General features: G+C 45.0%; 3 protein-coding genes and 5 non-coding genes across 11 annotated transcripts; 6 read left to right on the top strand and 2 right to left on the bottom strand.

Moving 5' to 3' along the window:
- The first annotated feature begins 36195 nt into the window (after window positions 1-36195).
- TRNAS-UGA (transfer RNA serine (anticodon UGA)) lies at window positions 36196-36277 on the top strand. The gene has a single exon. It is a non-coding gene; the product is annotated as a tRNA-Ser (tRNA).
- Window positions 36278-59713: 23436 nt separating this feature from the next.
- Window positions 59714-59785, top strand: TRNAQ-UUG (transfer RNA glutamine (anticodon UUG)). The gene has a single exon. It is a non-coding gene; the product is annotated as a tRNA-Gln (tRNA).
- Window positions 59786-60258: 473 nt separating this feature from the next.
- Window positions 60259-60341, top strand: TRNAL-CAG (transfer RNA leucine (anticodon CAG)). The gene has a single exon. It is a non-coding gene; the product is annotated as a tRNA-Leu (tRNA).
- A 237-nt stretch (window positions 60342-60578) lies between these two features.
- TRNAL-CAA (transfer RNA leucine (anticodon CAA)) lies at window positions 60579-60687 on the bottom strand. Its single transcript has 2 exons — window positions 60650-60687; window positions 60579-60624 (listed from the first exon to the last, which is right to left on the bottom strand). It is a non-coding gene; the product is annotated as a tRNA-Leu (tRNA).
- A 472-nt stretch (window positions 60688-61159) lies between these two features.
- Window positions 61160-61242, top strand: TRNAL-CAG (transfer RNA leucine (anticodon CAG)). Its single transcript has one exon. It is a non-coding gene; the product is annotated as a tRNA-Leu (tRNA).
- Window positions 61243-61401: 159 nt separating this feature from the next.
- RNASEH2C (ribonuclease H2 subunit C) lies at window positions 61402-74159 on the top strand. Its single transcript, XM_069738513.1, has 4 exons — window positions 61402-61647; window positions 72259-72371; window positions 73274-73393; window positions 73979-74159. The coding sequence occupies exons 1-4, from the start codon at window positions 61488-61490 to the stop codon at window positions 73997-73999; spliced, it is 414 nt and encodes a 137-aa protein (XP_069594614.1). The 5' UTR covers window positions 61402-61487; the 3' UTR covers window positions 74000-74159.
- An 8248-nt stretch (window positions 74160-82407) lies between these two features.
- Window positions 82408-129487, bottom strand: KAT5 (lysine acetyltransferase 5). 4 transcript variants are annotated; one of them, XM_069739675.1, is made up of 16 exons: window positions 129449-129487; window positions 107511-107643; window positions 106856-106922; window positions 105819-105887; window positions 105322-105458; window positions 104192-104263; window positions 102891-102962; window positions 102674-102757; window positions 102201-102281; window positions 101849-102097; window positions 101658-101747; window positions 94867-95007; window positions 86378-86471; window positions 84787-84946; window positions 84214-84295; window positions 82408-83546 (listed from the first exon to the last, which is right to left on the bottom strand). In XM_069739675.1, exons 2-16 carry the CDS (start codon window positions 107517-107519, stop codon window positions 83412-83414), a joined length of 1542 nt encoding a protein of 513 aa, XP_069595776.1. In that variant the 5' UTR covers window positions 107520-107643; window positions 129449-129487; the 3' UTR covers window positions 82408-83411. The 4 variants fall into 4 exon arrangements, with proteins under 4 accessions (XP_069595776.1, XP_069595777.1, XP_069595778.1 ...); XM_069739676.1 differs by lacking the exon at window positions 129449-129487 and having other exon boundaries at window positions 102674-102754; window positions 107511-107644; XM_069739677.1 differs by lacking the exons at window positions 102891-102962; window positions 129449-129487 and having other exon boundaries at window positions 107511-107644.
- A 116-nt stretch (window positions 129488-129603) lies between these two features.
- OVOL1 (ovo like transcriptional repressor 1) lies at window positions 129604-142955 on the top strand. Its single transcript, XM_069739679.1, has 4 exons — window positions 129604-130193; window positions 134709-134884; window positions 135326-135500; window positions 141597-142955. The coding sequence occupies exons 1-4, from the start codon at window positions 130094-130096 to the stop codon at window positions 141914-141916; spliced, it is 771 nt and encodes a 256-aa protein (XP_069595780.1). The 5' UTR covers window positions 129604-130093; the 3' UTR covers window positions 141917-142955.
- The last annotated feature ends 1224 nt before the right edge of the window (window positions 142956-144179 follow it).

The raw sequence follows: 144179 nt of genomic DNA, 5'->3' as shown, positions 1-144179 counted from the left end.
CTGGTCAGGTGTCGAGCGTGCGCGATGATGTCATCACGCACGCGCCGACATGTACCGGACGCTGGAAGCAGAGAGGCACTGCTGGGGAGCGACTGTGAGGTAAGTATGGAAAACTTTTTTGTTTTCTTTATAAAATGAATTCAATGTGTGAGAGTAACTGCAAGTAATGAAGTGGGGGGTGTATGGGGGACTGCATATGATGGAGTTTGGTTTGGGGGATAAATGAGACTGCACATGATGGGGTGGTGGGGAAAGTGGGGCTGCACATGAAGTGGGGCTGCACATGATGAAGTGCGGGGAGTGGGGCTGCACATGATGAAATGGGGGAGTGTGCAGCTGTACGTGATGGAGTGGGGCTGCAAATGATGAAGTGGCGGTAGTGGGGCTACATGTGATTGAGTAGGGCTGCGCATGATGGAATGGGGGAGTGGGGCTGCACATGATGGAGTGGGGGAGTGGGGCTGCACATGATGGAGTGGGACTGCACTGTTATGTTTGCTAATGACAGGTGTTATGAAGGCAATCCAGAAACACAGTGTGATTAGCGATCAGAGCGCACACAGTGATCTGACAAATACCCAAAAATACAAGAACGAGCTCTGAGACGTGGAAACTCTGTAGACTGCACACCTGATCCTATCCTAAACACAACTAAAAGCGGCTGTGGATTGCGCCTAACAACTACCTAGGCAACTCGGCACAGCCTAAGAAACTAGCTAGCCTGAAGATAGAAAAATAGGCCTGACTTGCCCCAGAGAAATTCCCCAAAGGAAAAGGCAGCCCCCCACATATAATGACTGTGAGTAAGATGAAAAGACAAAACGTAGGGATGAAATAGATTCAGCAAAGTGGGGCCCGATATTCTAGGACAGAGCGAGGACAGTAAAGCGAACTTTGCAGTCTACAAAAAACCCTAAAGCAAAACCACGCAAAGGGGGCAAAAAAAACCCACCGTGCCAAACTAACGGCACGGCGGTACACCCTTTGCGTCTCAGAGCTTCCAGCAAAACAAAAGACAAGCTGGACAGAAAAAAGGCAACAAAAAAAAACAAAAAGCACTTAGCTATACAGAGCAGCAGGTCACAGGAACAATCAGGAGAAGCTCAGATCCAACACTGAAACATTGACAAGGAGCAAGGATAGCAGCATCAGGCGGAGTTAAGTAATGAAGCAGTTAACGAGCTCACCAGAACACCTGAGGGAGGAAGCTCAGAAGCTGCAGTACCACTTGTGACCACAGGAGTGAATTCAGCCACAGAATTCACAACAGTACCCCCCCCTTGAGGAGGGGTCACCGAACCCTCACCAGAGCCCCCAGGCCGACCAGGATGAGCCGCATGAAAGGCACGAACAAGATCGGAAGCATGAACATCAGAGGCAAAAACCCAGGAATTATCTTCCTGAGCATAACCCTTCCATTTAACCAGATACTGGAGTTTCCGTCTAGAAACACGAGAATCCAAAATCTTCTCCACAATATACTCCAATTCCCCCTCCACCAAAACCGGGGCAGGAGGCTCAACAGATGGAACCATAGGTGCCACGTATCTCCGCAACAACGACCTATGGAATACATTATGTATGGAAAAGGAGTCTGGGAGGGTCAAACGAAAAGACACAGGATTGAGAACCTCAGAAATCCTATACGGACCAATAAAACGAGGTTTAAATTTAGGAGAGGAAACCTTCATAGGAATATGACGAGAAGATAACCAAACCAGATCCCCAACACGAAGTCGGGGACCCACACGGCGTCTGCGATTAGCGAAAAGTTGAGCTTTCTCCTGGGACAAGATCAAATTGTCCACTACCTGAGTCCAGATCTGCTGCAACCTATCCACCACAGAATCCACACCAGGACAGTCCGAAGACTCAACCTGTCCTGAAGAGAAACGAGGATGGAACCCAGAATTGAAAAAAAATGGAGAAACCAATGTAGCCGAGCTGGCCCGATTATTAAGGGCGAACTCAGCCAACGGCAAAAAGGACACCCAATCATCCTGGTCTGCAGAAACAAAACATCTCAGATATGTTTCCAAGGTCTGATTGGTTCGTTCGGTCTGGCCATTAGTCTGAGGATGGAAAGCCGAGGAAAAGGATAGGTCAATGCCCATCCTACCACAAAAGGCTCGCCAAAACCTTGAAACAAACTGGGAACCTCTGTCAGAAACAATATTCTCAGGAATGCCATGCAACCGAACCACATGCTGAAAGAACAAAGGTACCAAATCAGAGGAGGAAGGCAATTTAGCCAAGGGCACCAGATGGACCATTTTAGAAAAGCGATCACAGACCACCCAAATGACTGACATCTTTTGAGAAACGGGAAGGTCAGAAATGAAATCCATCGAAATATGTGTCCAAGGCCTCTTTGGGACCGGCAAGGGCAAAAGCAACCCACTGGCACGAGAACAGCAGGGCTTAGCCCTAGCACAAATCCCACAGGACTGCACAAAAGTACGTACATCCCGTGACAGAGATGGCCACCAGAAGGATCTAGCCACTAACTCTCTGGTACCAAAGATTCCAGGATGACCAGCCAACACCGAACAATGAAGTTCAGAGATAAGTTTATTAGTCCACCTATCAGGGACGAACAGTTTCTCTGCTGGACAACGATCAGGTTTATTTGCCTGAAATTTTTGCAGCACCCGCCGCAAATCAGGGGAGATGGCAGACACAATGACTCCTTCCTTGAGGATACCCACTGGCTCAGATAAACCCGGAGAGTCGGGCACAAAACTCCTAGACAGAGCATCCGCCTTCACATTTTTAGAGCCCGGAAGGTACGAAATCACAAAGTCGAAGCGGGCAAAAAATAACGACCAACGGGCCTGTCTAGGATTCAAGCGCTTGGCAGACTCGAGATAAGTCAAGTTCTTATGATCAGTCAATACCACCACGCGATGCTTAGCTCCTTCAAGCCAATGACGCCACTCCTCGAATGCCCACTTCATGGCCAGCAACTCTCGATTGCCCACATCATAATTATGCTCAGCGGGCGAAAACTTCCTGGAAAAGAAAGCACATGGTTTCATCACTGAGCAATCAGAACCTCTCTGTGACAAAACCGCCCCTGCTCCAATCTCAGAAGCATCAACCTCGACCTGGAACGGAAGAGAAACATCTGGTTGACACAACACAGGGGCAGAACAAAAACGACGCTTCAACTCCTGAAAAGCTTCCACAGCAGCAGAAGACCAATTAACCAAATCAGCACCCTTCTTGGTCAAATCGGTCAATGGTTTGGCAATGCTAGAAAAATTACAGATGAAGCGACGATAAAAATTAGCAAAGCCCAGGAACTTTTGCAGACTTTTCAGAGCTGTCGGCTGAATCCAATCCTGGATGGCTTGGACCTTAACTGGATCCATCTCGATAGTAGAAGGGGTAAAGATGAACCCCAAAAATGAAACTTTCTGCACACCGAAGAGACACTTTGATCCCTTCACAAACAAAGAGTTAGCACGCAGGACCTGAAAAACCATTCTGACCTGCTTCACATGAGACTCCCAATCATCTGAGAAGATCAAAATGTCATCCAAGTAAACAATCAGGAATTTATCCAGATACTCATGGAAGATGTCATGCATAAAAGACTGAAACACAGATGGAGCATTGGCAAGTCCGAACGGCATCACTAGATACTCAAAATGACCCTCGGGCGTATTGAATGCAGTTTTCCATTCATCTCCTTGCCTGATTCTCACCAGTTTATACGCACCACGAAGATCTATCTTAGTGAACCAACTAGCCCCCTTAATCCGAGCAAACAAGTCAGATAACAATGGCAAGGGATACTGAAATTTAACAGTGATCTTATTAAGAAGGCGGTAATCAATACACGGTCTCAGCGAACCATCCTTCTTGGCTACAAAGAAGAACCCTGCTCCCAGTGGTGATGACGATGGGCGAATATGTCCCTTCTCCAGGGATTCCTTCACATAACTGCGCATAGCGGCGTGTTCGGGCACGGATAAATTAAATAATCGACCTTTAGGGAATTTACTACCAGGAATCAAATTGATAGCACAATCACAATCCCTATGCGGAGGTAGAGCATCGGACTTGGGCTCTTCAAATACATCCTGATAATCAGACAAGAACTCTGGGACCTCAGAAGGTGTGGATGACGAAATCGACAAAAATGGAACATCACCATGTACCCCCTGACAACCCCAGCTGGATACCGACATGGAATTCCAATCCAATACTGGATTATGGGTTTGTAGCCATGGCAACCCCAACACGACCACATCATGCAGATTATGCAACACCAGAAAGCGAATAACTTCCTGATGTGCAGGAGCCATGCACATGGTCAGCTGGGCCCAGTATTGAGGTTTATTCTTGGCCAAAGGTGTAGCATCAATTCCTCTCAATGGAATAGGACACCGCAAAGGCTCCAAGAAAAACCCACAACGTTTAGCATAATCCAAATCCATCAGATTCAGGGCAGCGCCCGAATCCACAAACGCCATGACAGAAAATGACGACAAAGAACATATCAAGGTAATGGACAGAAGGAATTTGGACTGTACAGTACCAATGACGGCAGACCTAGCGGACCGCTTAGTGCGCTTAGGACAATCAGAAATAGCATGAGTGGAATCACCACAGTAGAAACACAGACCATTCAGACGTCTGTATTCCTGCCGTTCAACTCTAGTCATAGTCCTATAGCACTGCATAGGCTCAGGTCTAACCTCAGGCAGTACCGCCAAATGGTGCACAGATCTACGCTCGCGCAAGCGTCGACCGATCTGAATGGCCAAAGACAAAGACTCATTCAAACCAGCAGGCATAGGAAATCCCACCATGACATCCTTAAGAGCCTCAGAGAGACCCTTTCTGAACAAAGCTGCCAGCGCAGATTCATTCCACTGAGTGAGTACTGACCATTTCCTAAATTTCTGACAATATACTTCTATATCATCCTGACCCTGGCACAAAGCCAGCAAATTTTTCTCAGCCTGATCCACTGAATTAGGCTCATCGTACAGCAATCCGAGCGCCAGGAAAAACGCATCGACACTACTCAATGCAGGGTCTCCTGGCGCAAGAGAAAATGCCCAGTCCTGAGGATCGCCGCGCAAAAAAGAAATAATAATCAAAACCTGTTGAATAGGATTACCAGAAGAATGAGGTTTCAAGGCCAGAAATAGCTTACAATTATTTTTGAAACTTAGAAACTTAGTTCTATCTCCAAAAAACAAATCAGGAATAGGAATTCTTGGTTCTAACATAGATTTCTGATCAATAGTATCTTGAATTTTTTGTACATTTATAACGAGATTATCCATTGAAGAGCACAGACCCTGAATATCCACGTCCACACCTGTGTCCAGAATCACCCAAATGTCTAGGGGAAAAAAAAAAAAAGTGAACACAGAGCAGAAAAAAAAAAAAAAAAAAAATGATGTCAGAACTTTTTCTTTCCCTCTATTGAGAATCATTAGTTTGGCTCCTTGTACTGATATGTTTGCTAATGACAGGTGTTATGAAGGCAATCCAGAAACACAGTCTGCTTAGCGATCAGAGCGCACACAGTGATCTGACAAATACCCAAAAATACAAGAACGAGCTCTGAGACGTGGAAACTCTGTAGACTGCACACCTGATCCTATCCTAAACACAACTAAAAGCGGCTGTGGATTGCGCCTAACAACTACCTAGGCAACTCGGCACAGCCTAAGAAACTAGCTAGCCTGAAGATAGAAAAATAGGCCTGACTTGCCCCAGAGAAATTCCCCAAAGGAAAAGGCAGCCCCCCACATATAATGACTGTGAGTAAGATGAAAAGACAAAACGTAGGGATGAAATAGATTCAGCAAAGTGGGGCCCGATATTCTAGGACAGAGCGAGGACAGTAAAGCGAACTTTGCAGTCTACAAAAAACCCTAAAGCAAAACCACGCAAAGGGGGCAAAAAAAAACCACCGTGCCAAACTAACGGCACGGCGGTACACCCTTTGCGTCTCAGAGCTTCCAGCAAAACAAAAGACAAGCAGGACAGAAAAAAGGCAACAAAAAAAAACAAAAAGCACTTAGCTATACAGAGCAGCAGGTCACAGGAACAATCAGGAGAAGCTCAGATCCAACACTGAAACATTGACAAGGAGCAAGGATAGCAGCATCAGGCGGAGTTAAGTAATGAAGCAGTTAACGAGCTCACCAGAACACCTGAGGGAGGAAGCTCAGAAGCTGCAGTACCACTTGTGACCACAGGAGTGAATTCAGCCACAGAATTCACAACAGTACCCCCCCCTTGAGGAGGGGTCACCGAACCCTCACCAGAGCCCCCAGGCCGACCAGGATGAGCCGCATGAAAGGCACGAACAAGATCGGAAGCATGAACATCAGAGGCAAAAACCCAGGAATTATCTTCCTGAGCATAACCCTTCCATTTAACCAGATACTGGAGTTTCCGTCTAGAAACACGAGAATCCAAAATCTTCTCCACAATATACTCCAATTCCCCCTCCACCAAAACCGGGGCAGGAGGCTCAACAGATGGAACCATAGGTGCCACGTATCTCCGCAACAACGACCTATGGAATACATTATGTATGGAAAAGGAGTCTGGGAGGGTCAAACGAAAAGACACAGGATTGAGAACCTCAGAAATCCTATACGGACCAATAAAACGAGGTTTAAATTTAGGAGAGGAAACCTTCATAGGAATATGACGAGAAGATAACCAAACCAGATCCCCAACACGAAGTCGGGGACCCACACGGCGTCTGCGATTAGCGAAAAGTTGAGCTTTCTCCTGGGACAAGATCAAATTGTCCACTACCTGAGTCCAGATCTGCTGCAACCTATCCACCACAGAATCCACACCAGGACAGTCCGAAGACTCAACCTGTCCTGAAGAGAAACGAGGATGGAACCCAGAATTGAAAAAAAATGGAGAAACCAAGGTAGCCGAGCTGGCCCGATTATTAAGGGCGAACTCAGCCAACGGCAAAAAGGACACCCAATCATCCTGGTCTGCAGAAACAAAACATCTCAGATATGTTTCCAAGGTCTGATTGGTTCGTTCGGTCTGGCCATTAGTCTGAGGATGGAAAGCCGAGGAAAAGGATAGGTCAATGCCCATCCTACCACAAAAGGCTCGCCAAAACCTTGAAACAAACTGGGAACCTCTGTCAGAAACAATATTCTCAGGAATGCCATGCAACCGAACCACATGCTGAAAGAACAAAGGTACCAAATCAGAGGAGGAAGGCAATTTAGCCAAGGGCACCAGATGGACCATTTTAGAAAAGCGATCACAGACCACCCAAATGACTGACATCTTTTGAGAAACGGGAAGGTCAGAAATGAAATCCATCGAAATATGTGTCCAAGGCCTCTTTGGGACCGGCAAGGGCAAAAGCAACCCACTGGCACGAGAACAGCAGGGCTTAGCCCTAGCACAAATCCCACAGGACTGCACAAAAGTACGTACATCCCGTGACAGAGATGGCCACCAGAAGGATCTAGCCACTAACTCTCTGGTACCAAAGATTCCAGGATGACCAGCCAACACCGAACAATGAAGTTCAGAGATAAGTTTATTAGTCCACCTATCAGGGACGAACAGTTTCTCTGCTGGACAACGATCAGGTTTATTTGCCTGAAATTTTTGCAGCACCCGCCGCAAATCAGGGGAGATGGCAGACACAATGACTCCTTCCTTGAGGATACCCACTGGCTCAGATAAACCCGGAGAGTCGGGCACAAAACTCCTAGACAGAGCATCCGCCTTCACATTTTTAGAGCCCGGAAGGTACGAAATCACAAAGTCGAAGCGGGCAAAAAATAACGACCAACGGGCCTGTCTAGGATTCAAGCGCTTGGCAGACTCGAGATAAGTCAAGTTCTTATGATCAGTCAATACCACCACGCGATGCTTAGCTCCTTCAAGCCAATGACGCCACTCCTCGAATGCCCACTTCATGGCCAGCAACTCTCGATTGCCCACATCATAATTATGCTCAGCGGGCGAAAACTTCCTGGAAAAGAAAGCACATGGTTTCATCACTGAGCAATCAGAACCTCTCTGTGACAAAACCGCCCCTGCTCCAATCTCAGAAGCATCAACCTCGACCTGGAACGGAAGAGAAACATCTGGTTGACACAACACAGGGGCAGAACAAAAACGACGCTTCAACTCCTGAAAAGCTTCCACAGCAGCAGAAGACCAATTAACCAAATCAGCACCCTTCTTGGTCAAATCGGTCAATGGTTTGGCAATGCTAGAAAAATTACAGATGAAGCGACGATAAAAATTAGCAAAGCCCAGGAACTTTTGCAGACTTTTCAGAGATGTCGGCTGAATCCAATCCTGGATGGCTTGGACCTTAACTGGATCCATCTCGATAGTAGAAGGGGTAAAGATGAACCCCAAAAATGAAACTTTCTGCACACCGAAGAGACACTTTGATCCCTTCACAAACAAAGAGTTAGCACGCAGGACCTGAAAAACCATTCTGACCTGCTTCACATGAGACTCCCAATCATCTGAGAAGATCAAAATGTCATCCAAGTAAACAATCAGGAATTTATCCAGATACTCACGGAAGATGTCATGCATAAAAGACTGAAACACAGATGGAGCATTGGCAAGTCCGAACGGCATCACTAGATACTCAAAATGACCCTCGGGCGTATTGAATGCAGTTTTCCATTCATTTCCTTGCCTGATTCTCACCAGATTATACGCACCACGAAGATCTATCTTAGTGAACCAACTAGCCCCCTTAATCCGAGCAAACAAGTCAGATAACAATGGCAAGGGATACTGAAATTTAACAGTGATCTTATTAAGAAGGCGGTAATCAATACACGGTCTCAGCGAACCATCCTTCTTGGCTACAAAGAAGAACCCTGCTCCCAGTGGTGATGACGATGGGCGAATATGTCCCTTCTCCAGGGATTCCTTCACATAACTGCGCATAGCGGCGTGTTCGGGCACGGATAAATTAAATAATCGACCTTTAGGGAATTTACTACCAGGAATCAAATTGATAGCACAATCACAATCCCTATGCGGAGGTAGAGCATCGGACTTGGGCTCTTCAAATACATCCTGATAATCAGACAAGAACTCTGGGACCTCAGAAGGTGTGGATGACGAAATCGACAAAAATGGAACATCACCATGTACCCCCTGACAACCCCAGCTGGATACCGACATGGAATTCCAATCCAATACTGGATTATGGGTTTGTAGCCATGGCAACCCCAACACGACCACATCATGCAGATTATGCAACACCAGAAAGCGAATAACTTCCTGATGTGCAGGAGCCATGCACATGGTCAGCTGGGCCCAGTATTGAGGTTTATTCTTGGCCAAAGGTGTAGCATCAATTCCTCTCAATGGAATAGGACACCGCAAAGGCTCCAAGAAAAACCCACAACGTTTAGCATAATCCAAATCCATCAGATTCAGGGCAGCGCCCGAATCCACAAACGCCATGACAGAAAATGACGACAAAGAACATATCAAGGTAATGGACAGAAGGAATTTGGACTGTACAGTACCAATGACGGCAGACCTAGCGGACCGCTTAGTGCGCTTAGGACAATCAGAAATAGCATGAGTGGAATCACCACAGTAGAAACACAGACCATTCAGACGTCTGTATTCCTGCCGTTAAACTCTAGTCATAGTCCTATAGCACTGCATAGGCTCAGGTCTAACCTCAGGCAGTACCGCCAAATGGTGCACAGATCTACGCTCGCGCAAGCGTCGACCGATCTGAATGGCCAAAGACAAAGACTCATTCAAACCAGCAGGCATAGGAAATCCCACCATGACATCCTTAAGAGCCTCAGAGAGACCCTTTCTGAACAAAGCTGCCAGCGCAGATTCATTCCACTGAGTGAGTACTGACCATTTCCTAAATTTCTGACAATATACTTCTATATCATCCTGACCCTGGCACAAAGCCAGCAAATTTTTCTCAGCCTGATCCACTGAATTAGGCTCATCGTACAGCAATCCGAGCGCCAGGAAAAACGCATCGACACTACTCAATGCAGGGTCTCCTGGCGCAAGAGAAAATGCCCAGTCCTGAGGATCACCGCGCAAAAAAGAAATAATAATCAAAACCTGTTGAATAGGATTACCAGAAGAATGAGGTTTCAAGGCCAGAAATAGCTTACAATTATTTTTGAAACTTAGAAACTTAGTTCTATCTCCAAAAAACAAATCAGGAATAGGAATTCTTGGTTCTAACATAGATTTCTGATCAATAGTATCTTGAATTTTTTGTACATTTATAACGAGATTATCCATTGAAGAGCACAGACCCTGAATATCCATGTCCACACCTGTGTCCAGAATCACCCAAATGTCTAGGGGAAAAAAAAAAAGTGAACACAGAGCAGAAAAAAAAAAAAAAAAAAAATGATGTCAGAACTTTTTCTTTCCCTCTATTGAGAATCATTAGTTTGGCTCCTTGTACTGATATGTTTGCTAATGACAGGTGTTATGAAGGCAATCCAGAAACACAGTGTGCTTAGCGATCAGAGCGCACACAGTGATCTGACAAATACCCAAAAATACAAGAACGAGCTCTGAGACGTGGAAACTCTGTAGACTGCACACCTGATCCTATCCTAAACACAACTAAAAGCGGCTGTGGATTGCGCCTAACAACTACCTAGGCAACTCGGCACAGCCTAAGAAACTAGCTAGCCTGAAGATAGAAAAATAGGCCTGACTTGCCCCAGAGAAATTCCCCAAAGGAAAAGGCAGCCCCCCACATATAATGACTGTGAGTAAGATGAAAAGACAAAACGTAGGGATGAAATAGATTCAGCAAAGTGGGGTCCGATATTCTAGGACAGAGCGAGGACAGTAAAGCGAACTTTGCAGTCTACAAAAAACCCTAAAGCAAAACCACGCAAAGGGGGCAAAAAAAACCCACCGTGCCAAACTAACGGCACGGCGGTACACCCTTTGCGTCTCAGAGCTTCCAGCAAAACAAAAGACAAGCTGGACAGAAAAAAGGCAACAAAAAAAAAACAAAAAGCACTTAGCTATACAGAGCAGCAGGTCACAGGAACAATCAGGAGAAGCTCAGATCCAACACTGAAACATTGACAAGGAGCAAGGATAGCAGCATCAGGCGGAGTTAAGTAATGAAGCAGTTAACGAGCTCACCAGAACACCTGAGGGAGGAAGCTCAGAAGCTGCAGTACCACTTGTGACCACAGGAGTGAATTCAGCCACAGAATTCACAACACTGCACAAGATGAAGTGGAGGGAGTTGAGTTGTACATGATGAAGGGGGAGTGGGGCTGCATATGAAGTGGGGGTAAGAGGGACTGCACATGATGAAGTGGGGGGAGTGGGGCTGCACATGATGAAGTGGGGGGTAAGGGGAACTGCACATGAAGTGGGGGTAAGGAGGACTGCTCATGAAATGGGGGTAAGGAGGACTGCACATAATGTGGGGGTAAGGGACACTGCACATGATGACTGGGGGTAAGGGGGACAGCACATGATGATGGAGTGGGGCTGCACAAGAAAGTGGGGGTAAGGGGGACTGCACATGTTGAAGTGGGAGTAAGGTGGACTGCACATGATAAAGTGGGTTAGTAAAGGGGACTGCACATGATAAAGGGGGGAGGGGATTGCACATGATAAAGTGTCTGAGGAGGTACTGTACGTGATGAAATGGAAAGGGGATAGGGGGCTGCAAATGATGAAGGGGCACTGCAGATGGAGTGAGGGGGTGATAGGGGACTGCAATGGATGAAATAAAGGGACTTCAAATTAAAGTGTGGGGACTGCAAATGAAGTGGGGGAGAGGACGGGGGACTGCAAATTAATAATTCAGTGTGAGTAATGGGGCACAGCAATTTAATTGAAGGTGGGGGTAGGAAGAGCAAATGATGAATTGAGTTTGGGGCTGGGGAGAGGAAATGATGATCTAGAGGGAGAACAAATAACGAATCTTGAGGGTGGGGGAGTGAATGATGTATTGAATGTGGGGTAGAGCAGTTGATATTGAATAAAGGGTGGGAGAGAAAGACATGACAATGAATTGGGGTGGGAGGGGCATGTAAATATAATGAATCGGAGTTAGGCCGGGGTCACACTAGCGTATTGCATCCGATGCGAAAGCATCGGATGCGATATGCTAATGACACTCTGCTCCTGCTCGCAGTCATGCGTCTGTGCTCCGATTCTCTCACACAGGGAGGATCGGAGCACAGCTGCGGAGGAGGTGGAGAAATTAATTTCTCCATCTCCTCCATTGCTGGGGTCCGCTTATAGCGCACATCACTCGGATGATATCCGAGTGGTGTGCGCTGTCTCACTCGCACCCATAGGCTTATATGGGTGCGAGTGAGCCGAGAGTTTTCCTCGGTCCGAGACAATCGCAGCATGCTGCGATTGTCTCGGACCGAGGAAAACGGCCGACAAAAAGTCGGCTGGTGGGAGCGGCCCCATATGGTAACATTGGTCCGAGTGCAATGCAATTTTTTATCGCATTGCACTCGGCCGTATTACGGTCTAGTGTGACCCTGGCCTTAGGGTTAGAGCGGGAGGTACATAGTGGCGGGTGGTGAGGATGAAGTGACTGGTAATGAATTGAGGGAAAGAGTACAGGTGGGAATTAATTTATGTATTAAATGGGGAAAGTGGCTATTCATAGTTAGTGGGTGCACAGTGGTGAATTATAATTTATATTTGGAATGGTGGGTTACATAATAACCAATTATATATTGATTATGGGTGCACCTCTGTATTCAGATGTGTAGTGCAGAAGAAAGGGAAAAAGTGGGGAATGTGCTTTGGAAGTGGTGCTCTAGGTAACTGTGTTATTTTATGCAGAGATAAGTCCTGGCTGGAAGAAGTGACAGGGGTCTGTGCTGGATGAAAAAGGAAAGCAAAGATGAAGGACTTCACTTAGAGACATCACTGGTGAGTCAGTGTGTTACCTGTACACTGAAACTATACACTGTATACTATATACAGACCTCCTGTGTATATTGTCACAGGAAGTGGTGATCACTGTATTACCTGTACACGACACTATATACAGAGCTCCTGTGTACATTATCATCGGTGATCACTGTAATACCTGTACACTGACACTTTATACAGATCTCCTGTGTATAATATCACTGGTGATCACTGTATTACCTGTACCCTGACACTATATACAGAGCTCCTGTGTTTAATGTCACCAGTGATCCCTGTATTACCTGTACACTGACAGTAAATACAGAGTTCCTGTACACAATGGCACTTAGTATTGTAGGTTTTTTAAATTAATGATCAGTATTGTAGTATTCAGTCGCTATGTGGTGGTAATATGTTGTCTGGTCATGGTGTGGCACTATTTGTTCCTTGTATGTGGTATTATTCAGTCACTATGTGGTGGTAATATGTGGTCTGGCCATAGAGCGGCAGTAATTGTTCCTTGTATGTGATATTATTCGGTCACTATGTGTTTGCAATATGTGGTCTGGTCATGGTGTGACGATATTTGTCCCTTGTATGTGGTATTAATGGTGTTAAGGCTAGCGGAACGCACCGAGTAAATAGAGATGTTTTTATTGATATTGGTGCGTTCGCAGCCCGGGGTCCACCATGCAGGAGTACCTGCTGCTAGCAAACGGCGGTACTATATGGCGGTATAGACTAACTCAGTTAATTCACCGAGTAGTCGTGAAAGAGAAGCTCTGTGCCCTGTTAGACTCCACAGAGGCACAGGCTAACTGCCCAAACAGAGAGCAGTCAGTGGTCACGCATGTACACAAAACTCCTCGCCGGAGGAGCCAGCATTCTAGGGGCTTATTTCAGCCAGGTCCCTGAATACATTCAAACACAAACTCCTCACCGGAGGTGCCAGCATTCTAGGGGCTTATTTCAGCCGGGTCCCTGAACACACTCTCACGTGACCACACTGGCGCAAAGCACATAACAAAAGACAGGACCAATGGAGTTGCTGCAGTACCTGAGCATGTAACCCCAGATCTCCACTGAGAGATCTTGCCCTGGGCATGCTCAGAGTGCAAAGCAGGTCTTAGTCCTAGCACCTACAAGGACCTTCCAAGAAGGACCAATGACCTTAGCTGCAGTATCTGATCATGTGACCCTCGATCTCCACTGAGAGATCTTACTCTGGGCATGCTCAGAACGTGGAAAGCAGGACTTAGTCCCAGAAGCGTCTGCTCGCCGCTGCCCAGCACTGACTTCAATGGCAGAAGCAGGAAATGCGGCAGAAGCAGGAAATGCAGCAGTAACTCTTAGCACAGAGTCAGACTGAGTGAGACGCTGGGCTCGACGTTTCTGCTGAGCAGGCTCCACTGCGGCAGGAGAAGAATGGGAGACCACAGTGGGGATGGCCCGAGATTCCCCCGGTGCAGAGGCAGGAACTCGACCCCTAACAAATGGTTGTTTAAAGAAGAATGTAAATGTATATGACTCATTTCCTTAAAGAAAAAATACATATATATTTATTTTTAACCCCTTTTCCCCCAAGGGTGGTTTGCACGTTAATGATCGGGCCAATTTTTACAATTCTGACCACTGTCCCTTTATGAGGTTATAACTCTGGAACGCTTCAACGGATCCTGATGATTCTGACGTTGTTTTCTCGTGACATATTGTACTTCATGATAGTGGTTAAATTTCGCAATTTTCCAAATTTGAATTTTTATGCAATTAAATCACAGAGGTATGTCACACAACATACTTAATAAGTAACATTTCCCACATGTCTACTTTACATCAGCACAATTTTGGAACCAAAATTGTTTTTTGTTAGGGAGTTATAAGGGTTAAAAGTTTACCAGCAATTTCTCATTTTTACAACACCATTTTTTTTGGGAGACCACATCTCATTTGAATGACAGAAAAATGACTGGCACATCCAAACTAGTGTGAATAGGTGCATACCAGGAGCAGCTTCCTCCATATATAATATACAAAAATAGGTTGCACTCTATCGTGCCAAAACACGTTAAATATGAAAAATATGAAATACATGAAATATGAATAGCAAAATGGCTTTTGAACATTAGGAAAAAAAATTTGAGACGCTTAGCACAGAATTTGACCAAATAGTGTGAGCCCATCAACCATCGTCAAGGTGGTCTCATTAAACTGATGGGTACCTGACCTCCCAGTCCAAATGCGAACACTTACCAAAGGCTAATGTCTGTATGCTTGAGTGAAGTCATTTTGAAGGGTCTATATGACAGAAAATAAGTGTGACACCATTCTAAAAACTGCACCCCTCAAGGTGCTCAAAACCACATTCAAGAATTTTATTAACCCTTCAGGTGTTTCATAGAAATTTTTGGAATGTTTAAATAAAAATGAACATTTAACTTTTTTTCACAAAAAAATTACTTCAGCTCCAATTTGTTTTATTTTACCAAGGGTAATAGGAGAAAATTGACCCTAAAAGTTGTTGTACAATTTGTCCTGAGTACGCCAATACCCCATATGTGGGGGTAAACCACTGTTTGGGCGCATGGCAGAGCTCAGAACGGAAGGAGCGCCATTTGACTTTTCAATGTAAAATTGACTGGAATTGAGATGGGACACCATCTTGCGTTTGGAGAGCCCCTGATGTGCCTAAACATTGAAACCCCCCACAAGTGACACCACTTTGGAAAGTAGACCCCCTAAGGAACTTATCTAGATGTGTGGTGAGCACTTTGACCCACCAAGTGCTTAACAGAAGTTTATAATGCAGAGCCGTAAAAATAAAAAATCATATTTTTTCACAAAAATGATCTTTTTGCCCCCAATTTTATATTTTCCCAAGGGTAAGAGAAGAAATTGGACCCCAAAAGTTGTTGTACAATTTGTCCTGAGTACGCTGGTACCCCATATGTGGGAGTAAACCACTGTTTGGGCGCTTGGCAGAGCTCGGAAGGGAAGGAGCGCCATTTGACTTTTCAATGCAAAATTGACTGGAATTGAGATGGGACGCCATGTTGCGTTTGGAGAGCCCCTGATGTGCCTAAACATTGAAACCCCCCACAAGTGACACCATTTTGGAAAGTAGACCCCCTAAAGGAACTCATCTAGATGTGTTGTGAGAGCTTTGAACCCCCAAGTGTTTCACTACAGTTTATAATGCAGAGCCGTGAAAAAAAAAAAAATCATTTTCCCACAAAAATTATTTTTTAGCCCCCAGTTTTGTATTTTCCCAAGGGTAACAGGAGAAATTGGACCACAAAAGTTGTTGTCCAATTTGTCCCGAGTACGCTGATACCCCATATGTGGGGGGAAACCACCGTTTAGGCGCATGGGATAGCTTGGAAGGGAAGGAGCGCCATTTGGAATGCAGACTTAGATGCAGGCGTCACGTTGCATTTGCAAGGCCCCTGATGTAACTAAACAGTAGAAACACCCCACAAGTGACCCCATATTGGAAACTAGACCCCCCAAGGAACTTATCTAGATGTGTTGTGAGAACTTTGAACCTCCAAGTGTTTCACTACAGTTTATAATGCAGAGCAGGCGCTGTGAAGCCACCTTCCTGCAGGACCCGGATGCAGCCCCGACACCATTTTGGATCCGGGCCTGCTGCAGGGAGGAGGAGGTAAGGACCCTCGGAGCAACGCCTCCATTCTGCGCCATGTCTCCATTCTGCCCCGTGCCTCCATTCTACTTCTTGTCTCCATTCTGCCCCCGTGTCTCCATTCCGAACCCGTGTCTCTCATCTGCCCCTGTGTCTCCATTCTGCCCCTTGTCTCCATACTGCCCCTTGTCTACATTCTGTCCCTTGTCTATATTCTGCCCCTTGTCTTCATTCTGCCCCCTTGTCTACATTCTTCCCCGTATCTCCATTCTGCCCCATGTCTCCATTCTGCCCCTTGTCTCCATTCTGCCCCTTGTCTCCATTCTGCCCTGTGTCTCCATTCTGCCCCGTGTCTCCAATCCTGCACCCCGTGTCTCCCATCTGCCCCTGTGACTTCATTCTGCCCCTTGTCCCTCACGCACCTCCCCTACTTCAGTGGGCAACTTTTTGGTGAACGGTTGGACACGATGATATCCAACGCCACCGGGGGTAAGAGTACCTCTCTTCCCCAACTGAAACCTAAACGCACTTACAAGAAGCATAACCAAACTCGATTCCGATCCTTTCGGAATTCTTCAGGCTGGTCCGTCTCGCATCCAGCAACAAAATCCTAACCTTTCCCCACGGAGGGACAACTCACGGTCGACGCAAAGGTCCAACAAGACTTTCTCCTCATCATGACTCACCGACTCCGGAAGACACCACACCCATAGGCGGCCGACTTTTGCTCTTTCATCAAGTCTGGCTGCCTATTACAGAAGACAGGTGGGTCAGGGAACTAGTGTCTTCCGGATGCAAGATAGAGTTCACCTCCAACCCACCAGACCAATTCTTCCTCTCTGTCCTCCCAAAACCACCAGCCAAGGCTCATGCCTTCCGACAAGCGGTCTCCTTGCTTTGTCAAGCAGGAGTCATAGTACCGGTCCCCACGACCGAGCACTTCCGAGGGTTCTACTCCAATCTATTCGTAGTCCCCAAGAAAGGAGGCAGCGTACGGCCCATACTGGACCTAAAACAACTCAACAAATTTGTACGGGTCCATCACTTCCGCATGGATTCCCTTTGGTCCATCATTGCGTCCATGGAGAAAGGAGAATATCTCGCCTCCATAGACATACAAGACGCATACCTGCATATACCGATTGCACCTGCCCATCAGAGATTTCTCAGGTTCGCAATCGACCAGGACCACTACCAGTTCGTGGCTCTCCCGTTCGGACTCGCCACGGCTCCCAGAGTGTTTACCAAAGTCATGGCAGCCGCCATGGATGTCCTGCACTCCAGAGGCATAGTAGTCGTTCCATACTTGGACGATCTGCTCATCAAGGCTCCCAACTTCAAGGACTGCAAGCTCAGCGTCTCAATCACAATCGACACTCTGAGTCGCATGGGCTGGTTAGTCAACTTACAAAAGTCATCACCAACCCCGAGTCAGTCTCTGACCTTCCTGGGAATGCTATTCAACACCTCCAGGGGTCTAGTGTACCTTCCCAAGGTCAAGGCACTGGCTCTCCGCCTAGGAGTTCGCACCCTCCTCCGCACACCCCCTCGATCTCTCCGATTTGCCACGAGAGTCCTCGGCAGGATGGGGGCAGCAATAGAAGCTGTCCCATTCGCCCAGTTTCGCCTCAGGCCTCTCCAACTAGCCACCCTCAAGTTCTGGGACAAGAACCCTTTCTCTCTCGACAGGGAGTTCTGGCTAACGTCGTCAACCAAGAGGTCCCTGCACTGGTGGCTCAAGCCAACCTCTCTAGCAAAGGGGAAATCCTTTCTCACAGATCAATGGAAGGTTCTGACCACTGATGCGAGCCTGACGGGTTGGGGTGCAGTGCACCTACACCACAGGGCACAGGGCAAGTGGTCCCCAGTGGAAGCGACCATGCCCATCAACATCCTGGAAATTCGTGCCATCCTCCTGGCATTGAGGGCTTTTCATCACTTACTGGCAGCCTCTCACATCAGAATACAGTCGGACAATGCCACGGCTGTGGCATATGTGAATCATAAAGGGGACCCGCAGTACCCAGGCGATGCGAGAAGTGTCACATATCCTCCACTGGGCAGAGGACACAGGGTCGGTTCTCTCGGCGGTCCCCATTCCAGGTGTGGACAACTGGGAAGTAGACTTCCTCAGCTGACAAGGAATAGACTCAGGAGAGTGGTCTCTCCATCCCGATATTTTTCACCAGATCTGCCATCACTGGGGAACCCTGGATGTGGACCTAATGGCATTCCAATTCAGTGCCAAGGTCTCCAACTTCATGGCCAGAACACACGATCCGCGGTCGCTCGGAGCAGACGCTCTGGTTCAGGACTGGACCCAGTTCCAGCTTCTGTACATTTTTCCATCTCTCCCCTTGATATCCAGGGTGGTGAGGAAGATCAAACAAGAGGGAGTTCCAACCATCCTAATCACACCGGACTGGCCCAGACGTACATGGTACGCCTACATCGTGCAACTTACAGTAGATGCCTCCTGGCGTCTCCCCGACCGCCCCGATCTTCTATCGCAAGGCCCGTTCTACCACCAGAACTCAGGGGCTCTCAATTTGACGGTGTGGCCCTTGAGATCTGGGTTCTAACCCAGGCAGGGCTCTCGCCGGACGTCATTGGAACCATGATCAGGGCACGGAAGCCAGCCTCTGCCAAGATCTATTACCGTACCTGGAAAGCTTTCTTTACCTGGTGCGAATCTCGTGGCCAGACTCCACTCCCTTATTCCTTACCCAAAGTACTTGGTTTTCTCCAATCGGGTCTGGAGGCCAGGCTGTCCCTGGGCTCGCTTAAGAGCCAGGTGTCAGCCCTCTCAGTGCTTTTTCAAAGGCGCATTGCTACCAAGCCACAAGAAAGGACTTTTCTTCAGGGGGTTTCCCGATTGGTTCCCCCCTACAGACGACCACTAGAAACATGGGACCTCAATCTGGTCCTGACAGCATTGCAGGAACCACCCTTCGAACCCCTTAAGGAGGTCCTGCTCCGCCTTCTATCTCAGAAGGTGGTTTTCCTGGTGGCAATCACCTCGCTACGCAGGGTGTCTGAACTGACAGCACTCTCCTGCAGAAGGCCCTTCCTGGTTTTTCACCAGGACAAGGTAGTTCTCCGTATGGTCCCATCCTTCCTTCCGAAGGTTGTGTCCCACTTCCACCTCAATGAGGAAATTTCACTGCCATCCCTTTGTCCGGTCCCGGTTCATAGAGTGGAGAAGGCTTTGCATACGCCCTTGTCAGGGAGTCACAAAAACACTGAACTTTAGGAAGGCAAAGTTTGACCAGCTTAGAGATGCCCTTAATCTGGTAGACTGGGACAATATCCTCAGAAATAAGAATACAGATAATAAATGGAAAATGTTTAAGAACATCCTAAATAGGCACTGTAAGTGGTTTATACCTTGTGGGAATAAAAGGACTAGAAATAGGAAAAACTCAATGTGGCTAAACAAAGAAGTAAGACAGGCAATTAACAGTAAAAAGAAAGCATTTGCACTACTAAAGCAGGATGGCACCATTGAAGCTCTAAAAAACTATAGGGAGAAAAATACTTTATCTAAAAACGAATTAAAGCTGCCAAAAAGGAAACAGAGAAGCACATTGCTAAGGAGAGTAAAACTAATCCCAAACTGTTCTTCAACTATATCAATAGTAAAATAATAAAAACTGAAAATGTAGGCCCCTTAAAAAATAGTGAGGAAAGAATGGTTGTAGATGACGAGGAAAAAGCTAACATATTAAACACCTTCTTCTCCACGGTATTCATGGTGGAAAATGAAATGCTAGGTGAAATCCCAAGAAGCAATGAAAACCCTATATTAAGGGTCACCAATCTAACCCAAGAAGAGGTGTGAAACCGGCTAAATAAGATTAAAATAGATAAATCTCCGGGTCCGGATGGCATACACCCACGAGTACTAAGAGAACTAAGTAATGTAATAGATAAACCATTATTTCTTATTTTTAGGGACTCTATAGCGACGGGGTCTGTTCCGCAGGACTGGCGCATAGCAAATGTGGTGCCAATATTCAAAAAGGGCTCTAAAAGTTAACCTGGAAATTATAGGCCAGGAAGTCTAACCTCTATTGTTGGTAAAATATTTGAAGGGTTTCTGAAGGATGTTATTCTGGATTATCTCAATGAGAATAACTGTTTAACTCCATATCAGCATGGGTTTATGAGAAATCGCTCCTGTCAAACCAATCTAATCAGTTTTTATGAAGAGGTAAGCTATAGGCTGGACCACGGTGAGTCATTGGACGTGGTATATCTTGATTTTTCCAATGCGTTTGATACCGTGCCGCACAAGAGGTTGGTACACAAAATGAGAATGCTTGGTCTGGGGGAAAATGTGTGTAAATGGGTTAGTAACTGGCTTAGTGATAGAAAGCAGAGGGTGGTTATAAATGGTATAGTCTCTAACTGGGTCGCTGTGACCAGTGGGGTACCGCAGGGGTCGGTATTGGGACCTGTTCTCTTCAACATATTCATTAATGATCTGGTAGAAGGTTTACACAATAAAATATCGATATTTGCAGATGATACAAAACTATGTAAAGTAGTTAATACAAGAGAAGATAGTATTCTGCTACAGATGGATCTGGATAAGTTGGAAAAACTTGGGCTGAAAGGTGGCAGATGAGGTTTAACAATGATAAATGTAAGGTTATACACATGGGAAGAAGGAATCAATATCACCATTACACACTGAACGGGAAACCACTGGGTAAATCTGACAGGGAGAAGGACTTGGGGATCCTAGTTAATGATAAACTTACCTGGAGCAGCCAGTGCCAGGCAGCAGCTGCCAAGGTAAACAGGATCATGGGGTGCATTAAAAGAGGTCTGGATACACATGATGAGAGCATTAAACTGCCTCTGTACAAATCCCTAGTTAGACCGCACATGGAGTACTGTGTCCAGTTTTGGGCACCGGTGCTCAGGAAGGATATAATGGAACTAGAGAGAGTACAAAGGAGGGCAACAAAATTAATAAAGAGGATGGGAGAACTACAATACCCAGATAGATTAGCGAAATTAGGATTATTTAGTCTAGAAAAAAGACGACTTAGGGGCGATCTAATAACCATGTATAAGTATATAAGGGGACAATACAAATATCTCGCTGAGGATCTGTTTATACGAAGGAAGGTGACGGGCACAAGGGGGCATTCTTTGCGTCTGGAGGAGAGAAGGTTTTTCCACCAACATAGAAGAGGATTCTTTACTGTTAGGGCAGTGAGAATCTGGAATTGCTTGCCTGAGGAGGTGGTGATCGCGAACTCAGTCGAGGGGTTCAAGAGAGGCCTGGATGTCTTCCTGGAGCAGCACAATATTGTATCATACAATTATTAGGTTCTGTAGAAGGACGTAGATCTGGGGATTTATTATGATGGAATATAGGCTGAACTGGATGGACAAATGTCTTTTTTCGGCCTTACTAACTGTTCTGCCTTCCTCCACGTAGGATGCTGTGTGGATTCCAACATACGGCTAAACCTTCATCCACATCCCAGTAAACAGACTGTGTTGATGCTTAAGTCTTATTTATTAGGGTGATGATAACCAAAACTATAACGTTGAACAACAATGGTGGACAGTATTCATAGTAGATGATCAAATAGTGAATGATGTTGATGTACAAGGTGGATGTTCAGTGAATAATCATAGTGAATGACTGATCATAGTGGATGACTGATCATAGTGGATGACTGGTGAAAAACTGTAAAGAATAACAGCATTTCAGTATATGCACATACAGGGTGCAATCACATAAATAACTGGGACATAACAGCAAGAATTATACAGAGTGCATTACACAGTAATTCTAACAGCACTGCCCTATTCTATACAAGAATGCATCTATCTAAATGCAGAGTACACATTAACCTAACTGCAAGCTGCAAAGCACATCTGCCTAACTATATCTGACTATAGGAGCTGCATAAGGCTTAAATACTAACACAAACATAAGATGCATTAAACCTTTATAAACGTACCGAGATCCGTTAGGACAGGGGTAAGAAAGTAAGCGAGACAGGAGCACGTGTGCCTCTCTGCAGATCTGAGGAAAAATGGCTACTGAAGCTTGTCTTCACAAGAAGAATGTGGGCGGAACTAACCCATAAGACATTGCTCTTAGGAGGGAAAGGTTGGTAAACAACATGAAAAGTAGGCAACTGATGACCTCCAGTGGCCACAACTTGAATAACATGATAATTAACTCTCTGCACATTAAGATGGGCAGAACACTCCCCGCTTGGCGTCAACAGATGCCACAATTAGGTTCTTTTGGGGAAAATAATAATACAAGCTCAGTAACGGGTCTGAGGAACAGTTTGTTTTCTCCAAGCTTGCACACTCTGACCTCTACTTTCCGCACTTTCCCATCTTTACTGGGCAGGGTCTTAATGACTAGGCCGAGTGGCCACTCGTTCCGATGTGACTGACTGTCTTTGACGAGTACAACATCGCCAGATTGAATGTTTGGGCGATCTTTCTGCCACTTTGTCCTGCTTTGCAGAGTGGAAAGATACTGTTTCCTCCATCTATTCCAGAAGACGTTGGACACGCTTTGTACCTGCCTCCATTGTCGTCTGTAGAGGTCTTTGTCATTGAATTCTCCGAGTGGAGCTTTCAGGACACAGGTTTTCTGTGTGAGTAACATTGCAGGAGTAAGGATGGATGGATCTCCGGAATCACTAGAAAGTGCTGTCAGTGGCCTGGCATTCATGATGGCTGAGACCTCTGCCAAGAACGTGGATAAACTCTCTTGTGTAAGTCTGGTGTTAGCTTGCAAGAAGATAGAGTCTAATATTCTGCGTGCTATCCCTATCATCCTTTCCCACACACCTCCCATGTGCGAAGAGTGTGGTGGATTGAAGGTTCAGGTACATCCTTGCTCACCTAGATACCTTTCCACATTATCGATGTCCAGATTGGAAGGGATTTGGAGTTCTCTTGCTGCTCCGACGAAATTCGTACCTCGGTCAGAACGAATATGACCTCTGATTGCGATGAAGCGTCGAAGTGCGTTTATAAAACTTGATGTGTCCATCGATTCGATTACTTCGATATGAACGGCTCTGACGGACAGACACGTGAATAGAACCGCCCAACACTTTGCTTCCGTAAGTATTTTTCTAGTCCATCGTGTAGCCACAGACCAAGGACCGAATACATCTAGTCCAACGTTGGTGAAGGGAGGTTCAGAACTGAGTCTGTCGGGTGGAAGATTGGCCATCTTCGGATTTTGGAATGTGCCCCGGAGTTTGCGACACGTAACACAGTCAAAGATGAGTTTGCTCACTCTTCTCTTAGCTCCAACTATCCATAGTCCAGCTGCCCTTAGGTTTCCTTCAGTGAACAAACGGCCTTGGTGTCTCACCAAGACATGATGGTGTTGAATCAGCAGGGTCGTTACGTGATGACGTCCAGGAATTATCACCGGGTGCTTCTCTGAAACTTCTACCTCAGCTTCTTGAAGACGACCACCGACTCTCAGCAGCCCTTCTTGATCGACTATCGGATCGAGCTTCCTCAGCCCACTGACCTCAGGAATGGGTTGTCCCTTGTTAAGGTTGTCTATTTCTCTGCCATAGGTTTCTCTTTGTATGGCACGAAGTATTATAACCTTGGCTCTTTCCAGGTCGGGAGCAGTAAACGCAAGCCTGCAGTGATGCCAACCTTTACAACGTCTCTGGCTATCAGGTAGTGCTGACTTGTATGACTGGGTTACATGAAATAGACAAGCTAAAGCTCGAACAAGTGACTTCCATGTGGAGAACCTGCTGAACCGGTGAGATTCGAGGTGGCAGCTTGAAATCTCTGTATGTAGAGCAGACACTTGAGGTCGGATCTCTTTGTCTGTGTCTGGACCCACTAGTTCGAAAGTTTCAGGCCTGCTGATCTGGGACATCGAACGGTACAAAGAGGTAGGACCTGTGAACCATGAAGTGTCCTTCAGATGACTGGGTGCAACGGATCTAGTCGCGTGGTCCGCAGGATTGTGATGAGTAGGTACGTAGTGCCACTGATTAGGGTCGGTGGATCTTCTTATCCGAAGTACCCGGTTGCTGACGTAGACGTAGAAGCGTTGTGTCTCGTTACAGATGTACCCCAGTACCACCTTGCTATCGGTGTAGAACTCTGCATCCCCGATCTTCAGGCCCATCGCATCCGAGACCAGCTCGGCCAACTCAACTGCGAGGACAGCAGCACAGAGTTCCAGTCTGGGTATCGTGTGTTCACGAAGTGGCGCCAATTTCGTCCGGCTCATAACGAACCCGATATGGCATTGTCCGCTTACGTCTGTGGATTTGAGGTACGCTACTGCTGCAATCGCTTTGACTGATGCATCACAGAAAATACAAAGTGTTTGCGTTTTGACCTCTGTGGATGGCACAGGAGCATACGGTCTTTTCACACGAAGGTTGGTCAGGGCTTCAAGAGACTTCCTCCACTCTGCCCACAGGTCAGCCTTTCCCGCTGGAAGTGGATCATCCCAATCAGTAGTGTCTTGGGTGAAGTCCCTGAGCATCAGCTTTCCTTGGATGGTTACTGGAGCTACGAACCCCAAGGGGTCGTATAAACTATTCACGAAGGAAAGAACTCCTCTGCGCGTGAAGGGTTTCTCATCCTTGCTGATCTGAAAGGTGAAGGTATCTGTCTTCAGGTCCCACAGCAATCCAAGGCTCCGCTGCATAGGAAGGGGGTCGATGCTGAGGTCTAAATCCTTTAGATCGCTGGAATAGTCTTCAGAGGGAAAGGCTTCCATCAACTCTCGGCTGTTGGAAGAAATCTTGTGTAACCTTAGGTTAGACTGAGCGAGCATGTCACGAGTCCTCTTTAGTAGACTGATTGCGGCCTCACTTGTCGGTGTGGACTTCAAACAGTCATCCACGTAAAAATCCTTTTCCACAAAGGACCTGATGTCCGAGCCATACTCTTCTTCACCCTTTTTGGCAGAATGTCGGAGGCCGTAGATTGCGACCGCTGGGGAAGGACTGTTCCCAAAGATGTGTACCCGCATCCGGTACTCTGCGATGTCTTCGTCTGGGTTGTTGTCACGGTACCAGAAGAACCTCAGGTAGTTTCTGTGTTCCTCTTTGACGAGAAAACAGTGGAACATCTGTTGTATGTCGGCCATAAATGCCACTGAATCTCTACGGAAACAGAGTAATACTTCCAGAAGTCTGTTGTTGAGGTCTGGGCCCGACAGTAAGACATCATTCAATGACACGTCTTCGCATTTGGCACTTGAGTCGAATACCACTCTAATTTGACCTGGCTTCTTAGGATGGTACACTCCGAAGATGGGCAGGTACCAACACTCCTCTCCGTGTCGAAGTGCAGGTGCAATCTCTGCGTGGTTGTTCTGGAATATCTTTCCCATGAAGGTAAAGAAATGTTCCTTCGTCTCAGGTGACTTCTGAAGCTTGTGTCTTAGGGAGATGAATCTGCTGTAGACCAATTCCTTGTTGTTGGGTAGGCGTCTCCTCTGAGGTCGAAATGGTAGAGGTGCGACGCAACTATTCGCCGTATCCTTGACTATTTGTTCGTCCATGATGTCCAGGAATATCTTGTCTTCTATAGACATCGCTACCTTGTTGTCTTCCTTCGTCCTGTGGAAGACTGTACATCCTATGTGGTCTTGTTCACCTTCACAGGCGTGGTCTTCGTTGATAGGAACTGAGAAAGGGCAAGGTAGGGGAGTGCTGCTCGGTAGTTCCTTTACCAACAGACTATTGTGACACGGCTGGAAGAGAGATGGACGTCCATTTTCCAGTGTGCTGGTAAGCATACTGTTGACTGAGACCGGCTTGTGTGCTCCTCCTAGACAGACATCTCCTACAATGACCCATCCAAGGTCTTGCCTCTGCGCGTATGGAGCATTCAGTGAGCCGTTGATATATTCTCTAGTCTTGTGGACTCGTAGTATATCTCTTCCCAGAAGTAAAGCTATTGGCGCTTCTGGTTCCAACTTAGGTATCAGGTGGGCTATACGCTTCAGGTAGGGGTGATACGTTGCCACCTCTGGTGAAGGTATCTCAGACCTGTTGTCAGGAATCTGGTTGCACTCCAGGATGGTCGGTAGTGACAGACAGGTCTGGCCATCCATGGACTCCACTTTGTATCCGGTTGCTTTCCTCCCCGCCGTCTCGACGGTACCTGAACATGTCCTAAGGGAGTAGGGAGAACTGGGGCCTACAATGCTGAAGTTGTCAAAGAAGATGGACCTGGCTAAAGACCTATTACTTTGGTCATCTAGGATTGCATATATCTTGAGCGCTTTGTCTCTGTGGCCTGTTGGATAGACTCGGACAAGGCAGATTTTTGAGCAGGATCTTCCTCCCTTGAGTCCCTTACAGATCTCCGTACATTGAGAGGTGACCACAGGGGTGTCTTCATCGGTGTTCTTCTGTTTCTCATCGTGCTCCTCTGCTTGTGACAACACTCCTGGAGGTGGTCCAGGATGCAAGGCTGTATTGTGATCCGTGCTGCTGCATTCTGCACATTTCACGCTAGCTCCACAGTTCCTGGCGAAGTGAGAGGTCGTAGCACAGCATTTGAAGCAGATGTTGTTTTCCTTGAGGAAACCTTTGCGATCCTCTAAAGTCTTCTCCCTGAAGGCTCTGCACTTTAGTAGAGGATGTGGTTTCCTGTGTAGAGGACACTGCTTACTGACATCCTGAGGTTTGCTCTCTTCCGTAGGGGGCTTAGTTGTCTTGTGTGGAGGACCTGTGGAATCAATATCAGTTTTATGGACTGCCACGGGTGTCTTACTGGGTTTGACACCAGGGGTAGTGGAACATGACAGAGTGAAATCAAAACTAGGGTCATTTCTGATCTTGGCTTGCTGGGTGACAAACTCAACAAATACAGTAAAAGGAGGGAATGGTACGTTATGAATTTGTTTATACCGTGAACCATGTATAATCCACCTTTCTTGAAGATTGTAAGGAAGTTTTTGTACTATTGGATTGACACCCCTAGCAGTGTCTAAGAATGCCAATCCAGCCAAGTGACCTTCCTTTTGGGCGACCTGTAACTCTATCAATAAATCATTCAATTCTCTAAGTCTTTGATAACCCTTGGGCCCTATCTTAGGGAAATCATCAATTCTTTTGAATAAAGCATTCTCTATTACTTCTACGGACCCATAGCATTCGTCAAGTCTTTCCCACACTTTACGTAAACCTATGTGTGGGTATTCTATGTTAATGTCTCTTAGTCTTTTAGCATGCTCGACCGATTCAGTTCCAAGCCACTTTACCAGGAGATCTAACTCCTCACTACTAGAAAGGTCCAGTCCCTGAATGGCGTTCTGGAACGAAGCTCGCCACGACCTGTAGTTTTCGGCTTTGTCAGTGAACTTTACAAGTCCTTTTGTTACCAGTTCTCGGCGGGCAAAGAACTTTGCTAAGTCTATGGTGGCTTGATCAGTGTTGGTACGAGCCGGTATGTTATAGCCATGTCTAGTGTGTGGTGCATCACCATACCTGTGAGATGCTCTTGGCTTCGGACAGTCTGCATAGTACCTTTCTGGTGAAGAAGATGTCTCTTTAAGGTGAGGTGGGAGCTGTACCTTCTTCTCAGTGGAACGGTAGCTGTGGTCGACTCCTCTGTCTTGGACGTCTTCTTGTTTGTCGGTTCTTAAAAGGGGTCTGACCTTTTCGCCATCCCAGAAGATGGACAAGTTTACGTTGATCAAGGATTTGTTTCTCTTTTGTAGGAAAATCACGCTACAGGTCCTACACAATCAACCTAACTCTTCGTCAGGTCCTGATCGTATTGAGCAGGAAGTGTTTCGGGACCTTCTGGGCTTATTGGATGAAGGTGATTCTCCCAGAGGTAGGCCACGGTTTCCCCACAGAAATAGGTCCATGGTTTGTCCTTCTCTCTCCACTATTCCTGCGGTCAAGATTTTTTTTGAGCTGGTCAAGCAGGATATAGAGGCGTTATCTGGCAGACCTGTGGTTGGCGCCAATTTGACCAGCCAGGAGCATAAGGTCTTACTGGGTCTCAGCAACAATGATGAGTTCCTCATCAGAGAGGCAGACAAGGGGGGCAACATCGTCCTTTGGCCCCATCAGATGTATCTTGAGGAAGCACACGGGCAGCTAAACAATTCCCATTTCTATCGCAAACTGCCCTCTGACCCTACTGGGGTGTTTTCTGTCAAGTTGAGAGCGTTACTTGACAAGACTTTTGAGCTCAGAATTATTAATTATCACGAGAGGGATTTTATCTGGGTGGATCAACCCATTACACCAACGTTCTATATGGTACCTACGATCCACAAGAGTACCACTAAACCCCCGGGTCGCCCAATAGTTTCCAGTAGGGGCAGTATGTGCGAAAGGGCATGTGGGTATATCGACTTTTTTTTGCAACCCCTAGTGACTGCGCTTCCATCCTACATAAGAGACTCTTCACACTTCATCAATGTCTATAAAGGGGTGGCACTGGATCCAGGTGACCTCATGGTCACCTGTGATGTAGAGTCACTCTATTCCAATATTAACCATGATGATGGGATGCGGGCCGTCCTCTCCTTTATTGACCAGCAGGTAGACTCGGACAGATTACACGACTCCTTTATTATTGATTTGCTAGATTTTGTATTGAGGCACAATTTTTTCTTATTTGACCGGGTGTTTTATTTACAGACCTCGGGTGTGGCCATGGGGGCTCGTTGCGCCCCCTCGTTTGCAAATCTTTTTTTGGGGTGGTGGGAAGCTACGTTTGTGTTCGTCTCTGACTTGTTTAAGAACAGAGTGCGACGGTGGTCACGCTTTATTGATGATGTTTTTTTCATTTGGTCAGGTTCCCCTGAGGAACTTTCCCAGTTTATGGGGTTCCTCAACAACAACTCGTGTAATATTTTTTTGACCTACCAGTTCTCTTCCATTGCAGTGAATTTTCTGGACCTGGAGGTTAGCTGCCGGGGAGGCTTGATCTCCACACGTCTCTATCGGAAGCCCACAGCTGTCACGGGATTTTTGGACTATCGGAGCTTTCACCCCAAACACACAAGAGAGGGGGTTCCGACTGGCCAATTCCTCAGGGCCAGACGTAACTGTACTCAGGACTCGGATTTCAAGAGGGAAGCGAAGGACCTTACGGCTAAATTCAAGTCCAGGTATTACCCCAAAAAATGTATTTCACGGGCCTATCAGAGGGCCAGTGGACAGTCACAAGACTCTCTATTGGTGGCCAATAGGAGAGTACCAGACAAATACGTGCGGTTTATCACGGGGTATCATACCCATTGGCCAGAGATGAGTAAGATCTTAAATAGTCACTGGAGGATCCTGGCCTCTGATCCACTTACCTCTCAGGTTATCAGTGTTCGACCTCTCATCACGGCTAAAAGGGCCCCTAATTTCAAGGACTTATTGACCCGGAGTCACTATAGGAGACCCACTAGGAGGCTCAATCGGGGTATGGTCTTGAGGGGTTCCTTCCCGTGTGGCGACTGCAGTATCTGCCCCTATATGCGCCCTGTCCGGGACTCATTTTGCAATCCTGTGGATCGAAAGGAGTATAAGTTAAGGGCTTACATTAATTGCAAATCTGCTCATGTGGTATATGCTCTGATCTGCCCGTGTCCTTGCATTTATGTAGGTCAAACCTCGCAAGAATTGCGACGAAGGATGCAGAGCCATTTATCCACCATCAACACGGCATCTGTGGACGTCAGAAAAGGCAAGACGCTGAGCACGGTTGCTGCACATTTTTTGCTCCATCATGGTGGCAATTGTGCCAACATCAGGATGGTAGGCTTGGAGCAGATCAGATCTTCGGGCAGAGGTGGCTCCCTACACAAGCGGCTTTTACAAGTCGAGTCACGGTGGATTTATCTACTCAATTCCACAGCACCCCACGGTATCAATGAGGACCTGCATTTCACGGGCTTCCTGGGCTGAGGTGGTCACCAGGAGTACAGTTCTCCAGGACACTAAATTTGGTGATTGATTAGGGCTTTCATTGGATCTCCTGGGCTGTGGTGGTCGTGTGGAGAGTAGGTCTCCAGGACACTAAGTTGGCGGCTGACGCGATATTGTCTCTTTGGGCTATACAAGGTATTATAGACACTGCTCAGGATGGGTCAAATGGACGATTTATATCCCTGATCAGGATTGGATGGATCAAGAGCCGCTGATGGTGTGTCATCTGGAGGATGGGATTCACAGGCATGGCTGCGGCTTGCCTGAGACTATGCCACATATGGACTATGGGTGTGCTCACTGGGGCATTTTTTGAACTGTGTATAGCATAACAATTTTGTTACTGTTTACTTACAAAGTCTAAATCATTGTTTTTCCTCCGTACAGCTTGGTAGGAGCGGGTGGTAAGTATCCACATGCCGATTCCACTCGGCGCATAGAGTATCTCACGCTTTTCACACGCACCGCCTATCTACCAGTGACGCCAGTCCTATGCGTTTGCCCTCTCTCGCGTCCCCGGGGCGGGCCCTGCTGAGGTTGCGATGCGAACCGCTGGTTATTTCCGGCGCGTGCGCATTGGAACTCCGTGGGCAGAGACGTCTGCCATTCCATCATCATTTCTATCGTCTGCGCAGGCGCGGGCTGTCTTTTCTCTCCTGACACGCCACTTCCGGTCCATGGCGGCGCACACGTGCGGGCGCCTTCTGACCACCGGCAGCTGCATATAAGGACACAGGTTTCTACAGGGTAAGCACTTCCCCCTGACGAAGCGGTCCGAGTAACCGCGACACGCGTTGGGTCCTCCCCCGTGTCGGTCCTGCTCCACTTGCGGCTGTGTGTTCTTACCTAAGGTGACTATATGGCTAGTGAGGCACCTAGCATGGTAGCCTAGGGGTCTGCTCAGAGTATGTGCCCAGGCATTACGATCCCTGTTTACATCTCACAGCATTATTAGATGTTTTTAGCGTTTATATACCCTACGTTCCAGTAGTTTGGACTCTCTAGGGGGTTTCATTTACAGGGTTGGGGATCGTCGTCCTCCTTCTCCCTCCCCCCTCTGAGTTTACCGTGCGGGGCATTGGGGCACTGACCCTCTGGATGCCCGGTTCTTTATGATGCTATCCCAGGTGACATTACATGGTGCCTTATTGTGAACACAGCCGGTTCTATAGTCATATGGTTTATGCAGCATATTTATATATACATTTGTGAGCATTTTGGACCTGACGGGGGGAGTTTTGTTGTATTGGTTTTAACTGTTTTTATTGTTGTGTTACCCATTAAAGTTGTTCTCTTTTGATACGTATCAGGTGGTGTGCGAACATTTGTGTAGTGGCTTCTTTTCTTTTTTGTTTCTAGTCTTCTTGTTTGTAGTAGTGAAGTTCGGGGTTGGATCGATGATAATCGGCGTAGGCTGATCGTTGTAGTCTGTCGAGGGTGTTGTCCATGCTGGAGTGTCGATGAACGTACTCTGCGACGCGCTGAGCTGGATCTTGCTGCTCTAGATCTGTTCCAAGAACGTTGCTGCATCTCTCATAATCAGGATCCTTCATGGCTTCCAAGTACTCTGCCTTAGCTATTGCAGCTGCTGCCTCTTTGTCTACCATAAGTCTTTCTAGAGACACTTGCAGGCTCGCACCTTCTGCTTCTTGCTCTGCCCGCAAACGTGCATTTTCTGCTTCATGCTCTGCCCGCAAACGTGCGGTTTCGGCTTGCAGACGTGCAGTTTGTTCTGCCTGCAAACGCACCTTTTCTGCCTCATGCTCTGCTTGTCTCAGCTTTAGATGCATTTCTTTCTCGGCAAAGGAGGACCTCGCTTTGGCTGCTTCAGCTTCAGCATGAGCGACAGCAGCCAGCTCTGCTAATGATGACCTGCTCGAGCTTGCTCGTGACCTCGTCTTGAGTGAGGATGTGCTGTTTCGAGACATTGTGCGCTTAGCTGCGTACTGCTGAGTGTTTTGGCGGGAAACTGAGTCTAGGTGCGGTGAGCTTCCGCGTGGCGGGAATGATGTAGCTCCTCTTGGCGGGCTGCAGTATAGTCCCGCGGCTGTATGGCGGCTGCTGTGATACCCGAATGCGGAGCAGTGTGGGTGTTAGCGGTTCCGTACAGTCTGAACAACTACAGCCTGCGACCGGCTATCAGTTTCACTGAAGGCAGCTAATCTGATCTTACTTTACAATCACCGCCTGCGACTGGCGGTCTCGTTTTTCACTGTTCTGCCTTCCTCCACGTAGGATGCTGTGTGGATTCCAACATACGGCTAAACCTTCATCCACATCCCAGTAAACAGACTGTGTTGATGCTTAAGTCTTATTTATTAGGGTGATGATAACCAAAACTATAACGTTGAACAACAATGGTGGACAGTATTCATAGTAGATGATCAAATAGTGAATGATGTTGATGTACAAGGTGGATGTTCAGTGAATAATCATAGTGAATGATTGATCATAGTGGATGACTGATCATAGTGGATGACTGGTGAAAAACTGTAAAGAATAACAGCATTTCAGTATATGCACATACAGGGTGCAATCACATAAATAACTGGGACATAACAGCAAGAATTATACAGAGTGCATTACACAGTAATTCTAACAGCACTGCCCTATTCTATACAAGAATGAATCTATCTAAATGCAGAGTACACATTAACCTAACTGCAAGCTGCAAAGCACATCTGCCTAACTATATCTGACTATAGGAGCTGCATAAGGCTTAAATACTAACACAAACATAAGATGCATTAAACCTTTATAAACGTACCGAGATCCGTTAGGACAAGGGTAAGAAAGTAAGCGAGACAGGAGCACGTGTGCCTCTCTGCAGATCTGAGGAAAAATGGCTACTGAAGCTTGTCTTCACAAGAAGAATGTGGGCGGAACTAACCCATAAGACATTGCTCTTAGGAGGGAAAGGTTGGTAAACAACATGAAAAGTAGGCAACTGATGACCTCCAGTGGCCACAACTTGAATAACATGATAATTAACTCTCTGCACATTAAGATGGGCAGAACACTAACTATGTTACTATGTTACCATGTATATATATATGTGTCTAGGACTGCGTCCTTCCTGAGGTCTGATTCTCTTTTCCTTCTTCCGGAAGGCGGCCCCAAGGGTCTGCCAGCTTCCAAAGCTACCCTTGCCAGGTGGATCAAATCCACCATACAAGAGGCCTACCGCCTTAAAGGGCCACTGTCACCCCCTCCAGCCGTTATAAACTAAAAGAGCCACCTTGTGCAGCAGTAATGCTGCATTCTAACAAGGTAGCTCTTTTAGTTTTTGGTTCATGTATTCCGAAAATAAAGCGTTTTGAAACTTCTAAATACATGTCTTTGTCCATGGAGGTGGGTCCTCACTCCCCAGCTTGAACCGCTACTCTGCCGTCACTCAAATCTTCAGGGGCTTTCGGCGCCGCCCCCTCCGCGCTGTTTTCGCTTCAAAACCGGCACCTGCACTGTCTACTACTGTGTTGTGCAGGCGCAGTAAGCTCTGGCCGTCTGACGTCCCAGTGCGGGGCAGGGATTCCCAAGGTGGGTGGCCGCAATGCCCGCACAGGCGCAGTCTGCAAGCCTGGCTGGGACGTCAGATGGCCAGAGCTTACTGCGCCTGCACAACACAGTAGTAGACAGCGCAGGCGCCGGTTTTGAAGCGAAAACAGTGCGGAGGGGGCGGCACCGAAAGCCCCTGAAGATTTGAGTGACGGCAGAGTAGCGGTTCAAGCTGGGGAGTGAGGACCCACCTCCATGGACAAAGACAGGCATTTTGGATAAGTTTTAAAACGCTTTATTTTCGGAATACATGAACCAAAAACTAAAAGAGCCACCTTGTTAGAATGCAGCATTACTGCTGCACAAGGTGGCTCTTTTAGTTTATAACGGCTGGAGGGGGGTGACAGTGGCCCTTTAAGTATTCTCCTCTTCCAGCCGGTATTACGGCACACTCTACACGGGCGGTAGGGGCTTCCTGGGCCATTCGGCACCAGGCTTCGGCACAACAAGTGTGTAAGGTGGCCACTTGGACTAGCCTACACACGTTTACTAAACACTACAGAGTTCATACCCAGTCCTCAGTGGACACGAGCCTGGGTAGATGTGTTCTGCAGGCGGCGGTGCCCCAAGTGTAGGGGCCTGTCGGCATAATATTCGTCCATTGCTTCCCACCCAGGGACTGCTTTGGGACGTCCCATGGTCCTGTGTCCCCCAATGAGGCAACAGAGTAAAGGAGATTTTTGTGTACTCACCGTCAAATCTCTTTCTCTTAGCCTCTAATTGGAGGACACAGCTCCCACCCTGTTGCCCTTTCCGGGCCGTTGTTACTGTTGAGTTCTCATATTGTTTTCTTAAGCTCGTACATAGTTGCCTTCTTATAGGCATGGTTATGTTATTCACGTTACGTTCCTCCTAATGCTTATGCACAAAACTGGAGAATGCCGTCCAGGGGTGTATACTGCAGAGGAGGAGCCACTGTTAATCTTTTTCAGATTATGCATAGTGTCGCCTCCTAGTGGACAGCAGCATAACACCCATGGTCATGTGTCCCCCAATTAGAGGCTAAGAGAAAGAGATTTTACGGTGAGTACACAAAAATCTTTTTTTATTTATATACTGAAGAGGTGATTTTTTTTGCACAGTATAAAACAGAATTATCTATTGGAATGTTGTATTTAAAGAGAATCTGTCAGCACATTTTTGTTATGTAATCTGACAGCAGCACAATGTAGGGACAGAGACCCTGATTCCAGAGAGGTATCATTTAGTTTACTGGGTGCAGCAGTTTTGATATAATCCCTGTTTTCTCGGCTGCAGATCTAGCAGAGCTCTGAATGCTGAGCTGTGTATATCCCCTCCCACACCACTGATTGATGCGATTTGTTAGATGGTATTTTGAGAGCTAGAATGCTTTGTGTTTACGTTCAAGTTACTTTAATTTCTTGTGTTACATCGTGAAAAGAAGGTGGAAGAAAACTAGTTCTCATTCTTTCTGAGGGGTATCGTTTCTCCTTATGGAGAGTGACATACCATCTCTGGCTTGTCAAGGTAAGGAGGCTTATTCGCCGTGCAATGCTCCTCTGAGAAATATAATATGCAAATTGCCTCTTCTGAGAAAAAGAGGACTTAACTCTATAGCGCCACCTGTTGGAAGTAGCGATCCTACAAGTCACAATCAACTCTTTAACGAGTCATGCAATATGACTTAGGATAAAAGCCAAATTAGTATCTCAATTCGCAGACACGGTGTTTCGGGCTGTTGGCCCTCGTCAGTGCGAAGCATGAGAACTAATATGGCTAGGTGAGAGGCTCTGGACTGGGTCAAAGGGGTATCGTTTCTCCTTATGGAGAGTGACATACAGAGATGGTATGAAAACCCCTTAGACCCCAGTCCAGAGCCTCTCACCTAGCCAAATTAGTTCTCATGCTTCGCACTGACGAGGGCCAACAGCCCGAAACACCGTGTCGGCGAATTGAGATACTGATTTAGCTTTTATCCTAAGTCATATTGCATGACTCGTTAAAGAGTTGATTGTGACTTGTAGGATCGCTACTTCCAACAGGTGGCGCTATAGAGTTAAGTCCTCTTTTTCTTAGAAGAGGCAATTTGCATATTACATTCTTTCTGAGACATTTGCTGTGCAATGTTAGGCATGTCACCTGGAGAGGTAAAGGAAATTTTGTAGCAGTCAGCAACCACCATGTGAAGTAGTCGTGGCCGAGTGGTTAAGGCGATGGACTTGAAATCCATTGGGGTTTCCCCGCGCAGGTTCGAATCCTGCCGACTACGGTTTGTTTTTACTAAACACTTTTTTAGCTCAAACTTATCCAAAACCTAAGTTTTTTGTTGTTTTTTTTAAGCAAGTTACAACTTGTTGCTACGGTGTATCAAATTAAATGTCAACGTATTTCATAAGACAAAATACTAAATCTAATTTGCTTGTACACACCTCCCCATTAGGATTTTTTTTGTCTATTTATACCAGAAGGTGTCACTCTTTGTTCTGGCAATCTTGTACAACTCTTAAAGGGTTTGTAGGCTGTTAGGACAACCCCTTCTTGAACTAAATGTTTGGCCCCGATAAAATTTTAAAAAAAAGCCCATACTCGCCTCCCATGCTGGTGCTGTTCCAGCGGTGTCAGCACTCACAGTTTCGGAGCTCTTGTGCAATGTTGTGCCTCTTGGTGCCCGGCGCCCAATCAGCGCTGGCGTCACTGTCCCCGCCTTCGTATGGATTGAACATAAGAGGAAGTCAGAGATCAGCCGCAGTCCTGGCTTCCTTTTCATGTTCTATCCATATGAAGGCAGAGACAGTGACGCCAGCGCTGATTTGGCGCCAGACACCATATGTCACAACCCCTCATGACAGCTCCGGGACCAAGAGTGCTGACAGTTCTAGAACAGCGCCAGTACGGGAGGTAAGTATAGGTTTTTTTTAATCATTTTATCGGGACCAAACATTTAGTTCAAGAAGAGGTTGTCCTAATAGTGAATAGTAAATTCTTAGAAAATACACTAATACTCTATAAATTGTGCCTTTAATGCAAAGTCATCTGGAAGCCCAGTGGTGTAACTTGAAGCTTGTGGGCACCAATGCAATATCTCCAATTGGACCCCCAACTAACACAGGTCTTTAATAGTAATAGTCTTTTCTATTGATGAGCTAATATACTCGTTACTCGAGATTTCTCGAGCACGCTCACGGGTCCTCCGAGTATTTTTTAGTGCTCGGAGATTTCGTTTTTCTTGCCGCAGCTGAATGATTTACATCTGTTAACAAGCATAAGTACATTGCCTGGTTGCTAGGGAATCCCCACATGTACTTATGCTGGCTAACAGATGTAAATCATTCAGCTGTGGCAAGAAAAAACGAAATCTCCGAGCACTAAAAAATACTCGGAGGCAGGGGTGGATTAAGGGTAGCCAGGGCCCCGGGCTGTTCAGACACTGTGGGCCCCCCCGGTCATGTGACGGGGGTCATGTGACGGGGGTCATGTGACGGGGGTCATGTGACGGGGGTCATGTGACGGGGGTCATGTGACGGGGGTCATGATATACCCGAACCAGATTATTCCAGAAAAATGGCCGGGCCCTACTCTACTGTAACCTATTAAATATTTGTTAGAATCTGCAATACAATTTAGGTATATTTTGACCAATAATATCACATACAAGGAACAAATACCACCGCACCGTGACCAGACCACAAATTACAACCACAGTGATCGAATAATATCACATACAAGGATCAAATACCACCGCGCCATGACCAGACCACAAATTACAACCACAGTGATCGAATAATATCACATACAAGGGACAAATACCACAACACCATTTCCAGACCACATATTACCACCACATAGTGACTAAATACTACAATACTGATCAGTAAAAAACAACAACACAATACTATCACCATAAGTGCCAGTATTCACAGGAGATCTGTACTTAGTATGCAGTGTCTGTGTAGAGGTAATACAGAGATCACTGGTGGTATTATACACAGGAGCTCAATATAGTATACAGTGTATAGTGTCAGTGTATAGGTAACACTGACTCACCAGTGACGTCTCTAGGTGAAGTCCTTCATCTTTCAGCCAGCACAGACCGCCATCATTTCTTCCAGCCAGGACTCGTTTCTGCAGGAAATAACACAGTTATCTCGAGCTCCGCTTGCAGAACACATTACTTAATTTTCACAACTTCTACATTACACCACATGAAGAAAAAAAGGTGATATAGTGTCACTCTGCACAGTAACAGGACCGACCCCCATTTAAAACAGTATACTAAAAAAATAAAATAAATACATCACTGCAGTAATAATATCCCTAAATTAGCCCCTATGGTAATAATATTCCACATCCTGGCCCCGTGTGTCTCATTCCTGGCTCCAGCCATATGTTCTCGCATCCTGCCCTCATGAGTATCCATTCTACCCCATATGATCTCCACATCCTGCCCCATATGTCTCCATCGTATCCATCCTGCCCCATGATCCAATCCTGCCCCATGTCTTTAATTCTGCCCCGTGTCTCCAATCATGCCCCGTGTCTACATTCTGCCCATGCCTCCAGTCCTGCCCCCATTGTGTCCAGCAATCTGCCCCAGTATGTCCAGCATATTGCCCCAGTGTCCAGCAATCTGCCCCAGTGTCTCCAGCATATTGCCCCCAGTGTGTCCAGCATTGCCCCCAGTGTGTCCAGCAATCTGTCCCAGTGTGTCCAGCAATCTGCCCCAGTGTGTCCAGCATATTACCCCCAGTGTGTCCAGCATATTGCCCCCAGACAGTGTGTCCAGCAATCTGCCCCAGTGCGTCCAGCATTGCCCCCAGACAGTGTGTCCAGCAATCTGCCCCAGTGCGTCCAGCATTGCCCCCAGACAGTGTGTCCAGAATATTACCACCAGTGTGTCCAGAAATCTGCCCCAGTAAGTCCAGCATTTCCCCCAGTATGTCCAGCATTTCCCCCAGTGTCTCCAGCATTGCCCCAGTGTCCTCCAGCTCCAGCAATCTGCCCCAATGTCCTCCAGCATTGCCCCAGTGTCCTCCAGCATTGCCTGTGTCATCCAGCAATCTGCCCCAGTGTCCTCCAGCATTGCCCCAGTGTCCTCCAGCAATCTGCCCCAGTGTCATCCAGCCATCTGCCCCAGTGTCCTCCAGCCATCTGCCCCAGTGTCCTCCAGCCATCTGCCCCAGTGTCCTCCAGCCATCTGCCCCAGTTTCCTCCAGCCATCTGCCCCGTGTCCTCCAGCCATCTGCCCCAGTGTCCTCCAGCCATCTGCCCCAGTGTCCTCCAGCCATCTGCCCCAGTGTCATCCAGCCATCTGCCCCAGTGTCCTCCAGCCATCTGCCCCAGTGTCCTCCAGCCATCTGCCCCAGTGTCCTCCAGCCATCTGCCCCAGTGTCCTCCAGCCATCTGCCCCGTGTCCTCCAGCCATCTGCCCCAGTGTCCTCCAGCCATCTGCCCCAGTGTCCTCCAGCCATCTGCCCCAGTGTCCTCCAGCATTGCCCTCAGTGTGTCCAGTCCACCGTTGTAAAAAAAACAAAGTCTCCTCACCTGTCCTCGCTCCAGCGCCGCGGTGAGCTCCCTCCAACAGAGCACACTCGCCGGCGACTGACAATGACGTCAGACGCCAGCGACGTGTGCGCCTGCGGCCGACATCAGCCGCCAGCCTCCAATTGGCTGGCGGCAACTATTGACGTGCGGGCGCGTGCCCGCACGTCAATAGGAAACCGCCGCAGGCAGCGCCGGAAGGGGCCCGGTGAGCAGATGAGAAGGGGCCCGATGCGGGCCCCCTCTCTCTGCCCACCGGCTACGGCAGGGGGCCGGGGGCGGGCACATTAATGCCGGCGGCGGCCGCCGGCAGCGGTATACGAATCACAGATGATCAGAGGGTCAACAGTGCGGTAGCCCAGGGCCCCCCCAGACCACTGGGCCCTGGGCTACCGCCCATATTGACCCTCTGATAATCCGCCCCTGCTCGGAGGACCCCCGAGCATGCGCGAGAAATCTCGAGTAACGAGTATATTCGCTCATCACTAGTCTTTTCATATGAGGCAAAGAGACCTTTGGGGCCATTCAGCTCAAATTGTTTTTGAGTTGGCTAATGTGGTCACACAACATAAAGTCATTGTGGAGAACATACATGCGCAGACATAAGAAAATTAATAAAAGGATATGGTTTTTACACAATAATGTTTCTTCCAGGTTTTTCTTGGTCCAGTGATGTTTTTTTAACCCGATATAAATTTTTGACACTTGGATGGGTCTTCAAAGTATGATTCATGAGAGTCTGACCTTTGTGAGACACCACCCCACCTTTAATGAGGAGCTTCAAGACGTTTTCCCAGAATACACCGCATTGAAACCATGCAAATGTTGGGGCTCCAGGTGTTCACAAACCACCGAACACCCCTTTCTACCAGACTGGCATGAGTCTTGCAGCATCACCCCGCAGTTTTGCACCTCACGTGTCCACAGAGGGACCCCCATTTGACATATTTTTTACATATTTTTTTCCCCCTATTTTCCTCCTGAAAATTTTGGGTGCGTCTTATGGTCCAGCGGAATGCCAATGCTGCCATCACATGTGACGGATGGCACCAAGGAGATCACGCAGAATCCCACTGCTGCTACCACATGTGAAGAACCCGCATCTCGCCAACCTGCCTGACATCACTATTGCGTCTTCAGGGATCACATAGTACATTCTTCGCACTTGCACCAATGTGATGTTCCGCACCTCCTGGGGACATGTAAAGTCAATATAGCACAGTTTAAAACAGACACCCCCTGTCCTCATGGGCCCAGGGAGACATGGGGATTGGGAGGATGTGGCTCATTAAGTCACTGACGTGGCATCACACTCACAATCCTGAGTAGCCCCATTCACTAGCACCAGTGAAATTATGCCTGGTCAGCCAGGTAGGACTGCCACCATTTCCTCTTTAGACATTAGCCCGATATGATTATATCAAGCCAGAAACCAGCCCCGGTAGCATAGAAAGTTCAGCAGAGAAAACAGAAGTGTGGATTCGTGGATCGAGAAAACAGAGCAGCCCAAGGTTAAATTATATATTTTAATGCCTTAAGGGTACACTAGACAAAACACTATATACACAATGGTTATACATATGCAATGGACAGATATGCAAATACAAATAGTGGTAGTGCAAAGTATGCAAAAGATAAGAGTTAGTTACCAGTAAGATGAAAGGCATGGCTTGTGGGCGAGGGGCTGCCATTTGGGAGGCTGGTGGTCCCCTATGTTCTTGACTTTTGTGACTTTTGTAATTCTCTGCTCGACACCCCTTCATGGTGTTCGTTCTGTCACCATGTGGGGACACCAGCAAACTCACCATCCCGGCCCAAGGCGCAATCTGCAGCGTTCTCCAGTCCCTGCTTTCATCCTCCTCCTATGTGCATACCACACTGTGTGTCGATGGCATGCCTAGGGCGTGGGTGCGCGCATTCCCCTGGGAGACATCTTGTACAAAAGGCAGCCTCGCCTACTGGGAGGTGCCTGAGCAACCCCTATAGTTCTGTTAGGTGGTTAGTGGTAACTGTATGTTGCCAGGTCACCTTCCTTAGTCTGATAGTGTCCCGTATCCTGAATACTCGTGTGTCCACCATAGTTGCCCTTGTATCCCTGTGACTGATTTAGCAGTGTCCATACCCCGTGGTCGCATCAGCAGTATCTTTCTGCCACCCTGGGGGCAGAAAGATACTTATCCCTGTGGCCACCCTGTCTGCTCAAGGTAAACATGTTTCCATTACCGTCCTGTGTGAATTTGGAACTTGGCCCAGGAGGCAGTCCTTTGTGAACTTGTCCCGAGAGGCCATCCTGTGTGAACTTGCCCCGAGAGGCTGTCCTTTCTGAACTTGTCCCAAGTGGCTGTCCTGCTCTGTTCGAAAAGCAGAAGTAGTGTTTCTGCCCTTTGATGTCAGCAGCTATGGCCGGACGTTGCCCTGTAGTGCTACCTGGCTGCTAACTGTTGCATAAGTCTAACCTCACCACTAGAGGCTCCAGCGAACACCAAGGAAGCTGCTTAGTCACTCCCTACCAGGGTAAATCCAGTCCGTGGCACAGTGGGTTCACGAACCACGTGTGCCAACTAGGAGAGTAACAACTCCCCACATGATATGCCGTCGTAACGTCCCCAGAATAAAAGAAATAGGCCATGCTTTACATGAGCAGTTAACCCCTTTGGGGTCACTACCCTCCTGTCACATGGGCTTGACCTAAATCCCCTTTATTTGCATTTAGCAGCTAAAAACTCTAAAACCTAAGAGGGGTCATAACTAGAGATGAGCGAACATGTGGCTCTCCATGCATGTGTTGTGACTGTCTGCTAAATATTAATTATTAATTGAATTATTCATATTCTCAATTCTGTACTGAACACATTGCCTCTCGCTGACATTACAAAAGCTATTTATGTATGTATAGCTCAGAGAATAAGTTAACACCATATAGAGAGATCACGTGGTCTGTGAGACATATAAATAATGTCTCTTAGGAGGGAGGGGGTTGGTCACGTGGGGGCTGTCACCTCCTGCCTTCACCATCATTCTCCATAGACGTCAAACAAGTCACAAAAGGAATGAACAGCTGGTAGCCATGATTCTACTCCATGAAAGAAATATGACTTCTACTCCATCTCAGAAATTAAGAGGAACAAACGCTGATAGGAACAAATGGACAATCTGTTTGTAACTATTTCATCTATTTTTATGTTTTGCTGCAATTTGGTTTATCTGTGGGCAATTCAATAAACCACTACTTTTTTATGAAAATATCATCATGACATTTTTCCTTTAAGAGTAACGCACCTGGTAAATAGTCTTGATTAAATAAATGTGCAAAATAAGCATATTTAACATTGGCCAAGCCAGCCAGCTTTGATTTTTTGTGCTATTTTTGCGTGGATTTCCTTCACCTTCCACAGGGGGGAAGAGAGAAGAGCTTCGCTAGATGTTGTGCAAGTTTTCAGGAATTCCACTACAAAATTTCAAGCCACAAAGATCTCACAGAGCCTATGAGTTCGAATAACAGGTGTCAGACGGATTGACAAGCACTAGCATTAGACGTGCTGAAGACAGACGTGCTGAAGACAGACGTGCTGAAGACAGACGTGCTGATGACCAGAGCCCAGCGTTGTCCAACAAAGGAACTACAAGCTGAGATATTTCAAGGTAAGAAACATGGATTTAATTAATTCATATGCTAAGTTAAGTCAGCTAGAATTTTTAAGTCTAGGTGAAAAGTCTAAAAACTTAGAAATATTTTGGCTTAGCCTATATGCAGAATGCAAGATAGCAAATCTTAAGTTAGATTTGAAGCTAGTATCCAGAGAAAAAGATAAACTTAAAAATATTTTACATATGGTTGACGTATTTCACAAGTTCATTTCAGAGAAATGCAAAAATGACCGAGTAAAAATAGTATCAGATGATGCTAATGATGTTTCCAAGATTAACTGTAATGTGGAGAGTGAAGAAGATGTGACACACGTGTGTTTAATGGCCACTCAAGGTGACCTTGTGTCTCATGATGAAAAACAAGATGGAGGAAATGTAGGAGACATGACAACTGACAAAGATGATGTACAAGGGACAGATATACAAGGGCCACTAAAAATAGAATACGACTCAGAAGCTCAACTCCTTCAAACTAAATGTAGGAAAATCTTGTTAAAATTATGCAAAATCATTCCTGTATATGATGACAAAATCCATGTGTGCAGAAATTCAGAGATATTTGAGAGTTTTGCTGATAAGTTTGATTTGACTAATGAGGAGAAAAATCAGTTGTTTAAAATGTGGCTTCCAGTAACTTTTTCCAGAAGGTTCTCATTAAAAACGCAGAGTGAGGAGTTCCATGAAGAAATGACTGATATAGAAAGATTAAAAAATTTGATATTCCGTGGATTAAAAGACCATTATCCAGATATTGATATTCTTCTAAAATGAAGGATTGGCCGGAAAGAATGTACTTTTACATTCTTATCCATATTTGAAAGGTTGTACAAAACTGTAATTACAAATTTCAATAAACAATCAATGATAAATTGTTTTTGTAAACAAATTTGGATTCCTAAATTCTGCATCTCGTGTTATTGCGTCACAAAAAGATTCTTTATTTGAATGTGCGCAATCCCTTGATTTTTCTAGAAAACATGAGAATTTTGAAAGGAACATAAATTACACTAAGTTTTTGAAAACAGACATAATTAAATCTTATCCAGAAGCCAAAATCAAAATTTCCAAATCTGAGTTATTCCCAAAATCACATCTATGAGTCACGAACTAAATTACATATTTGTTATAAGCCCTATCAAATAATTCAGGAGTCCTCCACTGAAGCTGCTCTGAAAGGGTTAAAAGCTGACGGGCCAGATCCGTCTGTAAAGATGGCGGAAATTGACAGACAGAAACAGGTGAGCATTGGGGGTGAGCTGAACACTCCATTATCACAGATCTTTAAAGAATCCATAAGTCTAAAAATGGCAATTTTGAATAGAGGTTTTCAACAGATTATCGACAGAGAGATAAATTTTGGTTTAGAAATTTGCTAAAAATGTAATTATAGTATATGATGTGTAAATGAGTCATACAATGTATTATTTATTAATATGTAATTATTTTAAACAGTATAATTCTGCAGTTATATATTCTTATAGTATACAGTAAATACTGTAGCATATTTGTATAAGTAGAGATTATATTAACTGTATTTTTATATGTATAGTGAAATAATTAAAATTTACTCCAGTAATAATACTTAGAATTACATTAAATGTATATATTAAATATACACATATGTGTAAGATATTTAAATTATTTTGTTTTTAAATAAATATGAAATTAACCTTTATCTTTTATTTTTCCTTAGGATTTTCATTTCAAAGCAGGAATTGAACAAAAAAACCTCTTACATGGATTTATGTCTTTATTTTACACAGGAAGTTATAATAACGGCATGATTCTATATATTTAACGCTTAAGAGAAAAAAAGACATAACTAACAATCTAAAATTTGTGTACTGTAATTTTCTTTCTGTAACATAATCTAAAACTTTTTTTTTCCCTTTGCATGGTAAATATATATGTACTGCATGGCATGTCACAACAGGTATTTCAGTTTAAACTTGTAACCTTAGAAAGAAGAAGCTTTTGAAGCTCCTCAGCCTTTACAAGTCAAACGTCACGTTCTTATAAGCTTTCCTATCTATAGATATTTTACAAAGTGTTAGGTAATGTGTATTTGGGGAATATTCAAAGAAATATTACATTATTAAATTTAGTAGTTTACAATGCGCATTGATAATTAGGATACAATATTTTGGGTTAATATACATGTATTCTTATTCTTTGTATGTGAAATATGTAGTTTCAACTTACAGTGGTGTTCAAAAGTCCTGCATAGGATAAATTGATTGATTTTTCAAGTTTTAAACGTTTTCTGTCGAATATTTTCGATGCTAATATGACATATTATATATCGTTTTGTTCAGAATACAATTTTGCATTCTTTCCCTGTAATATTTTTAGCTTTTGAAGCAGTTTTGCCTGAAATTATTGCAACAATATGGGAATTGAAAGCAGAACTAAACATTGTACAGCTTCAGATCCAAAATTAGCCAATCACAGATGAGGTTCTTGTGACCAATCATAACCGGGATATGGCAGCCAATCACATTGCATCACATCTGCTTCTTTGTTTGTTTGTTTTATCTGTTGGTCTATCTAGTGAATCATACTGTAGAGTTTTATGATGGGAGCCTTCAGATTTTTGCCAGCGGAGGATCGTGTGCGAGTTGTGGTGCTACATGAAGAGGGTTATACTGGCCCCCAGATCGCAAGGAAGGTCGGCTGTAATCAGAGTACAGTCGTAAGAATTTTGCAGAAACATAAGCAGCTTGGAATCACCCAGGACAGGCCCAGATCTGGTCGGCCCAGAAAGTCAACTAAAAGGGAGGATAGAGTACTGATAAGAACATCCCTTGCCAATCGAAAGCTCACCTCTCCTCAGCTTCTGCGAGAATGGCAAGAAAAGTGCAATATCGAGGTAGCGACATCAGCTGTTAGGAAGAGATGTTTGGAAGCAGGATTGAGAGGGTGCAAGGCCCGAAAGAAGCCATTCATGACAGCCATACAAAGACAAAGGCGAAAACTGTGGGCATTGAAATAGTTAAAATGGAGGAAGGAGGAGTGGGAAAAAGTGCTATTTAGTGATGAAAGCACTTTTTGCATTTTAGGAAATGATGGCAAGTCTTATGTGAGAAGGTTCCCACATGAAGAATACAAGCCAGAGTGTTTGAGCTCCTCTGTGAAACATCCTATGAAAGTAATGGTCTGGGGCTGTATGGCAGCCAATGGTGTTGGAAGGCTTCATATTGTGGAGGGTATGGTTAATGCAAAAAAAATACATAGACATCCTTAATAAGAAAATGCTGCCTTCTGCTCAACACTCTGAATTAAATAAAAAATAATAAATCTTAAAAAGTAAAATTTAAGTCTGTGTGAACTTGCATTGGAAGTTAGTGAACTTAGAAACCTGTTCACCATTCTACACACTGTACTGGTGTAGGTATGGCTATGCTGTAAAAACAATTATCAAAAATGCACATACCATAACAATTTATACACTTGGGACATTCAAAAATGAGTATGGCATACAATGAGGGATTACAAAAACATATCTGTTCCACCAGTTTCACTGTAGAGATGCAGAAGTATGAAACATATAGTTTTCTTCACGCCTATGCAGGACTTTTGAACACCACTTGTATATGTGTGTCACAGTCTGAGTGACAGATGACACATGAGCGTATGAGCAGCCGCTAAGAGTGACGTTAACGTAAGAGCGAATAACATGGAATGTGTATATACAGTATGAGAGGCTTCATGGTATTCTATGAAATATTATTTACTCAACATATATTTCTATATTTCTTTAGTAATTATTATTTCTTGATTTAGTTAATAGTGAATAAGTGCAATCCTCACCCATCCCTTGTAGATTGTGAGCCCTCGCGGGCAGGGTCCTCTCTCCTCCTGTACCAGTTATGACTTGTATTGTTTAAGATTATTGCACCTGTTTTTATTATGTATACCCCTCCTCACATGTAAAGCGCCATGGAATAAATGGCGCTATAACAATAAATAATAATAATAATAATCACACATCAATATAGTTTATCAAGAAAATCTACATTTCGAACATTCTTCCAAATGATAATTTTATGGTATTCAATGTTTTTTTTTAATGGTTACATAGATGGGTACACATCTTGAAACAAATACATAGCATAAGGCTGAAATGACAGTTATAAAATTAATTATTTTTAATTTTGGTTTTTACACATTAATTTTTTCATAAAATAATATTTTTTTATATTAAGGGGGAAATGTGTTTTTTTTTATCTTGATTACATCACCACATTTCATCAATACCTCTTTTAATAAAGAAGAAATATTAATAAGTTACTATTGGGTATAATAACATTAGTTTTATAAAAGTCATTTTTTTTCTCTAATGAAGGGTACTATATGCAAAGTTGCATAATTTCAATATTTTGGTATTACAAGGTTATGACAATGAAAATATTAAAGGTAACGTGTTACTGAGACATAACCTCTGCATTTATCATCAACATATAAAGGCCTTATTTTTATTTTTATTCTAATTTTTATTTTTTATTTTTCATGTTTATTCTTATTTCATTTTTCTTAATTTTTATTTTTTATCTCAAGAAAAAAAACATTAATATTTAATAAAGTAATGTCTAGTACAAGAATATTTCTTCATTAAATATAGTGATCGTATGGTTTCATTATAAGAAAAATGTTTAAATTCTGAGGTAAATACAACAATTCTTTCACTCATTCATTCATTTATTCATATATATTCTTATTTTGGTTCATGGTTATACATTCTTACAAATTATTGGTCTAATAAATATAATTTATTAATAAAGTTTTAGTAATAAAGATGGAAATACTTGTTACATAAAAAAGACACACTGACATCTATGGGTTCAGAAAGAAATTACACCTATGACATAAAAATGTCCTATCACATGAAGAATATGGTTAATAATGTATTATCATTTATTATTATTTTATTATTCCAAATATGAATTCCATATTAATATTCTGATAATTATATGGATATTATTGATTGCTATGGTATGCTGTGATATTACAAGTTAGGAAGATTACCAGATTTGGTATAGAATAGGGAATGAAGACTTTCATCAAGATACTGAAGTTATGTTAATAAAGATTTTTCATATTTCTAAATTCAATTGATTCTTAAAAGTTGCAAAAAGAAAAAGCCGCTATCCAGAACTTCCACAAGGTAACAATGCTATATGATTTCTGAATAATAACAGACTGTGTCAATTGCAATCCATGCCATCACTGACAACTATGAGTACAGTATCTAAACTGACAACCACAATTGGAGAGGATGATGATTCTATGATGCTAAGATGAACTGTGTTATTACATTTTTATCATGTTCCAGTGGTTTCCTATCAACTATAAGACTTCCATGCAAGCTGGTGAACAATCAGGTAATTGTCAGGATGCTACAACCCTAACATGTGTCCTGTGCACTAAAGACTGGTTATGGTGCTATGTTTAGCAAGGAAAAGTAAATTTAACCCTTGGTGTGCTGACCAAAGAAGTCACACCTGTTCCAAGACCAGTGCGGATGATATGGAAGGATTCCAGATGATTTCCAAGGCGAGTCAATGTACCGTAAGTCCAGGTGTGTCCAGGTGACACTGCACAGATATTAAAGCTACATTTCATCTATGAACTTTGCTTTCTTATCAATATTTGAATTTATGGACTTTGATTGACACATGACACACAGTCTCTACAAAATCTACATGCTATAATCTATTTCAAAAGAATTATAATAAAGATTGTTTTAAAAGAACCAAGAAGAAGACATCAAGATGAAGACCAGATGACATCAGATGATGATTAGACCTGAGATGCTTCAATTACGTATAGGGAAGTATAATTATATATTTTATATAAATATTAGTCACGGCTTACCATAACATGAACTTACATATCATTATGTTATTGAGTACGTATAACAATATTATTATTACTATTATTTATATTATTATGAACATTAAATTATTTTGCCAAAGAAGAAGAAAAGAAGACAATCTGATTGTATCTATTTCATCTATTTTTATGTTTTGCTGCAATGTGGTTTTTCTGTGGACAATTCAATAAACCACTACATTTTTTATGAAAATATCATGACAATTTTTTTTAAGAGTAACGCACCTGGTAAATAGTCTTGATTACCGTATTTTTCGGACTAAAAGACGCACTTTTTTCCCCCCAAAAAAGGGGGGAAAATGGGGGGTGCGTCTAATAGTCGCAATGCAGGCTTACCTAGGTGGCAGAGGTGCGGTGGCAGAGGTCCGGTGGCAGAGGTGCGGTTGCGGGGGTGTGGCGGCAGAGGAGGCGCAGTAAGCGGGGTCCCTTTCCCTGGTATGGTGATGCAGCAGGCCCGGTATGCAGCAGAGCCGGGTGAATCTTCTTGTTATCGGTGGTGGCGGCCATTTTCCGGAGGCCGCGCGTGCGCAGATGGAGCGCTCTGCTTCCCGGGGCTTCAGGAAAATGGCCGCCGCGATCTCCATCTGCGCACGCGCGGCCTCCCGCGGCCATTTTCCTGAAGCCCCGGGAGCAGAGCGCTTCATCTGCACACGCGCGGCCTCAGGAAGATGGCCGCGCCCACCGATAACAAGAGGATTCACCCGGCTCTGCTGCATACCAGGCCTGCTGCATCACCATACCGGGGAAAGGGACCCCGCTTACTGCGCCTCCTCTGCCGCCACACCCCCGCCACCGCACCTCTGCCACCTAGGTAAGCCTGCATGGTAAGCCAGGGACCCCTCTCACGCCATACCTCTCACTGCACCTCCTGATCCCAGCACCTCCTGATCCCAGCACCTCCTGATCCCAGCACCTCCTCATCCCAGCACCTCCTCATCCCAGCACCTCCTCATCCCAGCACCTCCTCATCCCAGCATCACCCCACCTCTGCCGACACCTTGCCTCCTGTGACCCTGCTCTGCCACCGCCATCCCTCAGGTAAGATACCGTAAATTCGGACAATAAGACGGACCCCCATCTTATAAAAAATCTTTTTTTCTGCAATTTTCACCCCAAATTTGGGGTGCGTCTTATGGTCCGGTGCGTCTTATAGTCCGAAAAATACGGTAAATAAATGTGCAAAATAAGCATATTTAACACTGTCACGCAGCCGCGACACATGCAGGTGCAGAGCTGAACAGCTGATCAGCCGGAGCGATCCAGGAAGCCACGTCCTCTCTGCAGCTTATTTGGTAAGCGCTATAGCTTGCCAATAAGCCCTGACCCGATCGAATTCGCTCATCTCTAGTCATAACTCCCTAATGGATGGTCCTAGGGAGGTGTTTTTGGAGACATCGGATCTGGCCGGGCCCTTGCTACGAGTTGAGACCAAACATGGTTTGGCTACCTGACTTCCACTAGCCATTCTATGTTTCTCATCACCCTGAGGTGCTAGAACAGAACGAGGCCCTGGAAGGCGTTCAGTTTCAGAGGTCTCGAAAATGTAACTGGTGTACAGCTAGGACATACATATTCTCCTTAAGAAATCTTAGCTGACTGCACAAAAGTTACACCACATGAAGGTCATCCTATAGGAGCTTGGATACTAGCTAGCGTGGCTGAACGACCTGCTGAGCCGAGCTAGGTGTCCTGTTACAGCTGCTCATGCTTTCAGGAGAATTGTAATCTGCCATTAAATGTCAATCCATCATAGTTTGGCCCATCTTATAGTACGGTAATTTTGGTCACTGTTACACCTCCCAACTTTACAACCTCATCTTCACCACTGCAGGAACTCGCCAAAGGGCCAGAAATTTTAACTTTATCCAACATGTAACAGGATGCTTTCAGCCACTAGTTTAGCAGAATGTACTTATTGTCCTTGTGAACCTTGTGAACCAGCTTAAGCCTTGATGCAATCTTTATCTTCTGTAGGTAGGTGTCCCTAAGGGCCCTCTCTATCATCTTTAGTTTATGAAACCGTTCTGGTACCTTCTCAGGTTTTTCAGATCTTCACTGGATGAATATGGTTTCTCCGCTGTAATTAGGTTGTCCACTGCCCTCAAATGTGCTGAATAAAATAAGAAAAAAAGAATATTTATTCCCCGGTTCGGCAGCGCTTCTCTGCTTTGAGCTCTGTATTCCCTGGATATTTCATTACATTGTTTATGTCAGGTGAGTACTGCAGCCAAAGAGCGGAGAAGACGCACCAGTCCAGGACCTGTACATGTTAACCACTTTACCCCAAGGGTGGTTTGCACGTTAATGACCGGGCCAATTTTTACAATTCTGACCACTGTCCCTTTATGAGGTTATAACTCTGGAACGCTTCAACGGATCCTGATGATTCTGACATTGTTTTCTCGTGACATATTGTACTTCATGATAGTGGTAAAATTTCTTTGATATTACCTGTGTTTATTTGTGAAAAAAACAAACGGGAATTTGGCGAAAATTTTGAGCAATTTTCCAACTTTGAATTTTTATGCCCTTAAATCACAGAGATATATCACACAAAATACTTAAGTAACATTTCCCACATGTCTACTTTATATCAGCACAATTTTGGAACCAAAATTTTTTTTTGTTAGGGAGTTATAAGGGTTAAAATTTGACCAGCAATTTCTCATTTTTACAACACCATTTTTTTTAGGGACTACATCACATTTGAAGTCACTTTGATGGGTCTATATGATAGAAAATATCAAGTGTGATGCCATTCTAAAACTTGCACCCTTCAAGGTGCTCAACACCACATTCAAGAAGACTATTAACCCTTCAGGTGTTTCACAGAAATTTTTGGAATGTTAAAAAAAAAAAATGAACATTTAATTTTTTTTCACAAAAAATTTAATTCAGCTTTACTTTGTTTTATTTTACCAAGGGTAACATGAGAAATTGGACCCCAAAAGTTGTTGTGCAATTTGTCCTGATTATGCTGATAACCCATATGTGTGGGTAAACCACTGTTTGGGCGCACAGCAGAGCTTGGAAGGGAAGGAGCGCCATTTGACTTTTCAATGCAAAATTGACTGGAATTGAGAGAGAATGTCATGTCGTGTTTGGAGAGCCCTTGATGTACCTAAACATTGAAACCCCCACAAGTGACACCATTTTGGAAAGTAGACCCCCTAAGGAACTTATCTAGATGTGTTGTGAGAACTTTGAACCCCCAAGTGTTTCACTATAGTTAATAACGCAGAGCCATGAAAATAAAAAATCTCTTTTTTCCACAAAAATTGTTTTTTTAGCCCCCAGTGTTGTATTTTCCCAAGGGTAACAGGAGAAATTGGACACCAAAAGTTGTTGTCCAATTTGTCCTGAGTACGCTGATACCCCATATGTGGGGGGAACCACCGTTTGGGCGCATGGCAGAGCTCGGAAGTGAAGGAGCGCCGTTTGAAATGCAGACTTAGATGGATTGGTCTTCATGCGTCACGTTGCATTTGCAGAGCCCCTGATGTACCTAAACAGTAGAAACCCCCCACAAGTGACCCCATATTGGAAACTAAACCCCCCCAAGGAACTTATCTAGATATGTTGTGAGAACTTTGAACCCCCAAGTGTTTCACTACAGTTAATAACGCAGAGCCATGAAAATAAAAAATCTTTTTTTTTTTCCACAAAAATTATTTTTTATCCCAGAGTTTTGTATTTTCCCAAGGGTAACAGTAGAAATTGGACCCCAAAAGTTGTTGTCCAATGTGTCCTGAGTACGCTGATACCCCATATGTTGGGGTAAACCACTGTTTGGGCACACGGGAGAGCTCGGAAGGGAAGGAGCACTGTTTTACTTTTTCAACGCAGAATTGGCTGGAATTGAGATCGGACGCCATGTCGCGCTTGGAGAGCCCCTGATGTGCCGAAACAGTGGAAACCCCCCAATTATAACTGAAACCCTAATCCAAGCACACCCCTAACCCTAATCCCAATGGTAACCTTAACCACACCCCTAACCCTGACACACCACCAACCCTAATCCCAAACGTAAATGTAATCCAAACCCTAACCCTAACTTTAGCCCCAACCCTAACTGTGGCCCTAACCCTAGCCCCAACCCTAACCCTAACCCCAACCCTAACCCTAGCCCCAACCGTAACTTTAGCCCCAACCCTAACCCTAACCCTAGGCCTAACCCTAGCCCTAATGGGAAAATGGAAATAAATACATTTTTTTATTTTATTATTTTTCCCTAACTAAGGGGATGATGAAGGGGGGGTTTGATTTACTTTTATAGCAGGTTTTTTAGCGGATTTTTATGATTGTCAGCTGTCACACACTAAAAGACGCTTTTTATTGCAAAAAAACAGTTTTTGCGTCTCCACATTTTGAAAGCTATAATTTTTCCATATTTTGGTCCACAGAGTCATGTGAGGTCTTGTTTTTGCGGGACGAGTTGTCGTTTTTATTGAAACTATTTTCGGCCTGACATTTTTTGATTGCTTTTTATTACGATTTTTGTGAGGCAGAATGACAAAAAAACAGCCATTCATGAATTTCTTTGGTGGGGGGTGTTTATACCGTTCCGCGTTTGGTAAAATTGATAAAGCAGTTTTATTCTTTGGGTCAGTACGATTACAGCGATACCTCATTTATTTTTTTTTATGTTTTGGCGCTTTTATACGATAAAAACTATTTTATATAAAAAATAATTATTTTTGCATCTCTTTATTCTGAGGACTATAACTTTTTTATTTTTTCGCTGATGACACTGTATCGTGGCTCGTTTTTTACGGGATAAGATGACGTTTTCAGCGGTACTATGGATATTTATATCCTTTTTTTATCGCGCTTTATTCCACTTTTTGTTCAGCGGTATGATAGTAAAGCATTGTTTTTTGCCTCGTTTTTTGTGACGGTGTTCACTGAAGGGGTTAACTAGTGGGACAGTTTTATAGGTCGGGTCGTTACAGATGCGGCGATACTAAATATGTGTACTTTTATTGTTTTATTATTATTTAGATAAAGAAATGTATTTATTGGAACAATATATATATTTTTTTATTTAGAATTTTTTTTTTACACATGTAAAGATATATTTTTTTACTTTTTTACATTGCCCCGGGGGGGGGGGGGGGGGAGAGACATCACACTATCGTGACAGATCCCTGATCTGACACTTTGCACAGCCCTGTGTCATATCAGCGATCTGACAGACAGAGCTGCAGGCTTACCAGCGCCTGCTCTGAGCAGGCGCTGGTAAGCCACCTCCCTGCAGGACCCGGAAGCAGCCCTGCGGCCATTTTGAATCCAGGGCCTGCAGGGGAAGGAGGTAGGAGACCCTCGGAGCAGCGCGATCACATCGCTTTGCTCCCAGGGTGTCAGGGAAGCACGCAGGGAGCCCCCTCCCTGCGCGATGCTTACCTATGCCGCCTGAACGCTGCGATCATCTTTGATCGCAGCGTTCCGGGGGTTAATGTGCCGGGAGTTGTCCGTGACCGCTTCTGGCACATAGTGCCGGATGTCAGCTGCGATAGTCAGCTGACACCCGTCCGCGATCGGCCGCGCTCCCCCCGTGAGCGCGGCTGATCACGCTGGATGTACTATTCCGTCCATGGGAAAATAGGGCCCACCCCACATGGACGGAATAGTACGTCCAATGGTAGAAAGGGGTTAAAGGGGTTTTCTGGTCCTAAACTACAAATCTGCTGTCAGGATTCATCAGTACTGGGGGTAGCAGTATTGTGACCTCAAGCACGGCCCAGATTCTGATTTGATGGGCACGGCCTCTGCCAGAATCTAAGAATCCTCACCTCGTGTTTTGGATGAACTGTTGACAAAGATATAAGGGCTAAATAACAGGAGCAGTATAATTAATAAACTTTATAAAAAGCAGTAAACTACCCACCCCTAATTTAACAGGTTCAGTGCTGTTGTGCTACGCTTCGCCTCTGCTCAGTACATACACCAGTACATACAGCATGCAACATATAACATACAGTACATACAACATACAACATATAAGATACAACAGTACATACAGCATATAACATACAACAGTACATACAACATATAACATACAACATGCAACAGTACATACAACTTGCAACAGTACATACAACATACAACATATACAACATATAACATGTAACAGTACATATAACATGCAACATACAGTACATACAACATATAACAAACAACAGTACATACAACATACAACAGTACATACAACATATAACATAAAACATTCATCAGTACATACAACATGCAACAGTACATACAACATACAACAGTACATAAACATACAACAGTACATGCAACATAGCATATAACATACAACAGATAACATACAGTACATACAACAGTACATACAACATAAGTACATACAACAGTACATACAACATACAACATAATATACAATATACAACATAAAACATATAACACAGTACATACAACATACAACAGTACATACAACATATAACATACAGTACATGCAACATACAACAGTACATACAACATACAGTGCATACAACTTATAACATACATTAGTACATACAATATACAACAGTACATATAACATACAACAGCACATACAACATACAACAGTACATACAACATACAAACGTACATGCAACATACAACATAACATATAACATACAATATACAACATATAACATACAGTACATACAACATACAACATATAACATATAGCACTACATACAACATACAACAGTACATACAACAGACAACATACAACAGTACATACAACAGACAACATACAACAGTACATACAACAGACAACATACAACAGTACATACAACATACAACATAACATATAACATACAACAGATAACATACAGTACATACAACATACAATAGTACATACAACACACAACATAACATATAACATACAACAGGTAATATACAGTACATAGAACATACAACATATAACATACAACAGTACATACAACATATAACATACAACAGTACATATAACATACAACAGTACATACAACATATTACATTACATTCAACATACAACATGCAATAGTACATACAACATATACAACATATAACATACAATAATACATACAACATATAACATGCAACAGTACATACACCATACAGTACATACAACATATAACATACAGCAGTACATACAACAGTACATAAAACATACAAGAGTACATGCAACATACAACATAACATATAACATACAACATATAACATGCAGTACATACAACAGTACATACAACATAAATACATACAACAGTACATATAACATACAACAGTACATACAACATACAATAGTACATACAACATAACATACAATATACAACATAAAACATATAAAACAACATACAACATATAACATACAGTACATACAACATACAACAGTACATACAACATACAATACATACAACATATAACAAACAACAGTACATATAACATACAACAGTACATACAACAGTACATGCAACATACAACAAAACATATAACATACATTATACAACATATAACATACAGTACATATAACATATAACAGATAACATACAGTACATACAACAGTATATACAACATACAACATAACATATAACATACAACAGGTAACATACAGTACATACAACATACAACAGTACATACAACATACAACAGTACATACAACATATAACATACAGTATATACAATATACGCAGAACACATACAGTAGATACAACATACAGTACATACTACATAGAGTGCATACTCACCATCACCTTGATCCCTGAAGCCATTGCTCACCTGTAAAAAATATTAAAATAATAAACAAAAGATATACTCCCTGATTCGCAGAAATCCAATTAATATGAGTGTCCCACAATGATCTCGTGGAGAGCTGCCACATCAGCTGATGCGACCACTCTCCAGGGGCTCCAGGATACAATGACAGAAGGTATCCTTCTGCACTGTATCCCTCCGCTGCTGTGAGAAATAGTTCCTCCTCTCACTTGTGGCACTGCTGTGCACTGCAGGAGCCATTGTCTCCTGTCAGTGTGTGTCTGGAGGCCCTATAGAGCGGTGACATCACCCGATGTCACTGTTCTATAGGGGAGATCGTCGTGGGACACTCGCTATTAATTGGACTACGGCGGACAGGGAGTATATGGTTGATTTATTAGTTTTAATTTTTTGCAGGAGATCGAGGGCGTCTCAGGCATTAGACGAGCTTGTAATTATGGTGAAATTAAGAAGATTAAAATACTTTTTTTCTGGCTGTGTCTTTATATTTTTTTAACTCTTTCACTACTATAGGATTAGTAAGGATAGGTGTCTTATTGACGCCTCCACATTATTAACCGGGCTTAATGTCACCTTACAAGATGTAATTAACCCCTTATTACCCCATATCCCACCGCTATATGGGAGTGGGAAGAGAGGGGCTAAGTGCCGGAATTGGCGCATCTTACAGATGTGCCATTTCTGGGGCGGCTGTGGACTGGTATTTGTACCTGGGGGGGGGGGGTAATATCCATGGCCCATCTCTAGGCTATGAATATCAGCCCGCAGCTGTCTGCGTAGCCTTTCTGGCTATAAAATATAGGGGGACCCCACATCATTTTTGGGGGGGTCCCCCTATTTTAATAGCCAGTAAAGGCTATTCAGACAGCTGCAGGCTGATATTCATAGCCTGGGAAGGGGCCATGGGTATTACATATATGGATAGTTAGATAGATATATGGATAGATACATAGATATATCTATCCATATATCTATCTACATCTATCCATAGATATATCTATAGATAGATATATGAATAGATATATCTATCTCATTCCTTCTATATATCCCATATCTATCTATCTATCTATCTATCTATCTATCTATCTATCTATCTATCTATCTATCTATCTATCTATCTATCTATCTATCGATAGAAGGAATGAGATAGATAGATAGATAGATAGATAGATAGATAGATAGATAGATAGATAGATAGATAGATAGATAGATAGATAGATAGATAGATAGATAGATAGAATGATCTATCTAGCATCTCATTCTATCTATCTATCTATCTATCTATGTGCGTAATGGAGTGTGGGTTGGACCAATGTAAAAGAGGAGGTTGGACTATAAATGACATCACAAATCTTTTTTTTTTTTTTGGTTCAATATTATAGATCTTTATTTAGCTTTCAAAACCGCATACAAAAATGCATCAAAAAGCGCATCAAAAACGCGCAAAAAACGCATAAGGCTACGTTCACATTAGCGTTTTGCGGGGCTGCGTCGGGCGCAGCCGCGACGACGCATGCGTCATGCGCCCCTATATTTAACATGGGGGCGCATGGACATGCATTGTCTTGCGTTTTGTGACGCATGTGTCTTTTTTGGCGCAAGCGTCAGGGCGCAGAGGACGCAGCAGGTTGCATTTTTTTTGCGTCCAAAATCATGCCAAAAAAAGGACGCATGCGTCACAAAATGATGCGTTTTGCATGCGTTCTTGTTTGCGTTGTGCGTTGCGTCGCCGACGCAGCACCGCACAACGCAAATGTGAACGTAGCCTAAGGCTATGTGCACACGCAGCAGATTTTTCGTGTTTTTTCGCTATATTAACGCTATAAAACCGCGAAGAAAACGCTAACATTAAGCATCCTATTAATTAGAATGCATTCCGCAAATGTTGTGCACATACTGAGTATTTTTCCGCAGCGGAAAAGATTTGCGGTAAAATATGCAGCATGTTCATTATATTTGCGGAATCGCGGGGATTCCGCACACCTAGGAATGCATTGATCTGCTTACTTCCCGCATGGGGCTATGCCCACCATGCGGGAAGTAAGCAGATTATGTGCGGTTGGTACCCATGGTGGAGGAGAGGAGACTCTCCTCCACGGACTGGGCACCATATAGTTGTAAAAAACAAAAAGAAAAAAAAAAAAAAATCGTGATATACTCACCCTCTGATGGCCCCCAGAGTCTTCCTGCCCCTCAGCGCTGCGCTCGGCCGCTTCCGTTCCTGTAGATGGTGTATGTGTGAAGGACCTGCGATGACGTCGCGGTCACATGACCGCGACGTCATCGAAGGTCCTGCACACACACCATCTATAGGAACAGACGCCGCTGAGGAGATCGGCTGTTTGCGGTAGGTGAGTATAACCATTTTTTATTTATTTTTTTATTATTTTTAACGTTCTATCCTTTACTATTGATGCGGCATAGGCAGCATCAATAGTAAAAAGTTGGTCACACTTGTCAAAACCTATGTCAGATAAGTGTTACCAACCTGTCAATCAGTTTTCCAGATCTCTTGGAAAACGCTAGCATTCTGCAAGCTAATTATGCTTGCAAAACGCTAGTTTTCTGCGGGACTATGCATGCCATTTCCGCGGCAGGAGGCGCAGAATTGCTGCGGAAATTTCCGCGGCAATTGTGCAACGTGTGCACTTAGCCTTAAAAACCCACCTGCGTTTTCTGCCAAGAGAAGCGGATTCAGTGCAGAAAAATCTGCAGGCAAATCTGCAACGTGTGCACATACCCTAAAAGAATCCACAGCATAATAGCAGTATTATGATGTTAAACCATATTGTGAAGCTGCAGGCAGTGTGGCGCTCTCCTGCGCAGCCAGTGCTGTATTAGGACTTCTGTAGAACTCAGTCTGCACAGAGGTTCCATGGTGTAATGGTTAGCACTCTGGACTTTGAATCCAGCGATCCGAGTTCAAATCTCGGTGGGACCTTGATATTTTGGCTTTGTACTTTTCTGATCTCTAAGCAAAGCAGTATAGATTTTATAAACATAGCTCTATATGAACTAATGCATGTGTACTAATGTGAAACTGTGTGCTTAATGTTGAAATGTAAACAGTTAATTAGAAAACTTATGTATACATTCATATAATCTGATTTTATTAGCAGTTATTTTTATTCCATAGAAATTTAAAGATATTCCAATGTAACATTTGTGAGGGGGAAACAAAATAGTTCGACTTTGTTTTTCCGCACTTTTTAAAAACAAGAAAATATAAGCCTCCCCGTCGGGGAATCGAACCCCGGTCTCCCGCGTGACAGGCGGGGATACTTACCACTATACTAACGAGGATTGGCGTATACCTGCGGTGCAATTGTTGAATGAAATAGATTGGACAGGAGGCGGCCATGTCTGGAGCGCTATGTCCTGTTTATAGATGAATGAGTTGTGCGGACCCAAGTTGTCAGGATGGCCGAGCGGTCTAAGGCGCTGCGTTCAGGTCGCAGTCTCCTCTGGAGGCGTGGGTTCGAATCCCACTTCTGACATGTTTTTTTTTTAGGCTTTTTTTATGTCAGTAAGTTGTTTGCTTGTGTATGTTTTTTCTTTCTGTTAAAAAAATATAACTAGCCCTATTCTGCTGTAACACAAAATAATTCACCTGCATGTTATGAGAAATGGAGGTCTCAAGTGTTTTTTTTCTTTTTAACACATCCTGGAAATTATATTACTTTGCTTAAAAGATTAGCAATAATAAAAAAAATATTAAATTAAAAAAAAAGTTGTGTCAGAAGTGGGATTTGAACCCACGCCTCCATTCGGAGACCAGAACACCCACAGTTAGTGGAAGATTGCTCTTGAGTCTGGCGCCTTAGACCGCTCGGCCATCCTGACACCTGATGTCACTAGAGAGCAGAAGTATTAATGAGCCGTACAGAGCAGGAGCAGCAGCGCTACATACATGTGATATGATTCTGGGCAGAGCTGCGGCAGTGCGATTGTAGTGTATTTGATGGTATTTCTACATTTTTCAGTTTTTAGAATGGAAAAAAAGCGCACAACGCAGAACAAAAGGCACACTAGAGGAATTTGACAGATCTTGTTATAGGTCAGTGAGGTTTATTGGAGACAATCGTTCTCCATCCTGAAAACGCATTTGTGAACCATTGGTAGTAAAATTGATCTACTTTGCTTCAGCCAATGAGCAGCAATCATGCACATTTTAGGGGGATCCTCCTGGTCAGTACTGACAACCACCATAGAGAATGTGGGAAGTACAGGAGGAAAGCAGCGATGATAGAACTATGGAGCTTCTCCTGCAGTGATCACACAGACACATAGACTCTGCCGCATCGCATCACTATGAGTCAGGATGGCCGAGCGGTCTAAGGCGCTGCGTTCAGGTCGCAGTCTCCCCTGGAGGCGTGGGTTCGAATCCCACTTCTGACATTAGTTCTGTTTTGGTTTTAATTTCTCAAGTTTACATGTGATTCATATAATGTCGCAACGGTTTATTATTACATTTAAGTCCTACTTCAACGCTCCGATATCCAGAGGGGAAGCTGCACTGTACGCTTTTTTTGTACAGCGCTGTGTGACGTCATTTCATGTGTGACATCATTTCCTGTGTGCCCGATGTTGGCGGGAGTGTGTACTTGTACTGGTTGTGGCTGTCCACCACGTGGTCTGCAGACATGACAGATGCGCCCTCGGCACCGTTGGCCCGGCTGGAGGTGGGTGCACTGCCCTCTGCCCCCCGGGAGCCCCTGCACCTCTTACCGTGTCAGATACAGCGGCGGGGGGCTGCTAATGTCAGCGAGTTCTTCACCCCCGCAGTGAGAGAGGCGCCTGGAGGTGAGGACGGAACTGTGCAGACACCAGAGAGCAGCAGCGGAAGCTCCATAGCAATACGGCCCTGTGTTCTGTGAGACGTGTCTCTTTGTTTTCTGTTTCCGTTTTCTATTGCAGCCATTGTCACAAGTCGCGTGTGTGTGTGTGTGTGTGTGTGTGTGTGTGTGTGTGTGTGTGTGTGTGTGTGTGTCGTCCCCTGTGAGGGGCTCTTGTGTGTGTGTGTCGTCTCCGGTGAGGGGCCCCTCTGTGTGTGTGTGTGTGTGTGTGTCATCTCCGGTGCGGGGCTCCTGTGTGTGTGTGTGTGTGTGTGTGTGTGTGTGTGTGTGTGTGTGTGTGTGTGTGTGTCATCTCCGGTGCGGGGCTCCTGTGTGTGTGTGTGTGTGTGTCATCTCCGGTGCGGGGCTCCTGTGTGTGTGTGTGTGTGTGTCATCTCCGGTGCGGGGCTCCTGTGTGTGTGTGTGTTGTCTCCGGTGCGGGGCTTGTGTGTCAGTGTCGTCTCCTGTGCGGGGCTTGTGTGTGTGTGTGTCGTCTCCTGTGAGGGGCTCCTGTGTGTGTGTGTCAGTGTCATCTCCGGTGCGGGGCTTGTGTGTGTGTGTGTGTGTGTCGTCTCCTGTGAGGGGCTCCTGTGTGTGTGTGTGTGTCATCTCCGGTGCGGGGCTTGTGTGTGTGTGTCGTCTCCGGTGCGGGGCTTGTGTGTGTGTGTGTCGTCTCCTGTGACAGGCTCTTGTGTGTGTGTGTCGTCTCCGGTGCGGGGCTCCTGTGTGTGTGTCGTCTCCGGTGCGGGGCTCCTGTGTGTGTGTTGTCTCCGGTGCGGGGCTTGTGTGTGTGTGTGTCGTCTCCGGTGAGGGGCCCCTGTGTGTGTGTGTGTCGTCTCCGGTGCGGGGCTTGTGTGTGTGTCGTCTCCTGTGAGGGGCTCTTGTGTGTGTGTGTGTGTGTGTCGTCTCCTGTGAGGGGCTCTTGTGTGTGTGTGTGTCGTCTCCGGTGAGGAGCTCCTGTGTGTGTGTGTGTGTGTGTCGTCTCCGGTGAGGGGCCCCTCTGTGTGTGTGTGTCGTCTCCGGTGAGGGGCCCCTGTGTGTGTGTGTGTCATCTCCGGTGCGGGGCTTGTGTGTGTGTTGTCTCCGGTGCGGGGCTTGTGTGTGTGTGTGTGTCGTCTCCGGTGAGGGGCCCCTGTGTGTGTGTGTCGTCTCCGGTGAGGGGCCCCTGTGTGTGTGTGTCGTCTCCGGTGCGGGGCTTGTGTGTGTGTGTGTGTGTGTCATCTCCGGTGAGGGGCCCCTGTGTGTGTTTGTCGTCTCCTGTGTGTGTGTGTGTCGTCTCCGGTGCGGAGCCCCCATATAGCTTGTATATATACACAGTATGAGCCCTCACACTGCCCCTATATACAGTACGAGCCCACACACTGCCCCTATATACAGTATGAGCCCACACGCTGCCCCTATATACAGTATGAGCCCACACGCTGCCCCTATGTACAGTATGAGCCCACACGCTGCCCCTATGTACAGTATGAGCCCACACGCTGCCCCTATGTACAGTATGAGCCCACACGCTGCCCCTATGTACAGTATGAGCCCACACGCTGCCCCTATGTACAGTATGAGCCCACACGCTGCCCCTATGTACAGTATGAGCCCACACGCTGCCCCTATGTACAGTATGAGCCCACACGCTGCCCCTATGTACAGTATGAGCCCACACGCTGCCCCTATGTACAGTATGAGCCCACACGCTGCCCCTATGTACAGTATGAGCCCACACGCTGCCCCTATGTACAGTATGAGCCCACACGCTGCCCCTATGTACAGTATGAGCCCACACGCTGCCCCTATGTACAGTATGAGCCCACACGCTGCCCCTATGTACAGTATGAGCCCACACGCTGCCCCTATGTACAGTATGAGCCCACACGCTGCCCCTATGTACAGTATGAGCCCACACGCTGCCCCTATGTACAGTATGAGCCCACACGCTGCCCCTATGTACAGTATGAGCCCTCATATAGCTTCTCTCTATATACAGCACGAGCCCAAACACTGCCCCTGTATACAATATGAGCATCTCACAGCCCCCCTATATACAGTATGAGCCACATGTCAGGGTTTTTCTTTTTTCCTTGGCCAGAGTGGTCTTCACAAAAGTACGGAAACTTGCCCGATATTAATCCAAGTGTCAGATCAAACTGGCCAATTCAAGTCTATGGATTCGTGAAAAAAGTCACTGCGGATGCCATTCATGAAATTTAATTTGTGAAATCTCCATTTTATTTTTTTTCAGCCCAGACTTTTGATGGTAAAAACTGGCACTGTCCAAACTCTGATAACACTTTGATCACAAACGCTGATGAAGCGCAGGCCGATTTTTGCGTACAAGAAAAATAACTGATGTCTGAATGAGCCCCAAGGCTGGAATGACACTAGCATATTCGATGGTGCACATGTGGACCACAATGCCCAGACTGACTGCTGGTCTCCTGACCTGTATTTACAGCTTCTTATGTGTCTCCATTGTGGTCTGTATTTCAGGCGCCTTAAATGTTGTCCTTTGTGTTTTTCATATAGCACAAAGCCATAGGAATGTTGGTTCACACTGGCATCATGGCTTCGGGTGTTACAGGGCCTCTACACATGGGAATGGTGCAGCATACAAAGTAATGGCATAAAGCATGAAAACCTGCCTATGTGAATAGCACCTTGAGAAAAAAAAAACTATAGACACTGCTCAAAAAAATAAAGGGAACACTAAAATCTCACATCCTAAATATCACTGGATGAAATATTCCAGTTGTACTGTAAATCTTTATTCATTATTTAGTGGAATGTGTTGAGAACTAGTGATGGGACTTCGGGGTTTTTTTTGGGAATCGGCTCTTTCGGCTCGGCTCAGCAAGAAGAGCCGGCTCTTTCGGCTCTTGAATCGGCTCTTCAGTAATCTCACCAATATAATGACACAAAACCTTCTAGTTAACAGATTAACATTGTTTATATTATTTTTCATTATAAGAACATCAAACAAATGCAAAAAATGTGCAAAACAGCAGTATAACTTAATAGTGAAACATTTTTAGAAGGTCATTAGGACAAATTGGCATTAAGAAACACTAAGTGCCTCAGTTTGGACGGGCTGATCCGGTTTCTTCTCTCTGTGATTATCTGCCGTTTTGGAGAAAATTCTCTCTGAAGGGACTGATGTTGCTACTGAACACAGGGCAGGATGCCAATAAAGGCTTCTTTCACACTAGCGTCGGGCTCGGCCCGTCGCAGTGCGTCGGGCCGAGGTTACCGACGCTAGCGTTGTCTCCGCCGCACAACGGGTGCAGCAGATGCTGCTTTTCAGCGCATCCGCTGCCCCATTGGGAGGTGGGGGCGGAGTTCTGGCCGTGCATGCTCGGTCGGAAAGACGATCCGTCGGCTGCAAAAAACGTTTTTTGCGGCCGACGGTCCGCCACAACACGGCGCGACGGTTGCGACGTGTGGCAATCCGTCGCGTAATGTTAGTCAATGGAGAAAAAACGCATCCTGCAAACACTTTTGCAGGATGCGTTTTTTCTGCAAAATGACGCATTGTGATGGATTGCAGTGTGTGAAAGTAGCCAAAGATGTAAGAAGACAGTGCATGAGGACAAGTGAAACTTGAGCTGTGACTGGCTGCTCTGTGGTCACATGTTCTGCCTTCATTTACATCCTGCTTCACTGAGCACTGCTGCCGACTCCTCTCCTACAGGACTTTCAGCAGCAGCTTTCCTCTCTCCCCCTCCAGCACACAGTCTCTCCTGGCTCCTCTCCTCCCCCTCCACCACCAGGCTGAGGGAAGGGAGGAGAGCAGAGAGCCACTAGGAGATAACAAGCGGCTCACTGATAGGTGCCGGCTCATATCGTTCACAGTGAAGAGCCGGCTCTTTGAGTCGGCTAGTTCATGAACGTCACATCACTATTGAGAACAGTAAAACCTAAAAATGATCAATGTAAATGACAACTAATATCCCGTGGAGGTCTGGAGTTGGAATGATGCTCAAAATCAAAGTGGAAAATCAAATTGCAGGTTGATCCAACTTCAGTGGAAATGCCTCAAGACAAGGGAATGATGCTCAGTAGTGTGTGTGGCTTCCACGTGCCTGTATGATCTCCCTACAACGCCTGGGCATGCTCCTGATGAGGCGGCGGATGGTCTCCTGAGGGATCTCCTCCCAGACCTGGACTAAAGCATCCGCCAACTCCTGGACAGTCTGGGGTGCAACGTGACGTTGATGGATGGAGATAATCAGATACAAAAACCGTGTGCACTACTGGAGAAGAATGGTGCTAGGTTAGGTTCCCACACCTTCATAGACTATAAAGAAAAAGAACCCAGCACTCAACTGATGCTTTAGTGCAATTTTAATCGTAGTAGTACCCAATAAACGTTTCGGTCCTTGAATGGACCTTCGTCAGTAACTACATGTGAAAACCAAAAACAAGTGTAAACAAAAATTACAGAAAATAAAGTTGCATACAAAATAAAGTATATACAAGGTATTTTGGAGAAGGACAATAGCATCGGTACAAAACTCTGGTCAATCAATACATAGAGTATATGCTGGGGAGAAAATAACCCGAATATCTAGGCTAAATTATGTTCCACTCAGGATGAAATAAGGAGAGATACACCAGAAAGATAATAGTGGGAGAGGAGGTACATACCGTACTGTAGAATAATAGAATAGACCGTATGGTCATAGGGTACAAAAAAGCAGCGTCTGTAAGTGTAAGAAAGTCCCATAAAATTCCCATGGACCGGTAAGCACATGGTGTCAGGGGATATAAGGTAAAACATACCTTATGTGTGAGTCAGATAGGAGCGGTACTGTGGGTGGATAATGAAAAAGAAATTACATACCGAAAAAAAAAAAAAAAAATTACATACCGAAAAAAAAAAAAAAAATTACATACCGAAAAAAAAAATAATAAAAAAAAAAATTACATACCGAAAAAAAAAAAAAAAAAAAACTCATACCGCAAAAACCGGCCGATCAGAGAAACGCTCTAGTGCAGGGGATTTACCTGAGGAGACCGAGCTGGATAGTGGTGCTGTCAGACGCGGTGTCCACCGCTAGTCTGATCAGAAGTAAGTGCGGCCGCCATCTTATAAGAAAGGGGCGGGACAAGCCAGCTCCAACAGCCAATCAGCGGCTGGGTGGCAGACAGGAAGTGACGGCGCGCTGTGAGGACTACCTCAGTGTGCAGCTCAATGAGAGTTCCTGTGTATGGTGACCGGAAGTGACATCACGTTGTCATAGGGATAGGGCAATACAATGGAAAAAAAAAAAAAACCACGAGCGCTGCGGAAAGCGCGGCAAGGAGAAAGTAGAAAAGGAATGAAAATACAGGCAACATAGGACAAGTGATATGGAGCTGAAGTGCCTATACGGAGATAATATGCTGGGTGAACAATCTCCATGGTGATAGGTGCTCCTATGGTCTATAGGTCTGATTAGTGATATGATCAGCTAGGTGAGGATAACCAGCTTGGTCCAGTGAGGTGTGCGGGTAGACCGAAGTGATCAGTACAGACGACTCTAGAGGTAAAAGAAAGGAAGAATTAGACAATGGTAAAAATTGCATCAATGACTTACAATGGTAAAAATAACAAAACCAGTAAGATAGAAGAAGTCCGTAATGACCTGTGGGAAAATAACATGATACCACATTGCAGGGCAAATCACCCGATAGTACCATACAGTCTCAGAGAAAAGAGGCTAAATCATAGTCTCTATTGAGTCCCAATGGGTGGAGGGTCTCCAATGTGTGGATCCAAAACGCTTCCCTCCGCTTTAGGCGAGCAACCCGATCACCACCCCGCCGGATGGGGGGGATATGTTCTATTACCTGGAACTGTAGCTGTGAGATATTATGACCCAAATTATGGAAGTGGAGGGGGATGGGTAACAACAGGTTCTTACAGCGGACCGTGGATTTATGTTTGGAAATCCGATCGCGAATAGGTTGCGTTGTTTCACCTATGTATAGAAGTCCACAGGGACATTTGATTAAGTATATAACCCATGATGAAGCGCATGTGAAATACTCCGGGATTCGGAATGACTTTCCAGAGCGAGGATGATGGAAGCGGGGTCCTTTAAGGACATTATGACATTGAGAGCAGTTCAGGCATGGGAAGGTCCCGGTACGTGGACTCTGTAAGAACCGTTGGCGGGGGGATGGAATACCTGATCCCAAATCTGCCCTGACCAACGAGTCCTTTAAGTTGGGTGGACGTTTGAAACAGGGAAGAAATGGGTTCTGAAACTCAGTAACGTTGGGGTAACCCTTGGACAGCAGGTGCCAATTCCGGCGTATTGACCTATGTAGAATGTACGCAAACGGGTGATATGAATGAACAAACGGGATCCGATTAGAGGCTCTATTGGGTCGTGGGGTAGGGGGGGCAGCAGCTTTTTCCAGTATCGCTGGCGGGTAACCCCGTTGAGTGAACTTAGAAGCCATTTCCTGGAGGCGGATCGATCTAAGTTCTGTGTCAGATACAATCTTAGAGACCCGATAAAATTGGGACTTAGGTACTGAATTTTTTGTGGCCGGAGGGTGGAAACTCGTAAAATGTAACAAACTGTTACGGTCAGTGCTTTTAGTGTAGAGGTCGGTAGTGAAAGAGCCATCAGGTTGTAGAATGACTAAGGTGTCTAGGAAATTGATCTGTGTAGTACTGTAAGACATGGTGAAAGAGATACCTGGCCAGGCCGTGTTCAGCCAATCGAAGAAGAACGCGAGGGCTTCCAACGAGCCCCCCCATATGCAAAAGACGTCGTCGATGTAACGTTTCCATACAAGGACGTGGTCACGAAATAGTGGGTGAGGGTATATCTGACTCTCCTCAAAATCGGCCATGTAGCAATTAGCATACGGGGGTGCTACGTTGGAGCCCATCGCGGTACCACGGATTTGTAGATAAGTCATCCTGGAACAAAAAATAATTACGGGTAAGAATGATGGTTAGTAGGTCAATACACAAGTTGATCTGGTTGGGTAGCAAGCCGGACTGGGTCAGGAGTTTATGGACCGAATTGATGCCTTCTATATGGGGGATAGATGTATACAAGTCTTTTACATCCATTGTTACCAGAATTGAGTGTGGAGGAATGGGACTTATGTCTTTCAGGATGTTAAGGAAGGATCCTGTGTCCAGGATAAAGGATTTTGATGTCCTAATCAATGGGGTGAGAATTTTTTCTAGGTAAATGGCCAGTGGGGAGAGGATAGAGTCGGTAGAGGCGACTATGGGCCTCCCTGGGGGTTTCTCTAAGTTTTTGTGGATTTTGGGAATGGTATAAAATACTGGGGTGATAGGGTGTAGTTTGGTGAGGAAGTCCCGTGTCTTAGGGTCTAAGACCCCTAACTCAATATATTTCAAAAGAGTGTCCGAGATGATTTGACGAGTCACGGATAGGGGGTCATGTGGTAATTAAAGGACTCGTTGGTCAGGGCAGATTTGGGATCAGGTATTCCATCCCCCCGCCAACGGTTCTTACAGAGTCCACGTACCGGGACCTTCCCATGCCTGAACTGCTCTCAATGTCATAATGTCCTTAAAGGACCCCGCTTCCATCATCCTCGCTCTGGAAAGTCATTCCGAATCCCGGAGTATTTCACATGCGCTTCATCATGGGTTATATACTTAATCAAATGTCCCTGTGGACTTCTATACATAGGTGAAACAACGCAACCTATTCGCGATCGGATTTCCAAACATAAATCCACGGTCCGCTGTAAGAACCTGTTGTTACCCATCCCCCTCCACTTCCATAATTTGGGTCATAATATCTCACAGCTACAGTTCCAGGTAATAGAACATATCCCCCCCATCCGGCGGGGTGGTGATCGGGTTGCTCGCCTAAAGCGGAGGGAAGCGTTTTGGATCCACACATTGGAGACCCTCCACCCATTGGGACTCAATAGAGACTATGATTTAGCCTCTTTTCTCTGAGACTGTATGGTACTATCGGGTGATTTGCCCTGCAATGTGGTATCATGTTATTTTCCCACAGGTCATTACGGACTTCTATCTTACTGGTTTTGTTATTTTTACCATTGTAAGTCATTGATGCAATTTTTACCATTGTCTAATTCTTCCTTTCTTTTACCTCTAGAGTCGTCTGTACTGATCACTTCGGTCTACCCGCACACCTCACTGGACCAAGCTGGTTATCCTCACCTAGCTGATCATATCACTAATCAGACCTATAGACCATAGGAGCACCTATCACCATGGAGATTGTTCACCCAGCATATTATCTCCGTATAGGCACTTCAGCTCCATATCACTTGTCCTATGTTGCCTGTATTTTCATTCCTTTTCTACTTTCTCCTTGCCGCGCTTTCCGCAGCGCTCGTGGTTTTTTTTTTTTTTTTTTCCATTGTATTGCCCTATCCCTATGACAACGTGATGTCACTTCCGGTCACCATACACAGGAACTCTCATTGAGCTGCACACTGAGGTAGTCCTCACAGCGCGCCGTCACTTCCTGTCTGCCACCCAGCCGCTGATTGGCTGTTGGAGCTGGCTTGTCCCGCCCCTTTCTTATAAGATGGCGGCCGCACTTCTGATCAGACTAGCGGTGGACACCGCGTCTGACAGCACCACTATCCAGCTCGGTCTCCTCAGGTAAATCCCCTGCACTAGAGCGTTTCTCTGATCGGCCGGTTTTTGCGGTATGAGTTTTTTTTTTTTTTTTTTTTTTTTTTTTTTTCGGTATGTAATTTTTTTTTCATTATCCACCCACAGTACCGCTCCTATCTGACTCACACATAAGGTATGTTTTACCTTATATCCCCTGACACCATGTGCTTACCGGTCCATGGGAATTTTATGGGACTTTCTTACACTTACAGACGCTGCTTTTTTGTACCCTATGACCATACGGTCTATTCTATTATTCTACAGTACGGTATGTACCTCCTCTCCCACTATTATCTTTCTGGTGTATCTCTCCTTATTTCATCCTGAGTGGAACATAATTTAGCCTAGATATTCGGGTTATTTTCTCCCCAGCATATACTCTATGTATTGATTGACCAGAGTTTTGTACCGATGCTATTGTCCTTCTCCAAAATACCTTGTATATACTTTATTTTGTATGCAACTTTATTTTCTGTAATTTTTGTTTACACTTGTTTTTGGTTTTCACATGTAGTTACTGACGAAGGTCCATTCAAGGACCGAAACGTTTATTGGGTACTACTACGATTAAAATTGCACTAAAGCATCAGTTGAGTGCTGGGTTCTTTTTCTTTATAGTGATGGATGGAGATAGACATGATGTCCCAGATGTGTTCAATTGGATTCAGGTCTGGGGAACGGGCGGGCCAGTCCATAACTTCAATGCCTTCATCTTGCAGGAACTGCTGACTCACTCCAGCCACATGAGGTCTGGCATTATCCTGCATTAGGAGGAACCCAGGGCCAACCGCACCAGCATATGGTCTCACAAGGGGTCTGAGGATCTCATCTCTGCACCTAATGGCAGTCAGGCTGTCTCTGGTGAGCACATGGAGGGCTGTGCGGCCCTCCAAAGAAATGCCACCTCACACCATTACTGACCCACTGCCAAACCGGTCACGCTGAAGAATGTTGCAGGCAGCAAATTGCTCTCCACGGCGTCTCCACACTCTCACGTCTGTCACATGTGCTCAGTGAGAACCTGCTTTCATCTGTGAAGGGCACAGGGCGCCAGTGGCGAATTTGCCAATCCTGGTGTTCTGCAGCAAATGCCAAGCGTCCTGCATGGTGTTGGGCTGTGAGCACAACCCTCATCTGTGGACGTCGGGCACTCAGACTATCCTCATGGAGTCGGTTTCTAACCGTTTGTGCAGACACATGCACATTTGTGGCCTGCTGGAGGTCATTTTGCAAGGCTCTGGCAGTGCTCCTCCTGTTCCTCCTTGCACAAAGGCTGAGGTAGCGGTCCTGCTGCTGGGTTGTTGCCCTCCTACGGCCCCCTCCATGTCTCCTGGTGTACTGGCCTGTCTCCTGGTAGCGCCTCTGGACACTACACTGAGACACAGCAAACTTTGCCACAGCTCGCATTGATGGGCCATCCTGGATGGACTGCACTACCTGAGCCACTTGTGTGGGTTGTAGAGTCCGTCTCATGCTACCACGAGTGTGAAAGCACAACCAACATTCAAAAGTGACCAAAACATCAGCCAGAAAGCATTGGTACTGAGATGTGCTCTGTGGTCCCCACCTGCAGAACCACTCCTTTATTGAGGGTGTTGATAATTGCCAATAATTTCCATCCAGCATGTGAAATTGATTGTCAAACAGTGTTGCTTCCTAAGTGGACAGTTTGATTTCACAGAAGTTTGATTTACTTGGAGTTATATTCTGTTTCAGTGTTCCCTTTATTTTTTTTGAGCAGTGTATTATGTTTAAAGACAACACTGATAGGGAATTTAGATTGTGAGCCCCAATGGGGACAGTGTTGATGTCTGTAAAACTCTGGTGAATTAATGGTGTTATGTATGTAAAATACATAGTATGTACTGCACAATGCCACAAGTAAAAAGTACATAAGATGATGATGGGCAGACAGCTCACGTGTCCAGACCTGAACTCTGTATCTAACAGGAAAAGAAGTGTCCTTCCGAGGAAGGATGCTCCGAGGGCAAGAAGTCAGCGTACCAGCTGGATACATGGGCATTGTCCTGAAGGAAGATCATAAACCATGCTCCGAGGAAGAGGTAGGAATCGGTTTATCTATTTTTACAAGAGTAAAAATTCAAGGATTTGGATATTACAGGGGTTGGCAAGGACGATTTCATTTTTTTAACTATGATCCTAAGATCTAACAGGCAGATCTCTACTGCCACAATGATCACAGGTCGCTCCTGCCGGCAATTCAGCTTCTGACGTCACATCGCCAAAAGTAGCGGCTTCTCTTTTTCTCTACTCTGTTCATAGGGTGTGATTGCCGATGTCCTACTAATGGACATCCAGTTCCCCACTGCTGATCAGCATGACGCCACCAGTTACACCTCGTAGACAGCGCAGCGCCGAAGAGGAACTTTGGTGTGGAACAGCTGAATTGCCGGCAGGAGCGGTCCGTAATCCCCCTGAGCCGTCTCCGGGTAGAACAGGCAGGTAGTTGCCTTTACTAGCAAATTCTTGCCTGCTAGTTTTTGCGCCCATAGTAAAAAAAAAAATTGTCCAAGACTGTTTTCAATAGTTTTATTTTTTTTTTTTTTTTTAAAGATGTGACAATATTTTTCTCCATAAGCGAATGTATGTTGTCCGTATAAACTGTACGCATTCAATATGGGTCTGAGATTCATCCATGTGGTTAATCTGACCGTAAGCGACATGACGTGGGCTCACTGTTATTCCTCCCTTCTCCACCGTTACACTTTGTCATCTGGAAGCAGAAGGCAAAAATCCAGTATAGTCCATGGCTCAGCATTGAGGAAGAGTCCAGAATCCCCCATATCCATACAATCACTGCGTCTTTAATCTAGACGCCTCCCAACTACTGTATCGTGTATTCGCCATTCTTACGACACTTTATGTTAATTTTGGTATTTATATTGTGACCTGATATGAGGTTTTATGATTCTGGAATTCACGATATTTTCTGTTTCATTTCCAGGATCGTTGTTTAAATGTCAGATCCACCTTTCAATCATTCACACAATGGAACTTGGAGACCCCACCATCTGCAGACGATGTGTTAGTAATGTCACTGGCGTGGCCGGAAATAGCTTCTGCGGTAAGAACTCCCAAAACTTGTCCAAATAACCACATGCTACTGTCCGATGTGACAATGCCCCCCCACCTGTGCAGTCCACAGTGGAACTGCAGATTGTTTTTGACATCACATTCAGCCCACAGAAACACCATTTTGTGCGCATCGAAGGAAAAGAATTAACCCTGTTTCCATACTCCTTTGTAGCAGGAGGCTCATAAATATGGATTTTTTTTTACTTATAGGAAAAAAAAATGACCCTCTTCTATGAGTAGATAATTCAGCAAATGTGCCCTCCCAATAATCCACCCTTGTAAACATGCCGGCAGTCATTTGACGAACAAGCAAGACACTCCTTCGTTATGTGATAATTATCGGTTGCACGTCATCCTATGTAAATGGGATGTACAGCCAGTAACCTGATGGTGTATGGAAACAATGATCATTCTGCCCGCCTGTAAATGAGCAGAGCTCGTGGAAATCCAGGCGCGTCCTCCTCATTACCATGTATGAAATGGCGTGAATAACTCTGTTGCTTGTGAATATACAGTTTAGTTTGTGTATCTTTGCCGGCAGCTGTAAAATAATCTGATGCGTTATGTTTTTCAGATTCATGCCCCAGTTGAATAGAAACTGAATGTTGTCTTTGGTAGAAGAAAACCATTACACTATATTGTTAAAACTCTGCAGTGTTACTCTTTCATATTTTGCATCGCAGCCTCTGTATATAACTCTGGATGTACTTGTCATGTTCCTGTCTGCAACAGTTTTAATAAAAAAATTAATCAAATTGGATTTTTTTTTTTTCTGAACAGTATATGTGGGGAGTGCAGCTCTTATACAACAACATGGAGGTTGTACATGGTGCCAGTGTACAGTTCACAAATATATGGCTGGATTATAAATCATAATGCTGGGCTAGGGGTGGTTTGAGTTTATTGGGGCTAGGCTAGGGATGGGCTACAGCTGTGGGCGGGATAGGGGTGGGCTACGGATGGGACTAGGCTACAGCTGTGGGCGGGCTTGGGGTGGGCTAAGGATGGGACTAGGGGTGGTGTGGATTTATTGGGGCTAGGGGTGGGCTACGGCTGGGGCTATGCTACAGCTAGGGGTGGGCTATGGTTGGGGCTAGGGGTGGGCTACGGCTGGGGCTAGGCTACAGCTGCGGGCTTGGACTAGGGATGGGGTGGGTTTATTGGGGCTAGGGGTGGGCTATGGCTCGGGCTATGCTACAGCTAGGGGTGGGCTGGGGCAAGGGGTGGGCTATGGTTGGGGCTAGAGGTGGGGTGGGTTTATAGGGGTTGGGCGGGGTAGGCAGGTTCTAGGCTACGGATGAGCTGGGGCTAAGGGTGGGCTACGGCTAGGGTTGGAGTTAGAATTCATGGGTTTCCACTGTTTAGGTACATCAGGGGGTTCTCCAAACGCGACATGGCACCACCAATTGATACCAGCCAACTTTATGTAAAAGAAAAATCTAACGGTGCTCCCTCCCTTCTGAGCCCTGGCATGCACCCAATATTGGCTTTTCCCCCCACATATGGGGTATCGGCGTACTCAGGAGACATTGCACAACAAATTTCGTGGTCCATTTTCTCCTGATACCCTTGTGAGGAAAAGAAAATTGGTTCCAAAGTAAATTTTGTGAAAAAAAAAAAAAGTAATATGTTCATTTTTTCCTTCCACATTGCTTTAGTTCTCGTGAAGAACCTGAAGGGTTAATAAACTTCTTGAATGTGGTTTTGCGCACCTTGAGGAGGTGCAGTTTAGAATGCTGTCGCTTTTGGGTATTTTCTGTTATATTGACCCCCAAAGTCACTTGAAATGTGAGGTGGCCCCTAAACAAATGGTTTTGTAAATTTTGTTGGAAAAAATTAGAAAATCACTGGTTAACGTTTAACCCTTAGCTTCCTAACAATTGTTTCCAAAATTGTGCCGATGTAAAGTAGACATGTGGGAAATGTTATTTATTAACTGTTTTGTGAAATATGACTGATTTAAGGGCATAAAAAAAAAAATCAAAGTTTGAGAGTTTTTCAAATTTTCAAAATTTACCGTTTTTGTTTTCATAAAAAAAAACACAAGTCATATCGTAGAAAATTAGCCACTAACATGAAGTACAATATGACACGAAAAAAAAACAATCATAATCAGCGGGATCAGTTACAGCGTTCCAGAGGTATAACCTCATAAAGGGACAGTGGTCAGAATTGTACAAATTGGCTCGGTCACTAAGGGGTTAAAAGTTGCAGATGTTACTGTACTCCATGGCAAAAATAATCCACAGCAGAAATGGAAACTGGATTTCACCCATTGCAATATATAACGCATGCAGATTTAGGCTGTGTACACACTGCGGATTACTGTGCGGATTTTTCCAGACGGATTTTGGTAAATCCGCAGGTAAATTGCACTGCGGAATTACCGCAATTTTTTTGCAGCTTTTGTGCGGATTCCACCTGCGGTTTTACACCTGCGGATTCCTATTATGGAGCAGGTGTAAACCGCAGCAGAATAAACACTACGTTTCCGCGCGTTTTTTCTTTCTCGCTTCATTGGGGTACACAGGTAACCATGGGTGAATGCTGCTGTCACTAGGAGGCTGACAATATGCAAATGAAGAAAAGTAACTCCTCCCCGACAGTATACACCCTCCGACAGGCAACTCTGTTTTTGCTTAGTGTCTGTAGGAGGCGGACCTGGATCTAACACCAGATCCGCATTTCTTATTCTTTCAGGGATTGTGTGTTTATTAATCTTTCTCCCTTTTGTTTCAGATACATTCTGGGGGTTACAGGGTGCAGTTCTTCTCACCCTGATTCCCCGCATTAAGCGACCGAGAGAGCAGTGTGGTATCACCCACATCGCACCCTCTGGGTAGGACTTTGTTTCATGTCACCCTGGGGTGTTCATGTTGACTTTCGGTGGCCAGTCCTTGCCTTTTTCCCCCGTCATCTCTCTCCTCGGAGTGGACTGAGGGGAAGACGGTGGTCACCTGCGGTGACCTCCCCCCTTTTAAGGGGTTGACGTAGTCCTCTGCGCCGGTTGATATAGCGCGGGAAGGAGGACCACCTCTCCCAGGACCCTTTTTCCCATCAAGGGTTCCTGATGCGTTCCTCATCTTCAGGTAGGAAGATCTTCAAGCAACAGCAGCCCCCCCATCCCAGTCCCTGCATCGTCACAATCTCCATGCAGGGGCACTTATCCTCCGGGCTAGGGGATTCGGGGGCTCTTTTATTTAAATCTCGTGCCTCTTTCCTCGCAGCGCGCATTTTCCACCATATTCCTTTCCGGCAAGTCTCAGCCCCGGGAGGCCGCGCCCCTTCTTCCTCTTTCCCAGCTCTGGACACAGCTCACTTGCAGCCCAGCGCTGGTGTTGGCTGCGCTCCGGCGGGCCACATCCCCCTTTTCCCTGCCGACCTATCAGGCACTTGGGTTCTCTTCAGCCGGCTATGCCCCACTGTTTGGCGCGTTCTTTGCACGTGCAGACGCTCGCAGCCTGCGCTTTCCCGGCCAGCTGCCTCCTGTGCATCGCGTACTCTAGAATACCTCTCCATAGGTGGGGGACACAGATTAACTGAGCTTTCGCCAGGTCTGTAGATTTTTTTTTTTTTTTTGCTATTCTCCATCCCCGGCTGATTTTTCTCCAGACAACATCGCCTGCTGGCATATTGCTTCAGGTACCTTTTTCACTCTACCTATTCCCAACCCCACAGGGGCCCCGGCTATATCCCTATAGTAATTCACTACGCTTGTTCCTGCTGTAAGAAAAAGTGGGCTTCAGGCCAGCCGTCTCCTTTCTGTACGTCCTGCAATCCTTCCATCATGTCCGTTTCTCAGGAGGCCCCTAATGCTTGGGATGAGTGGACTCCTCCTCCCCCGGAGTGGGCCGTTGCAATGTCTCAGACAGTCTCGAACCTGACTAAAGTGTCTCAGTCCCTGGTTTAGGTACTAGAACGTATTCCACTGCTGACTACTGCCACCAGTGCCACGAACGCTTCTCACAGCGATTCGCTCACACCTGTCCAAGACCCTCACAGGGGCAGACTTGAGAAAAGAACCAGAAAGCGTTTTCTGTCTAGTTCTTCATCCACTTCTCCGGATCCAACTACATCAGCCGGAATACCTCTCTCTACCCGTTCCCCCTCTTCGCAGGCGGACATCGGGTCAGATATATCCTCTGTTGGATTCTGACTCAGATGCAGATCAGCCTTCCGCAACGCATTTTTTGTCGGCCCCAGGAAGATGTTTTTTCCTCTCCCACCCTCCCAAGTCCCAGGGCTTTTTCAGGTGGTCAATTCCCTTCTCGCCTCAGGGGTAATCGTCCCAGTACCTTCCAACCAGCGTTTTTCTGTTTTTTTACTCAAATCTATTTGTAGTTCTGAAAAAAGATGGCTCTCTTCGCCCGATTTTAGACCTCAAACTGTTGAACCGCCACCTCCGGATTCGGCACTTCAAGATGGAATCTCTGCGCTCGGTGATCGCCTCCATGGAACCGGGAGAATTGTTGTGCTCTGTGGACATTCCGATTTGTGTTCAGCATCAGAGGTTCCTTCGTTTCGTGATCCAGGACCAACATTTCCAATTCACGGCTCTTCCTTTTGGCTTGGCGTCCGCCCCAGAGTCTTTACAAAGTTAATGGCGGCGGTCATGGCCATCCTTCGGTCGAAGGGGATTACCAGAATCCTCTATCTCGACGATCTCCTCGTAAAGGGTCCGTCTCGCTGCAACTGCGGTCACAGTCTCCAGATCACCCTGGACACGTTAACCCGCCTCGGTTGGATAATCAATGAACAAAAGTCCACCTTGATTCCGTCCCAGCGTCTAGAATTCCTGGGCATGGAATTCGACACCATTCAGGCTCAGGTCTTCCTCCCAAAGGAGAAACACCTCTCTCTTCGGAGGGGCACCAAAGTCCTATAGCGTCCTACACCTCTACGGTTCGGCATGAGGGTTCTGGGCAAGATGGTCGCTTCCATGGAAGTGGTCCCTTATGCTCAGTTCCACTCTCGCCCTCTCCAGCTGGCCCTTCTGTCAGTTTGGGACAGGAATCCACTCTCCTTAGACCCCCCCCACTTCCCTCCATATCAGCTGTCCACATCCCAGGGGTGGACAATCGGGAAGCCGACTTTCTCAGTTATCAGGGGCTCATGTCAGGCGAGTGGGCTCTTCTCCCCGCTGTCTTTGACCAGATTTGCCAAAGGTGGGGCGTGCCGGAGGTCGACCAAATGGCCTCCCGAGCAAACCACAAGGTTCCCCAGTACGTGTCCAGGTCCCGGGATCCGAGGGCCGTCAGCTGCGACGCTTTCGTGATCTCGTGGGCCCAGTTTCAGATGCCTTACCTGTTCCTGCCTCTTCCTTTGCTTCCAAGGGTCGTAAAGAAGGTAGTCAGAGGGGGTTCCCGTTCTATTAGTAGCTCCCGTTTGGCCCCGCAGGGCCTGGTATGCGGAGCTAGTGAACATGTTATCGGACATACCTTAGAGGCTCCCAGACCGTCCGGATCTTCTATCGCAGGGTCCACTCTTCCACCACGAGTTCTCGGTCTCTGAATTTAATGGTATGGCAGTTGAGGCCGCAATCCTGACTGATGCATGTTTTTCTAAACGTGTCATACAAACCATGATAAGAGCTAGGAAACCGGCATCTTCCCGTATTTACCATAGATGTTGGAAGGCCTTTTTCCGATGGTGTGACGTCAACGGTCTATCCCCTATGGTTTTTCCCCTTCCTTCGCTTCTCGGATTTCTTCAGTCGGGTCTAGATTCGAACCTCTCCCTGAGCACGTTAAAGGGTCAGGTTTCTGCCTTGTCAATTCTCTTTCAAAGAGACCTTGCTTCTCTCCCCCATGTGAGAACCTTCCTTCAGGGGGTTGCTCATGTTGCACCTCCTTACCATCCTCCGGTCGCTCCTCGGGACCTCAACCTTGTGCTTGGCCCCCTCCAGTGTACGCCTTTTGAACCGATTCGGGACATCTTTTTTGCCTCTTTCCTGGAAAGTAGCTTTTTTGGTCACCATCACTTCGATCAGGAGTTTCTGAGTTGGCAGCATTGTCCGGTCATTCTCCCTTTCTGGTCCTTCATCAGGACAAAGTTGTCTTTTGGCCTGTTCCTTCTTTTCTGCCAATAGGGGTTTTGGCTTTTCACATCAATGAAGACATCATCCTTCCTTTTTTGTGCCCTTCCCCAGTTCATCCTTTGGAGAAATCTCTCCACAATTTGGATGTGGTCAGGGCTATCCGAATCTACCTTGCCAGAACTGCTCCTTTTCATCAGTCGACCCTCTGTTTGTCGTTTCGGAAGGTCGTCAGAAGGGGCTCCCTGCCTCGAAGTCAACAATTGCTCAGTGGATCCGTTCGGCGATCCTGGCGGCATACTGTGTTCAAGACAAACTGCCTCCCCTGGGGGTGAGGGCTCACTCTACCCAGGCTGTGGGAGCTTCTTGGGCAGTTCGTCACCAAGCTACAGCCTCGCAGGTTTGCAAGGCCGCAACTTGGGCGTCCATCCACACCTTTGTGAAATTCTACAAGGTGCACACTCAGGCTTCTGCAGATGCAGGCCTGGGTAGGAAGATACTGCAGGCGGCGGTTTCGCACCGGCCAACCTAGTTCTCTATTATCCCGCCCTGGGGACTGCTTTTGGACGTTCCATGGTTACCCGTGTCCCCCAATGAAGCGAGAAAGAAAGAGGGATTTTTGGTTCTTACCGTAAGATCTTTCTTGGAGCCTTCATTGGGGGACACGACACCCTCCCTTTATGTTGTACTGTATTGGCCAATGTGCTGTTGTTGTGGGTTGGTACATAGGTTGAGTGTATACTTCTTCCTACTACTGCTTTTGCACCAACTGAGTTGCCTGGTGCTTGTCGGAGGGTGTATACTGCCGGGGAGTTTTTCTTTATTTGCATAGTGCCAGCCTCCTAGCGACAGCAGCATACACCCATGGTTACCTGTGTCCCCCAGTGAAGGCTCCAAGAAAGATTTTACGGTAAGAACCAAAAATCCCTCTTTTGCTGCGGATTTTGTTTTCCATAGGTTTACATGGTACCGTAAACTCAGGGAAAACTGCTGCGAATCCGCAGCAAAATCCACAGCGTGTCACAGAGTCTAAGTCTCCGGAAAAGTTAAGTAAATAGGGCAGCACACTGCCAAAACATGCAAACTTGAAAACACGAAATTTGAACTGCATTACTGCACTAGAAATATGAAAAATGAGAGCTTTTAGCGCATAAAAATGGCCAATTTTATGTGTACGTCGTAGCCACTTTACGGCATCTCTCTTATACGAGGTCCTACCTCGCTGAGAATAAACGTCTCCATCTGAATGGGTACATGTGAAACCTCTTCTTGGACTCAAATTCTCTCTCACTGTGGAGGGGTATTGGACCTACTATAATTAAAACACCTGAAGCTAGGAGGCGGGGAGTGCACGATCAGGAGGCTAGAGAATACATTTCAAAAACCTGACCTGCACATCCAAACATAGACTGAGTTTTGAAATATAAGGCCATGTTCACACAGTGCGTTTTTTACTGCGGAACCGCAGCGGTTTTGCCGCTGCGGTTCCGCAGCTGTTTTCCATGCAGGGTACATAACAATGTAACCCTATGGAAAACAGTCACTGCTGTGCACATGATCTGGAATTTCGTTTAAAAAGCCGCGCAGAATAGCTGCGGCAAAAAAGGAGCATGTCACTTCTTTTTCCTGAACCGCAGCGGTTCTGCACCCATAGACCTCCATTGTGAGGTCAAAACCGCAGTAAAACCCGCAGATCAAAAATATATCTGCGGGTTTTACTGCGATTTGATGTGCAGAACCGCTGCAGCAGGAAGTGCGGGGGAGCGGGCGGAAGTGCGTGGGCGGAGTGTGGCTGCCCCCCCGTGCTCCGATCCCGCCCCCCGTGCTCCGATGCCCCACCCCCCAGTGCTCCGATGCCCCCCCCCGTGCCCTAATCTCCCCCCTTATACTTACCCGGCGTCCCGGTGTCCGTCCGGCTTCTCCCTGGGCGCCGCCATCTTGCAAAATGGCGGGCGCATGCGCAGTGCGCCCGCCGAATCTGCCGGCCGGCAGATTCGCTCCAAAGTGCATTTTGATCACTGAGATATAACCTATCTCAGTGATCAAAATAAAAAAATAGTAAATGACACCCCCCCACTTTGTCACCCCCATTGGTAGGGACAATAAAAAAATTAAGAATTTTTTTTTTTTTTTTTTTTCACTAAGGTTAGAATAGGGGTAGGGTTAGGGGTAGGGTTAGGGTTAGAAAACTGCATATAAAAAAAAGGATCAAAAAACGCATCATAAAAGGACAAAAAAGGACCAAAAAAAGGACCTGCGTTTTCTGCCAAGAGCTGCAGTTTTTTAAAAAAAACAGTCCTGAAAAAAAAAGGATGGAAATCCTGAACGTGTGAACATACCCTTAGTCTCCGGAAGTCTTGCATAAAGCAGGGTTGCGTGCCGACTCTGAGTGCCCGAGATGTGGGACTGAGAATGCAGGAATATATCATATGATGTGGACGTGTCCAAGACTGGCTGCTTTTTGGTTGGTAGTTATGAGTCGTGTGGAAGGTGCGTATAGATGTAGGGTTCCGAGAGACCCGATAGTGTGCTTATTGGGATATGTGGATGAAATTGGAGTGGATAACACCTGGAAGATAGCAATTGCTAGGCTATTATATATGGCTCGGAAAGTGATAGCACGGAACTGGATTAAGGAGGAACCGCCTGCAAGGGGTGAATTCCTGCAATATGTAAAACAAGGTCTCAAGCTGGAAAAGGGGGTTTACAAGAGACGTGGGAAAATAGAAACGTTTGATAAAATGTGGTCTCCGTGGCTCGAGTTGGGATGAGTAGGTAAACGGAATGGGAGACTGAGGGCCTTTGAATGATGGAAACTGCTAGACGAATAAGCGATCATAGGGGAGTTAAGTGGCTGATAGTCATCAATGCCAGATATAGAAGTCCCATTGGAGGAGGGGTGGTGGTGGTGGGGGGGTTTGTTGAGGGCTTTGAAAATGGGGAAACTTTGTATGTAACAAATTGGAAGATGGATGAAAAGGTAATGTTTATTCTTAATAAAAATCTATTTAAATAAAAAAATCCACAGCGTGTGCACATACACAAACTTTCCACTATAAGGGTAACACATCTAGTGTTGTAGCGGAGAACACCTGGGGGTGTAGTACTGTTAATGCAGCAACTCTTATAGGGTGCATGCACCTTCCTACATTCAGTACAACAAGTGGAGAAAGACACCACGGCAGAGGACCACTGTGCTGGCAAATGTTTACCACCTCTCATGTCCTGGAATAAAACAAAATCAGGTTCATGAAACCTCATAAAATACAAATGTGTTGCAATTTTTAAGAACCAGTAGTGCACTACATGGGAGAGAAACTGCAACGCCATCGGTGAATAAATCAGAGAGCCTAGAAAATAAATAGTTGGAAATAGACTCCTATCCTCTTATGAAAACACTTTATATACATTTTATACGGATTTCTTGCGTTCAGTCTGCTGCAAAACATTTCCCTGAACATTGGCAGAAATAGTTGCTGACTTGAACAGACTTTTTTGGCAATTACGGTATACTCTGAAATGTTCACCCACGGGCGGTCCCATTTTCCAGTTCAGCATCTTACCAGCCAAGTCGTAACCCAATTCTTGCATACAACTTGTCAATTCCTTACAGCTATGTTCTTGTATATTACCTAGGGGTGCCAGAAGACACATTAGGCAGTTAACAGTTGCAAGACACTAGCTCAGCTCAGAACGTGGTCAGATGACCCATCAGCATCTGTCAGTTTATAATTGTGCTTCAACCATTGGATTTCCTCTGTCCGCCGCTCCTGCTGATCACACAATGTACCAGCACTGGTCCTTTTCTGTACTGAGCCATTACTTTATATTAAAAGCTGCAGCTTTCAGGAAATACACATATGTTCAAACGTGAAAACCGGACATTCAGGAATGAAACAGTCGTCTCTTGAACGCACTTGTGCAAATCGTCCGAGTCCATCAGGCTCAACAATCAAGCCTTGACAGTCTTCTGTCACCATTTCCCTCGTTTGCTCCAGTCCTTTGGTGAGAAGTGCAGGCATTTGGAATCTATCCTCAAAATCCTTTTTAGCATGGCTCTTTCATGACCTTCAACAATGTCTTCAGAGAGTGTCAGGATATACTGGCCCTGAAAAAAACATGACCAATATCATGTGAGTAAATCAGATGGACTGTTTTAACTTTATAAAAAAAAAACGTTTTTTCCCCCTCTAATCAAGTGAATTTTAAAGGTGTTGAGCGGCCAAGTCTCATGGAGAAATATAGGATTCCCACAAAACCACCTAGTAAAGTACAGCATGGGCCTATTAAAAAATGCAATGCATGAATGTGAAAATATTTCCCACTTTGCAGCCTCTGCTTTGTCTTGAACAAAAACACCTATTTACTTCCACGTGTCCTAATACACATAGAAAACAGTTTTCCCAAGATGGACAGTTGATTAAAGGGTTGTCCAGGCATGACACAAAAGTCTGTAGACACTTCGAGTCAGCAGACAATGGTGTGCACACTGGTAGGATTCGCCAGTATTGCCAATGCAAGTAAGCGGTCATGCGATTTGCATACTTAAGGCACATGCCGACTAGACGTGCTCAGCCCAATACAAGTGCATTGAGATAATCTGGTTTATGTCTAGTCCACCTGTGACTGCAAACAGCATACCTGCTGGCACATGACCACCCTCTTGCAGCGGCAATACCAGGGAATCCTGACAGTGTGCACACCGTATGCCATCCCGATTCAGGAGTCTGTTGATTGACAGAACAATCCCTTTACGACCACTGTGTGATAGTTACCTTGTAGTAGTTGATGAGGTTCAGATACTGCAATGTGGAGATAACATCTTCCTTTTTAATACTGGTGATCTCACTGATTTCACTGCACAGATAAAACATTGTATAAGTACATTTGTAACCTATAGTAATGCCACTACATTGTAAGACTTATTATTACCGTGATCCATTACAAATACACAACAATGACATGTTAAGGCTGTTAACACTTTCACTCATACATCACTGAAAATAAAAGGGATCCTTTACATAACTGATGCAAATGAAAGCAGAGAGGTCCCACTGACTATTGTGGTGTCATTCCAGGTTAACTTATCTGCCCATTTTTAGAGCAAGAAAAAAAGAATTAAAAAAAAAAATATATATATATACACACACAAAACTTTTCATTTTCAATTAAAAAAACTAACACATCGGACCCCATGATAATCAGTTGTGAATCGGATCCGTGTTGAGCATTAATTTCATTTTTCTGTTCCTAAATAAGGAACTGTAGTGTCCATATTAAAACGTATGAATGTAGCTTAACAATCGTCGTATTTAATACCTTTCCTAACAAAGTGTACTATATCTTACTTAATAGTTATCTGCGGCCTCTCCCCGGTTTCAGTCTTCAGCTCCATTAGAATCTCTAAAATGGTTTGTGACCAATAACTGCGGTAGGAGAGGAGGCCTAAGTCAGACAGCGGCTTTTCAGGAGTCCCGGTCTTCCCCTCCACTTTAGATAATTCATAACCTAAATCAGTGATACAAGAAGTAAGGAATAGTGACGAGTGAGCGTGCTCTGATAAGGTGTTATATACCAAAACAGGTCTAGATATAAGCAACTATGGCACTTCAGAGACGGATATATACCAAAGGCGGACTTAAATTCACTTAGCCGCAAGAAGAGAACCATATGATAATGAATTATTATTTATATAAATCTTTATTACAAGTTAAAATCTCCAAGGACACCAATATCAAAAAGAACAGAGTGTTACAGGGGAACAATTCAGTACTAACTCTACAAAAAATTCTAACTCTACAGAGCTTCTTCTGGGGGCGTAACGCGCGTCGGGGCGCACGAGGGAGGACACTTTGGTACGCACTCTGCACTACTCGGTCTATTGGGAGATTTCCTCTAGAGGTATATGTTATTTTCCACACATAATGATTTAATAAGTTGGTTATTGCTGATTAACTTCTGAATGTGATCGTATATGAACTATTATAACCTTATATGGATGGCCATTAACCCTAGGTATATAACTGGGTGGAATTGAATAATAGTGTGGTGACATTAGCAAGCCTTTTGAAGGGCTGCATTATTTGATGGGTGTCACCATATCTTGTATTTTATTATGGAGTAACTGATATGATTGGCTGAACATCCACAGCTAATGATCTGATGTTCATGTTGGATTATACTGCCCAACTAGGTCATAGTCATGGTGTGGAATTTTTAGTAGAGTTAGTACTGAATTGTTCCCTTGTAAAACTCCGTTCTTTTTGATATTGGTGTCCTTGGAGATTTTAACTTGTAATAAAGATTTATATAAATAATAATTCATTATCATATAGTTCTCTTCTTGCGGCTAAGTGAATTTAAGTCCGCCTTTGGTATATATCTGATAAGGTGTTATCTGAGCATGCTTGGGTGCTAATCGAGTGTCTTCGGCGTGCTAGAATACCATGTTCGAGTCCCCGCGCCTGCATGTCCCATGGCTGTTCGACAGCCACAACACATGCAGGGTTTTGTTTTTTTTAACTAAGGCTGGGATCACACATATGCGTGATACGGCAGAGTCTCACAGGTGAAATCTCTCCTCTGGGGCCGGCACTTGGGAGCGAGCGGAGCGTGCAGCTCCATGTGTTGCTGTGCGGCTGAACGCTCCGCTCCGGAGTGCCGGCGCCAGAGGAGGGATTTCACCTGCGAGACTCGGCCGTATCTCGCGTATGTGTGATCCCGGCCTAACAGGTAATCCTTGCATGTGATGAATTTGTCAAAAAGCCACAAGACATGCAGCCGCGGGGACTCAAACACTTTTTGAGCACGTAAAAGACAATCCGCACCCCAGCATGCTCAGATAACATCTTATCCCAGCACATCCGCTCATCACTAGTAAGGAACATAAAGGAATTGGAAAGAAGTTGAATGTTGGAAAAATCTTAAATTCAGACTTACTGAACTCAATCAGAAGTTTTCCATATCCTCTTCTCTGATAAGGTGGTAGTGTCAGGATACAAGCGACATTGTAGTCCTCCGTTGACTCCTTCTCCTGCACACAGAGAACAAATGTGTAATTATTCAAATTATTTTTTTTTTTTTTACTTTTGCCATGCTTCAATAGCCTCCATGGGAAACTAGAAGCTGCTATAACTCGATCACCTCTGCTACATAGAGGCGATGCTCAGATCGCTCCTATGTAGTAAAATTACAGCATTGCTATGAGCGCCAACTACAGGGTGGCGCTCACAGCAATCCGGCATCAACAACCATAGAGGTCTCAAGAAGACCTCTGGTTGTCATGCCGATGCACTGATGACCGCCGATCGTGATGGGGGTCACCGATGCGCGCATTTCATTTCCGGCCGGATGAGCTTGTTAAATGCCGCTGTCAGAGTTTGACAGCAGAATTTAACTAGTTAATAGGAGTGGGCGGATCGCAATTCTGCCCGCACCTATTGCAGGCACATGCCGGAGCCCACATCAAAGCTGGAGTTCTGCCATCAGACGTACTATTCCGTCCAATGGCAAAAAGGGGTTAAAAAAAAAAAAGTCAGGATGATCATACCAGTTATTTTTATACAGTAAAGTCCAGAAATATGTGGACAGAGACCAAATCTTCGTTATTTGGGCTCTACAGGCCACTATTTTTGGTGACGTCTGGACTTTCAAAGATGGTGAACCCTCTGTATTTGCTCTCATGAAGTTTTCTCTTTATAGTAGACTTAGATACTGAAGTGTTTTTTTTTTCACCATGGAAAGGCTTCAGCCATCATCCACCACTGTTCTATACCATGGACGTCCAAGTCTTTTTCAGTTTCCAAGCTCCCCAGTGCGTTTTTGTTTTTTTTTGGCAAAACATATCCAAACTGTTGATTTGGGCAAAACTAACATTTCTGTTATCTCTATGCTGGATTTCTTCTTTTTTGTTTTTTTAGCCTAACAGTGATCTGTTCCTCATCCATTTAGAGATGCTCTGGCAGCATGTTGTAGGTGCACAGCAACAGCTTCCAAATGCCACACCTGGAATCAGGTCCAGACCTTTTACCTGCTTAATTGATGGATTAACAAGGATAAATCCCATGGAGCCCATTAAAGAGCTTTTGAGATAACTGTCCAAATAAACTTTGGTCCCATTAAAAAGGCAGCCACATATTAAAGAGCTGTAGTTCTAAAAACCCTGATTATACATTTTCATGTGAATACCCTCAAATTAAAGCTGAGAGACTGGACTTTAAGCCCATATTGATTATTTAACTGTATCTTGAATAGGTTTTGGTAAATAGCTAAAATGCCAAAACTTGTGTCACTGTGCAAATATTAACCTATTACAATAGATCCAACTGGGCTACAATAGGTTTGCCAGGTCACTGTCTTTCTTTCTCCCCCATTTACTAGAAGAAATTGTAAACTACACTACTCTATATGTCAAAAGGCAATGGAAACCTAAGGTAAAAGAAATAATGCAAGTTCACACAGGAGCATCATCAACTAAAATCGAGACTTAAGGTACCTTCACACTGAACAACTTAACAACGATATCGCTAGCGATCCGTGACGTTGCAACGTCCTGGATAGCGATATCGTTGTGTTTGACACGCAGCAGCGATCTGGATCCTGCTGTGACATCGTTGGTCGGAGCAGAAAGGCCAGAACTTTATTTCGTCGCTGGATCACCCGCTGATATCGCTGAATCGGCGTGTGTGACGCCGATTCAGCGATGTCTTCACTGGTAACCAGGGTAAACATCGGGTTACTAAGCGCAGGGCCGCGCTTCGTAACCCGATGCTTACCCTGGTTACCATCGTAAATGTAAAAAAACAAACAAACACTACATACTTACATTCCGGTGTCTGTCCCCCGGCGTTCTGCTTCCCTGCACTGACTGAGCGCCGGCCGGCCGTAAAACAGGATTTTTGGTTGCTTACCGTAAAATCTGTTTCTTGGAGCCTCCATTGGGGGACACAGGAACCATGGGTGTATGCTGCTGCCACTAGGAGGCTGACACTATGCAAATAAAAAAAGTTAGCTCCTCCTCTGCAGTGTACACCCCACCGACTGGCATTATACTCTTCAGTTAGTGAGAAAGCAGTAGGAGATAAATAACAAGGTTGAAAACCATAACCAGAAACTTGAGAACTGTAAACGTGAGAACAGTCATAGAACATAGAAATTGAGAAACATTGGGAGGGAGCTGTGTCCCCCAATGGAGGCTCCAAGAAACAGATTTTACGGTAAGCAACCAAAAATCCTGTTTTCTTTATCGCCTCTCATTGGGGGACACAGGAACCATGGGACGTCCCAAAGCAGTCCCTAGGGCGGGAAAAACAGACTTCCATCAGGCCAGAGGACTCACCCCTGCTGCCTGCAGGATCCTTCTGCCTAGGCCGGCGTCCGCCGAAGCATAGGTATGGCCCTTGTAAAATTTGGCGAACGTGTGGATGGAACACCAAGTTGCCGCTTTGCAAAGCTGTAGGGCGGAAGCCCTGTGGTGCACCGCCCAGGAGGCGCCGACTGCCCGGGTAGAGTGAGCCTTAATCCCAGGAGGGGGCACTCTGTTCTTGACCCGGTAAGCCTCCAAATTTGCCATTCTGATCCAGCGAGCAATAGTCGCTTTAGAAGCCGGTTGGCCTCTGCGCGTGCCATCAGGAATGACGAAAAAAAAAAAAGAATCCGTCTTCCGGAAAGTGGACGTTCTGTCCAGATAGATCCTCACTGCCCTGACGAGGTCCAGCTTGTTCAACGATCGCTCCAGAGGATGAGTCGGAGCTGGACAAAAGGAAGGTAGAACGATGTCCTCGTTGAGGTGGAAGGTGGAAACCACCTTAGGAAGAAAAGAAGGTGGAGGCCGGAAGACCACCTTGTCCTGGCGAATGACCAAAAACGGAGGACGGCAAGACAGGGCCGCCAGCTCGGAAACGCCGTGAATAGACGTGATGGCCACAAGAAAGGGCACCTTCCAAGATAAAACCGATAGAGGAATCTCCCTAAGAGGTTCAAAGGGGGAAACCCTCAGAACGTCCAGTACCAGGTTTAAGTCCTCTGCGTCCACAAGGGCTCTGTACGGCGGGACAGCGTGGGCTACTCCTGGAAAGAAGGTCTTAACCTGTGGCCGAGAGGCCAAGTTCTTCTGAAAGCGGATGGCAAGCGCAGAAACCTGGCCCTTTAGAGAGCTAAGAGCCAGGCCCGAATCCAGTCCTGCCTGAAGGAAGGCTAAAAGAGAAGGCAGGGAAAAAACCATAGGCGGAACGCGGTTGGATTCGCACCAACGGAAGTAAGCCTTCCAGGTACGGTAGTAGATCCTGGAAGACGAAGGCTTCCGAGCCTAAATCATGGTGTGAATCACCCGGACTGAAAGGCCGGACGCTCTTAGAACCGCGGTCTCAACAGCCACGCCGTTAAACTGAGCGACCGAGAATTCGGGTGGCAGATCGGACCCTGGGACAGCAGATCGAGCCTGTCTGGAAGGCGCCAGGGAGTGTCCGCGAGAAGGTTGACGAGCTCCGCGAACCAAGCTCTCCTGGGCCAATCCGGGGCAATCAGGATGACCGACACCCCTTCCGCTTTGATCTTCAACCGTTTGGGAAGAAATGGAAGGGGTGGGAACAGGTAGGGCAGCTCGAACTGAGACCAAGGAATGGCCAGAGCATCGACGCCCACTGCGAGAGGATCACAGGACCTGGAGACGAACTGCGGAACCTTCCTGTTGATTCGAGACGCCGTGAGATCCACGTCCGGAGTGCCCCATCAAAGACCAATCTGATGGAAGACCTCCGGATGCAAGGACCATTCCCCTGCCGCGAGGCCCTTGCGGCTGAGGAAGTCGGCGGCCCAGTTGTCCACGCCGGGGATATGCACCGCGGATATCACCGGAACCGTTGCCTCTGCCCAGAGGAGGATCTTGGATACCTCGGCAAGGGCCAAGGAGCTCCGGGTCCCCCCCTGATGGTTGACATATGCCACAGCCGTGGCGTTGTCCGTCTGGATCCGGACTGGAAGGCCACTGAGGATCCTTTCCCAGTGGCGGAGGGACAGAAAGATGGCCCGAATTTCGAGGACATTGATTGGCAGAGATGACTCCTGCGACGACCAACGGCCCTGAACCGTCAGGTGGCGAAAAACTGCACCCCAGCCGAACAGGCTGGCGTCCGTTGTAACCACCTGCCAGTGAACTGGAAGGAAGGACCTGCCCTGGGAGATGAGAGGTGACGTCAGCCACCAGTTGAGGGACCGCTTGACCCGAGAAAAGAGTCTGTTTGGCCGATCCAGGGAGAAGACAGACCTGTCCCACTGAGACAGAATGGCTTGCTGAAAAGGTCGCGAATGAAATTGGGCGAAGAAATCGCTTCCAATGTAGCTACCATCCTCCCCAGAACCTTCATGGCCGATCGGAGGGAGGGAGGCCGAGGACCCTGGAGCAAGCGTATGTCCCGACAAAGAGTGGATCTCTTGTCTTTGGGAAGGAAGACTCTGGTCTGACGAGTGTCGAAAAGCATGCCCAGAAAGATGATGCGCTGAGAAGGAATAAGGCAGGACTTCTTCCGGTTGACCAGCCACCCGAAACGGGCTAAGGTGTCGAGAACAATAGACAGGCTTTCGTGAGCCTGAGCAAAGGACGGAGCCTTGAGGAGGATGTCGTCGAGGTATGGACATAGGACCAAGCCTCTGACTCTCAAGATGGCCATCAGCGCCGCCATGATCTTCGTGAACACCCTTGGCGCTGTTGCGAGACCGAACGGCAGGGCGACGAATTGAAAGTGTTCTCGTTGCACTGCGAAGCGCAGGAGACGGTGATGTCCGGGAAATATCGGGACATGGAGGTAGGCGTCCTGGATATCTATTGAGCCTAGAAATTCCTGGGCCTCCATGGAAGCAATTATCGAACGAAGGGATTCCATCTTGAAGTGTCTCAGGCGAACTCTCCTGTTCAGCAATTTGAGGTCCAGAATGGGGCGAACCTTGCCGTCTTTTTTCGGTACCACAAAAAGGTTCGAGTAGAAACCCGTGAACCGTTCTTTCTCTGGGACGGGAACGATTACCCTGGATTTGAGCAGAGAAGCGATGGCTGCGAAGAAGCCCGGAACTAGAGCGGGATCTCTTGGAGGACGGGATTGGAAGAAACGATCCCTGGGTCAGGAGGTGAACTCTATCTTGTATCCCGAGGATACAACTTCAATGACCCCTGCGTTCTCTACTGCGGAAAGCCAGACGTCCCTGAAAAGGAGAAGACGGCCGCCCAACCTGGGAGTTGGGCTGGAGTCTTGCCAAGAGTCATGCGGAGGTGGATCTTCCAGTCCTGGGTCTGGAGGATCTACCCTGGGAGTAGCGAGGACGCCAGGACGGAGTGGGCCTAAAGGCCACCGCATTCTTCTCTTGACGTGCCTGTGGCCTCTGTTGCTGCTGGGAATGGGAGCTTGACGCAGCAAAGCGACGAAAAGGCCGAAAAGAGCAAAAGTGCCATCTAGGAGGAGGGCGACGAGGCTTAGCCTGGGGGAGAAGAGAACTTGTACCCCCGGTGGCGTCCTTAATGATTTGGTCCAGCTGGGAACCAAAGAGACGAGAGCCCTGGAAGGGCAGACTAGTGAGGGACTTTTGGAAGACAAGTCCGCCTGCCAGGCCTTGAGCCAAACAGTCCGGCGGATGGCAACGGCATTGCTGGAAGCCTGAGCCGCACAAGACGCGACATCCAGGGAGGCGGAGACCAGGTATTCACCGGCGTGGGAAATCTGGTTGGCAAGTTCCGCTAATTGCGCGGGAGGCGCCCCGTCCAGGATACCTCGCCGTAGATCCTTGGCCCATTTTGAGATGGATTTTGAGGCCCAAGTGGAAGCAAAAGCTGGACATAGAGCCGCTGAAGCCGCTTCCAAGGCAGATTTCGCGAAGGATTCTATAACTCTGTCGTTAGAATCCTTCAGAGATGCTCCACCGGACAGTGGAGGCACCGTGTTTGTGAACACCCTGGAAACCGGGGGATCCACCGAGACCGTCCAATTGGCGGTAGGTTCTGGAGAAAAAGGATACAAAACACCAAGGCGTTTTCCACTCTGAAAACGACTGGTCGGGTTTGCTCTTTCTCTGTTCATGATTTTCTCGAATTCAGGATGAGGAGCAAAAAACTTGGAAGGTGGTTTAGCCCGTCTAAACGAAACCGCCTGATCTGCGGGTTCCGTAGAGGGATCCTTGATGCCACAGGTTTGGTTTATAGCTCCAATGATTCTGAACCATATCCCTCATAGTGGCGATTTGGTTAGAATCCAGCTCCGAAATATCATCCGAGGGCGCATAAGAAAGGGCACCTTCCCAGAGAACGCCTTGCCTGACTCAGGGGAGGACAACGCCTAACGCAGAGGAGAACCGTGTGGCGAGATGGAGCGAGAAGAGGACTCAGACCGACGTTCCTGTCTGGACCTTTTGTGGCTTATCAAGAAGGGCTCGGACGGAGGCTCCTGTGACCCGCTGGCTACTGCGGGGGTCTGCAGAGGTAATCAATCCAGCACGGACACCAAAATTTGAGACACCCGTGTTAGATCGGCCACCGATTGTGACAGAGATGAGGCATATCACTCTCGGACGGTAGGAATAATTGTGTTGCTGCAGGCCTGACAGAGCGGAGATCTGAAGAAAAGCCAGAGGGTTAGGGGACAGCGGAGCAGAGGGGGGTGTCAGTCTGCAGTGCAGATACTCACGGCAGATGAGAAAACGGATACCAGGTAGAGGAAGCTGTCCAGCTGCGGTGGATCTCCGGAGAGAAGACGAGCCCCTGCTGCAATTCGCGCAGATGGTGACCGCTGGAAGGACGGGCATGATGTGCGCTCAGGAAGGTGCGGAGCGCGATGAGTTAAAATCCAGATGCCGAGCAGCGGCGTAGAGGAAGGGGAGGAGTCAGCTGAGATAGCGCCGGACAGATTGTCGGGCGGGAGAAAGCCCGCCCGATTAAAACGGAAGTGGGCGGAGCGCGGCACCGGAGGTAGGCCCCGGGAAGCGCCGGGGCCTAAATTATAAGCCGGCGACCGCCGGAAGTAATCAGCGGTGCGGGCACAGCCCGGCTAAGAGGCGCGGCAGCCGCCGCATGGAAAGGGGAGCGCTGCCGCCGACGCCGGAAGCAGGCCCCGGAAAAGCCGGGGCCTAGATTAGAAGCCGGCGGCCGCTGGAGGTAAACAGCGGGGCGGGCGCTGCCCGGCTAAGATGCACGGCAGCCGCCGCATAGAAAGGGGGTCTATATTAGAAGGCGGCGGCGGCCGCTGGAGAGAACGGCGGGCCGCGAGCAGGCTCCTAAAAGGTACGGCCCCCCCAGATAGCCGCGCCGCAGGGTGAAAGGGTGCGGCCGCAGACAAGGCAGTGTGTCTGCCTGTAAAAGTGCGGCCACCGAGGGGAAGCTGCCGGACATCAGGGTAAAGGATATGCCAGGAAAAGTGCCCGCAGTAATAGAAGTGCGGCCGCAGAAATAGCAGCGCGGCTGCCTGTAAGGCACCGCACCGCACAGTAAAGATGCAACCGCAGGAAAGGAAGGAATCCGCTTGTAAGGCGCCGTGGGAGAGCTGATTAGGGGAAAAAAATACTCACCTAAAATCCCACGCCGTCCGGTACTAACCTTAAAGCGTAGAAAGTATTAGACGTCCGTGGAGCTGGAGACGGACGTCCTCGTCTCCTCCAACCGACAGGCTCTGGAAGGCGAGTGGGTGGGGGACGGAGCCAGGACCGGACTTCTAAGCACGCTTGTGTGCTAGGCTCTTGGTCCTGGAGAGGGATCTATGAGGATACGGGGTGGCAGTACACGCCGTACTCATAGTCCGCATTGTGGGACTACAGGTGTGACTGCTCACCCTGTATCCCTCCGGAAACCTGAAAAGAAACGACGCACATTGAGGTAGATAAGGGTCTAATGAAAGACCCGTGTCCACCTCCTACTGACACTAAGCTAAACTGAAGAGTATAATGCCAGTCGGTGGGGTGTACACTGCAGAGGAGGAGCTAACTTTTTTTATTTGCATAGTGTCAGCCTCCTAGTGGCAGCAGCATACACCCATGGTTCCTGTGTCCCCCAATGAGAGGCGATAAAGAAAGCAGAGCGGTGACGTCACCGCTCTGCTTTACGGTTGGCGCTTATACAGTACAGGGAAGCTGACGCCGGGGGACGTGACAGACACCGGAATGTAAGTATGTAGTTTTTTTTTTTTACATTTACACTGGTAACCAGGGTAAACATTGGGTTACTAAGCGCGGCCCTGCGCTTAGTAACCCGATGTTTACCCTGGTTACCAGGGGACTTCGGCATCGTTGGTCGCTGGAGAGCTGTCTGAGTGACAGCTCTCCAGCGACCACACAGCGACGCTGCAGCGATCGGCATAGTTGTCTAGATCGCTGCAGCGTCGCTAAATGTGACGGTACCTTTAAAGTCAGTTTGGCTTGTCCATTTATACTTGCACATTAATACAAAAGAAACCAACCTTTGAAAAGTAGCCGACAATGTGAAAGCCCTTGGAGTCATACTCGGTCATAATGTAAAAGAGAAAGGGATCTGTGTCATAGTATAGTGTCTTGTGGTCCAAAAAGCATTTTGCCAAAAGGCAGAGATTCTGAGAGTAACTCTGGGGAAAAAAAAAATACATGTGAGACAAGTCAATGATGAAAGGAGTTAAAAAAAAAACAAATAGCAATACAGGAACTTAGCCCATGATAAGTAGACAATGGGTCAAAGAAAAAAAAGAAAAGAGCAAGAAGTCGCTCTTTCACTATGACAGCGGTCACAGAAAAAATGAGGGAACCTCACATGCTGTAATCCCACAACCTGGATGTTTGGGCCCAACTTTGGTAGAGGTATACGAGGGTTCTTAAAACTAGACCACTTTAAATACAGAATACCGTATTTTTCGGACTATAAGGCGCACCTAGGTTTTAGGAGGAAATGATGAAGAAAAAAAAAAATTGAAGGTCAATTCTGTATTTAACCCCATTACCCCCAAGGGTGGTTTGCACGTCAATGACCAGGCCAATTTTTACAATTCTGACCACTGTCCCTTTATGAGGTTATAACTCCGAAACGCTTCAACGGATCCTGGTGATTCTGACATTGTTTTCTCGTGACATATTGTACTTCATGATAGTGGTAAAATTTCTTTGATAGTACCTGCGTTTATTTGTGAAAAAAACGGAAATTTGGCGAAAATTTCGCAATTTTCAAACTTTGAATTTTTATGCAATTAAATCACAGAGATATGTCACACAAAATACTTAATAAGTAACATTTCCCACATGTCTCCTTTACATCAGCATAATTTTGGAACCAATTTTTTTTTTGTTAGGGAGTTATAAGGGTTAAAAGTTGACCAGCAATTTCTCATTTTTACAACACCATTTTTTTTTAGGGACCACGTCTCATTTGAAGTCATTTTGAGGGGTCTATATGATAGAAAATGCCCAAGTGTGACACCATTCTAAAAACTGCACCCCTCAAGGTGCTCAAAACCACATTCAAGAAGTTTATTAACCCTTCAGGTGTTTAATAGGAATTTTTGGAATGTTTAAATAAAAATGAACATTTACAAAAATTTACTTCAGCTCCAATTTGTTTTATTTTACCAAGGGTAACAGGAGAAATTGGACCCAAAAAGTTGTTGTCCAATTTGTCCTGAGTACGTTGATACCCCATATGTGGCAGTAAACCACTGTTTGGGCGCATGGGAGAGCTCGGAAGGGAAGGAGCGCAGTTTGACTTTTCAATGCAAAATTGACAGAAATTGAGATGGGACGCCATGTTGCGTTTGGAGAGCCACTGATGTGCCTAAACATTGAAACCCCCCACAAGTGACACCATTTTGGAAAGTAGACCCCCTAAGGAACTTATCTGGATGTGTGGTGAGCACTTTGACCCACCAAGGGCTTCACAGAAGTTTATAATGCAGAGCCATAAAAATAAAACAAAATTTTTTTCCCACAAAAATTATTTTTTAGCCCCCAGTTTTGTATTTTCCCTAGGGTAACAGGAGAAATTGGACCCCAAAAGTTGTTGTCCAATTTGTCCTGAGTACGCTGATACCCCATATGTGGGGGGGAACCACCGTTTGGGCGCATGGGAGGGCTCGGAAGGGAAGGAGCGCCATTTGGAATGCAGACTTAGATGGAATGGTCTGCAGGCGTCACATTGCGTTTGCAGAGCCCCTAATGTACCTAAACAGTAGAAACCCCCCACAAGTGACACCATTTTGGAAAGTAGACCCCCTAAGGAACTCATCTTGATGTGTTGTGAGAGCTTTGAACCCCCAAGTATTTCACTACAGTTTATAACGCAGAGCCATGCAAATAAAAAATATTTTTTTTTCCACAAAAATTATATTTTAGCCCCCAGTTTTGTATTTTTCCAAGGTTAGCAGGAGAAATTGGACCCTAAATGTTGTTGTCCAATTTGTCCTGAGTACGCTGATACCCGATATGTGGGGGGGAACCACCGTTTGGGCGCATGGGAGGGCTCGGAAGGGAAGGAGCATCATTTGGAATGCAGACTTAGATGGATTGGTCTGCAGGCGTCACATTGCGTTTGCAGAGCCCCTAATGTACCTAAACAGTAGAAACCCCCCACAAGTGACCCCATATTGGAAACTAGACCCCTCAATGAACTTATCTAGATGTGTTGTGAGAACTTTGAACCCCCAAGTGTTTCACTACAGTTTATAACGCAGAGCCGTGAAAATAAAAAATCTTTTTGTTTTCCCACAAAAATTATTTTTTAGCCCCCAGTTTTGTATTTTCCCAAGGGTAACATGAGAAATTGGTCCACAAAAGTTGTTGTCCAATTTGTCCTGAGTACGCTGATACCCCATATGTTGGGGTAAACCCCTGTTTGGGCACACAGGAGAGCTCGGAAGGGAAGGAGCACTGTTTCACTTTTTCAACGCAGAATTGGCTGGAATTGAGATCGGACGCCATGTCGTGTTTGGAGAGCCCCTGATGTGCCGAAACAGTGGAAACCCCCCAATTATAACTGAATTCTAATCTAAACACACCCCTAACCCTAATTCCAACGGTAACCCTAACCACACCTCTAACCCTGACACACCCCTAACCCTAATCCCAACCCTATTCCCAACTGTAAATGTAATCTAAACCCTAACCCTAACTTTAGCCCCAACCCTAACTGTAGCCCCAACCCTAACCCTAACCCTAGCCCTAACCCTAGCGGGAAAATGGAAATAAATACATTTTTTTTTATTTTTCCCTAACTAAGGGGGTGATGAAGGGGGGTTTGATTTACTTTTATATCGAGTTTTTTAGCGGATTTTTATGATTGGCAGCCGTCACACACTGAAAGACCCTTTTTATTGCAAAAAATATTTTTTGCAATACCACATTTTGAGAGCTATAATTTTTCCATATTTTGGTCCACAGAGTCATGTGAGGTCTTGTTTTTTGCGGGACGAGTTGACGTTTTTATTGAAAACATTTTTGGGCACGTGACATTTTTTGATCGCTTTTTATTCCGATTTTTGTGAGGAAGAATGACCAAAAGCCAGCTATTCATGAATTTCTATTGGGGGAGGCGTTTATACCGTTCCGCATTTGGTAAAATTGATAAATCAGTTTTATTCTTCGGGTCAGTACGATTACAGCGATACCTCATTTATATCATTTTTTTATGGTTTGGCGCTTTTATACGATAAAAACTATTTTACAGAAAAAATAATTATTTTTGCATCGCTTTATTCTCAGGACTATAACTTTTTTATTTTTTTGCTGATGATGCTGTATGGCGGCTCTTTTTTTGCGGGACAATATGACGCTTTCAGCGGTACCATGGTTATTTATATCTGTCCTTTTGATCGCGTGTTATTCCACTTTTTGTTCGGCGGTATGATAATAAAGCGTTGTTTTTTGCCTCTTTTTTTTTTTTTTTCTTACGGTGTTTACTGAAGGGGTTAACTAGTGGGACAGTTTTATAGGTCGGGTCGTTACGGACGCGGCGATACTAAATATGTGTACTTTTATTGTTTTTTTTTTTTTATTTAGATGAAGAAATGTATTTATGGGAATAATATTTTTTTTTTTTTTCATTATTTTGGAATATTTTTTTTTATTTTTTTTACACATTTGGAAAATTTTTTTTTTACTTTTTTACTTTGTCCCAGGGGGGGACATCACAGATCAGTGATCTGACAGTTTGCACAGCACTCTGTCAGATCACTGATCTGACATGCAGCGCTGCAGGCTTCACAGTGCCTGCTCTGAGCAGGCTCTGTGAAGCCACCTCCCTCCCTGCAGGACCCGGATCCGAGGCCATCTTGGATCCGGGGCTGGAGGGAGCAGGGAGGGAGGTGAGACCCTCGCAGCAACGCGATCACATCGCGTTGCTCCGGGGGTCTCAGGGAAGCCCGCAGGGAGCCCCCTCCCTGCGCGGTGCTTCCCTGCACCGCCGGCACATCGCGATCATCTTTGATCGCGGTGTGCCAGGGGTTAATGTGCCGGGGGCGGTCCGTGACCGCTCCTGGCACATAGTGCCGGATGTCAGCTGCGATAAGCAGCTGACACCCGGCCGCGATCGGCCGCGCTCCCCCCGTGAGCGCGGCCGATCGGCTATGACGTACTATCCCGTCCAGGGTCAGATAAGCCCAGGGCACCTCGACGGGATAGTACGTCTAAGGTCACAGAGGGGTTAATATCCCCTATACTGGTATATATGGTCCCTGCATCCCTACCCTGGTATGCATGGCCCCCCTCATTCCCATCACTGCTCTCTGCACGCCTACAGTCCCGCGGTGCGGAGCATTGAGTATTCTGGCAGCTGGGTTCTGCTTGCAAGCAGCGTATGACATCCCCTGCCATGTGCTGCTTACAAGCATTAGGCAGCTGCTGGCATCGGAGCAGGACGCTGCGAGGGAGCACCGGGAAGGTAAGTGTAATGGTTTTTTTTTTTTAATGTTTTCTGATGGGACCAATCATACCAGGATGCCATTAAAGTGAAATGAATATTCATTGCCCTCCACACCCATGGGCGTGGAATGCAGTGATTATTCATTTCTCTTTAGCAGCTGGCACAGGAGTTAGCGCAGTAGCCGGCTCGTGCCTCTGTGACCCGCTGGTCTGCCGAAACCACTCCCCCAACATAGCCAGAGCCGGCACATCCGGACTATAAGACCCCCAACCACCATTTTCCTCCACATTTTTGGAGGGAAAAAAAAAGTGCATCTTATAGTCATGCTCTCTGAATTATTTTGCACATCTTTTCACTGTCCAGGCTAAGTTTACACCACCTCTTTAGTTGACTAGTTTTTTTTAAGCAAAAACTTAGCAGTACTGTGTCGCAACTACTTTTCTGCCTAGAAAGAGGTGATATTTAGGTGCCCTGCTCTCCACTGCCAATGCAGTTATACCATTAAAGGACTTGATAAGAGTCAAACAACAAGAAAGGTATAAATCCGAATTTCATGGCATAGGTATGGTAGCACATACCTATCCAGCTGTCATAGAAATCTAAGTGTAATAGATGTTCTGGGGTTGGACCACATATATATTATTGCCTATTCACGGCACCATTATTCCATTCAAAAGGGGCACTTCAGAGTTCTTCCATTCAGATTGGTGGGGGGCTCATAGATAATCACTACCAGTTATCAGCTATCCTATGGATATGTGAAAATGTATTATTAAACGGAACCTGTCACCCCCAAAATCAAAGGTGAGCTAAGCCCACCAACATCAGGGGCTTATCTACAGCATTCTGGAATACTGTAGATAAGCCCCCGATGTAGCCTGAAAGATGAGAAGAAGAGGTTAGATTATACTCACCCAAGGGTGGTCCAATCCGATGGGCGTTGCGGTCCAGTCCGGGGCCTCCCATCTTCTTACGATTACGTCCTCTTGTCTTCACGCTGCGGCTCCGGCGCAGGCGTACCTTATTTTCCCTGTTGAGGGCAGAGCAAAGTACTGCAATGCGCAGGTGCTGGGCCTCTCTGACCTTTCCCGGCACCTGAGCACTGCAGTACTTTGCTCTGACCTCAACAGGGCAGACAAAGTACGCCGGAGCCGCAGCGTGAAGAACAGAAGAGGACGTCATCGTAAGAAGATGGGAGGCCCCGGACCGGACCGCGACACCCATCGGCCCAGAACAGAACCGCCCCTGGGTGAGTATAATCCAACCTCTTTTTCTCATCTTTCAGGATACATCGGGGGCTTATCTACAACATTCCAGAATGCTGTAGATAAGCCCCTGATGCCGGTGGGCTTAACTCACCTTAGATTTTGGGGGTGACAGGTTCCCTTTAAAAAGGAACCAGTTACCACTTCAAATGTCATTTAGTTGCTGATCCAGTAATAATCTGCAGGTAAACAGGGTCTCTGGCTACATTATGGAGCAGTGGCTATAGGGAGGGAGGGAGGGAGGGGGAAGTGGGTATCCTCTCCTTACAGCCACTTGCTTCCCAATCATCTGGGCGGTGCAAGGAGTGGTCACTATACTGTGAGCGTGCTCTAAGCACTTCTCTGCACACTGACTAAGGCTGCCGTCACACTAGCAGTATTTGGTCAGTATTTTACACCAGTATTTGTAGCCAAAACCAGGAGTGGGTGATAAATACAGAAGTGGTGCATATGTTTCAATTATACTTTTCCTCTGATTGCTCCACTCCTGGTTTTGGCTTGAAAATACTGATGTAAAATACTGACCAAATACTGATAGTGTGACGGCAGCCTTACAGAGTTGGTTGTTACACCAGGTGTCGGAGTGATTACAGCCACGCTCACCGTGTACTTAGTGGTGACTGTATCCGACTCCCTGCACCAGCCAAATGACTGGAAACAAGCGGCTGCAGGGAGAAAAGAATGTAATTTTCTGCCTATAGCTGCTCCTCCAAAAAAACTTGCCAGAAATTATTCAATCATTACCTGCACTTTTTTTTTTAAAGCCCTTTAAGTTAGACAGTATAGAGGATAAATTATTTATCGCTGGATGTCCCACAGCTGGAACCCCCACCGGTCCAGAGAATGTGGCAAACCACATAGCTCAGCAATTACCGACAGCACCATACAGAATGAATGGAGCCGAGGTGCCGATGCTCAAAATCCTCTATTCAGACGGGGCTCTGTAGATCCCATACTTGTGGGGATCCCAATGCTTAGACCCCCAGCCACCAGTAAACTATCCCCTATCCTATAGCTACTTATACTTGGTAAAATCAATAAATGCCAATAATCATGCAGACGTGATAATGTCTATGGCAGTTCTCCATCTTTAACATAACAGCTTTTGTACCTTATTTTTGCGTCCATCTATTTCAAAGAAAGATATTGTCCCCTTTCTGTAGATTTCATTTCCGGGGGGATGTCGCAAGTTACATTTAGTCTGCGAACAATAAAGAAATAAAAACAGAAACCATATTATTCAGGTAGCCTTCACCAGAAGAACATCACGTATTTCAAGACTTTCTGTGGCGTCTTACATACCAGGTGTCTTTGTAGACACTTCAGACTCTTTAGATACTTGAGGCAGAATTCACATAAATAAAGTACGGGTAACACAGTCAACTCCTGTGGGTACGGTGAAAAGTACCAAGGCTTAAGCCGGTGACGTCCCAGTTCAATGCACTCTATATTCTTCATGCGAGTAATGATGTCATCGTGGCTCCGGTCAGACACCAAGCTACCGGTCATCCGAGGTGCAGAAGGAATTCCATCAGAGCTGTCCTGGGAATCCTGAACACAGCGAAGACTAAAGTTAAAGATTGCACCTTTCAGAGAAGCCCCCTTATAACAACCGGCTTATATGACAGCACTTTTATGAACACATAGCCCTCACCTCATCTGCACTCAGGCAGTTAGATTTCCGCTTGCGACCTGGAGGTACAGCGGGTGCACTTGGCCGGCGCGCCGCTCCATTCTAGAAGGAAACAACAAGGCTTTGGTAAAAAGTTATTCTCAAGTTTGAAAGTTATCCCATGGACCGGAGATAAGATTTCTGGGGGTCCGATAAGCACAGGCTGAATGGAGCGGTGGTTGATCATTACAAATGCCACTCCATTCATTCTTAAAGGGATCACCGGAGATCATCTGCTCTTCAGCTGTCCCATAAAAATGAGTGACCTCCGCTCTATTCAGCCATGGCTTTTCAGAGATCTGATTCTTGGGTTCAGTGGACGGACCCCCAGCATTCAGGGAGTTATCCCCTACCGCATGGAGAGGTGGAAAACATTCAAACTTGAGAATACCCCCTTTAGGAAAAAAAAAAAGCAAAGAGAAACCTCAATGCTACCTGTCTCCTAAGTGCATTACCTGTGGGAAGACAGAGGCTTGTGTGGTTTCAGGTGCTGGTGGAACTGGTGTTGCTGGTGACACAACTTCTACTTTCCGCTTCTGCTAGAAAAGGTAATGCGACATGCAAAGATGTAATGAAAAAAAAAAAAAAAGTATATGGCAAAATATGCCGCATGGAGAATACTGAAGTCAGGGGCGACAGACATGAATGGAAGTATGGGAGACAAAGTCTTACTGGAACAGGGAGAGATTTTCCTCCTCCCGCAGGGGCTGCAGCTGGAGGTAGAATGAGTTCAGGAATCTTCCTCTGTGGAAAAGGAATGACACAGGCTTATAACCCCCTACCCACGGGTGTGGGAGGGCCAAATGTATGGCTTGCACCTTACCATTACTATGTGGCATGGGAGAGACAGCATTTCTTTGTGCCAGGGACAGAAATAAAGTTAGAATCTGCCTGTGTCATTGGGTTTTGCAACCCATCTGTGTTATAGGCAAGACTGACCCGTCAGCCAGGAGTCAACCAGACATGTTGGGGGGGGGGGGGGGGGGGAAGATTCTAAATGCTACAGAAGCATTAAAGGAACCTGCTGCGTCAATCCATCTGCCCCGCATGCAGGCAACATGATATCGAGCATACGCCGTGATCACGTTGTGCTCCTTGGATGGGTTCACAGATATAGCCCAGCGACACGAGGGAGTGGGGGTAACTGTTGAATGCGGCGTATAAGGCTATGTGCACACGTTGCGGATTTCCTGCAGAACTGCAGCTTTTTTTTCCGCGCAGAAACGCTGCAGATCTGTAAGTGATTTACAGTACAATGTAAATCAATGGCAAAAAAAAAATGCTGTGCTGATGGTGCAGAAAAATCTGCACTGAAAACGCAGTAGATTCAAAAAAAGGAGCAGGTCACTTTTGTGCAGTTCTGCTGCGTTTCTGCACCCATTCCATAATAGAATCCTGCAGGAGTAAAAAAAGGAAGAAATCCGCACAAAAATCTGCAACGTGTGCACAGACCAAAAAAAAAGGAGCAGATTCTGACCTGCGTTTTCTGCCAAGAAATTCAGAATCTGCACAGGAAATTCCACAGGCAAATCTGCAACGTGTGCACATAGCCTAAGGGGATTAAACGGACCACTAACATCGATAAACTGATGATTGTCGGGTTGAATGAAAATAAAGCTTAAAGGGGTTGTCCAGTGATAACTTATTGATTGGCAGGGGTCTATCTGCTGGAGTAAGCACTGATCGGAACAACGGGGCACTTTTATAACATTTACAAAATGGAGTGGAAGTGAGCAGCCATACAGGGGTTAAACAGAGAAGCGGTCAAGCATGTGAACTACCTCTTCATACTAAAGGAAATAAAAGTGCCCCATTGTGCCCATCGATGCCAATCCCAGTGGTAGGATCCATCTGATCAAATCATCACCTATCCTGTGAATAGCTGATAGCTTATTTTCATCAGACAACCCCTTTAATCGCTGTATAATGAAATGATGTGCAGCTTTCTGATACACTGAGCTTCAGGTCCTCACCGCTTCAAGATCTCTGCTGGCTGTCAGTGATAGAAGAACTTCTTGTTTACATCCAGAGGCTGAAAACCCGTCCTGATCAGGTCATGTGAAATTTCAAAAAAAAAAAAAAAAAGAACATGAATAAATTCCATAGCAATGATAAAGCTTTTATAAAACTCCATCCATTCATATAAACATAAATTATTTTTATGGTACTAGGTGCTGGAAAGCCACTAAATGGAGACCACTCTCCCCATCAATAAAGGGAAGATGGTAAAATATATCCTGCTCTACTTTTCCAACCTCAGAGAAGTTGTATGAAAAAAAACAAACAAAACACATGGCTGCTTTCATCCTTAAAACGCAGCCTCTACTTGTCCATGGCCTGTATGATATAGTGCTCAGCTTCAATACCAAACATACCTCATGGACATATATGCCACCATTCTGGAAAAAAAAATTGTAAAAAGTAGTTCAGTTTTATCAAATGGGTTGTCCACAACTTTAAAAGTTTATTTTAATGGGTGCAGGGTAATTTAGTGTAAAAAATTAAAACAAAAACCCTACACTCGCCTACTGGACTGACGCCGCTCCTCCCATCGGTGTTTTGGAATCGACATCAGGTGGGGACATTACGTGCAGGTAATCAGTGGCCGCTGATCAGCAACAGCCTTCAAGTTCCATCCGAAAAGAAACAATTTCCAGTTCGGACAGAATGTGAAAGCTGCACCTGATCAGCGACCACTGATTGTCTGCAGCGGTCACATATTGGAAAACACAGTACCAAGTGTGGATGAGTGGCACTGGTCCAGGGTTTCAGTATTTTTTTCACCACACTGGACTCATTAACTTCTTAACGCTCCATGACACAGTATTAGGCATGTGTGAGGGTGTTCGGAGCGGACTCAGGAGCTGAGCAAGTTCTACACAGGGCAGATGCCGGCTGTATAACACACCTGGCATCTGCCTTTAACAGCAGCAATCGGCACTACTGCAGACCTCTTAAATGCCGCTGTCAATCATTGATAACAGCATTTAAGCGCCGAGATCTGGCCCAAGAATGCAATCGGGCGCCCATCGCTCATACCATCCCACAGTGAAGCAATGACCTGCCAGAAACGGCCGTCCTTCCAACCCTGGTGGTTACTTACCACTTCCCTCTCTGGTGAGCTGGGCCTTGATCCAGACAGACCATTCTTTGTTGGAGTCTTGGCTTCTTTTTTTGGAAATTGAATCTTCTTCAAGTCTAAGCGATCATAGGTGACCCACTCATCCAGTCGCTTATTGACTACAGGAAGAATGAAAGATGTAAGAGTCTTAAGGCGGCCATATTCCTTAATGGCAACCAGTCGCTTGATTGGCTGAAGGCATCCAGATTTTCCCCATACATATGACGAGCAAGGGAAGAAGTAAAAAAGGCACTGCCAGATACCTTGGAGCGGCCTATCTGAGCAAACTAAAATCCATCACTCTCAATCCTTCCCCCCTCCCAACATCTGCCACTGGGGTGAGTCCGGCAGCCCCATACACAACAGAAGGTCAGAGGTCGGTGTATGACCGTGCTTCCAAGCTTATTAACAGCAGGATGGATAGTGATCAGCTTTTCTTTTTTTTTATTCACATCAATTATTATGCAATGTCTACTCACAGTCGATATAATGGACATAGAACAGCTTCTTTGCAGTCAGGTCTTTGACGCTCAGGATTTCTGCCAGTGCTGAAAATGAAGAATAATTAAAATTAATCCTGTGCTTCCAATCAGTTGAACAGACCTTCCTTTCTACTTGTGTTTATTGATCACAACATCTAAGACGCCTCTACATAGGGTCTGACTGCACCTGCTGGGTTTTCTTATCTCCTATATTCCTGCACACATGCCTCCTGCTTGCCTGGTATAGGCAGCAGAGGTGAACGGACAGGATTTTAACAAGCCCGTTAAAAATTCTACAATGACGAGACCACCCCTTTAAAACAGATCTTAAGGTTGTGATGATATATAATAAAATGAATTTTCACAATGGTCAAACTGGATATTAAAATAAGGCAAACTTCAAAAAAGTTATATCACTGCCTTCGTGCACCAGTTAATAACGGGAAAATCATGACAGCATCAGCACCGCGCACTGTCGAGAGTTAGCAGTCATAAACTGACTGCAGATTTTTCTCCCAAGCCTGGACAACCCCTTTAAGGATAAGTTCACAAGTGGCGGATTTTTCATAGACAAGTGAAAAATCACTTTCATTTCATTGAAAGAGGAATGTTTTAGCGGCAAGCGCATGGCAATAAATCTGCCATGTGTGAACTCGCCCTAAAAAAAAAAAAAAAGTAAAAACCTAAGGCCATGTAAGATTGTGGCAAAAACACTATACAACATGTATTACATGGCAGCCCTGATGAAAAGCGCCATGGAGGAAGATGGGCAGAATTCACTAGGAGGCGCGCAGCTCTCACTGAATTTGGTTAGTCACCGTGCACCGCCACAAGGGATGTGCTCTAGTCAGGGGCTATCGCATTCACGCCAAGTGCTTTCTGTGCGCTCGCTCCTCAAAAAGCAGCTGGAGTTGGCCACGACTCTCATTAAAAAAAAAAAATAATAATAATAATTGCACAAGTACAACTTCTCCTTTGATAAACCGCCGCCTAGAAGTGCCTTGCCCTAATTCTAACCCTCCTGGAACACTTACGCCACTCCACTTCATTGTCCTGGTTCTTGCGGAGGACGGGAAGTCGGCACCCTTCTACGATCTCCGCCTGAAATAAGCAAAATAACCGGAATTACTTTACAATCTATAAAGTTCTGTCAGCACTTTGGACATCACATTTCTCTGCATTAAAAGAAAAAAAAAAGTTGCAGTCTTTATAAAGAAAAAAAAACAAAAACAAATCCTCCCTCCGTATTGTGTGACCAGCATCTAGGCAGAGCTATGTGTCTCCATGGTAACGGATCCTGTATAGTCTGAGCCTGTGGTCGTATTCCATCATGTGTCCCCTATATGCTCATTTACAGTTAGCAGCAGGACCACAAGAACGGGGTTTGTTTATTGACGGTTACCATGGAGACACATAAGTCTGCAGATGAGCTGCACATTCAAAATTCTAAGCTGTACTTATGACACATAATATATATATATATATATACATATATATATTATATATATATACACACAGTATATATTTCAGTATATAGTCTATATACATGACTATATACGATAAGCCAGCACTGTACCACTCATATATAACACACACAGCTCTCATATTTGTTCTGTCCTCAACCTGACACCTGCTATTAGTAAAATACAAAAACAACTACGCCGCACAACCCACAGCTGCAGCCCTCACCTCCGCCATGTTGGATGTTCCACCTCCTCCTCCCCCTTCCGTGTGTACTCAGCGCTAACTCCTCCCCTTCCCTGTTTTCCTTCCGCGCTGGCCCCGCCTCTTTCTACATCCACCAGGGCTGTCCTCAGCGCGCCTGAAATTAACGAAACACACAATCATTTTCAGAGAAATACGAAAGCAGCTTAAAATAGCCTAAGAAAACGTTTTCGGTTGTTTTTTTTTTCTCGCCATACCAGCTATCTTTTTTTTTTTTTTTTCAATCACCGGTCAGGCATTTATGGTAGACAGTTCCGAGTGAACAAAGTGGAGGGCGAGAGGGCTTTCAACGTGAATGTAGAATTACGTGAAGAGTAATATAGTACTGCGCGTGCGTGGTATAAAACAATCAACCTATAATCAAATTCATAACAGACTGACATATTTCGTTTTGTTTCGTTCACAGTTTATATCAAGCCTTGCTTTTAAAGTAGTAATAATACATTATTTAAAAAATATATATATTTATGTGAACTCGTGAGCGTCACCTGGTGGTGAGAGTGGGGTTAGCAGCACGTTACTGTAGTTACAGTGTAGAAGATGAAGAATGACGGGCGCTGCTGACGCCGTAAATCTAAAGGAATAGTTTGCTCTCTGCTAGTGATGAGCGAATATACTCGTTACTCGAGATTTCTCGAGCACGCTCGGGGGTCCTCCGAGTATTTTTTTAGTGCTCGGAGATTTAGTTTTCATTGCCGCAGCTGAATGATTTACATCTGATAGCCAGCATAAGTACATGTGGGGGTTGCCTGGTTGCTAGGGAATCCCCACATGTACTTATGCTGGCTAACAGATGTAAATCATTCAGCTGCGGCAATAAAAACTAAATCTCCGAGCACTAAAAAGTATATTCGCTCATCACTATTCTCTGCAAAAGAAAAGGACAGCAGCTTAGCCCATAAAGGACACGGCCATTGCTACGTTTTGCACTTATGTTTTACTCTCCCCTCTGCCTTCTTCCATGAGCCACCACTGTTCTTTGCATGTTTTCCATCCCCACAGCTGTGCGGGGGCTTTTTTTTTTTTATGCGGGACGAGTTGTAGTTTTGAATGACGCTGTTCATTTTACCACATATGTACTGAAAGAGGGGGAAAAAAACAAGTGAGCGTAAATCTGACAATGTTTTTTGTCTTTTGTTTTTACATCGTTCATTTTGCGGTAGTAATGACCTGACGACGCCATTAACCAGGCCGGTCCAATTACGGCGCTACCAAACTAGTGTATATATATATCTATATACATAATTGTCTAAGGGATACTTCCGTCTGTCCTTCTGTCACGGTTATTCATTCGCTGATTGGTCTCGGCAGCTGCTTGTCACGGCTGCCGCGACCAATCAGCGACGGCCACAGTCCGATTAGTCCCTCCCCTACTCCCCTGCACTCACTGCCCGGCGCCCGCTCCGTAATCCTCACCGCTCACACAGGGTTAATGGCAGCGGTAATGGCCCGCGGTGTAACGCACTCCGTTACCGCTGCTCTTAACCCTGTGTGTCCCCAACTATTTACTAATGATGCGGCCTATGCAGCATCAATAGTAAAAATAATCAAAAAAGAAGAAGCAGCACAGCTCGATAACAAGAAATGAAAGAGGAATCACTGACGGAACTTCTGAGCTCAGAATATATGGTGAGGTGCTCACGTCTGAACCACAGAAGTATGTCAATATCAAAATAAAGAAAGAAAAAGACGTGGCAACACTCACCAGTCCTGTGAAGCGGATTTGAGTCTTTTATTTAAGCATCGGTGAAGCCGTCTTCACGGCACGGGGGAGACAAAGGAGAAAGAGGTGAGCAGGGAGAGGACAACAGCCGTTTCGCGCCCACACCGGCGCTTCTACGGGTCCACGCTGGAATGGAATAACGCCAGGTGAGATAAGTGCATAAGCACCGCCCCCTCTGACGCACATCCCATTCAGCGCAGGCAGAAATCAGGTGCACATTGGAAACGTGAGTAAAAATACAAACATATTAAAATCAGTAACAGGACATGAATATCGTAATGCTAAACATATACACCTAGAGTTACGAAATATACCTGGAAAATGAACAATAGACATATAACTATGTTACATCAGGACGAAGTCACCCTTTGCATTTTTCTAACATGAAATAATTAACTTTTAAAGCTGGTCTAACATCCAACTCATGTCTCCTTATTAATACTAATTATTCAAAGGAAATATAAATCTGAGAGAATAAGAGGAGGAGAGAATGGATAATGAAAAATAAGTCTAAAGCACAATCGTGCTTAGCTAAACAAATAATTTAGCTCAAGCAATTTTTTCATAGGAACACCGACATGTCGATTTTTTCGTTCAAAACATTGTCAGATTTACGCTCACTTGTTTTTTTCCCCCTCTTTCAGTACATATGTGGTAAAATGAACAGCGTCATTCAAAACTACAACTCGTCCCGCATAAAAAAAAAAAAGCCCCCGCACAGCTGTGGGGATGGAAAACATGCAAAGAACAGTGGTGGCTCATGGAAGAAGGCAGGGGGGAGAGTAAAACATAAGTGCAAAACGTAGCAATGGCCGTGTCCTTTATGGGCTAAGCTGCTGTCCTTTTCTTTTGCAGAGAATAGTGATGAGCGAATATACTTTTTAGTGCTCGGAGATTTAGTTTTTATTGCCGCAGCTGAATGATTTACATCTGTTAGCCAGCATAAGTACATGTGTGGATTCCCTAGCAACCAGGCAACCCCCACATGTACTTATGCTGGCTATCAGATGTAAATCATTCAGCTGCGGCAATGAAAACTAAATCTCCGAGCACTAAAAAAATACTCGGAGGACCCCCGAGCGTGCTCGAGTAACGAGTATATTCGCTCATCACTAGCAGAGAGCAAACTCGCCACGCTCCCGGGACCGCTCCATTGCAAGCGGCAGCTTCCGGTCCCGTCCCAGGGCTGGTGTGTGACAAGGACCTGCAGTGACGTCACGGTCATGTGACCGCGACATCATCATAGGTCCTGCTCACACCAGCCCTGGGACGGGACCGGAAACTGCCGCTTGCAATGGAGCGGTCCCGGGAGCGTGGCGAGGAGCGGCAAAGGCGGGGGAGGGTGAGTATAGCAGGTTTTGGTTTTTTTTTTATTATTATTTTTAACATGACCTATTTTTACTATTGATGCTGCATGGGCCGCATCAATAGTAAATAGTTGGGGACACACAGGGTTAAGAGTAGCGGTAACGGAGTGCGTTACACCGCGGGCTGTTACCGCTGCCATTAACCCTGTGTGAGCGGTGGGGATTACGGAGTGGGCTCCGGGCTATAGGTGAGTATATGTTTATTTTTTTTAAAGTCTCTATACTACGTGGCTCTGTGCTGGGCAATATACTATGTGCCTGGGCAATATACTACGTGACTGTGCAATATATAGTACGTGACTGGGCAATATACCATACTACGTGGGCTGTGCTATATACTATGTGACTGGGCAATACATGACTGTGCTATATACTATGTGGCTGGGCAATATACTACGTGGCTGGGCAATATACTACGTGGCTGGGCAATATACTACGTGACTGAGCAATATACTACGTGACTGGGCAATATACTACGTGGCTGGGCAATATACTACGTGGCTGGGCAATATACTACGTGGCTGGGCAATATACTACGTGGCTGGGCAATATACTACGTGACTGGGCAATATACTACGTGACTGCAATATACTACGTGGCTGGGCAATATACTACGTGGCTGGGCAATATACTACGTGACTGGGCAATATACTACGTCACTGGGCAATATACTACGTGGCTGGACAATATACTACGTGGTTGGTCAATATACTACGTCGCTGGGCAATATACTACGTGGCTGGGCAATATACTACGTGGTTGGTCAATATACTACGTGGTTGGTCAATATACTACGTCGCTGGGCAATATACTACGTGGCTGGGCAATATACTACGTGGTTGGTCAATATACTACGTGACTGGGCAATATACTTCGTGGCTGGGCAATATACTACGTGGCTGGGCAATATACTACGTCACTGGGCAATATACTACATGACTGGGCAATATACTACGTGACTGGGCAATATACTACATGGCTGGGCAATATACTACGTGGCTGGGCAATATACTACGTCACTGGGCAATATACTAGGTGACTGGGCAATATACTACGTGGCTGGACAATATACTACATCGCTGGGCAATATACTACGTGGATATGCATATTCTAGAATACCCGATGCGTTAGAATCGGGCCACCATCTAGTATATATATATACAGTATATATATTTTTTAAAGGTGGTATGAATGTCCTCCACCTTCCTTCGGCTAGCCCAGAGATGACAGACTGTGCTCTTCACAGTACTGTACCCCTCTGTGGGTGCTTACTTTACGCCAGAAGTGTGCCCAGGTTTTCTGGCACACCGAGCAAGAATTCAGTTTGGTGCCGCCCCACTCCGCACCCCACACCCCAAGCACATATGCACTTAGCCATGTGCCGAAGAGCTGCTCTCCCTAATTCTCTCAGTGTTCAGTGAAAGACTCAAGAGAGGAAGGAAGAAAAGCTTGTTACGGGACTGTCAATCTCATATGATGGAGGTGGTCATGTGATCACTGCTGGAATCTGCAAGCAGAGCTGAATCCTGACAGTGAGGATATTACACGCTGTTAGGATTGGCTGCAGTGCTTCTTTTTATAATTAAAGGGCTCGTCCAGATTGGAGATGAAAGTCTGCAGTGACTATAAGTGGCGGAAGGCTTCTGAATTCTCACAGAGCGTGCACTGCACACTTTTAGGATTCTCCCTTGCCGGTGCCAAGAGTGGACGGTCATGTGATCACAAGTATGTGATTTGTATACTTCTGGCCACATTCCGACTTCGGTGTCTTCAGCTCCACAGGAGCACTTACCACTGATGCTCCTCTCTCTTCTGCACCCCAGCGGGTGACGTCGGCAGCGCGATCACATGACCCCATGATGCAGCAGACGTCGCTCTGACCCGGTGGTCACAGCTTTAATTGTATTCGCATCTTAAAGACGCAAGTACAGTTGTTGACTGGACTCTGGGAGCCGGCGTGCTGCAACGTTCTATGAGTCGACTGTCAGCTTGACAGCTGCTCAAAGAACCGCCGAATCCCAGTATGGGGGGCAGCATAATGCAGTCGCTAGAGGAGACACTTCGGACCACCGCATTAGGCAGCCCAACAACTGTAATTTTATGGATTTGTTTTTAGATTCTGTCTCTCACAGTTGAAGTGTACCTACGATAAAAATTACAGACCTCTCCATTTTTTGTAGGTGGGAAAACTTGCAAAATCGGCAGCGTATCAAATACTTATTTTCCCCATTGTATGTTGTACCTTCTCCCAAAAGATATTATTTTTCCCATGTTTTTTTCCCAAAGATGGTCTCGGTCTCATCCTTTCCTTCTCCCTTTCTATCATTCAAGGGTACTTTTTGTCTACGCGTCAGAAGCCTTCCGGTAATCCTTATCTCCTCATGACATCTGACGGGCTTTGTAGAGGACTCACAGCCTTCACGTCTTCCTATTTTAGTGGTTTTGGGCTCCGCGTGTTACATCTCAAAATTAGAGATCCTTGTTTCAGTTTCCACAGATTTTTCTGGGCAGTAGGACATCAGTTTTTCTTTCCCCAAGTCTACAAAGTTTCTACTTAGGCCTCCATCCTCACCAGAGCTTTGTCAGACACAGCTTGAGTTGTAGGTGCTGTGGACCGTTGTGCGCCAACTAGACCACATTGTCAATTTGTTATATTGCCCACCCTCGGGGACTAATCTAGGATGTCCCACAGTCCTGTGTCCCCAATATTGAGGAGAATATTGGATTTTACCTCTTTCTCATTGAATACATTGGTGGAGTCCCAGATCCCACCATGTTATTTAACCTTCCTGGGGTCTGTTCCTGTCGTCTCTGGACCTTAGTCTCGGCCCCTGGTACCGATCTTGTTGGTTCCTGGTTGTTTTTGTTAGTCTATGTGCACATGGCATCTTTTAGACCCCGGCACAGCTGCCGAGTTTTCCCCGGCCATGAAAGCACTTGCACTTGATTCCTTGACACGACTTTGTTGTCATTCTTGCTCCGCTACCGGCGTCGTTAACTATGCGGAAACCGCCTGAACAATTAACACGACCCTTTTTTTTTAAAACTGTACTCACGTGACACATGGATGGCTTTTATTTTTTTCCTATACTGGCACATATAAGCCAGTTGAATTTGGGTCAGGAGCTCTCGGGAGGTCCATGCACCATGGTCCGTACTTGGGACTGTGATACACAGGTGTGTGAACGTATGCCAACAGATACATTCATGTAGATCATGTATGGTAACCGGAAGCCATAGAACCTGTGGTCGCCAGATATCTGATGTCTATGGCCAGAGCAAACTGTGATAAATGCACCCTAAAGGCTCGTTTACGCTGGCCGACACACACCCATAACCAAAATCTGATCTATTACATAGAAGGTGGACGTTTAATGGTTTAGACAGGCCTACTGTGCTTCCGTTGCGTACAGAATGATCTCAGAGGTTGTCATTATCGGCAGCACATGTGCTGCAGAGAATGATGATTTTTTACGCAAGCTTAAAAATGATCTTAACCGATGGGTGATCATTTTGTAGATTTGTTGGATAGTATGAAGCCTAGCGAGCGTTCCTTCGTTCACCATAATCGTCCAGCGTAAATGCATCCTTACTGTACTTTTACCATGTGAGTCATTAACCAGACCGCTGACATCAGATGGAAGAAACATCCTGAGCCCTTGCCTATTCTTCCATTGTTTTTCCTTTAATGCATATCTTCCTCCCTAATACTCGAGCCTAGTATTACCGGCTCCATCCTCCGCAAGTTACCACACCTATCCCTCCTTGGGCTACCGCTCCCACCTTTACCAACCCCACCTTCTTGTTATCCTGAAATCTCTCAGCTTTTCTGTCCTATATGTACCTGCCTCCTCCCTCATTCCCATTGTATAAGATATATGCAGAAGTAACTGGCTCGCTGCCTCGTCCTTCTTTCCCAGCCGTCTCTTCTCTTCATGTCGTGCCTGATCTCTGTGAGAATAGGAGTAGCCCGTTCTCACCCGCACATCGCCTCGAGATGTTTTTTGGCTTTTATGACATAGTAATCTTTCCCATTCTGTGTTAAGTTGCTTTTTGAAGGTATTGGTACACCTACAAGAAGGAGAACTTTTCCAATCAGGCTAAGTTCAAGCGTCCAACATTCATGGTCCAAATACAGACCGCGATGTCCGGAGCGGCAACGGGTGTCCTAACCCGAAACCATCAGCGTCATATATTCCTATAAGGATGTTGAGTTTGGGTCAGGCGACCTTTGGCCAGTCCAGAAATCATGATCGGTCCTCAGACCACGAATATCAGACATGTGAAACCGGCCTCACACTTTACATTTATTCCAAATTACTTTAAGTTGTGATCAAATACTGTTATGGGATTATTACAATCCCAACACTACGGTTTATTGGCTTTGGTAGAAAAATTCTAATTAAATAATGGAATTAATGGTGGACCCAAATACTGTCGATGTTTAAGACTATGGGGAAAAAAATACTGATGGGGCATTTTGAAATCAACATGACTCAACCTTTATTATGCCTATAAATAAACAACTACCCCTCCAAAAAAAAAATCTAAAGTGATGACCAATCTTAATGACTTTTGGGAGAATACTCTGTAGACTGAGGTGACAAGAGTTGAAATTTTTGGAAGGTGTATGTCCCAATACATCTAGCATATAAATAATGCAGCATTTCAGAAAATGAACATCATACCAACAGTAAAATATGGTGGTGGTAATGTGATGGTCTGGGCCAGTTTGACCACTTCTTAAAAGCAAAATTAAGACTTTGGAGTGGCCTAGTCAAAGCCCTGACCTTAATCCGATTGATATGCTGTGGCATGACCTTAAAAAGGCGGTTCATGCTGTGAAACTCTCCGACGTGGCTGAATTACAACAATTCTGCAAAGAGGAGTGGGTCAAAATTCCTCCAGAGCGTTGTAAAGGATTAATTGCCAGTTATCGCAAATGCTTGATTGCAGTTGTTGCTGCTAAGGGCGGCCCAACCATTTATTAGGTTTAGGGGGCAATCACTTTTTGACACAGGGCCCTGTAGGTTTGGATTTCTTTTCCCTTAATAATAAAGACCTTCATTTAAAAACTGCATTTTGTGGTTACTTGTGTTATCTTTGTCTAATTTTTATATTGGTTGGGTGATCGGAAACATTTAAGTGTGACAGACATGTAAAAGAATAGGAAATCAGGAGGGGGGCAAAAACTTTTATACCCAACTGTATTATCCATATTGGATTTTCGATCCTCGGTGTATGGTAAAATATACTTTCAGTCACGTCAATCATAAATGTGACTGAGGGATGCGGAGGAGAATCCATTATGCTAATAGCTGCTGACTGTGGGCAGCATATGATGGAGCGAAAGGAGCTGAGCAGATTGATATAGAGGCTTATATATCATTACATATGGATCCCTTAATAAAGATGAATATGAAAAATGGCTTTATGCTATATCATGCAAACAAGCTTCTTTAATGTTGAGACCTGAGAACTTTTGGCAGTCCTGTCTGTCTCACTAAATCCTTCTTAATAGGGTGTGAGTAGCGCTAGAAGTAACTGACTCATCCCGTCTTCTTCATTCCTGTGTCTGGCGGTGTTTAATGTCAGGAATGGTATCTGTCTCCATTTTTCATCTATTTTGTTATTATATCAGTGTTTCAGAATACAGGGGTAGGCCTCATTAAGATGTCCCTTTTTTTTTTCTTGTACGTGAAAGTGAAAAAAAAAAAAAGCGACTGATTTTCATCACTGATTTTCTCCTATGCCCCCCAAAAAACATTACCAAAACTTTTCCTGACCATTTAATGCAAAAAAACAAGCAGGACGCGGATTACATACATCCAAATAATGGCACCTATTACATGGATGTATAGACTGGCTGTCCCTGCAGGAGGGCCCACTCCTGGATCAGGGGTTCACCGGTGGGATTGCGGATTGAAATTCCACAGCATGTGTCCATTTCCGCTGCGGATTTTCTCTGTAACGTGGATGGAATTTTGTAAAATCTCAAAATATGGGACTAAGTCCTGGAAAATCCAGGAAAACGACCATGAAGCTGAAACAGGCAGAGCAAAGCTGCACTTGACATGTCAGAGTAACTAGTACTCGGAAAGGGTGGAGCGCAGGTAACTGATACTAGTTATCCGCAAACAATAACAGGAGCTAATAACTGTTCCCAGTTTCATGTTCATACAGGAGCAGTCAAATGAAACCAGTTATTCTATTAATTATCACCACCCTGTAATTATTACAGCTCAACCCAATATGTTTTGAAATACACCCTGCACACTTCAGTTTACTTCACGTAATGTGCTATGCAACTTAAAGGCTGCGGATGGACACTTTTTTCATTAAAAAATAAATGATTGTTACATGTGTTAGTGCAATTTTATTAACTTAAGGTAACTGCTACGTTTTAGACTGCAACATTCAGTCCTTACTTCATGTTCGTGCAGTTTGCAGCTTGATCCCAGTTTCAGATCTCCCTCTTGTAGGAATGTCTCTCCCAGTAATAAAGGATGGATATGATAACTGTATCTTCCAGTAATCAAGGCTGGATATGATAACTGTATCTTCCAGTAATCAAGGCTGAATATGATAACTTTGTCTCTCCCAGTTATGAAGGTTGGATATGATAACTCTGTCTCTCCCAGTAATAAAGGCTGGATATACCTCTGTCTCTCCCAGTTATAAAGGCTGGATATGATAACTCTGTGTCTCCCAGTAATAAAGGCTGCATATGTTAACTTTGTCTCTCCCAGTTATGAAGGTTGGATATGATAACTCTGTCTATCCCAGTAATAAAGGCTGGATATACCTCTGTCTCTCCCAGTTATAAAGGCTGGATATGATAACTCTGTGTCTCCCAGTAATAAAGGCTGCATATGTTAACTTTGTCTCTCCCAGTTATAAAGGCTGGATATGATAACTCTGTCTTTCCCAGTAATAAAGGCTGGATATGATAAATTTGTCTCTCCCAGTAATAAAGGCTGGATATGATAACTCTTTCTCTCCCAGTAATAAAGACTGGATATGATAACTCTTTCTCTCCCAGTAATAAAGGCTGGATATGATAACTCTTTCTCTCCCAGTAATAAAGACTGGATATGATAATTCTGTCTCACCCAGTAATATAAGGTGGATGTGATGTCTGTCTGTATTCAGGGTTTTGCTGTCTTATTTAGTTCTGTCTCTCCCAGTAATAAAGGCTGGATATGATAACTCTGTCTCTGCCAGTAATAAAGGCTGGATATGATAACTCTGTCTCTGCCAGTAATAAAGGCTGAATATGATAACTCTGTGTCTCCCAGTAATAAAGGCTGGATATGATAACTGTATCTCCCAGTAATATAGGCTGGATGTGATAACTCTGTCTCTGCCAGTAATAAAGGCTGAATATGATAACTCTGTCTCTCCCAGTAATATAGGCTGGATGTGATAACTTTTTCTCTCCCAGTAATAAAGGATGGATATGATAACTCTGTCTCTCCCAGTAATAAACGCTGGCTATAACTCTGTCTCCCAGTAATAAAGGCTGGATATGATAACTCTGTCTCTCCCAGTAATAAAGTCTGCATATGATAACTCTGTCTCTGCCAGTAATAAAGGCTGGATATGATAACTCTGTCTCTCCCAGTAATAAAGGCTGGCTATGATAACTTTGTCTCTCCCAGTGATAAAGACTGGATATGATAATTCTGTCTCACCCAGTAATATAAGGTGGATGTGACGTCTGTCTGTATTCAGGGTTTTGCTGTCTTCTTTAGTTCCTATATAAACAAGGCTCCAGTATTTTACTTATTTCCACTTCATGCGCTTTCCCCCTCTTTAGGGTATGTGCACACGATGCGGATTTTGCTGCGGATGCGCAGCAGTTTCCCATGAGTTTACAGTACAATGTAAACCTATGGGAAACAAAAAACGCTGTGCACATGCCTCGGAAAAAAACACGCGGAAACGCAGAGGTTTACAATCCGCAGCATGTCACTTCTTTCTGCGGATTCCGCAGCGGTTTTACAACTGCTCCAATAGAAATCCTAGTAACACTAAATCCAGACTCATAGTGTGACCCTTACCAATTGCTTGGTCACTATATTACCTCCATATATGTCAATACAAAAATAGGAGAAAAACATGGAGTTTTTAAAAAACGTACAAAATTCCTTTAATAACACATATCAAAAAAAACTAACAAAAAGATAACAGACAAACAATAAAGAAGATGATATGTAGATGCCTAAAAACATATACAGCGAGCCACAATTCCATATAATAGCATAACACATGATGACATTCGGTCAGCGTTGCCACTGGTGAGGAGACACCTATACCTTCCTTCCTCTCCCTTTATTGTTTATCTACCTACCTCTGTTGTTTACAATATGGTTAACTACATGGACGGATCCTAAAGGTACCGTCACACTAAGCGACGCTGCAGCGATACCGACAACGATCCGGATCGCTGCAGCGTCGCTGTTTGGTCGCTGGAGAGCTGTCACACAGACAGCTCTCCAGCGACCAACGATCCCGAAGTCCCCGGGTAACCAGGGTAAACATCGGGTTACTAAGCGCAGGGCCGCGCTTAGTAACCCGATGTTTACCCTGGTTACCATCCTAAAAGTAAAAAAAACAAACGCTTCATACTTACCTACCGCTGTCTGTCCCTGGCGCTGGGCTTCTCTGCTCTGGCTGTGAGCGCCAGTCAGCTGGAAAGCAGAGCGGTGACGTCACCGCTCTGCTTTCCGGCCGCTGTGCTCACAGCCAGAGCAGAGAAGCCCAGCGCCAGGGACAGACAGCGGTAGGTAAGTATGTAGTGTTTGTTTTTTTTACTTTTAGGATGGTAACCAGGGTAAACATCGGGTTACTAAGCGCGGCCCTGCGCTTAGTAACCCGATGTTTACCCTGGTTACCAGCGAAGACATCGCTGAATCGGTGTCACACACGCCGATTCAGCGATGTCAGCGGGAGATCCAGCGACGAAACAAAGTTCTGGACTTTCTTCCCCGACCAGCGATATCACAGCAGGGGCCTGATCGCTGCTGCCTGTCACACTGGACGATATCGCTAGCCAGGACGCTGCAACGTCACGGATCTCTAGCGATATCGTCTAGTGTGACGGTACCTTTAGAATGACCAGGCTCATTACAATGGAGCACTGATCACTTTATCAGAGGGGGTGATCTTTGATTAGTTTTGGGAGTTGTTAGGTGGGTGGTGTCTCGCACCTATTACCACATATCATGTGTTATGCTATTATATGGAATTGTGGCTCGCTGTATATGTTTTTAGTCATCTACATATCATCTTCTTTATTGTTTGTCTGTTATCTTTTTGTTAGTTTTTTTTTTTGATATGTGTTATTAAAGGAATTTTGTACGTTTTTTAAAAACTCCATGTTTTTCTCCTATTTTTGTGTTCCAATAGAAATCCGCAGTTGTAAAACCGCAGTGAAAACCGCAGAAAAACCGCGATAAATCTGCAGCGGTTTTCCACTGCAGATTTATTAAATCTGCTGCGGAAAAATCCGCAGTAGACCAGAATACGTGTGCACATAGCCTAAGGATTTTTTCGCAGCAGATTTCATAAATCCGCAGTGGAAAACTGCTGCGGATTTATCACGGATTTACCGCGGTTTTTCTGCGGTTTTACAACTGCGGATTTCTATTGGAGCAGTTGTAAAACCGCTGCGGAATCCGCAGAAAGAAGTGACATGCTGCGGATTGTAAACCGCTGCGTTTCCGCGCGGGTTTTTCCGCAGCATGTGCACAGCGCGTTTTTTTGTTTCCCATAGGTTTACATTGTACTGTAAACTCATGGGAAACTGCTGCGGATCCGCAGCTGCGGAAACGCGGATCCGCAGCAAAATCCGCATCGTGTGCACATAGCCATATACTTTCTCCCCTCTCCAAGCTTTGGAGTTCTGGTACAACCACTTCCCTGCTGTTATTTCTAACACTGAGAGTAGAGAGGAGAATAGCCAAGAGCCATCAGAATTAAGCAGGAGCTCAGACGGATTTGTAACGTTTTTGCAAAGCATTCAGCTATGTAAAGGAATTACAAAAACTCTGGGGCAGCAAGATGTTGGAGCATTTTTAATTAAGACTATTTAGAATGTTGCTTAACTTTGCACATAGGCACAAAATGACCATTAAATAGTATCAGTGTAGACAGCCTTCAAAGGAACAGAAATGTAAATCCAGATGTTAATGTTGTCTGTGTGTTACATCCATGTCTATGCTTACTTTCTCTGCTTTTTGTCATTGGGCGGACCCTTAACTGCTGCTTAGGACATGCCTGATGGGACTAGGCTAACCAGTTCTTAGGCCAGTCTCATACGTCCAGATAATTCCGGTACCGGAGAAATCGGTACCGGAGTTACCCGTGTCCGTGTGCTCACGTATCACATTAGTGTGGCACACGTGCGGCAGCCGTGTGCCGCCCGAGGACCACACAGATCGTGCAGGAGACAGCGCTACAGTTAAGCACTGTCCCCTGCTTTTGGTGCTGAAGGCGGCATTCATTCCTTTTCCCCAGCAGCGTTCACTGGAGAGAAGGAATGAAAAATCAAGGTTTTTTGTTGTTGTTTGTGTTAAAAATAAATTTTGGGGTCACCTCCCGCCTCCCATCCCCTGTGCGCCCGCCCGCTTGCCGAGCAATACTCACCCAGCTCCTGCGATGTCTCCTCTCAGTGCTGGCAGCAGGTCCTGTGTGAGCGATCACGTGGTACCGCTCATTACAGTGAGGAATATGCGCATATGCGGGCGGTACGTGCACACGGAGGAGAGTGCACACTGTTCCCCGTGTGCACGATGTATTGCGGTACGTGCTGCTGGAGAAACGGAGACATGTCTCCGTGTTTTGCACACGGACATACGGTCCGTGAAAACACGCTGACATGTGCAGAGACACATTGATTTTAATGTGTCTACGTGAGTCAGTGTCTCCGGTACGTGAGGAAACTGTCACCTCACGTACCGGAGCCACTGACTGAGGTTATTAATGGTTGCCTGAAGAAGGTTGTGCTGCTGAATGCACTTGGGCAAATCATCAAGATCCACTGCTGGCAGCTCCTGTGTGATCACCGACCATGGAAGCCCCGATGTGCTGGATGGGAGTCAAGACGGTAGCTGTGTTGGACAGCTGGCATAAAACTGTAACAACAGCGACGATGATGGCGTTACAATATTGAATTGTTTTTCACATATACCTTCGTAGCCTCAATCCTTAGTGACGGAGTCGTTTTTGTATTTTTGCTTCTTTTAAGTCACTTTTCTTTTCTGTTTTTTTGTCTTGTGATGTTTGTTAATTTTTTTCTGTCAAATTCTTCAAAATGACGCCCGCGTTTCTTGAGTCTTGCGCAAAATAAACATGCTCCTTAATTTTGTCTTTACTATTTTGCAAAATTGCATGAAAATTACAGCCAAATAACTGGTTTACGTAAAATCGCTCTAATGTGCCAACTGCAGGACATCGGCACCAAATTTTGTGACTTTTTGAAAGGCTGCAATAGATTAATAAAAAAAAAAACATCTGGAAACCCCAAAGCAGATCCGCAATGGCGAACATAAATAAAAAAAGGGACAAACATAGATATAACAGACTTTAATAAAGGTGCCAATTAAAATAAGAATTGTGGTTCAGGGACGCTTAAAGGGACTCTGTCACCTGAATTTGGCGGGACTGGTTTTGGGTCATATGGGCGGAGTTTTCGGGTGTTTGATTCACCCTTTCCTTACCCGCTGGCTGCATGCTGGCTGCAATATTGGATTGAAGTTCATTCTCTGTCCTCCATAGTACACGCCTGCGCAAAGCAATCTTGCCTTGTGCAGGTGTGTACTATGGAGGACAGAGAATGAACTTCAATCCAATATTGCAGCCAGCATACAGCCAGCGGGTAAGGAAAGGGTGAATCAAACACCCGAAAACTCCGCCCATATGACCCAAAACCAGTCCCGCCAAATTCAGGTGACAGGTTCCCTTTAAGTATTTGCCGAGGACATTTCTGCCCCCAAAAAGGTGTCTCGTGGCAGGAAAAACGTAGTGTAAAATATGTGGGGTTTTACTTGCATTTTTTATGCACTTTTTTACTTGCGTTTTATGGGTGAAAAAAAGCTGAAAAAATTAACTTTCAGCAGATTTGAAATTCCTTTAAATTTGCAAGGAAAAAAAAAAGCAACATGTGCATGAGACTTCAGGAATCTCAGCACTTTTTTTGGTACTAGAAAGTGCTTCAGTTTTTGTGGCGAAACCCGCACGAAAAAAAAAATTGCGACAAAAACAACATTTGCACATACCCTAAGGCCAGTTTCACATGTCAGTGGCTCCGATACGTGAGGTGACAGTTTCCTCACGTACCGGAGCCACTGACACACGTAGACACATTAAAATCAATGCATCTGTGCAGATGTCATTGATTTTTTGCGGACCGTGTCTCCGTGTGCCAAACACGGAGACATGTCAGTGTTCGTGGGAGCGCACGTATTACACGGACCCATTAAAGTCAATGGGTCCGTGTAAAACACGTTCCGCACACGGACGTTGTGAATGTGCAGTCCGTGTGCCGTGCAGGGGACAGCGCTACAGTAAGGGTACGTTCACATTTGCGTCTTTGGGCGCAGCGTCGTCGACGGGTACCAACGCATGCGTCATGCGCCCCTGTCTTTAACATGGGGGGCGCATGGACATGCGCCGGTATGCGTTGTCATGTCAGACAGGGCACGGACGGCGCTACAGGTAGCATTTTTCATTGCGTCACATTTCCGATAAAAAACGCATGCAACGCACTTGCATCGTAAATGCGTAAAAAAACCACATTAGTGGCTATGTAAAACGCATAGGGCGCAGGTGCCTGCGTTGACCCGCGTTTTTCGACGCATGCGCCTTTTGAGTATAATGCAAGTGATGGTTTTTTTTTTACCTTTTTTGATCTTCAATTCTATAGGACAACGCATGCGACAAAAAACGCTGCATTGTGTATGCATTTGACATGCATTTTGCGTTGCGTCGACGACGCTGCGCCCAAAGATGCAAATGTGAACGTAGCCTTAGCGCTGTCCCCCCCACTGGTGCTGAATCCGCGATTCTTATCTTCCCTGCAGCAGCGTTTGCTGTAGAGAAGATATGAATAATCGTGTGTAAAATCCAGATCCAGGTCCCATAGGGGTGGAGCCGCATATTCATCACTGTAAATGAGCGGCCCCACGTGACCGCTCATACAGTACAAGGTGCCGCCAGGACAGGAAGCAGCGAGGGAGCCGGGTGAGTATTTTAATCACAGCGGGGGGGGGGGGGGGGGGACCTGGATCTGGATTTTACACACTATTATTAATATCTTCTCTACAGCAAACGCTGCTGCAGGGAAGACATGAATGGGGCTTCAGCACGATGCAGGGGACAGCGCTAAACTTTAGCGCTGTCTCCTGCACGGTGCGTGTGGTACCCAGTAGGCACACGGGCGGCACACGTGTGCCACACTGATGTGCCACAGAAACGCACCGGCACACGGACACAGATAATTCCGGTACCGATTTTTCCGGTACCGGAATTATCTGGACGTGTGAGACTGGCCTTAGGCTGTGTTCACACGTTGCCTTTTTCATCCTTTTTTAATGCAAATTAGAAGCGGGTTTTTTTTTTTAAGTAACAGCAAAAGCTAGGAGATTTCAGAAATCTTATTTACACGCCTTTTTTTTTCTGGCTGAATTGAAAAATTGCAGTGTTTTTCTTTTTTTTTTCTTTTTAAATCTGCAGCTTATCAATTCTTTCCATTTTTTTGCAGCATTTTTTGTGAATAAAAACCTAACTTTATTAAACGCACTGTAGACAAATCCCACAAGTAAACTGAATTAAAATAAAAAAAGATGCAACATTTTTTTTTTACAGTGTTTGCGGCTGAAAAAAAAAAACCTGCAAAAACATTCCATTTTAATATCGCTTTAGGCGCAAATGGAAAAACACCAAAAAAAAAAAACAAAAAAAAAAAAACACAAATTATGAATCGGGTTTTATGTATGATTCTGGTCTTATCCTTCATTTCTACAAAATTGATCTCTAGCGCTTACAGATTTTCAGCGCCGTTCACTTTCTTTTATTGCTGCTTTATTATATAATTTTTTTGTTGTTTTCCCTTATGTGGCAGTGAAGTTGAGCATTGCCTATAATGCCAGGTGCCGGCTGTAATTGAGTTGTGCCTATTAGTATACGGTGTAGGTGTCCCGGTGTTTATTCTGGCAGGAGGCGACAGATAACTGCTTTGATCTGATGTATTATTATAGGTGAGTTATGGTTTTATTTCAGTGACTCATTATATTCCCAGGTTTGTACTTGTTCCTGAAGATTCTGTTTTTCATCGAATTATAAATGTCCTGCCACGCATTTAGAAATGACAAGATGGAGAATAATGTACAGCTATAAAATAAAATGTAATATAAAACATTACCAGTCAGGCTAAGTTCACACCAGTGTATTAAAAAATGGTCTGATTTTCATTCAGAAAAAAAAAAAGATGATTTTTCACCTGTTTTTATACTTCAGTAGTTAATAACATTTCCAAAATCAAGGGTAAAAAGCATAAGGTATCCATAAAAATGAGGTAATATATGATCAATCCGTTGTTTTTTTTGTGTGCATTCATTGACTTCAATGGGGAGTCTCAACCGAAATAAGGAAGAAACTAGCACATGCTGCAATTTTTTTTTCACATATTTTTTTTACGGATATCACTCAGGACGAAAATACGATCATGTGAACATAGCCTTAGGTAACACAACCTAAAAGGAACCTGATGTTGAGTGGAGAGGTGCAGTCCTAGGGTCACTGCCACTGTTAGCTATCCACTGGAATCACAGTGTTTTTTATCTGCACTGATTAGATCTTGATCTCAGATATATGTCCCATCCATGTCATTAGTGAAATGTCAAAGTATTGAACACATGAAGAAAAAGAGGTGCAAAAAAAAACATGGAAAGTCATGACAGCAGCTGAAATCTAAGCAATCCTGCCACTTAGTGACAAATGATATCAGATGGTTAAACTGATGGCCTATAAAAAGGTATTTCATTACTTATGTACCACACAAGAAACATCTCTTCATGAGTAAAATCAGTGAGCCGTCTCAAGACCTTAGCAACCTTATTGTTGCAAAACATACTGATGGCATTGGTTACATAAGAATTTCTAAACCGCTGAAGGTTCCAGTGAGCACTGTGGGGCCATAATCCAGGAGGGGAATGAACATCATTTCACCATAAACCGGCCACATCCTGGTGCACCCTGCAAGATTTCAGACAAAGGAGTAAAAAGAAATATCAGAAGAGGTTATCCAAGAGCCGAGAACCACCTGTGGAGTGCTACGGAAAGATCTGGGATTAGCAGGTACAATTGTTTCAAATAAAACAATAGGTAATGCACTCTACTTCTATGGTCTGTAGGCATGCTCACCACGTAACACTACATTTGTTGAACAAAAAGCATGTTATGTTCAAGTGCTTTTAATGTTTGCTCAACAACATTTTGACAAGCCTGTGAAATACTGGGAGAATATAGTCTGGTCAGATGAGACCAAAATTGAACTCTTTTGATGCCATAATGTACACCATGTTTGGAGACCAAAAGGCACTGCATATCATCCCAAAAACACCATACCAACAGTAAAGTTTGGAGGTGGGAACATCATGGTGTGGGGCTGATTTTCAGCATACGGCACTGGCAAACTTCATGTGGTTGAAGGAAGGATGAAAACACAAATGTACCAAGACATTCTTGATAAAAATCTGCCATTTACCAGGATAAAGAAGATGAATCAAGGGTGGACATTTCAGCAAGATACTGATCCCAAACACACAGCCAAGGAAGCTCTCAATTAATTTCATAAAAAGAAATAAAGCTGCTAGAATGGCCGAGCGAATCACCGGACCTGAATCCAATAGAAAATGTATGGAAGGAACTAAAGCTTAAAGTTCATAGAAGGAGCCCACAGGACCTTCAGGATTTGAGGTTTGTGTGGAAGAATGAGCCAAAATCGCACCTGAGCAATGCCTGCGACTAGTTTCTCCACACAGGAGGAGTCTTGAAGCTGTCATCACCAACAAAGCCTTTTGTATGAAGTATTTAAATACATTTCAGCAAGAGTGTTCAATACTTTTTCCGTGTCATTTCTCATTATTACATATAGAGTTGTGCTCAAAAGTTTACATACCCCGGCAGAATTTTTGATTTCTTGGCCTTTTTTCAGAGAGTATGAATGATAACACCAAAACTTTTTCTCCACACATGGTCAGTGGTTGGTGAAGCCATTTATTGTCAAACTACTGTGTTTTCTCTTTTTTAAATCATAATGACAACCCCAAACATCCAAATAACCCTGATCAAAAGTTCACATACCCTGGTCACTTTGGCCTGATAATATGCACAGAAGTTGACAAAAATAGGTTTGAATGGCTACTAAAGGGAACATCCTCACCTGTGACCTGTTTTTCTAAATTAGAATATCATCAAAAAGTTAATTTATTTCAGTTCTTCAATACAAAAAAGGAAATATATATTCTATAGAGTCATTACAAATAGGTTAATCTATTTTAAGTGTTTATTTCTGTTAATGTTGATGATTATGGCTTACAGCCAATGAAAACCCAAAAGTAATCTCAGTAAATTAGAAAAGTTAAAAAAAACAAACACCTGCAAAGGCTTCCTAAGCGTGTAAAAAGTCCCTTAGTCTTTTTCAGTAGCTCCACAATCATGGGGAAGACTGCTGACTTGACAGATGACCAGAAGACAGTCATTGACACACTCCACAAGGAGGGGAAGCCACAAAAGATCATTGCTAAAGAAGCCGGCTGTTCACAGGGTGCTGTATCCAAGCATATTAATGGAAGGTTGAGTGGAAGGAAAATGTGTGGTAGAAAGCACAAGCAACTGGGATAACGGCAGCCTTGAAATGATTGTTAAGAAAAGGCCATTCCAAAATTTGGGGGAGATTCACAAGGAGCAGACTGCTGCTGGAGTCATTGAGCTACCACACACAGACGTATCCAGGACATGGGCTACAAGTGTCGCATTCCTTGTGTCAGGCCACTCATGACCAATAGACAACGCCAGAAGCTTCTTACCTGGGCCAAGAAGAAAAAGAACTGGGCTGTTGCTCAGTGTTCCAAGGTGCTGTTTTCAGATGAAAGTAAATTTTGCATTTCATTTGGAAATCAAGGTCCCAGAGTCTGGAGGAAGAGTGGAGAGGCCACAATCCAAGCTGCGGGAGGTCTAGTGTGAAGTTTCTACAATCAGTGATGGTTTGGTGAGCCATGTCACCTGCTGGTGTAGGTCCACTGTGTTTTATCAAGACCAAAGTCAGCGCAGCCGTCTACCAGGAAATTTTAGAGCACTTCATGCTTCTCTCAGCAGACAACCTTGTTGGAGATGGGAATTTCATTGTCCAGCAGGACTTGGCACCTGTCCACGCTGCCAAAAGTACCAATACCTGGTTTATAAACAACAGTTTCACTGTGCTTGATTGGCAGCAAACTCGCCTGACCGTAACACTATAGAGAATCTGTGGGGTATTGTCAGGAGGAAGATGAGAGACACCAGACCCAACAATGCAGACAAGCTGAAGGCTGCTATCAAAGCAACCTGGGCTTCCATAACACCTCAGCAATGCCACAGGCTGATGCTTCCATGCCACGCTGCATTGGTGCAGTAATTGATGCAAAAGGAGCCCTGACCAAGTATTGACTGCATTTACTGAATACACATTTCAGTAGGCCAACATTTCGGATTCTAAAATCATTTTTTCAAGCTGGTGTTATAAAGTATCCTAATTTACTGAGATAATGACTTTTGGGTTTTCATTGGCTGCAAGCCATAATCATCAACATTAGCAGAAATAATAATTCAAATTTAGTGAGAAGCACCAGTATATAGTAGGAGAGAGTTTGATGCATTATTGAGGTTCCAAGGTATGTGGGGTGCATGGTAAAAATCTTGGGGATGGTTTTGTGAGGAGCAGCGGAAGTTATCTTGTGAGGATTGGAGATTATTTGTGTGGAGGAAGCTGAAGAATAGATGAAGGTAGAGTTAAATGATTTGCAGGACCCTAGTCCAGCGTCCTCATTAAAAGTCAACGGCAGACAAGGGCAGTGCAGCTGGCACCCGAATACTTTCATTCTAGGTGGTTCTTTTGATTACTGGGTCTCATGTGTCAAGCCTCGATGTCATAATGTTGCGTTGAGTAATCACAAGAGGCGCATAGGATGCTGGCATTTGAGTGCCCGTTGATGAAGTTACTGTGGTCCAGCTGCCACTGTGTACCACTATGAACTCCAGACCAGGGTCTTGCAAATCTTTTTGCTCAGCTGTAATGGAAGGGATAGGTTATGGACAGCCTTGTAAGTCATTGTTAATATTTTGTACTAAAGTTTTTGTACAATCCATGCCAAGAAAGGATTGGGAGAGGCAGAGAAGTAACGAGGGGATAGGTCATTTTTTTCGGGCTGAAGAGTTGAAGGTGTATTTGTGGTCTCCAGATCTCTACATGGAGGAGGAATGGCACACCTTTGTACTACTGTAATACATGGGACACCAATGCTAGAATGAGCTGCAGGCTCATGTCAGACAACTGTAGAGCGTTAAGAGATGACAGTTACGTGTCCTACTTGCAAACACTACGCAACTCTGTGTCACTGTTTTCACACCGCAAAAATACACACACCCTTCTAACAGGCTCATGCACATACTCCTAACAAGAGCTACCTGATTTTCATGTAGCAATGTATGTGCAGGTCAGGGTGTGGGTCCTTTCTTTCTCCCACCCAGAAGCCATGTCCCCACCTTACCAATCTTCATCTCCTCCCTGAAGCATTTCCACCTCACTCCAAGCGGTTCTAAAACCGGTTCAGCAGGCTGAAAGAAGATGATGAAAAAAAATAATAATACAGAGGATCCTCCCCCCACCGTTATTTCACAACTGGTTCTTTTGCAGAAGACACTCACGCTTCATCCATGTATATTCCAGCTTTGGAAGAGCAATCATTCTGAAGACTCCCAGAGGTTTTTGATGCTCACCTAAGTAGACTTTCTGGAGATCAAATAGGACAAATCTGATATTTCACGACTCACTCAAAAACCCACGGTCTTATCTTCAGTTTATACAGAAAGACGTCAAATCTGTCATCCATGGACTTGTCATCTTCTTGAGATGGTTCTTCATCTTTGGACATAGAGACGGTGAAGTTCCATCATCAATCAAGAAACACTGGATACTCAACAACAGGACAAAGTGGATCTCTCATTTTCAATTTGCTCCATCTTGAAAGAGGTCCCTGGACAACTCTAATAATATCTTTTGATATTGCATTCCAATTTTAACATTTTATGTTCATCAATTGTATTTTGCTTTTGGAGAACACTCCACTTAATGGTATTTCAAGAAAATTAGGATTCATCCTCTCTGTAAACTTTGGAAATACAAACTAGACAAGATGCCCAGGGCATTTCTGGTGAAGAAGTCAAGTTTGGGAAGTTGGAAGAGAAAGTGGGGTGAAGTACCCGATGAGGACAGAGGGGAGATGTACATTCCAGGTGAATCATCTTTTATTGTCATAATAATAATAATTTTATTTAGATAGCGCCAACATATTCCGCAGTGCTTTACAAATTATAGAGGGGATTTGTACAGACAATAAACGTTACAGCATAACAGAAATCACAGTTCAAAATAGATACCAAGAGGAATGAGGGCCCTGCTGCTCGCAAGCTACAAACTATGAGGAAAAGGGGAGACACGAGAGGTGGATGGTAACTATTGCTTTAGTTATTCAGACCGGCCATAGTGTAAGGCTCGGGTGTTCAAGTAAAGCTGCATGAACCAGTTAACTGCCTAAGTATGTAACAGTACAGACACAGGGGGCTAATAACTGTATAAAGTGTATTGAGAACATGATGCGAGGAACCTGATTATGGTTTTAAGTTTTTTTATTTTTTAAATGGGCCACACAGGGACAGTTAGGTTAATGCATTGAGGCGGTAGGCCAGTCCGAACAAATGAGTTTTTAGGGCACGCTTAAAACTGTGGGGATTGGAGATTAATCGTATTAACCTGGGTAGTGCATTCCAAAGAATCGGCGCAGCACGTGTAAAGTCTTGGAGACGGGAGTGGGAGGTTCTGATTATTGAGGATGCTAACCTGAGGTCATTAGCGGAGCGGAGGGCACGGGTAGCGTGGTAGACTGAGAACAGAGAGATGTAGGGTGGTGCTGAGCCATGGAGTGCTTTGTGGATGAGGGTAGTAGTTTTGTATTGGATTCTGGAGTTGATGGGTAACCAGTATAATGACTGGCACAAGGTTGAGGCATCGGTGTAACGGTTGGTGAGGAATATGATCCTGGCTGCAGCATTCAGGACAGATTGGAGCTGGGAGAGTTTGGTAAGAGGGAGGCCGATTAGTAGAGAGTTACAATAGTCCAGATGAGAATGAATAAGTGAAACAGTAAGAGTTTTTGTAGAGTCGGAAGTAAGAAAAAGATGAATTCTAGAAATGTTTTTGAGAAGCAGATAAGAAGAGCGAGCCAGTGATCGGATGTGGGGGGTGAATGAAAGCTCGGAATCAAGTATGACCCCAAGGCAGTGGGCATGTTGCTTTGGAGTAATGGTGGAACCGCACACAGAGATGGCAATGTCAGGAAAAGGTAGGTTAGTAGAGGGAGAGAACACGAGGAGTTCAGTTTTTGACAGGTTCAGTGTCAGATAGAGGGAGGACATGATGTTAGAGACAGGGATAAGGCAATTACTGGTGTTTACTAAAAAGGCAGGTGAGATATCAGGAGAAGAAGTGTATAATTGGGTGTCGTCAGCATAGAGATGGTACTGGAACCCAAATCTACTGATTGTCTGTCCAATAGGGGCAGTATACAAAGAGAAGAGGAGGGGGCCTAGGACTGATCCTTGAGGAACCCCAACAGTAAGGGGAAGGTGAGAGGAGGAGGAACCAGCAAAAGATACAGTGAAGGATCGGTCAGAGAGATAGGAGAACCAGGAGAGAACGGTGTCCTTGAGGCCGATGGAGCGGAGCATAGTGAGGAGGAGCTGATGATCCACAGTGTTGAATGCTGCGGAGAGATCCATCATATTTTATTATAACATTTAGGCTTTCTTTCCAGTGGATTAAAGGGTTATTCCCAATAATAATAAAGTTATCCCCAATCTGCAGGATAGGGGATCACGTTACTGATCACAAGGGTTCTGACCACTGGGACTCCAGTGATCCCAAGTTTGGGGCTCTACATCCTTGTCCTGAATGGAGAGAAGGTGCACACATGCATGACCTCTGCTCTATTCCTGGTCTATAGTGTTGCTGAACTCTGTGCACACCTATTTTCATTGGTCCCATAGACAATAAATGGAACATATCCATTCCGTACTGGACTCTAAAGCCCCATTCTTGGGATCACTGATGGTCCCAGTGGTCAGACCCCCAATGCTCTGCAAGTTATTCCATAACCTACAGATAGGGAATAACTGCATTTTTGGGGGAATAACCCTTTACATTTGCTGATGGATATTATTGACTTATAATGGGGTCCGACAAACTTCAGATATTGACAGCAAGAACGCTGCAGATTATATTATTCCCCCCAATTAAAATACAATAAAAATAACTGAAGAAGAACCAAACAGCTATCATAGTGCTTCTATGGCCCCTCCTGACAGCTATTTTACCACTTTTGTAAGAAAAAAAATATCAAGGTTGGTGACTTGTGAAGGAAGAACTAGAACAATGTTTGATGTCGATGTAAAGTTTTCCTGCCTGATCCTACATTATCTAGTAAAATGACAAATGCTCATACGAAAACCATCAGGGAATCGATGTGAGCCAATAAGGTCATTCTGGTGCCATGTGCAGATTTTAGGTACCGTAGGCACAAAATCCATCCTATGTTCTTAGAACGGCATTACAAAACACAGATCTAAAAATGTTGAACTTAATAGACCTGTGTCTTTTTTTTTCTTTCAACCTACGTATTTGTTTAGAAATCCCCAAAAATTGGGGTAGCACTCCAAAGTTACATGGTGAGAAACCGGATTTTAATCAGCTCATGCGACGTTTCAGCTCAAAAGAGTCTTTATCAAGTATGAAAAGTGCCACTTTTATTTTTCTTTACTTTTCTGTCTCTATGTATTTGTTTTTCATTATTCCCTCTTTCTAATTTGGGACTTTTTAGTTATGTAGGTAAAATTTATGTATCTCTGTAAGGTGTGAACGCAGCCTAATTCCTCTTTAGACTGCCAGCTGCACTGTTACATCTGGCACGATACCTAAAGGTGTCTTTAATAACCACACACGTAGGCACAAAAAACACCAAAATTTCCATCGAGGAGCCCAAACAGCAGGGCTGTGAGATGTCACGTAGTTTACCTTTGCATATGTCCACTTCGTTAGTATAATAACAGGATAAAAGACAAACATACTCCCGGATGTTCCCTCTCCCCATCACATGAGAACCAAAATCAAGAAAACTGCAACACCTCCATACAAAGTTGAATGTTATACAAATAATACAAATCAGTGGTTAATACGTTAAGATCAGTTATACCTATAGAAGACCCAAATTACACCTGGTTGGATGTACAACTTGAGCAAAAGTTACGGTGGGCTTAAAACTGCAGCAATACGATTCACCACAGCTTTCGACATGATTACAGCTAAAAACTTTTTGACTATTAAAAGGGGCTGTCACACCCATAACATTAACCGGATAGGTAATAAATGTATTCTAGTGGCGGTCTAAATGTTGGGTCGGACCCCAACCCTTTTTGTTCACGAGAACCGAGAGATTTTGTTCAATCTCCATTGTTCACAGGAACAGAGAGGCAGAGGTATGATCTCCAGAGACATAGAAAAGATATGGTTGTTACCGCTCAATTCGTAAGAAGACATAAGACTCATGATCGGTAGGACCTCCACCAATTATGAATTACGGTAATCACCTGTGGTCAACAGGACAGGACTATCAAGGGCTGACATAGGCACCATGTAAAAATTACTTCTTTGCAATTTTTTTCCCCCGAATATCTAAGTCACAATACCTTGGGATCTGAGTGCCCACTAGAGCTCTTTGTTAGGGGCTTCATAGATTAGGTTTCATGTACAAGACTGAGGTTTCAAGCAGTGGTGTAACTTCAAGCTTGTGGCCCCAATTCAAAATCTCCAATGGGGGTCCCCAACTATCATGGGTCTTCGCATGTGGGCCTAAAGGACCTTTCGGAAGCTTTAGGTTCCTCTGTCCAGGTTGAACGCAACCCCCCTGCCAACTATAAATATGTTCCTGGTTAAAAGTGTTGGCTAGAGGGATGGACAACACATCACCATTGGCTCAAGCTTTGTGATGGAGTCATGTGCTTTAGGTGGGCTCCTGGAGAAATGTACCTGGTCACCCCAATTGGAAAATTTGTTGGAGGACGTACACTATCTGATGGAAGGGTCTTCTACTTTTCGTGAACATGGAATGTTTCTTAAACCGCTTAAAGCAAATTTCATTAAAAAAAAAAAAAAAAAATAGTTTGATGTGGAAGAACCTGATGAACGAGCGTAGGGGCATGACCTTTTGGATGTGCTAGAATGACAACCGCGATCCGGGCCTTATTGCCATCAACGCCTCAACTCGCTAACGCTGCAATGGTTGAATGAATGAGGCCACATCCGTAATAATGGTTCTGTAATGAGATAATTAATAACGTGCAACTCTTCTTAAACACAAATTGATGCAGTAATCAGCTGATCCCTGCAGGTGAAGGCTTCTATAACCTGCATTAATCTACTGGTATTTCAGGACAAAGTTCCTCTTGGACAGACGTTCCCTCAAAAGAAAAGTAGCATTACATGGCGGCAATTCAAATTAATAGTTTACCACCTGTTACATATGGGTGTATCGGGTCCACTGGAGCAAGAGGTGCTTTTTTTGCGTGGCTCATTGCATGGGGCATCTCTATAATTTCTTATGTGTACAAATTAAAAGGGGTTGTCTTGGTAAGAGCACCCCTTTAAGTACCTCTCTGTAATTATAATATTCCTGATTGTGTCTGTATATCCCAATACAGTGACTTTGGAATATGTGCCCCAGAAAGATGCAGGACCCCAGTACGATAATGAGGTGGCTCTGGATCTGTCTCTCCCTCACCTGCGCTGTGTGGCCGCGAAACATTTACCCTATGAAGAGGAACAGAGGAACTCCGGTCAATCGTCTCCAACTTCAGAGATGAGACTTTCACCCCAGGTACCATGTTACTAAATGCATTGCTTATTTCCAAGTGGTCCTGAGTTATAGTCTCTATAATAGTCCAGAGCTGCATTCACAATTTTGTGGGCTTTAGAGCTGTAATCGCCCTTTTTTTCTTGTTATCTTAATGTCTAATATCTGGTAATTAGCAATCTGGAAAGTGTAATATATCAGTTATCTGGTGTTCCTTTTTATGTACCGTATGTTAAATATAAGCTGGTAGAGCTGTCCGTCAGCCGGCATGTTGACTGTTTCCAATATAAGCAAGCAGAATTGTGATTTCAGCTCTCATTACTTTACATTTATCTTTTACAATATTTTATTGAATATCCTAATTTTTGCCATACATACTGTAGACATCTTGGTGTGTTTTTTTTTGAGACGTCGCCTTTCGATAATGCGTTCTCCATGCTCATTACCCCTCCGATATCACAACAGGATGAACAGAAGGTGCTGTTTCACTGCACGCTGTGCGACAAGAGCTTCTCGTATCAAAGGATGCTGAACCGTCATATGAAGTGTCACAGCGAGGTGAAGAGACACCGGTGTGAGCACTGCGGGAAAGGATTCAATGACACCTTTGACCTAAAGAGACACGTGCGCACCCATACAGGTGAGGAGGGCAAAGGCGGGGATCCATGAGGTGACAGGGGCACAGAATTTGGATGTTAGTCTGCTGGACCAGTTGTTTGGGAGCGCAAATATTTTGTCTGCACGTGGATGAGGGTTCCCAATTAAGGAAAATATTGCAGACGGTATTGGCTAAAATAGGATTTTAACTTGGTTTCTTCACCCAAAACACTTGATGGTTGCAATTTTTCATGCAAGGCATAGGCGCTTAATGGTTGCAGTTTATGTAGCAACACGGACATGAACATTCAGAACATAAACTGTAACAGAACAACTCAGCATCTCTGTCACTGTTAGCTTCACGGGGACCTCGGGTACAGTGTTAGCTTCACGGGGACCTCGGGTACAGTGTTAGCTTCAGGGGGACCTCAGGTACAGTGTTAGCTTCAGGGGGACCTCGGGTACAGTGTTAGCTTCAGGGGGACCTCGGGTACAGTGTTATCTTCACGGGGACCTCGGGTACAGTGTTAGCTTCAGGGGGACCTCGGGTACAGTGTTATCTTCACGGGGACCTCGGGTACAGTGTTATCTTCACGGGGACCTCGGGTACAGTGTTAACTTCAGGGGGACCTCGGGTACAGTATTAACTTTACGGGGACCTCAGGTACAGTGTTAACTTCACGGGGACCTCGGGTACAGTGTTAACTTCACGGGGACCTCGGGTACAGTGTTAACTTCAGGGGGACCTCGGGTACAGTGTTAGCTTCACGGGGACCTCAGGTACAGTGTTAACTTCACGGGGACCTCGGGTACAGTGTTAACTTCACGGGGACCTCGGGTACAGTGTTAACTTCACGGGGACCTCGGGTACAGTGTTAGCTTCACGGGGACCTCGGGTACAGTGTTAACTTCACGGGGACCTCGGGTACAGTGTTAACTTCACGGGGACAGTGTTAGCTCCACGGGGACCCCGGGTTCAGAGTTAGCTTCACGGGGACCTCGGGTACAGTGTTAACTTCACGGGGACCTCGGGCACAGTGTTAACTTCACGGGGACCTCGGGTACAGTATTATCTTCACGGGGACCTCGGGTACAGTATTAACTTTACGGGGACCTCAGGTACAGTATTAACTTTACGGGGACCTCGGGTACAGTATTATCTTCACGGGGACCTCGGGTACAGTATTAACTTTACGGGGACCTCAGGTACAGTATTATCTTCACGGGGACCTCGGGTACAGTGTTATCTTCACAGGGACCTCGGGTACAGTATTATCTTCACGGGGACCTCGGGTACAGTGTTATCTTCACAGGGACCTCGGGTACAGTATTATCTTCACGGTGACCTCGGGTACAGTATTAACTTTACGGAGACCTCAGGTACAGTATTATCTTCACGGGGACCTCGGGTACAGTGTTATCTTCATGGGGACCTCGGGTACAGTATTAACTTTACGGAGACCTCAGGTACAGTGTTATCTTCACGGGGACCTCGGGTACAGTGTTATCTTCATGGGGACCTCAGGTACAGTATTAACTTTACGGAGACCTCAGGTACAGTATTATCTTCACGGGGACCTCGGGTACAGTATTATCTTTATGGGGACCTCAGGTACAGTGTTAACTTCACAGGGACCTCTGGTAGTGTTAATGTTACACAGACCTCGGGTACAGTGTTAACTTCACTCAGAACTCAGGTACAGTTTTAACTTCACACAGACCTCGGGTACAGTGTTAACTTCAAACAGACATTGGGTAGTGTTATCGTCACACAGACCTCGGGTACAGTATTAAAGGGAACCTCTCACCCCCAAAATCGACGGCGAGCTAAGCCCTCCGGCATCAGGGGCTTATCTACAGCATTCTGTAATGCATTCTGTAATGCTGTAGATAAGCCCCCGATGTATCCTGAAAGATGAGAAAAAGAGGTTAGAATATACTCATTCAAAGGAGGTCCCGCTGCGGTCTGATCCGATGGACGTCGTGGTCCGGGGCCTCCCATCTTCATAGGATGACGTCCTCTTCTTGTCTTCATGCTGCGACTCTGGCGCAGGCGTACTTTGTCTGCCCTGTTGAGGGCAAAGTACTGCAGTGCGCAGGCGCCGGGAAAGATCAGAGAGGCCCGGCGCCTGCGCACTGCAGTACTTTGCTCTGCCCTCAACATCGCAAAGTATGCCTGTGCCGGAGTGTGAAGACCAGAAGAGGACGTCATCTGATGAAGATGGGAGGCGCCGGACCGCGACGACCATCGGACCCGGACCGCAGCGGGACTGCCCCTGGGTGAGTATAAGCTAACCTCTTATTCTTATCTTTCTGGATACATCGGAGCTTATCTACAGCATTACAGAATGCTGTAGATAAGCCCCTGATGCTGGTGGACGTAGCTTATAGGCCATTTTGGGGGTGACAGGTTCCCTTTAACTTCACGCAGACATCGGGTACAGTATTAACTTCATACAAACATCAGGTACAGTGTTAATGTCACACACACCTCGGGTACAATGTTAACTTCACACAGACATCGGGTACAGTATTAACTTCACACAGACATTGGGTACAGTATTAATGTCCCACAGACATTGGGTACAGTATTAATGTCACACAGACATTGGGTACAGTATTAATGTCACACAGACATTGGGTACAGTATTAATGTCACACAGACATTGGGTACAGTATTAATGTCACACAGACCTCGGGTACAGTATTAATGTCACACAGACATTGGGTACAGTATTAATGTCACACAGACCTCGGGTACAGTATTAATGTCACACAGACCTCGGGTACAGTATTTAATGTCACACAGACCTCGGGTACAGTATTAATGTCACACAGACCTCGGGTACAGTATTAATGTCACACAGACCTCGGGTACAGTATTAATGTCACACAGACCTCGGGTACAGTATTAATGTCACACAGACCTCAGGTATAGTGTTAACATCACACTGACCTCGGGTAACGTATAAATAGTACAGGTGACTGCATTCATCATAGAGTGGTTCTGGGGGTCAGAGCAGTAACTCATCAATATTTTGATTTTCCCATAAATTCCTTTTCGTTAGGCTGTCAGAAAGTGAAGTGATGTTACCAGTCCTTTTGTCAGCATGTTCAATCACTAGTCAAGTGTTAGGTTTAACATCATTTCCTGAGAAGCATAGACAACGCAATCAATGTGGCTACGTGTCCTGATGTCACTTATGACTCCAGAAGCAAAACAATAGTTACCAAACTTCAGTCAATGTTCTTGCGGCAATGGCAGGATGTTATCCTATTGAATACGATACTACAGCCACTAGAGGGCGAACTTACTTGTTTTTGTTCTTTTGGAAAAAACAATTGTTGAGCAGTGGAGCCATCTAGGGGTTGATGATTAGGTTTAATTTTTATTTATGGTGGCCACAAAAAAAGCAAGAAAAGGATATTACTCGTGCACTAGCACCACCTAGCGATCGTGGGTACAAAATTGATGGCTTGCAATAAACCTAATACAAATAGAGAAAAAGACAAGCACATGAAAAAGACAAGCACATCCAAACAAGTGTGAACAGGCGCCAACCAAAAAAAGCATACAAGTTGAAAAACAGTAAAGGTTGCACCATGATTAACTAAGAATGATTACTCTAGAAAAATGTTCCCCAACTCCGGTCCTCAAGAGCCACCAACAGGTCATGTTTTCAGGAGTTCCTTAGTATTGCACGGGCATGCAATATCACCTGTGCAATACTAAGTAAATACTGAAAATATTTAATATGAGTTTAACTTTTTATATGGAGGAACTGAAATAAAATAACTTTTTGATGATATTCTAATTTTGTGAGAAGCACCTGTACATAACATTTTAATATCTATAGGTTTCATATATACATATTTTTATTATTCTTTGGTATTTTTTTTATACTTTTTAAAACATTGTTTACATTGTGTTTTTTTTTCCAGTTTCACTACTTTCTTTTCACAGATCAATAGTATAAGTGAAAATAAGAAACTTTAGAATATATATAATTATAAAAATCTGCTTCTTACTCCTCCTGGACCGATTATTTACTTTCAATATTCTCAATTGAGGGGTAAAATCTGTATTCAGTGAAGACAGGTTTTCCCATTACTGAGATAGGAGATGACAGTTGGTGCCCATAAGGTTCTATGGAGAACTGTAAGTGTTGCAGAATGTCTGTGTCGGTTTCTAGCTCCTTTCCCTCATCATAGATTTTTTCCTCCTTTCCCTCATCATAGATTTTTTCCTCTTTTCCCTCATCATAGATTTTTTTCCTCCTTTCCCTCATCATAATTTTTTTCCTCTTTTCCCTCATCATAGATTTTTTCCTCCTTTCCCTCATCATAGATTTTTAAAAGCACCAACTCTCATCTCCTATCCCAGTAATAGGAAAATCTGTATTCACTAGACAAATTTTACCCATGAATTGAGAATGAGTAATCAATCCAGGAGATGAAATAATATTTTTTTTTTATAAGAGATGCTTATTTTCACATGTATTATCAATTTATTAAATGAAAATTAAAACAACGGTTACTGTTTAAAAGTCATTCATTAGCGCTACTTAAATCCTCATATAATAAGACTATGGCTGCCTGTGATCCAGCTGCATAGAAACAGGCTGGTGACTTAAGGTACCTTCACACTGAGCGACTTAACAACGATATCGCTAGCGATCCGTGACGTTGCAGCGTCCTGGCTAGCGATATCGTTGTGTTTGACACGCAGCAGCGATCAGGATCCTGCTGTGACATCGTTGGACGGAGCTAGAGGGCCAGAACTTTATTTCGTCGCTGGACTCCCGCAGACATCGCTGAATCGACGTGTGTGACGCCGATCCAGTGATGTCTTCACTGGTAACCAGGGTAAACATCGGGTTACTAAGCGCAGTGCCGCGCTTAGTAACCCGATGTTTACCCTGGTTACCAGTGTAAATGTAAAAAACACCCAAACACTACATACTTACATTCCGGTGTCTGTCCCCTCGCCGTCAGCTTCCCGCACTGACTCTGAGAGCCGGCCGGCCGTAAAGCACAGTGGCGACGTCACCTCTGTGCTTTGCTTTACGACCGGCGCTGACACAGTGCAGGGAAGCTGAGGCCGGGGGACAGACACCGGAATGTAAGTATGTAGTGTTTTTTTTTTTTTTTACATTTACAATGGTAACCAGGGTAAACATCGGGTTACTAAGCGCGGCCCTGCGCTTAGTAACCCGATGTTTACGCTGGTTACCAGGGGACTTTGCCATCATTGGTCGCTGGAGAGCTGTCTGTGTGACCGCTCTCCAGCGACCACACAGCGACGCTGCAGCGATCGCCATCGTTGCCTATATCGCTGCAGCGTCGCTTAATGTGACGGTACCTTAAGTCTTCGCGATGAGGGGCTGCATTCTGTATGAACTCCACAGGAACATATTCAATGGCAAAACGATTGAACTTTCAGGAAACCTATAAAAGTTTCTTGTTTGCCTATCTTAAAGGAAAGCTATTATCAGAAAATTACTTATTCTTTAAATCAGTTTTTTTTTTGTATTAAATGTATATTTTTTTGTCAATGTTTTTTTTCCACATCACAATCTGTACGAAAATTAAAAAAAAAATAGAAATCTTGCCATTTTCACGCCGGTCGCTGGCGTTTTTTTACACTTTAATTTCCTGTTCTTTCGGGAAATGCACATGTACATCATTAACCACAGCGCTCAGATCCCGACCCTATATTTTGTACTGAAGCATCTAATGAGCGTGTGCAAAGGTCCTTGTGAAGGGAGGGGGAGCAGGTGAGCTGTGAAATTACCTATTGTGAGAGGTGTTACCTGTTAAAATTATAACACCGCCTCCGATGATAATGAGCCTGATGAAAACTGTGGCCACTTTGAAATTTGCAAGATAACTAATTTTATTTTTGATTTATAAAGAATATATGTATATATATATATATATATACACAAACAATTTGAAAAAAACAAAACAGATTTAAATAGAACATTTTCTGATTAAGCTGAAAACTCAGCCCAAGAACTAATCCAGATCCTGACCAGGGGAATGTAGATATAACATAAATGAAATTGATACCATTGTGACTTGACTCGAAAAATACATCCAAAATGTCAAAGACAACTTTCCGTTTCCTTCTTTATAGGAGTCCGCCCTTACAAGTGCCACCTTTGTGACAAGGCCTTCACCCAGCGCTGCTCTTTGGAGTCTCATCTGAAGAAGATCCATGGAGTACAACAAAATTATGCCTATAAGGAGAGGAGGACCAAGCTGTATGTGTGTGAAGACTGTGGATACACAGCCGACAGCCAGGAGAGCCACTTATATCACCTGCAACACCAGCATCCCGACAGCGCCTTAATCCAACGTGCCACCAAGAAACTGGCGGTGGCATTACACGGCGGGGTCAACCCCCTGCTGCACGGCAGTCACCTCCTCTGTAGTAGTCCCAGCCACTCCTTATAAGACAGTATTATTAATGGGGCATCATTTCAAAGAACTGCGTCTACCAGCACCTACTGCCAAGCATGCAAATTAACGAACCTGTGCCACGTCAAAGAGCCCACTAACCTTTCAGGGTACATAGACCCGTATGCACTGAACTGTTGGCCAATATCTACTACTAAAGTTCTTCACGAACGAAAAATAAATCGATAGTTGTATAGTAATGACCACAAGGAAAAGGTTCACTCTCTAGATGATCCATCAGTTGATATTCCCTGTAACCTCTAGGAGCATGCCCAGCCAGGAAAGAACCACAAGCACTGAAGAATGGATTGAATAAATATTAGAATTAGTGGGAAATATTATCACTGACCTGACACATTAATATTATTTTTTTTTGCTTTTAAAGAAGTTACAAATTATGTCTTTGATACATGTTACATTTTTTTTTACTGCCGGAACTACTACTAGTGTAGAGTGAACATGCTCGGGTGCGAACCTAGATAACCTTAAAAATTTAAAGGACCAATATATTCCTCAAAGCAAGACATCATAGTATACAGTATTGCAAACCACAATAATAATTTAAAAAAATGGCGTAATTTGGGCAAATCTTTAGCACACCCTCTTTATCTCTGCCACTGTATATTTTTTTAAATGTCGAAATGTTGCACCTTGACCATATATTTGGCGCAATTGACTCCAGCACCACTTTTTCAGCTTAGCACACTGCCCGGCGTTTAATAAGAGCCTGAGACAAAGGAATTCACTGTTGGAAAACTTTTCACGCATGGGGTAAAAAAAAAAAGTTTACACCATAAATGTAAATATTTGCTCCGCGCCTTTCTTTTCTCCTGAGGCACCCATGTCCTTTTTTTATTTTTAAATAAATGATGCTTTTTTTTTTTAATGACTTTTATGTACAAAAGTAAATCATAAATATGTTGCATTTTTCACCAAAAGTGTTTAATTGTTTTAGTGTAAGTGCTCTAACATAGCGTAATAAATGGCGTAAATCGTTGGGTCAATTTGGCTTCGGCATTTACGACAATGAAATGTTGCAATTTGTACAAAAATTTGGGGTAAAAGTGATGATAAATGGTCCCTCTAGTACATTTAATATCTACATACAGTTGAAGAGTAATGTCAGATCATTCTTATTAAGAACACTATCGGCGCATAATTGACTCCGCTGACTACAAAGGGGTCCTTTGGGTTTCCGTAATTTTAGCACGACATGCTGCGCTAATTCTCTCCGGCAGAATGTTAATACTGAGTTTGCTTAAAAAAACAAACAAAAAAAAAAAACATGGGGATGTGTCCGGATGCTGGCCTGAGCAGACGCGCGGCTGCAGAGCTTCCGCCAGGCATTCTATTATACCGGCTTTTGGTACCTGCACCGGCGCCTTTATCTGCCTCACCGATGGGTCCAAGGAGTGTGAGGACTCCTGCACATCCCGTAGCAGGGGCGGCCAGCTGTGACCGCTCTGGATGCTTTCCTCCTGGTGTGTCGGTCCCGGTGCCATCTTGACGGGAGGGTGATAACACCAGTCGGGCAATAGATGTTTCTAACAGAAATAATTTACAGTCCCTCATATTTAGTCTAGATGCGGCATTTGGAATGGTAAGCGTCATCAGATCTCCAAGCGTGTCCCCGTCTCTCATAAATCACCGGGGGTCTTTCAGTCTCCAACATTACTAAATATTACTGGGCTTCTCACTTATGTACGATTCCTTCGTTGGCTTCACTATGGGCATACAACAAATGGACAGAAATAGAAAACTTATGGCCGGCACCAATCCATTCAAATTCAGTAGGCCCACTAGAATTTCAGTATCCATGTTGGGCCCTATGTTGTTTACGAGGGAGATGACTTTCATGTATGAAGAAGTTCAGTCTGGTCTCCTCTAACTCGCCAATGATTTCCACAATGGTCCACCCTTGTTCTCTGCGAGATAATTTAGGTTTGGCACACCGAAGGTCTCCTTTTCGACTGACTTTGAGAGGATTTGCAAAAGGGGTCCGTCGACCAAAGGATTAATCTAAGAAAATATATAGTGTTCTAAGTTTTCCTCAAGAAGGCCAACAACTCAATCATTCCTACATGAGCAGATGGGAATCTGTCCTTGGGAGGGGGTCATCACTCCGGTGTTGGCAGATCACTTGGGAAAAAGCAGCCAAGTCCTCCGTTTGCACTCTATGTAAGAAAAATCAGTGCAAAATACTGATGTTCTGGCACCACATCCCTGACCTCCTCCACAGATTGAACCTGTGTTGGCACTG

This window comes from Ranitomeya imitator, chromosome 9, assembly GCF_032444005.1.
Source record: "Ranitomeya imitator isolate aRanImi1 chromosome 9, aRanImi1.pri, whole genome shotgun sequence".
NCBI classification, from domain to species: domain Eukaryota; kingdom Metazoa; phylum Chordata; class Amphibia; order Anura; family Dendrobatidae; genus Ranitomeya; species Ranitomeya imitator.
Note: the sequence above shows the minus strand (reverse complement) of the source record. Positions and strands in the feature narration are given on the sequence as shown.

Bases quoted from the DNA above. Each gene is read 5' to 3' on its own strand.
- RNASEH2C (XM_069738513.1), top strand. From the start codon at position 61,488: ATGACAGATGCGCCCTCGGCACCGTTGGCCCGGCTGGAGGTGGGTGCA. The intron at 72,372-73,273 runs GTAGGAATCGGT...TTTCATTTCCAG, and splicing joins AACCATGCTCCGAGGAAGAG to GATCGTTGTTTAAATGTCAG. The intron at 73,394-73,978 runs GTAAGAACTCCC...TATGTTTTTCAG, and splicing joins GGCCGGAAATAGCTTCTGCG to ATTCATGCCCCAGTTGAATA.
- KAT5 (XM_069739675.1), bottom strand. The intron at 105,888-106,855 runs GTAAGTGTTCCA...CTTCATTTTCAG, and splicing joins GGACAATGAAGTGGAGTGGC to CACTGGCAGAAATCCTGAGC. The intron at 86,472-94,866 runs GTTGGTTTCTTT...CTCTGTGTGCAG, and splicing joins TTGTCGGCTACTTTTCAAAG to GAGAAGGAGTCAACGGAGGA.
- OVOL1 (XM_069739679.1), top strand. From the start codon at position 130,094: ATGCCCAGGGCATTTCTGGTGAAGAAGTCAAGTTTGGGAAGTTGGAAG. The intron at 134,885-135,325 runs GTACCATGTTAC...ATATCACAACAG, and splicing joins AGATGAGACTTTCACCCCAG to GATGAACAGAAGGTGCTGTT. The intron at 135,501-141,596 runs GTGAGGAGGGCA...CCTTCTTTATAG, and splicing joins ACACGTGCGCACCCATACAG to GAGTCCGCCCTTACAAGTGC.